At 38.2% G+C, this 144179-nt stretch overlaps 2 long non-coding RNA genes across 4 annotated transcripts in view; both read right to left on the bottom strand.

Moving 5' to 3' along the window:
• Nucleotides 1–47237: 47237 nt before the first annotated feature.
• On the bottom strand, nucleotides 47238–126475 carry LOC110472836 (uncharacterized). Of its 3 annotated transcripts, none has more exons than XR_014954307.1 (8): nucleotides 115884–126475; nucleotides 114606–114692; nucleotides 86600–86656; nucleotides 83853–83960; nucleotides 80890–80946; nucleotides 65900–65965; nucleotides 56491–56547; nucleotides 47238–55945 (listed from the first exon to the last, which is right to left on the bottom strand). It is a non-coding gene; the product is annotated as an uncharacterized LOC110472836 (long non-coding RNA). The 3 variants fall into 3 exon arrangements; XR_014954338.1 differs by having other exon boundaries at nucleotides 47238–55892; XR_014954299.1 differs by having other exon boundaries at nucleotides 47238–56547.
• An 11086-nt stretch (nucleotides 126476–137561) lies between these two features.
• The window catches only part of LOC146768564 (uncharacterized), a 20864-nt gene continuing 14246 nt past the window's right edge, over nucleotides 137562–144179 (bottom strand). The window contains exon 3 of the long non-coding RNA XR_014954384.1: nucleotides 137562–144179. This exon is cut by the window's right edge and continues 2411 nt beyond it. This is a non-coding gene — a long non-coding RNA (uncharacterized LOC146768564).

The following is a 144179-nucleotide window of genomic DNA, read 5'->3' as shown; positions in this document are numbered from 1 at the left end:
GCACACTGTGCAACAAAGGAGATTCCCAAGGCAGCACTTCTTTATTTTAGAACAGTGTTTGCAGCCTTTCTAACCTTAAACATCACTTAACCTTAAACATTCCTCCCCGAAGGGAAACACCCAGATCGTTTCCTTCCCATGTATTTTTCTTTTACCAGGGATCCTGCACTGTGGTCTGCACTGCTTGGCTTTCAGGAATGGCCACAAACAAGGATGCTCCACCTCATGCTCACACACACAGTGGCTGTAGGCAGCCAAGTCACAAAATCTTCTGTAGCCATGAGCAGCAGGCAAGCCCAATCCCAAGGAGATTCTCAGTTCAACTCATAACATTCTTCTGGCTACCCACCAAAAGTCACTCTGAAGCTTACTCTCTGTTTAGTAACAAGTGAATTAGGGAAGTATTTTATAAACTCAGGTCAACAAAATGGGTCAGAAATAAGTTTGCAGGTAGCCTAAGGTGGATTTTACCTGACTGATGCTAAGCATATTATGACATATTTCTTAACTTTCCACAAGAAACAAACTCCTTATTTAAAGTTTCTCCTTTTCACTGTAGGCTGTATTTCTGATGTAGATAAAACTCCATAACACATGAGTAAATTCTTAGTTACATGATAACTGTTTTTAGCTGTCTTTGAGTCACATGAATGTGGGTGAGAGAGAAAAGGACTTATGTTCTGAAAAGCCTCACCAAGAAATATTCTTGATTCAAAAGCCTACATATTAGCCTTTCATGAGAAAGAGAATATCAAGTTCAGTCTAATGAAAAGTAGGTAGACACCTAAAAATTAAGGATGAAGTAAGTTAAAACTGTAAAAATCATACATTGAACTATTTTTTGTATAGGTTATTCTCTTACTTGCCTCAGTATCTTCTGTAGTTGATCTCGAATAAGCTGCAACATTGCTGAACAACTTTGCCAATGGTGTTTGCAGTCAAGGTGCCCAAAGATTGCCTTTGAAAAACTGTGTATAGGGATGTTGTCATTGATATCTGTGCTCATCTGTTTCTTCCCACACCACCTCTAATACCAGAAATAAACTGGAAAGAGTTATGGATAAAAAATGAGAAACCTAGAGCAACACATATATATAACAGGAAATGCAAAAAGAGATAGCAGCTGACTCTCCACTGCTTCATAATCTATATAGTCATTTAGATCTATGCAACAAGATCTGAAAATCCAGCTGTGCTCTTTCAATTACACTGTCATCAATAATAAAAAATCTGCATTCAAGATTTATCTTGTAGTTTTGTTGCCAATACATGAAACAGCAATGTACAGCTTGTTTTGCCCTTCTATCAAGATTCATGATATGCAAAATCTGAAGCACAGGCTCAAAGAAGACATATTTTTTTACAATAAAAAGCACCTTTTAAAACACCTTTTTGAGCTGAAAGTTATTTTTTGTATTTTTTGTGTTTCAATTGTTTAGATAAGCAAAAAGGTTATAACAACAGGCTATAACAATTGTAAGTACTACTGGTAAAGAAAGTCCATGAATATCGCTGTACATACAAAAACAACCACGGCAGTGGGAGTCATGGTTACTGCTCATGAAAGATTTTGATTAACTGTGAGGCACATTTCCCAAATACCTATTATCAGAGTTCTGCAGATGAAATGCACAAACATCATGGCTCAAACAAAGAGCTAACAGGAATGCACCAGCAGGTGGGAGTGCAGAAAAGACAACTGACTGTAAATATGCCAAGGTACAGAGAGTGACTTGGGAAAGAAATGAACCTGTAGCATGATCCAGATTAAATGGGTTGAATATAACAGAAGTTGCCTAGAAAAAGAATATCTGCTGGAAGCTAGAGAAGGAGAAGTTATTTGCACAGACAACTGGATAGGTTAAGCAAATACCAGTTGTGTCAAGTGGCATTGAGTTAAGACCCAAGAGAGGATGGCAGGGTTAACTTCTGCCAAAGGGCAGGAGGATGGAGCTGGGGCAGGTAACCACGGGGCAGCTCCCCTGACCTACTACTGTGCATCTCCATGACCCAGAATCACAGGTTTCAGCTGCAGTTTGAGCATTGTGGGGAGGTGCAAACTCAGTGATAACCACGGAGGGTTGGTCATGTTCATCCCCAGTCCCTCTGTCAGGCCACTCCGGGGCATGTCCTGCTCTCCAAAATAAGAAAGAGAAAGTGTGGAGCAATATGTTCCATATATAAATACCTTCCTCTCTTCACAGCTGAAGGAATTGCCTTAATAATGTACTAACTTCAATTGGATATGAAAATTCTTGTAACATTTTGTGACCATGGTTAGCCATTAAATACCATGTCAGACAGATCCCACTCCAGTGAAGTGCTTTTTGCCCCTCTAACCTCCTCTGCAGTTGTAGGAATATATGGCAAATCTTGAGTTTCACCTGCATGTTCCCAGTGTGCAGCTGTCATGCTTTATGTTAATATTCTTTACTGGTGAGTTGGATGACATGTAAGAGGCAGTTATTATTAATGAAAACTGGTATTATGCATCGCTTATCAAAGAGAGTCACAGTTAATCACCTAATGATCATAAAGGCTGAAGAGAGATTTGCACAGAGAGATGCAATAGACTTACAAAGAATTGAACAGAAAGGGAGAAGCAGAAATAATCAAAATTATATTTGTTTTGAAGGGAGAACCATTTCAATCACATTGATTGAAGAGTGGATTTCAAGAGAATTATGTCAGGCATGATAGTCAGCCTGATTGAATAGTCTTGTAATATTCCACTTGGCTTATAAAGTTTGATGTTATAAGAGCATCCAGAAATTTTCAACTGACAAAGTTGTTTGGAAGCCCACATAGTAGCTGACATGCAAAATATAAATATATTATAAACCAATGAATGGAAATGAACTTTAAAATCCATTTAATAGCTCTTTTTTGAGCACCATAAATATCCTGTGGTTCTCAGTTGGGGGTTTGAAAAACAGCTGATGCACAATTTACCGAATTTTAACTTCAGTTTATCTCAAGGAAACTTCATTGCTAGCAAGAGACACAAATTCATTTGAAGTGTCCTTTAAAAATAAACCAGTCTGACAGTCAAAGTTAACAGGGTGGGAACCTTGTAAACAAATAAAGGAGTTTACTGGAATTACAGATTCTGTGTGTTTCAAGATAAAGTACAAAACTATCTCTGCTTAAGATAACACTGGATTTTTAAAAAGAATATAAAGAAAATTGAGATGATGCCTTTAAAAATATCAGGGGTTTATCAGTCTTTGTCTTCTATGAAAATTCAGGAAGTTGCCAGGGTACTACATGAAAGGGATATGCTAACCCCTGCTTTTTCTCTTGTGTTATTTCTGAGATACTTCAGAAAGGCAGCTTCCTCAGGATAGCTTAATGACTAGAGAACAGCAAAGTAGTACAGAAAGTTCTGGATGATTTTGGCATTGCAGATCATGCAGGCAAGGCAGAATGATCCCTGGGTAGTTTATGTTTTTAGATTTCGAAATGCAACTCCCAGGCAAGTTTTGAAAATATAAGTAGTAAGTAAAATAAGCATCTTAAAAGAACATAAGGCTTGGTACTCTTCTAGAAAACTTATTGAAGGAGGAGACAGACCCAGGATATTCTTTCTCAATGAGTTCATCCTCGTATCCTGCACTGTTTTTGGCACTGGCTCCTCAGACTCTTATGGCACAGGTTCCCATTCCTGCTGGGCTTCTCACAGACACTTCAGGTTGCTCGTATGACAATATTCTGCCTGAATCCCCAGCACTGCAGGAACACAGTTCCTGCTCTTCCTCCTCCCCAAACTGGGAGATCCTTGAAAGCACGGGTTACTCAGCATAGCATTATGAGTGATCCATTCTTGTGAGAGGAAAATGTTTTCCTCTGCATCCCTGTATTTTGTTCCTTAAGTCTTTAAATCTCTCTCTTGAAGGGGCCTGTGCTGTAGTACTGCGAAGCAGAGCCAAGCCTCTGGCTGAATCACGAAGCCAAAAATCTCACTGGTCAGCATGGAAATTGAAGCTTTGTTGTGCTGTGTCCTACCTCACCCACACTGCTGGGTTGTTGCATCACCCAGGGCAAGCTCAGCTCTCTGCACCTATGGAAGGATGCAGACAACATGCATCCATCTCACAGGGGTGCTGCACAGGCTGATTCATTCATGAGCATTTATAAAGCATTTTGGGAAGAATGGATGCAGTCTGCTCTCTGAAACAAATTTGGGAGATGTGTTATTTTGCTTTCCAGACTATTGAAGTTTCATTTCCCTTCAGGATTACATGGCACCATACCCAAAATATGAGCACTGAGATAGGGAAGAGTCAGTTTAGCAGCCCCTTCTATAGAATCCATTGTGACACACAGCTTCTCTTTGCTCAGCCAGTAGGAGTATATTTCATAGGTTCATCACACACTCATTCTTTTGTTGCTGTTGCTTGGTAGGTTTTTTTAATATATTGAGAATTTATGAAGGTAAAAAAATAAATGACTTATCAACTACTTATAAATCTTACAGGCAAGGAAACACTTTTAGAGACGTAGGCAAAATACACTGGTACAGATAAGAAAATTTAGGTATATCTACATAAAGATGTAGATGTCATTAAAAGAAAATAAAAAGGAAAGCCTTAAGAAATTTCAGTCTCAATCCCTGTCACAGAATATCCTACTGCACAATCATTACAAGTCCCTCATGCACAGGTAGGAAAGGAGACCTTTGAGTAAGACACATTGTCCATGAACTCTTCACAGATGATCAGTAAAAGTTATTTAGCACAGATGTTGCTGTAATTGTGAGATACTGGGAAAATCAATGTTTAATGGCAGGCTCCCAACTCCACCCTGGCAATGCTCTTGAGTTAACATCACCAGGCTAGAATTTAAAACATGTAGAACAAAATTGGCTAAGTCCTCCAAAGTTGTTATCATCATTCAAAATGTCTCATGTTGTTTTGATCTCCAAGTCACCCAGAGATAAATAGATCATGATTTATATCCATGTACTTCTAACCTTTACAATCCACTGCCAGTTTAGGGATGATGATTTTGTGAAGTGATGTGAATACATATAGCATTATTCTTTGGGTAGAAAACATATTTGAGTTGTGTTCATACATTACGTGTCACATTGCATGTTTTTTCAATAAGAGGAATTATCCTAAATGTTAAGAATCTCAGGCAGCCATTATTAATCATAATGCTTCTGCAAAAGGTGAGTACAGAAGCAAACAGAAATAAGTGTAAAGATGTAAAATCTGCTAAAACATTGCCAGTGTAGCATTCCACTCTTACCAGTTCTGCATAAAGGATGAAGATGTTTATAACACAGGTGACATCATTCATTCTTTGTTTTATTTAACCTAAATAGGAGGACAGCCTCAATGCTATCCAAGTGAATTTGTTTCACCTCATTGTCACACATGGTCACACTGTTGTTCTTACCTGAACACATGTAGAAGAGACATATACAGAAAATATAATTTTATAATCTTAGTGACATTGCTACATGGCCATAGAGGAGTCTTACCAAAAATTCACAGATGTACACAGCACACAAAGAGGTAAAATGCAATTTGTAGGCATGATTGGCTGATCTGCACCCATCTGTATATTCAGCCCAGGATAGGAACTCCATCTGCTGCAGATGCTAGCTACAGGGGTTTTGCAATATCAGCTTTCAAGGTAGGGAGGCTTCTAAAGTACTCCTAAAGGGCAGGCTAGGAGAGAAAGTTACAGAGGTAGTTGAGCTGCACCCCAGGGCTTTAAGTGGATCAGCCATCCAGCTGCAGAACTGCATGACATATTCCATCTGAATTAACAACACTTAAAAACTGCATAATCAGGAGAGCACTGAGAGGAAATGTCCTCTGCAAAGCTTGACTTTTTTTTTGTGTTCACATTCAGAATAATTCTGTTTATCACAGAGGGACTAGGATCCTGATCTCTTTGCTCCTTTATACCCTTGCGTTACCTGTATAGGAGCATTAATATGTGTGATTTGTCTGTCTGACCTTAATTCTGCTGAATCCCTCTTCTTTTTGCTCCCTGCTCCCAGTGAATTAAATCATGATGGAAAAGTGCTGGTGCTGTTGACTAGGATTTCTATCTGCTGCCTGGAGAGCTTTTGGCTTTGCCTCTTGCAACAAAGGTGCTCTCTGCTGTCGTGTGCGCACGGAGGTGAAAGGAGAGAAGGAGAAAAGATAGACAGACCTGAAAAAGCTCTTCAGCTATCAAACCAGCAGTGAACCTCACGGGCCCCCGCTCTGCAGAGTGCACCAGGATGTTTTTACAACCTAGGATTGAGCACCTTCCAAGGCACTGTGCACAAAGTGACTGAAGTCTGCCGGGTGTTTGCGTTTTCTCTCTCACACCCACGCCCACACGCTCATGCACAGACTGAGTGACTTCAGATAAAACCAAACCTTCCAATGAAAGCTGCTAAAAACTGAGCAAAAAAGAATTGGGCACATCCTGATTGGTGACCAGATTTTATGGATTAATGAAGCAGCCACTGAAAAATGTACAGACACATTTTGCACACTTTATTGAGGGGTCTAAGGCATTTCTAAAGGTGAGACAAATCTCCAGACTGTTTCTGCTGCAGGGAAGGTTACACTCCTCAGTAGATAACAGTCATTGGTATAAAATGCAGTAAAAAGACATATAAGGAAAATATGCCAGTAATACAAATGCTTTGCATGTGGAACCTATTTCCACAATTAATGTCGTATTCCAAAAGGTACTTTTCTGACCTTTGGGGAGTGTTCAAGGACTAAGATGTATTTCAGCAGCACATTTTTTCTTTTACAATCTAGACATCACAGAAATATTTGGGTAAATTAGGGCAACAATTTATAGTTAGGAAATTGCTAGCTGCTGTCTTCTTCCCTTATGGAACTATTTGTATGGATAGGTATAACTTTCTTGTCCATTTTTGGAGTAACAGATTAATCAATGATGCACTTTCAAAAATTCTTCTAACCTTGCCAGAATGTCTCCTCTAACAAATAAGCTGCTCACAATCATTAAAGCGCTGGAAGAAAACACATATTTTTGAACAGTAATTTTCTTTTGTCACAACTAGACCTTAGCGGAATGGGTTCACACAAAGTTCTTCAAATGTTTTAGGGTGCCCACATTCAGTAGGATTCAAAAGAAAGGGGGAAAAAAAATTATTTTCAAAGCAGCGAAAAGAAAAAAAACCACTTCAGATCTTTTAGCTGCTCTCACACACTGAGCAGTGCCTTACCAGCTGCCAGGATGAAAGCTTAGCACAAGTTCCTAAAGGGGCAAACGACTACACAGTGGGACTGCTGATTGCACCTTCCCCAAATGGAAACCTTATTAAAACAGATTAAAACAGGATTACGTAGAGGCTGCATTCCCTGGGTCTCCCTAGGGCTGAGTTTATGCAGTAAAAGCTGTAGTCCATGGCAGGAGAAAACTGCAGACTGAGGTTCACACCACGTAGCCTTCACCCTGACCTTTAACCAGAAAAATTCCAGCCAGAACATTCCGTTTGGAAATATGGGTGCCCGTTAGCAGATAACCACTGGTATTTTGCACTATTTGCTTTCTTTCTGCAGTTGACTTGTCTAAGTTGGACTCGTGCTGCCCAGCAAGCACAGCCATCCCAGGGGCTGGAGCAGCAGGGCTGTGAGGATGGGCAGCAGTGGCCCCACAGGTGTCAGGGCATTTGCAGGACCTGCAAGTGAAGAGACCCCATAGATAAGCAAGTGAAGAGACCCCATAAACTCTGTCCTGACTGAGACACACCAAACCTGTCAATAAACAGGCTTTCACTTCTGACGTCCACAAATATCTCCAGTAAATGGAATGTCTACTTGCTTTCAGGTTAAAACGGAATCCTTGGCAATGGGGGAATTTTGCAAAGTTTCTAATTTCTCAGAGAAACCAGTTAAGTTAAAACACAACCCTTGCAAGGAAAAAAAAGCAACCCCACACAACTGGAATTTCCCTACTTCTAGTACACCCAGGCATATTGTAGAGGACAACAAGATTTTACAAAATGTTTCCTTTCCTTCAAAGGAAGCAAAAAAATTGAGGGAAAGACAGTAGAAAGGAAAAAAAAAAACATATTCTCCCCCATCCCCCCCCACCAAATTCAGGAAGAGTTCTTTCTTTGGGAGGGAGAAGAAAAAAATTACAATGCCAAATCCCATGAAATTAAAGGACACTATTATTTTACTTGAGATGGTGGGTAGGACTGTGATGGTGCTTCTGTCCTCTACTATTAAAGAGTGTTTTGGGAAGCTGCTTCTACACACTGCTTCTGAGGAAGAATCCCTATTGCCCACAGGACTCCAAATTTTCTTAAAATATCTTCTATTTGAATCCAAGTTCTGGCAAGGCTCAAATGCATTTATCTTTCAGAATCTGATAGGAATATATCCTGAAATTCACAAAACCACATAATCTCTATATGTGGAAAAGACCTTGTATATTTTCTTTTCCTGCAGAAATATGCCATATGTTTAATTCTTCTCAAGTCTCTGAATATTTCAACAGATAAAATTTTACTACATCCTTTGGGATATAGTTAGACTCATAAATGTCAATGTCAGGAATTTTTTTGAAGACATACCACCTGAACTTTCACTTGAGTTGACTCCATCCCTCCCTCTAGTATGCCAAGAAATTCTTTAAATCATGGATGCATTCTTCAATGTTTGTTTGCTCTCCATCTTCAAGTCTGCCATTGCCAAAGCAAATTGCAGCTACTGACCCCAACATTACATAATAGACTAATCCCTCCAGTCCCCTCAATCTTCTCAATTATTTATTTTTAATAGTTTTTGTTAGTAGTGTGCAGGGAGGTCATATGTCCTTCAGCTGTTATCTTTTTGAACAGCACACCAGTCCCTACAATTACAGCATAGCATTTCAGAGTTTTAACTCTTTTCCAAAAATAAACAAACCAACATATTTTTGGTCTCTGTGTGTTAAATATAATTGCACTTGCCATTGCTATTGAGAAGCCAGATTGACTTCTTCTTCTTCTTCTTCTTCTTCTTCTTCTTCTTCTTCTTCTTCTTCTTCTTCTTCTTCTGCTTCTTCTTCTTCTTCCTATTATATTATTATTATTATTTATTATTATTATTATTATTATTTCTACACTACTCATTTAAGTAACTTTTGCACTGCGAAATACAGAACTTTTCACTGCTGATGGCACTGAGCTCAGACCAAGAGGTTCAAAAAGTCATTTCTAACCACTGCAGACTTCTCTGATGTTTCCTATGCCGAGGGGCAAAGAAACCATTACAATTTTCTACCTGCTCTGTGCACTCTTCCATAGGAACCAACTCTGCTTTCTGACCCATAACAGAAATCATATCAAAACCACATCCCAAACAGACACATGGATATGTTCACTTTGGAGTTTGATCCTTAAAAAGAAAATTACCAGTCTGAACTGAACAATTGCTTTGCTCAAAACTCGTGGACTTCTATTCCTGAAAAAATGCTAGAAATTCCCTCCATACTATTCACCTAATGCACAGCTCCATGGTTCCATATGCTCTGCAAGAGTGAAAATACTTCAGAGTTTAGCAAGCTCATTTACAAAATCCAGAATGACATTAAATGTGTGAAGACACACTGCAATACAGAAGTGATTTGTATACCTGAGCTTCAATACTTCTAAATGAGCAAACCACAATATCTTTGAACATTTTAAAATATTGTAAGGATTCTGTGATGAAAATGGAAGCACCTGAGTGAACACAATTACACCAGTTAAACATTTAACTTCACAGAAACTTGAAAACTCAAGGGAAGAAAGGAAAGTTCAGTCAACTGCTCATTTTAAAGAATTGGTCTAAAAGCAAGCTATAGGTATCCATATGTGCATTCCTGTAAAAAGAAAAAATCCCCATATCTTTGGTCTGTTTTTATTATCATGTATTCTGTCTTGGAAAGGCCCCACTATCAGATTACCTCTTCCCAAACCAGTCACAGCATCAAAAAAAAAAATTTCATAATAAGATGCACTTTGGCAGACATGAAATTTTGAAGATGTTGCTGAGTAGGGTTGGTCTGGGAAGTAAAAGATATCATGAACAGCTATGTATGATGCTGTAAAGAGGGGAAAAATGGTCCTTAGAGGAAAAATAGACATCAAAAGCAGCTGGCCTGAACTTCAGCATCCCATCCCATCCCATCCCATCCCATCCCATCCCATCCCATCCCATCCCATCCCATCCCATCCCATCCCCCATCCCTGGTCGGGTCCAATTAACCTATCCTTGAAACCCCCTGTTATACTTTACTATAAATTAATTACACATCAATCCTCATTATTTGAAATTACCCTGCAAACATCCAGGTTCACACTTACTCAGGTAAGTTTTGAAACACAAGCCCAGGAGTACATTTGAAGACCCTCCCCCCATCCATCTGCTGTGTTCAACTTTCTGGCACTGACGTAATATTTACCTTGCCACAGGAAGGATTTCAGAAGGTAGAAGCTTAAATGAGTTCAAACTCCAACGATATACGTTTTAATCCTCCTCCAGGCACATTCTTGGATACTTTTTCTTATCAAATCTAAGCATCTCCCTGGAATGTTTACTTAATGACCTTAGTATTAGCATCAGGAGAATAATCAGTCAACTGTAAACAGCTCCAGACAGTCCCCAAGAGTTTAAATTTTATCGGAGAAACTAACTCTAATGAACGATAGAAAATTGTTTGGGTTTTATTCTAAAATGCCCAGAATAAAAAAATATTTTAGTGGGGGAAAAAAAATCGAATCCCAAAGGTAGCAAACCATGTTCATTTTGTAACTTCAGCATCTCATTTAGCTTATACCTCTGATAGATTGGTATGTCACTCATTATTTCCTGTCTTCTCATCCAAATACCAAGATAGCTAATTTACTTTAGAAGAGCTTTTATTTATGACTCTCTCCCACCCTGCTTTAATTTCAGGGGGTGGGACCGGTAATGTTTTTTTTAATGGGTTTGTTTTAATGGACTACAGGATATTGTTGTAAGGTCACTGACCACACTGACAGGAGAGAAAAGACTGTGAATCTGTATTATTTTCAGGTCACTGAGTGACTAGGAGAGAATGGGTTGTGACTGGGAAGTGCCAGCTTTCATTATCCTGCCCTGGTCTGCATGACCTTTCATTTCCACTGTCCTTTCCCACCTCTGCTGTAACAGCCTCCTCTATTTTCAGCTTTTCTCTGTAGTATCCCTTTCCAGCTGTAAACTCCTCATTCCGATGCAGAACACTGCTGGGAGTGGGAAGCAGTTTGTTCAGGGCTGGTTGTGTGTCAGAACTCTCCCCAGTTCTGTTCCCAAGCCCATCTCTGCAGTTGTCACATATAATTTATCCAGCAGGGCTGTGACAGACTGCAGTTCCAGCCCGTGGCAAACATCCACAAGGCTCAGGCTAATCCTGGGTGAACAAAAACAGCTCACACAGTGCTGCTCCAAGTGCTGCATTCACTAACCCATAGAAATACAACCTATTTTTCAAATAATATGACACTTAGCTATTGTGAAGTTTGTTTTTTTTTAATATAATGGTTGTGCCCACAAGTGCTCTGCCTAAAATAGAGAATGACCTAGCAGCAACAACACAAAGCACAGAGGTCTGTCATTAGGAGACAGTGATATGTAAGAGATGATGTCCTGCCTCTGGGCTTACAGAAAATGCTCTCCTCCTCCAACCTTTTATCCATCACTACAGTTCTGCTGAGTAGATGCTTTTTCTGTAGTACTTCCAGTCTGCACAGGGCAGGTGTTGCAAAGCATGCAGACTCCAATATCACATGATAAATAACAGACAAAAACTAGGAAAATTTAGACATGAAAGAATAGAATAAATGAAAAAAGGATGGCATTTGAAGCAGGATGGGGATGATAGAAAAAGAAATTGGGGAACTGAAAAGGAGGAAAGAAGAATGATTATTCCTTCAAAATATTCTTGCAAAAATATTTCACTCTTTACTCTTCATTTATTCAAAGTAGTCTTCATTAATCTCCAGTACCAATGATTATTCCTGCCCGAACCAGAGTTTGGGGATGGGATGGGATGGGATATCAGAAGACAATGCAATAATATTCTTATTTCCTAATTAATAGAATTCTGAAACACTATAAAAGCAGAAGATACTCTGAACCCCAGATATGGCTGTCATTTGGGGTAGGGAGAAGGGTATGAAAGAAAATCTAAGCAATATCAACAAATAATTGAACACAGATCTTTTACCCTCTTCCTTGGAAACATTGGAGAGTGTCACAGAAAAAATAATGGATGAGGTATATCACATGTCCAAATTTCTTTAGTGTTTTTGTTATTTAGAAAAAAAACCTACATAAAACAACTCCAAAGACACATATTGGCAACTATTGCCTGGAAAAACCAACTCAAGGCTTCAAAAATGTTCTCAAGGAAGAGCCAGTTCTCAGGCCTCAGCAGTATTTGCAGTTTACTGTCCACCTTATCATCAATCCATTCAAAGATAAAGGCAGCACTGCTCTGGGCACCATTTAGCAAGCTCCTAAAAAAATCTGAAAACCTGTTCTTACCCTGAAAAATGGAAACTGTCCCTACTAACTTGTGTCTTTAGAGAGTGAGAGGGGCATTTAGTCTGTATGGGTGAGAGGCAGCACACTGGAAAATTTGTCTTTTTCTAAGCATGAGATGACATGGTAATTCTAAGGGCAGCTGAGTGCCAAGTATGAACAGTCTGGTCTGGCATGCACAGGGCTTACAGCAGCAGAAGAGAGAGCAACAGGCCCAAGGCTTTTGGGCTATAGGTAAGACAAGGTAATCTTCCAGGGCTGAGTCAATAGGCAATACAAGGGCTCACATCAGAAAGTTTTATTGTTGCAAATCACTGATTGCTTACACACAACGCTATTTACTTTGATTCCACACGTTCATCACCACATCTGTCATTGGTGAATTAGTTCATGTGTTTAAGATGCTCACATATTACATTATGGCCACTCCATTTCACACTAATGCCAATTCTACATAATTCATCACTGTCACTTCAGGCAGGGCTCTCTAGCTGACTTGACCTGCAAAAAGAAAGGCAATAAAGATGTACAGAAATGTGGCTCTTTGAAATCTACTGTGTCAAGCCCTGTGGCAACATGCTTTTAGTTCTGAATTTCTTTAGTGAACTCCAGCTCAAGACGATTCTTCAGTGAAAGACAGAGCAAAAGGAGAGGTTTCTCTCCCAGTTGCCAGTGATTAAAGTTTGCTAGTGACTGTCACACAGATGGAGAGCTAATTCCTACTGGTGGGCTCCATGGTTTTGAAGCATTTTAGAAATTCTGTGCAGCTCAGACACATGACCTTCAGCATCCACCAGTCAGACTGTTTAAAAGGAGGCACATTTGCCTGTGCTAACTGAAATTGGACCAGCCTGAACATCAGGTACCCATCTGTACACTTAGGTCTGACAGCCTGCAAAACAATCACATTCTCAAGTACAACTCTTGGATACTAAAACATCATCACTTCAACCCAGTCACTGCAGCAGATCAGTGTTACACAGCAGTTCTTCATTTCTACGATTCTGTACAGTCACTCAGACTTGCATGGATCAGTGTAAACCCATGAAAAGAAAACAACAAAAGGAAGCTGTAGGCAAGAAAATACTATTGTGTTTCGAACTGCAATACCCAGAATAAAGTAAACTCTCAAGTATGTGAAAGAGATGGTGGAGTACTTGTGCCTGTTCCCTTCTCTGCAGCTTTATGAGACTGCTCGTTTCTTCCAGAGGTAAGAGTGGAGCTATTTCAAAGCTCAATGCAGCCACAAAAAGACCTCACCAGAATACATCAAAGATGTTTTTTGGTCTCTTGCGTGACAGTTGATATTAATATTGAAGCAATGAGGAATCAGTAATATGGAAAAAGTGCATACAAAGTCTAACATAAACTCACCCACATTTTAGGCAAACCACTAACCAAAACAATGCCTATTGAGGCTTTTAAGCTTAAATTCAAGACAGGAGGCAGTAATTTTTGTCTTTCATTTTAACTAGCAAGGAAAAGAAAATAAAATCTAGGCTTCTGATTAATCTAGCTAAAACTATCCCAGCAAGCAAAGAGAATGACTCAGAGAGAAAATGCAAATAATTCACTACTGGAGGATACAAAGCAAAGCACCAGCTGAAGTCATTCCTGCTCAGATATAAACCCTCTCTCCAGGATATTAGAATTAAAAACTTACAAGTTCAGCCCAGGAAATGGAAAATTGGTCAGGTAAGGCTCAGGTTAGAGAACCCACCCAGACAGGGTTTGCTTTTACAGCCTGACATGCAAAAAGGGGAATCAGTGCCTCTTAGAATGAAATATCTGCCCAAGAACAGCAGCTGGAGAATGTTTCCCTGATACAGGTAAATAATGCCTACTGCCTGGAGTTCAACAGTGCAATGGGGCAGAGTTTGGTCACTTTGAAACAAGTTTGGACAACTTAATGATGTGTAAAAATAACACGTTTGATTACACTTGCCTTAACTTCAAAATTTTGCAGTATTTGGTCAGTTAGAGAATCAGGAGTGCAGAAAGAAAAATAAGGTTTTCATGGGAAGAGAAATATTATCATCCCTCAGTCCTGTCAGTTAGATAATCCAAAAATCACTCTTACTGCCTGGTTCTAACCTTAAAAAGCATCACATTCCCTTGGGTGCTATTCAACACATCATTTCCTCATGCTCAAAAGAGCCAGCAGCTAATTTAGTTCCCATCACAACTATTCCAACACTGCATACCTGATGAAGACGTTACCCAGACTAAGTGAATGGGTAAATAATTGTCCAGTCCTGAGCTTCCATCAGTTTTTAAAAGGAAGATTACTTGGAAGAATGAGCAGGTTGCTCTGCAATGTGGTTATCTCCCTCCTAGACACCTGGCAGAGAGTTTTGTGCCTGCTAAAGGCACTGAACCTTCCAGCTGGGATTGATGTACCTTCCTGCAAACCTACCTGTGCTGAACCTTTGATTCTTGCCTAGGTATAGAAATCTGACCTGGGAAGAGAGTGTGGAGGTGGCTGGGCATGAGATTTTGTTCTGTACAGACTGTGAGGACAGTGACATTAAGTACACCTCTAAAATGGAATAAAGGACTTTCAGGTCTGAAGAGTTCAAGGTCTGAGTTCTCTGTTGGCTCTGAGTCTTTTTGTGGTTCAAAGACTTTTGTGGCCTGAATCAAAATGTTTCTGAGGTGGAGCAATTTCTCATTGAAGGGATTTTGCTCATAATTTCTGATAACAGATAAAGAAAAAAAAATCCCCACCCCATGGCTGCTTTTCCCATCTCCCAAGTACACATAATTAGAAACAAGGAGGGGAAGGAAAGCACTATAGAGAGCAATATGAGGCAGTGAAGCACCTTTCACAGTGCCTTTCTTCTGACTTCTTCTCCAGATCTGCTCTTCTATGACAGCAAACACTGCTGGTTAGCTTTTTAGCAGAAAATTCACAGCCCACGATGCTAAAATTGAATTTCCCAGTACAACATTGAGTGCTGAAAGAAATCCCCTTCCAAACACAAAATGAAAAGGGACACAGGAATCTGATTAATTAAAAACTGAGTATCAACATGGTCCCAATCTGAAAAAAAATTAAAAATTCTTCAATAGAAAGATGGAGTGAAGAAGATAAAAATTTCCTTTTCCTCTCCTTTTTCACTGAAAGAGTTTGTTTTCCTTTGCATAAAAATAACTTCATTGGAGAAAAGTGAATTGTGGCCCAAGTTCTCTAATAGCAAAAGTAGTTTGATTCAATTTTATTTCTGATGTTCAACTTCCATTCCTTCTCTGGCCCTCATATCCTGTCACCATGGCAACAAAAGTGCAGAAAAATCCTTTGCCCATTTGATAATCACTTAATCATTTAACAACAAAACAGATTGGGAATGGGAAAGTGGAGTAATGGGAAACACCAAAAGGAAAATAAGTTCTGCTATCAAAAAAAGTCATATTCCCCAACCCAAAAAAAAAACTCAGAATGAAAGGAGTAGGAGCAGATGTAAAGAGGAATGGCCTACAGGATCTGTGTACCTCACTGAGAGTAGATTTAAGCTTCTCATTGCTCTCCTTCACACACCACAGTGTCTTTTATTTTCTCCCCATGGGAGTCTGCATGCTGTCTGACATGTCCTTCAGCAGCTGAAAAAAACCCAGAGAAAAATTCAAATCTGTGTTGTGAGTTCAAAGGATGAGCAAAAATGTTCCTAACCAGTAGAAATCCCACTCTGGAGTTTGTTTTATTTCTTCCTTTATGTCAGAAAAGGAGTTGTGTTGAGCCACGAGTGCATTTTTTTGTAGGAAATCTCTGAAATGGCAGCACGATCCATTGGGAGGGTGCCCTGGCAAAGCTTCAATGGCCAAAAAACTGCATGAGAAAGTCACAATGCTGGATTTCATTCCCAGCAAGCACCAGCCCTTAAAATCCACACACAGGACATACTGCTCTTATCAATACCCCACATGTGAATTAAATGATTAATTCATTTAAAAAATATTTTGATATAGTAGCCCTTTGCCCCACAAAATACCTCCCAACAAACCATCTCAGCAAACATTCTATTTATCAGAAAATCCAGGTCAGCTTTCTGCCCATCATCCTGGATATAGAAATGGAAGCTAGCAAGGTAAGTGATTTGCTTTATTCTTTTCCCTCATACTGAGATGCAAAACTGTATCTACCCTGACAACATTTCATTAAGCAATTTGTTAGCTGTTAGAGGTAACTCCAGGGGAAGGGAAATTATTGTTAAATCTTTGTACTAAAAGTCAACAGCTCCTGTGTCAGTGGTAGCACATTTGCTATGGGAAACTGCAAATGATCAAATGTTCTTGATTTACCCTTGGCAAAATGTTGCATCCCAAAGAAGGTGGTGGGAAGAGGGAGGAAATTTGTGTGACAATCTTGGCTATTCATGCCTGCCCTAGAAGAGCAGCTCTGCTCTTCAGTGGATATTATTGCAAATACCTTATGAAAAATAACTTCTGAGTATGCCTGCAACAGAGAAATTTTTACAAGGCATTGAGCTGATAAGCCCTAATATTTTAAAAATAATTGCTATTTCTCAGATAGGAATAATGTATCTTCAGGCTTTTTAAATTATTTGTAATGATTTCTCTGAGGTGACACATCAATGTGGCATCTCAGCAATTATCCAAACAAGTCTGTTAGGTAGAAAAAGCTACATTATTCCCACTGCAAAGAAAAGGAACTGCACACTACAAATTTGCCCTTCAAAATAAACATATATGAAAGTCACTAGTACTAGGAGATGAGGCTTAAGTCTTGCTTACATTTTGCAGTCTTTTCACCAAAAATGTACCCACCTCCCCTTTTTTTGTTTAATGGAGAAAAGGTGAGCATACATCCTCCTCAGATCCTACCCCAAAAGAGGTGTGTTAATCTATGCTTTCTCTTTCAATCAGGAAACTTTGCATGCAGGTAAATAAATATAAATAATTTTGACAACCCGTTGCACCACAAACAGCAACTTCAAATAGGAAAACTCCAGAATTAAGATTTTTTTGTTTTATCTCCCAGTCTCAAGTACACAAGCAGAGAAGACCTTTGTTTTTGTAGTGCCTCTAGATTTGCCTTGCTTCACACTCACTCTTTTCTCTGCAAGCCAAGGACGTGGCACATCTAAATTCTTGTCACATATATGGAGATGAGAGTAAGGCAGATACAGATCCCTGGGAATTTTCAACCTGACCTGCAGCTCTTACTCACATTTCTGTAACATTGCTGTGCATAAGGGCTTCTAGGACTGCTTGCTTCAGAATCTGTTCTTGACCTAAGGCAGAGCCCTACAGCACAAGCTCAGATAGAGTAGTTGTGTTATATCTAAAATAAAAATAACCATACAAGTATCTTTCTCCTACAAGCCCCCACGTTCCACACTTCCAAAACTCGTCCAAAAATTTCAACTAAAAATTATCTCAATTGTTCCAAAACCCCAGGATGCTGCCACCAGGACGTTAATAATCAGTTTTATGCCAGTCTGGACCAAAATCTAATTGATAACTTTGCAAGTTAGTCAAGCTACAGTGCAATTTGAGCTTGGAAATTTTCCTGTGTGCACTTCCCACAGTGACAGCCAGCCAAAGAATGCTCCAAATAAAAAGCAAGGTGGGAGCCACTGACATTTTCATACACTACAGCAATGTGGCAATTCAGGCTGGGGTCACCTGTGCTGGCAAGAGAACACATGCATTGCATTGGGATATACAGACATTCTCTGCCTTTCCTTGCACACATGATCTGTTTAATCATTAGAATCTCTCCTCTGTTTTATTTTATTTTTTCTTAGATAATTGTCTCCCGTGCTTTCAGAAATCTTAATTTTTAAGTTCTCACAAATTCAGGAATTTAACAGTTAGCACATTGAAACGTCCTTATTACTGAAAAGGAGCTGCTTACCATTTCAGTGGGATAAAACAGAGTATTTAAGAGCAAAAGATTCCTGATATTTAACTAGTGATGTACTTAAACAGCTCACTACTGGTATTTTATAGTAAGACAATTGCCTCCTAAAATATAATCAGTCATTTCAAGTATATAGTAGTATTCCTACCTATAATTGAAAATTACTTTTCAACATTTAAACCCTAACTTTATTTGAGATCCCATGGCATGAAAACAATTTTGATGCAAAGCATTACCCACTCAGAAATGTAGCCACTTTTATGAGTAATCCAGTCCATAATTGGTTAGATTACAGAACAGGCAGCCAAGAGAGAAAATATGAAGCAAATTAAAAACTTAATACTATTTTAATTAATCATTTGCCTTATATAACATCGCTAATTACACATCAAGTTGGTTCACATAGGTGAGGAGCAAAGCTCCAGTATTTATAGTCACACAATTTTTTCAGAGAAAGTTTTATTTAAAAAGAGTTGCAACAAAACTGGCAGCATTTGATCTCTTACTATATAAAGAAATCCTACACCTGTATATGTTGATATGTCAGAGACATTTAGAAATAAAAGATAAAGGTGAAAAATGTACTTTGTTCTCATTCCTTTTCAGTTAGGCAAGTTTCCAGGAAAAAAAAACTTTTCCAGTTTTATGGATCATGGCTGTGACAGATGAAACGTCTGTGCAGAATTTATTTTTCTTGCAGAAATAACATTCTACCAGTTTTGCCAGGAGATGGCAAGTTTTATAGGCTTTTTTCAATTGAAAACATCTGCACTAGATAATATATGCTGCTGGGTCACATGTTAAATAACACTACTATATGTGACTGCATAGAATGGCTGTTTTGCATCTTCTTTATAATGGTTTGTAACTAAGCATAATTGTCTTGGATCATTAATTGAAGTTGCTGTAACATTAACCCTTAATGCTTTTATACTTAGTTTTTTCAGTTAAACAGGGTCTGATTCAGTTACATGAGCCTTTTCCAGAAATGCAACTCAGGAGGTACTTTTATTATAAGTCAAGTTCAAAAGGCACTCTCAAAGCACCTGCTTGCCTCCTAAAACCTCAGATGCACACAGATTTTTTTTTTTTTTTTTTTTTAATATGAGAAATTCAAAATGATCCAGCTTTCTGTTTCTGAACACTTCAGTCCTAAAGGGCTCCTTGCCAAAACTTCTTGGAACTGATAATGGAGGGTTGTCTCACCCAGTTTGAAACCCCGAATTGCCAAAGCAGCCCAGGTGGGGGATGAATTCTGCAAGAACTGGTGGAAGATGGATAGAAGCAAGCCCACTCCCACAGCCATCAGCATCACAACTTGCATCTTGCCCAGTTATGCACCTGCACCTTATTGGAGCCTGGGTCACTGCAGCTTTCCAGAAAGGTTTTTTAACAATTCATTTCTGATATGCCTGGAGATCTCCGTATTTGTGCTTAATTTGAAGCTAGCCCATGGTGGAATTCCAATGAAAAATTAGAATGAGTCTTATCAAATTAAGCCCCTCTAGGTTTGAGTAAATAATAGAGAGCATGAAATAGGAGATGATGTTTCACACTTCATTTGTCCTCAGACTTTTGAAATGTCACAATTCTAGTTATACCAATTAGGAGGTTGTTAAAAGCAAATCTTCCCAATACTCCCTCACTTATGAACTAAATCTGGAAGTGCTTTTCTAGATAAGATTTACATCAATATAAGACTGATGCATTTGGCCCTCTCCCCAAGAATTTATAACATTGGATTCCAAGAGATTCCATTGAATGATAACAGATCATTGGGCTAGGAAAAAAAAAAGAACACATCTTAGAAAGAAGTGTGCCTCCTAGAAACACTTGGCCACAAGCTGTGGGAAGACATTTTAAAAAGGCATAGATGCAATCTTCAACACACACTGTTAACCAGAAATCTTCCCACCATGATCTGTGCACAGCTGGTTTTCTTCTGTTAAATGAAGGCATCGATGATTCCATCCACAATAATTTGCTTTTTGGGAGGTCTCTCCTGCAGTTGATAAAGGCCAATGATTGGGAGTTATTTCAATGTCCAGGGATAGAGAATGGATTTTACTTTGCTTCATCAGCCTAGATCAGCCCTGTTCTAACAATTCCAGAAATGAAAAGTGCTGAACAATGAAACAAGGTATATTATTGTACCAGATGGTCCATTTTAGACCAATTCACATACAGGTCTAGAATAAGAGGCAGCTTCAATATTCACTAAAAGCATTTTCAGGCTGTTCCAATAGTTTCCGTTGACTTTCCTTCTTTTGATTGGAACTGCAGAATTTTTATGTTAGTTGCTTTCAGGATTTAATCTCATTTGTTTAACAGCATTATAACTTCAACTTTATTCATTTATTTTGACATTTATATGGGCTACAGTTGCATTTGTTTCACTATCCCAATATCTATAACAATGGAACTCAGCAAGATTTTCTCTTAGCAATCCCACTTTGTAATTAGAGGTATTACATCCAGTCCTCTAAGCAAACTAGCAAAAATGCAGTGGTTACACATAAATAATTTTTGTGCATTTTCAAGCAAACAAGCCATGAAGTCAAAAAGTTTTCACATGTTTTTTAACTCAGTGAATGACTTCTAGTAACTTCATGGTACCTATTTCAATTCTGAGCACCAAAAATTGTTTTGTTTAGGAATCACAGCATGGTTCTCCATTCCCTCGCACTTCTCAGGTCACTGTGAATTAAATTATATTCCCTTTATATTCAACATGATAACAACATAATAACACAACCTGTCATACAATAGGATGGGAAATACTGGAAAAATGTTTCATAATTTTTTTTCGTGTTGGGTACTTGCTGCTATCAGGCTTCATCCTAACTCCAAGTTTGAGCATAATATATAAATAATTCCAGCTTCTTCAGGATATCAAAATAGGTAGACCATTTTCATAATCACATCCCCATACTATTTCTAAGCCATCTGTTGCTGGGATATTTTGCTTAGTGCATTCTTTGCGGTGAAAGAATGTGCATTAATCTCCTGTTCCTTTTCTTCTTATCAGTTGATTCAATAAGAAATTTGAGTGGCCTGTAAACAAGGCAGTAAAACAATGTTCTGTATCAATGCTAGTTGGGAATGAGATTTCCTGTAACATTTACATGCTCCCTGAGATGATCCAAATATGCAAAGAATTGCAGGCCAAGCCCAGGGATAAGTGCAATTAACCTGATTTAACAATTATGATTACAGAGAGGGATAGGTCTCCCTGCTAATGGCACGAAAAGGTTCTGTGTGTATTTGAACACAGCTGCCATCTAAATTCGAAAATGCCATGGAATAGCTAGGGATGAGAAAAAGGTTGATGTTTGTCTCTGAGAGGGACAAACAAGCTGTCATAACAAAGCATGAAGTCAGCAAAGATGTTGTCTGAACTATTGTGGGCTGGACCATGACAAGGACAACACAATTTATTTGGAATCAAATGCAATTCTACTAACAGCAATTTGGCACCGAGCACAGACCTTTTACCACACCACACTGATTTAGGAGGAATAAATTGCACCACCTAATTAAAAACAAGAGAGATAATACTAAAGGACAGAGGCAGGGTTAAAGCTGACATTGGAGAGCTGTAATTTGCAACAAAAATCTGGAAATCAACATCCTGCTGGCAAGACATCCACTGAAATGAATGAGGTGACAAATCCATGCGTTGTCAAGAGGGTGCCTGTACATCAGCTTGTGTTAGAGTCTGCTGTTTTATTGAAACAAGCTTCCAGGATTAGGCACAAAGTCAGAGAGTTCTATAAACTTTTTGCCGGCTCATGAAAACTGAAACTTTTTGCAAGCAAAGGATCCAGTTTTTACAGGGATCCTCACTCCTAAAAGCTGTTTCTTTATTATTGTTTTTACCATAGAAGTATTCTAGTTGAAAAGGACTGCCTTGAAATACTGAAGTATTTGGAAGCTTGATGTAAAAAGGATGCTGTGCTCTGAGTTCCTAGGAAGTTAAGACAAAATTCTGCTGACCAAGTCCTTTCCCCAGCCTAGGTTAGCAATTTAGAAACATTTTTGAGAACTTCAGCATTACGTCCCTTTCAGAATAGGAACTAGTCTGCAACATTTTGGGATAGGAAGCTCACTTTTGTTTTGTTTTACTGAGGATATTCCACTGTTGCCAGAAAGTCTGTTTTCACACACAATTGTTTTCCTTCACAGCCTGCAAGTGACTAAACACTGCACAGCTCTGTCAGAACTGGTTTGAAACAGAACCAACTGAACAGAGCTGCTGTTAACACTTCAGAGCAGCATAGAAACTAGTTCTCTTGTCCAAATTTAGAAATTCTATTTTTTTTTTTTAACAGAAAACAAATCATAAACAGATCAAGGATATAACCAGGACCTTTAAAAACTTCTCATGAGAAAATGAAGCAGAGGGGGGAAATGTTCTCTCAGGAACAGCAAGCTCAGGGTACCAAGAGTGGAGGAGAAGTCAGGTTTGGATGAGGAACAGATTTTGTTCCTCCTGCCTTGTTGAATCTCCTTTCCAACATTTATCCATGGAAGGCTTTTCCATAGTAAACACAAAATCTGTCAACACAGGAAATGACCCAAAAGTCAATCTGGTAAAATTCCTCTCTCCAGGTGGGATTGGCTCCACGTGCATGGTCCTCCTGGCAGCTGCTCCAATGTACAGCAACTAAACAACCCATTTCCTTCAATGTGTTCCAATTAATGGGTTTTATTTTCACTTTCCTCTAGATCATCTCCTGACTTAAATCTCTGCTAAGCCACAACACCCAGGATCAGACTGAATAGTTTTGTTATGATATAATATTAAAAACAAATATAAATGATATAAAAAATATATATAATATATATTATATATATTATATAATATATAATATATATTATATATTGTTATATATAATATATAGTATATAATATATGTAATATATATTATATGTCATATATATAGTTATATATTATATATTATATATTATATATTATATATTATATATTATATATTATATATTATATATATTTATAGATACTGTACATATTTAATATAATATAATATATAATATTATGATACATTATATTATTATCAGTTTCAGAGAGGATGGAAGAATTAGACCATGTGCTTAACAAATATGAGCCTTATTTACATCTTTACTATAGTGCTCTATTTTTCTTTTTTAGCAAAGCATGCAACTGTCATGTTTATTGTGCCATTAACTACACAGCCCTTGGTTTCTTTTCCCTTGTAAGAGGCCAGTGATAATGGGTACAACTCAGAGATGGAATCTGATCCCCCAAAACTTCTATTGGCAGGACCTGTGAAAGAAAAAGGTGAAAGGATGGATTAATTTTCAGGTGTCTGGTGTAGCAGCAATGTGATCTTCCCTTGAAAAGGACAAGTTAACTACAAAGTCACTGAGTTACAGAATAATGGAAATCCCCATGACATCATGTTTTTTTGTAAATAACTTTTCAGAGAATAACAGTGAAACAAAAGAATTTATAGGTTTAGTAATTTTGTCCTTGATATCATAACTGCCATTACTATCCTGGTTCCTAAAGGGTCTGATTTTACAGAGGTGCTGAGCAGTTGCAGCTTTCATTGATTTCTGGTGAAACTGTAAATGATCAGGACTTTTGAGAAATCCATACCCACTGTGATTCAATCCTTACCATAAAATACTACCCTTTTTTCATATAACTTGAAAGTTATTTATTTGCCATAATAGGCATTTCCAATACAATTCTCCAATAAATAATAAATCACAGAAAGAACATCCTTCAAAACATTTTCAAAACATTTGATGTCTAGGAAATGCTTTGCATGTCTAGAAAGTGCCTAGGTGTTTTAATCTTTTGGAGAGTTGTTTTCTAGTGTCAACAGTCAAAGATTTGTTCTTGGATACAAGCTCTCTCTGTGTGTATCTTGGCAGAGCTTGGTAGATAATAGCATGCAGCCTGAACCTGCCAGAGCCCTCAGAGTTTTAAAAATCACTGGGTCACATCTCAGGAGGCTGTGCAATACCCTGAAGCAGTCACCATATGCAACAGGTTTTAACACTAAAATTATTTATGAACCTCAAAGTGGTATTTGGTGGGGTTTTTTTTAATAGTTTTAACATTTGAAACCAGCTAGCAGGAAATAATTCCAGCCTCTCCTCTGCTGAGCAGTTTGCTTCTGCAGTCACATTATTTTCTGTATTTAAGAAATTAAAGTTTGTATTGAAACAAAAATTAAGAAATTAAAGTTTGGATTGATTGCTGCTTTTGCTTTGCATTTGGAGGGATGGGATGAGGACAGGGAAGTGACATTCTGAGGCAGGAGAATTCAACGTGCCTAACTCCTTCATTGGCAAAACTGTCATGGTGCTATTAACTCCAAAGGAAGAAAGCAAAGCAGAAATGAAAGCAATAGGCCATCATTTGAATAATGCACATTTGAATCAATAATTAGGCATAAATCAACAGGAGCAAGCAAATGTAAACACCAAAGGGGACCTCAGTGAAGCCTTGAATCAACACCTTCATACAAAAGAGGTTGCACGTATACAATTATAAAAATATATTTACATATTTTACATGCTCTCATTAAATAAAATTTACTATGATAGATGATTTATAACAATTGATTTGATCAATAAGATGAGGCTTTGTTTGTTATAAAGTTACCAATTCTTCACAGAAAATGTTTTGAGACCAGAGGCACACTGTTCAACATTCTGCAAATAAGTCTATTGGACTGAAGCATTTTACCAGATTCAATTTTTGGTAACTTTTTTCTTTTTTTTTTTTTTCTCCTTAGGTGGGAAGTTAGTGTTTGTTTTTTTTTTTTTTCCATAATTAAAATATGCTGGTCTTCCAGACAATTTTAAACTATGTCATATTTCCCATAGTTCAACATCAATAATGAATAATCTCAAGGCAAACAGTCCTCAAAAACACCCTTAAGGGGTAAGTTATTGATTGAAAACATTCAGACACTGCTGACAAATAAAAATGGCATTCACAGAAATCAGGACTCTTTCATGAATGATTCACAAGCAGAAGAAACAGCGGAATTCATAATTAATATTTTTTACTTCAATAGTTCAACCACAAAAAAAAATAACCCTAAATGAATGAAAAGTAGTGATCTGAGTTGTTTACCAAATAACCACAAGACACCAAATAATAGTTTACAGTGTCTTAGGAAAAATGAGACTAAGGATATGACCAGATATATTGCAAATTGTAACCTGTCAAGTAAGGTGATTGGTATGCTTCTGCTCCACACTAAATTGTTCCATATTTGCATTCTGTGCATTGTTTTCTGTTGGAACCTCAAAAACACAGTTTTTAGATTAAGGTTTGGAACAGAATGAAAGACTGTCTAGATCTTTGGCAATATAAAAGAAAACCTTTTGAACAAGAACAATAGCTAATTTAAAATGTTCCAAAATGCACCCTAGCACTGAACTTTCCTAAAACTGAAAAAAAAAAAATTGGGACTTTAACATTAATTTTACATTTTGCTTATTCATTACAAGGAAGGTAATTTAAAATAATAATATAATTAATTTAAAATAAAAATTATAAATAAATAAATAAATATAAATAATTTAAAATAATAATATTATATAAGGGAATTTAAAATAATATTAATTTTAAAAATCAGAATGCTTTCCTTCACAAAATAAACAAGGTTAAATAATCAAGGATCAGGTTAAAAGAAAAAAATTGACAAATTAGGACTTTCTTTAAATTAGAACTGTTCTTACCAAATCCATTTCTAAGAATATAGACTCTATAGAAATGTCATATGATTTGTGTTGCTGTTGAAAATTGAATTTTTAAATTCTTGTCCACTTTAAGTTTAGTTGAAATCATCCCAAAAAGTTGAAAATGTGGAAATAAAGAGAGATAAATAAAAGAAAATCAAGGAATATTTTCATCCAGAAAACAGATATTAAAGATGAGAATTTATTTCAAAACTCCTATTTTCTCTTTCTTAACTAATTTTAATAATACTTTTCCTTATGCCATCTCTTCCCCCATCATTACTACTCTTTGGAGCAGTAATAAGAGTAATTCCCGTGGGAAGCAGGGAGTTAATTCCTTGTTCCTTGTGCTTGTGTGCATGGCTTTTTCTTTTGCTATTAAACTACCTTTATCTCAACCCATGAGTAATTTCACTTTTACTCTTCAAGTTCTCCTCCCAGCGAGGGGCTGTGTGAGGCTTGGTGGCCACAGCTATCCTACAACTTCTTTTTTTCTTCTCTCTCTCTTCATCTTTTTATTGTCCACCACCAGAATCTCTACATTTCATGTTTTTAGCACTAGTCTCTATTCCAGAAGTGCTTTGTAAAAGCCCTTTGACACTTAGTGCTCTGTTTTCCCAAAAACCCCAATAAACACTGCCTTAATTCCTGGGGACACTGCCAAGCCTGCAGGTGCCTACAATATTTTCAAGGAAAATGAAATGAAGGAATTTAGAATTTTTTGTGACTTGTTTATGGCAGCTCAGCCTTCAAAGTTCATCTATTTTTTTAGCTTTTAAATGCCTTAATATAGAATCAGTATCCCTTCCATTCAGAAAAGTAGGGTTTTTTTAATAATGAAAAAGCATAACCATGGTAGACTTGGTATTGCCATGAGTTCCAGTCTTCTATGACAAACTTTCAAAAATGGATCTGGAAACAGAAACTAGGCAAAATGCAAAGTCAGGCCTCTGCAAAGTTTGGAATTATTCTGATTCAGAATAAGTACAGTGAAAAAACTCCAAGAAATGAAATGCATTCAGAAATGTCAAGAGGTCCCATTTTGCCATTTTCAGTTAAAACATCTGAATTTCTTAGAAATAAGTGGTTTGGTTACTCAGTCGTATTTCAGCATGAAATTTCTTCATCTTATTCTCTCAATCCAGTTTTGTCTTCTGCTTCCATAGCAGGCCAACAGAGAAGCATTAGGACCAAAATAAAGCCATCAACAGTGCACATTAGCTAAAGTGAGTCATATGATTCCAAAAAAGGCATTACTGAATATATGTTTGACCAAAAACTCAGCTTATAAATGAATGCAAGTTCTAGAAAGGTAAAATTTGTCTATGGCAAAATGCTATTTTATATTATATTTATTTAATATTGATCTGAAGGAAAATAGTTTAGATCACTGTCAAAAACAAAATCAATACTCATATTCAGGTCAGCTAAGATAAAATAAAATAGCAATTTTAATTTTAATTCTCCCTCAGAAAAGTATGACACCTAAAAAAATGCTATCCTACTCTTTTTCCTGCCTTGGAAATTACACTTCACAGTGGAGTATCATTTCAGTGAAGAATTCCCAACTACCTCTAGCCAAAATCCATGTTTGGGTACTTGAATATGTCTCTTGATTGTTACAGAGGCAGAATTCTCTGTGCTTCCACCAGCATAGATTATTTGTACATAATATTTGGGACATTCCTATTCATTAGCCTGATGTTCTGCATAACCCAGTTAATAGAGATGCCCTGAATTATGTTAGATCTGGGTTAAAAACAAATTGCAGGGATGAAAAATTCACCACACTTTTCGGTAAGAGTAAGTTCTTCTGAAGGTTAAATAACCTCACTGCTAAATATTTGTGTGTGATTTCTAGTCTACATACATCCCATTTCCAGACATCAGCTCTCCTTATGTATTCATGTGCAAAGCTGATTAGCTCTTAATTATGGCATTGCTGTTGCTCATTCGTTGGTTACAAAGTGTGATTAAGTCCCCCCGTAGCCCTGTCTTTGTTAGGGCAAACAGGTTTTGCCCGCTGGAGTCTGAGCACAACGTGTGTTTTGAGCGCTTTAATCACTCTTGTGGCTACTCTTTGATAAGAGCACACTGCTGTGAGCAGGTTGAATGCCCTGGCTCCATCATTTGGTCACAATTTTGAGCACGAGGCCATCCATAGTGGCCCTGGGTCTTAACAGGAAGATCCCGCTGGGATGGGAGGAGTTTTGGTCCATGCTCTTGTGGGGAGCAGAGCCAGCAGGGATCCTGCCTGCTCCCCTGCCTGCCTTCCACCTCCTTTCTCTCCCTGCCTGCTTTCCACCTCCTTCTTCTCCCCCTTCCTCCTAACAGGTTCTCTGCATCCATTATGGCAGCTCCTATTGCACCCAGACTTTGCCCTTCCCATTAAGCCAAAATAAAGGCAATACAAAATGTATAAACTCACATGTCCAATGTGAGTGCTCTTTTTATTGCTTGTGAGTGCTCTTTTTATTGCTGTGATTTGAATGGAAGGATTTGAAATTCAGGACTGAGAATCTCTCTCCCACCATATTCCTTTTTGGGGGATCAATGGGCGTTCATTATCTAAATGCTTTTGACAATCAAAAGTTCAACATTGCTTTGCTGGTCGAATAGAAGCATGCAATAGTTATTTAAAGATCTTTAACGTGGCTATTCAGCTTCTGAGACAGATAACAAAAGATTCAGTTTTTAAAATAAAGTCATGCTTTTCGCACAAAAATTTCATCTCAAAGTTCTGCAGTTTCAATGACTGGTTCCTTGAAATACAGTCAAAGTTTATTCATGTAATTTTCATTCAAGGCACTGACAGCTGTATTGCTGTTTTCTTTCTAGATTTCATAGTGGCTTCTCTAAAACAGACTTCAAATAAATGGAATTATTAGCCTGCTTATGTTTGACAAGAACTCATTTGTTACCAGTCAAGGAGACACTCTCACTGGCCAAATGGGAACAGCCTTAGACAGACTTTGTCAAAAATCCTCATGTCAGGGAAAAATCCACTGGATAGATAGGAACATTCCAGATAATTTTTTGGTTGTTGAGACAGCCAGCTTCCCCAACAAATAAAATTATATAAACTTTCTCACCAAATATGCCATTTTAACCTAAAATCTGGATGTCTCTGCATCACAGAGACAAAAAATACAGGAATTTCTCTTCCAAGTTTTGCGATTATTTTTCTTTGAAAAAACATTGCAGCAGTTTTCACACCAAGTGTCATGAGACACACGTGTGCTGATCTGCCTAGGGTGAACAAACCAGATGAGCAGCCTGAGTCCCTCGGGCCCTGCTCCCTGCAGGAAGCTTTGCACTATTCCATGTCTTTTCCACAAGTCAGAGATTTTCCATCACATTTTTTTTCTGCTGGTTGCTGGAGCATACTTTTTGAAGTAAAATGAGTCTTTGAATCCTTTCCTGCTGTCTGAAAGCTCTGCAGTAGCTGAGCTGTTCATCATGAAGCAATGTGAGGTAACTTCAGCTGTATTTGTAGTCCACTATGTTAACATGACCTGTTCATCTCTTAAGGGCTAAGTGTAACTGCCAGCCAAATACTTAATTGAGTCTAATGACCTCACAGGCATTAAGAGATCTCATTAAATCAACCCTGAGGGTTTTTATTTTATATTCATTTCTCAATGTACCAAAACAAAAATTGTTTTTCCATAAAGCAATACATTCTTACCACTTCATGCTTGGATATCCTTATTGATTGTGCTTTTATTTCAAATGAACAGCACCATCCAATCTCTTTGAAGTACTCTTTGTGGCCAGGTTACCTTGGCAATAGAGCTGTGTGGAAAAAGGAAGTATTCTCTCGCAAAGAATTTTCATATTTTGAAATCTGTTTGCCTCCAGAAGCAAGTCCCATCTGCAAAAAGAAACACAGCCCTGACATTCTATCAGTAAGTGAAGTAACCTATTGGTTTTTCAACAGCCCTGAGATCACAAATGAAACATCAATTAGTTGGTTGTGGTTTTTTGTTTTTAGCAGACTGCTGAGAAGGAGAGAGAGAAATGCTCTTTGCTGCAACAAAACCTTATTGGTGATAAATTTTAGCTTCAGAAAGTGAGACAATTCTGACACAAGTTGTTTAGTCATGGTTTTGCCAGCCAGCTCCACTTGGCAACTCATCAAGTTGAAAGGGCACTTATTGAATACTTAGATGGTTTTCATTTTCTCTGTAACATTTTAGATTTTAGTCAGCATCTTTACTTGTCATACTCAACAACAAATAGCACAAAGATAAAACCATATCTGGAAGAAGCACATTGATATTAAGACATACTATGCACAATAGCAGGTATGAAGAAGCCATATCATGAGATCTCTTTATAAGGTTAAAAAACTCCCAAAACCTTATGCTTAGCTTAAGCAGTCATTAAAACTAAAGTTATTTTGTGAAATTGCAGAACTGATACTCGTTCTTTCATAAAAATATAAAATATATGCATTTGGCTAAAGACTACAATTCAAAATTCTACTTTAATTACTTTTAACATTCTAAGTGTGCTGGCTTAGCTTGTGTAAATTTTAGTGTGTCTTCCCCAATTCTGCCATACCTCTGTTGTATGGTGTAGACAGAGCATGCAGCCAGAAGTTGATTTAACTGGGTTATTCAGGGCAACACTCCAGCTACCCAGGCAGATGCACCTACTCAGTCAAGACATTGCCTTGCACAAGAAAATTTGTCCTATGCAGTCAACAGAAAAGGCTTCTGTAATAGAGCAAGAAAGGTCTAAGTTGTGTTGTATTCATGCATATCTATATGTAAACATCAGGATCAATAAATTCTGTTAAAGTCACTGACACAAAAAAAAAAAAAAAAAAACCAGCAAAACAAAACAAAACAAACAAAAAAAAAACCTTAAAAAACCCTGTTAAAAACTTGAAGTCTGGGAGGACAGGGGACTGAGAAGGATCTGCTTTCAGCTGTATGGCCCCCAAGATAAGAAGGGCATGGACCTGCTGGGCTGAGTCTGCAGGACTCAAAAGCTGGTCACAAAGCTGGTCAGAGGGCTGGAGCACATCTCCTGTGGAGACAGGCTGAGAGCTGGGGGTCCTCAGCCTAGACAAGAGACATCCAGGGAGATCTTAAGGGCCACGCAGAAGAGCTGAGGAGGACTTTTTATAAGGGCATGGGGTGATTGAACAAGAGGGTAAGTTTAGGTAGGGTATCAGGAAAAAATTCTTTACTGTGGGGGTGGCGAGTGCCCCTGTGGTGTGTGTCCCTGCCCACATTGGGGGGGTTTGTTAGAATTAGATGGTCTTTCAAGTCCCTTCCAACTCAAAGCATTCTAGGGTCTATGATCTATAGTCAATCCAGGAGAAAATCCCTTTAAACATGAGGATCCAGTTGTCAAATCCTACATAAAATCTTCCTTCTCACTCCCTGGCCTAGGTGGCCAAAACAGAAATTCAAATTTTTCAGTCAACTTCTGAAACACAGCAGGAGGCACAGACATTGATTTATACCTATAAACCTGATGTGAATTTTTTAAATCTGCCTTATACAAAACCAGATTGAACTCACCTGATGGCTTTTCTTCAGCCAAAAATAAAAGCTGTTCTGCTAACTGATTCCAGAGAATCTGAATGATCTCAGATGATTCTGAGCCCAAACAGCCTAGAGTTGCAGCCATGTCTTTGATAATGTGAAATTCATAATGGTCAGCTTGTTTTCAGAAATGTCCAGAGATGCAAGGCATGACAGAATATTTTGGAAATAATATTCTTTTGTGTATGCAACTATTCTATAATAGTTACTTCAGCAATCATCAGCACAAGTGAGTTTTACTTTATGATGGACTAATGGCAAGTATAAAAACAACAAATTTGTTTAAAATGTCAGTAAACAGGATGAATACATTAAAAATGAAATTTTATCTCTCAGTTAACAGTCAAAGGAAGAAAAATTACATCTACTGAAGAAAAGAGAAGCATAAGTAATGGAGATTGTTGTATTCTGTGGAAAAAAACCTTGCTGGGTACCTAATCCAGAAAGAAAATTTTGAATCAGCTGAGTAAGGGTTTATATAGAACAGTCAAACACTGAGGATTAGAAAAAATATGAGCAAACACCTTCTAGTTAATGTTGCAGAACAGATGTATGTGCACTATTCTAAGCAGTAAGGAGTGACACCAAAAAGTAAATCAATCACAATATGTTTTTAATTTAATTTTCTTGGTAGTCAAGACATACAAACACAGACACCATGAAGATGAATACCAGCTGGGAATGAGAGCTTCAGCTCTGTGCTACTGTTCAGATGAATATAACTGCTCACACAATCTCCTGAGGAAAAAAGGATGTGTAAAATAAAAATATCCTTCTCCTTTAAAAGTTCACTGGGTTTAGATTGATGGGGTTTCTGGGGGTGGATAAACAATTTTTCATAGTCTTGTGAATTAAGCCAATTTGGCATGAAGGCAAAAATCAGCATTCTGCTAATTTCTCTTTCTGGCTTGGAAGGTGCTTCCTGTGGTCAAGTGTTATACAAGTGACATCACCCCATTGGGGTGTAAGGAAAAGTTTAAATAGCACACAAAATCTTTAGCTCACTTCTCCAAAGCCATGCAGAAAATCTGAGAGGGAGCTAAGGCCAAGTATCTTAATCCTAGTTTACTCACTAATAGATCTTACCATCTGAAAATTCTATAATCAGTTAAATACTTTGTTTGTCTTACCCAGAAGTGATTCTGGATGCACTTGGGTGCCAAATGTATTGTTACTCACATCAGTTTTGCTATTAAGATGATGAACTACCTTTGATGTTTCATGAAAATGGGATGAAACTGGTACATTCCCATTAGATACTGCATCTAACAGGACCACATTAACTAAAGCTTGTTAAATCCTATCGTTTGAATGAACTGATAAAATAACTTGTTAAATAAATAATGATGCAATTAAATCAGTGTCATACAAAATACAATAATGTCTGAATAAAATCTCAGACATTTTAACATTTTTATGTCAGTAAACAGCTTGATGTTTTTGCTACCTGCTCAGTCAGCTTATCTTCCTAGTTTTTTCACTGTTTTACAAGTAACCAAATACCTCACAGAATAGACTGTTCTAGGAAACTCATATTAACTGCTTATACAGTGCCCAAGCATGATGTGTAGGCAAGGTAGAAACCCAGTGTAGTTGGATTATGTGAGCAATTTACAGCCTGTAATGTGAACCATTGTCCCTATTCTAAAGCCAGGAAACAGAAACCACAGAGAACATGAAGAAAACCCTTACAGCCACTCGTTCCAAGGTATCCACTGCATGGCTGGTTTTGTCTCCTTACTTTCCCTTTTTTCACTCATGTAGGAAACTGGAGAAACTCTCCTGAGCAGTAGCATTACAAAAGTATGCAGAAAGTCTGAAGCAAAGGAAGACAGTGAATCCAAGTTCTTAAAGAACTGAATTTATGCTCCACTTATGCCAGCTGTAAGCACTCATCCAGAGCAAACATTTACCTGGTAGTGTCTGGTTGTATGTATGTGTCAAAGACTAGAAATTAAAATACGTGGGGAAAAAAGCACAGTTGCACTTGTGACATAGCTTAAAGCATATGTAACACTCAAAAGCTTACATTTCCCACTTTTTCCCTCTCCCTGTACTTGCAAATCATCTTCTGTAGTCATACAAACAAGAATGGGACTAGGTCCAAGATATTCTCATTCCTAGAGGAAGTTTATCATCACTAGGTTGAGGAGTTGATGATGCTGATTCTCCCATTAGCTCACTAAAATTAGTTATATCAAGCAATATGAAACAGCTCCAAAATAAAAATTTGAGGGCCCCCCTCATTTCACAGCACATGTGTAGGCAGAGTTACAGTGTTCTCCTTCTGGGAATGAAATATGGTCTTTAACACTGGACCAGAAAATGAAGGAACAACGTAGGTGTGGAGCCATAGAGCTATTGGATAGCTGAAGAAATTGCAGAGGATGAGGACAATACTTTCTCATCCTTGGGAGAAAGTCCAAACCTTCCCCAGGTTCAGCCTGGCACATGCAATTCCTAAGATATTATTTGATGCAGTCATGTTCTTGCTTGTCGATTTACCTCTTTGTGGCTGCTTGAAGGTGGCCAATTTTTGCCAAATTTGACAGGGTAGCAGTGGTTTCAAGAGCATTGAGTTCCTGAGGTTCTGTGCAGACAAGCAAGAGAGGTGAAGCACATTTGCCCTTCTTGCTGAGGGAGGAGCAGCAGCTTCTCTCTTGTGGGATAGCCATACAGGGAGAGGGGTACCAAAAACCACAGAGGAGCTTGCTCAAGCTGGGGGGAAGCAAGCTGCCAGCACTGAGCCCTCACACTGAAACTATTCCACAAAAAGTGCTCAGGTGTCACTTGGGTCCCAGAGCCAGGCCCTGCAGTCTCAAAGAAGAGAGGAGTTTGACACACTAATCTTTAGGAATAGCATTTTGTTATCTTTGCTTTAGAAGCAGATGGCAAGTAAAGGTAGAAGGAAAAAAGGAAGCAGGTAAATAAATTAGCTCCAGAAAAATAGTGATGTAATCCCCCACTGGACAGACTATCACAATGTGTCATTACAACTGCTGGGAATTAATTAGTTTAGAGTTTCTATAAATATGTTCTTGAGTGACAGGTGTTCTGGCATCCATATGCAAAGCTGACTGCCCAAATACAATTGCAAAACCACCCGTCAGAAAAAAAATTCATGTTTATCTGCTGAGAAAATAGATATGTTGCACCAATCTGTTCTTCTAAGAGTAGCACACATGGTAAAACTCTTAACTCTGTCATGTCCATGTAATTACAGAATGAAATGTGGAAATAGGAAGAGCTAGAATCCTTGCACAGAGGCTGAGAATGTACATTTCTTTTCCCCTGACATTCTTGGTATTGATTTTTTCCACCTAAAAAAAAGTGATAAATAATTTACTTGCTCATCATAAGACACTGAAGAACAGATTGCACCTTCTACAGTTACTTCAGTTTTTCACTGATGTGAGCGTGAAGTGATTCAGATCCCTGCTCAAATATTTGCAAGTCCTTCCCCTTAGTGAAGTCTTTATATTTGAAGTTCTTTATATTTGTATATTCTTTTGACTTGGACTCAGTATTCTAAATTTAAACAAAGCTAGAGTTCAAAATTCTGGAATTTAGCATTTAAGCCTGCAAATATCAACAATTAATTTACAGTGCAAAAGCCTGCATTCCCCTGTACTAAGAAATGTTCACTTGGTTACAGAACCCCAGAACAGCTGAGGTTGGACAAGGTCTTTGGAGATCATCCTGTCCAGATACCCCTGCTCATACAGCATCAGTCAGAGGTAGGCTTCACAACTTCCATGGGCATAACATCCACTGTTCAGTGAAAATGTTTTGGTTTTTATTTTTCCAAATATTTATACACTTGGAGCAAAAAAATAAGTGTTCTTTTGCTATAAGAATATTAATTACCAGCAAAAAGAACTATAGGATACTTGCTATGAACTGTATCTAAAGCATGCTCAGTTGTATAGCTGAACTCACAGAGTGACTGTGCTGCTTTCCACTTTGCAAATCATTTGTTACTAATCCAGTAACAAATTTTGGGTAGTACAAGGACAATACCTGTGCATACACACTACACAAGCCGTAGCAAGAACTTTCCAACCATCTGATCAAGACGTGAACTGCAGAGAGTTCCAGATGTTTCCTGAATGGTGATCTTCACCAATGCCAGCAGCTTTCAGCTTTTATCACTTGTCTTAATCACTCTTGTGACATTCTCTGCTGCCAGATTTGCTTTTTGCATGTAGTTGAATGCATAGAGTGGGCAAGGAAGCTGGGCTAGTGCTGAACTGTAGAAATGCTGGTAGTAAACACCTATCATTTCTAGCTAAAGTCATCTTCCACACACAGACAAGATATGATGGCACTGGGATGTCACCCTCCCTGGCTTCCTTCTCACAGGGTTTGGTTCCTTTAGCTTCCCTCAGGGCAGGGCTGTGAACCACGATGTGAGTCACAGGAACCCAGCCCTGCTCCCACGGCTTTTGATAAACATAAATCCAGCCAGCTCTGCATAAAAGACCTCTCTGTGATACCCTGTGAGAACACCTTTCTTGCTTGCAGAGGAACCCATCTCTGACAAACATTACCCATGCAATAGACTGGCTTAATATGCTGCTCACTCTGCATCATGCTACTTTCCCTCCCATCCATGCTCTGAACATGGTGCTTGGAGGCCACCTCCCAGAGGAAACACCCTGCTAGGAGGCACTGTGCTCTACAGGGATTCCTTCCCAACATATGAAAAACATTTCTCTGGGAATGACTGATGTGCCCTTTTCTTGGGGTTGAAGGAAATCACAGATAATTAAGATTAAGCTAGGCTGAGGTAATATCAATCTATTACCCTAGAGAAATCAAAATGCATATTTAATGAAAGAGTATTTGCCCTGATGCTGAGACCATGGGTAAACAGACCTTGGAAATCTGTGGAAATCTGTCTCTAACTCTCGTTGGCCTGTACCTGTTGTTTCGTAGCTAAGAGGCAGCCTCATCCGGTTTCATAAATTCCCTTGCCATTAATACAAGTCCTACAGAGCCCACAAAATTTATTTTTAATTAAAATAACAAAAAATACTTATCTATGGCTACAGGCTTCTATAGCAACTTCTAAGACTTTTCTCTTTTGGGCTCCTTTCTACAAGAAAGAAATGCAAGTGTTGCAGCACATCCAGAGAAGGGCAATGGAACTGGTGAACATTTTGGAACACAGATCCTATGGGAAGCAGTTGAGGGAGCTGGGGATGTTTATCCTGGTGGAGGAAAATGTCTCAGGGAGACTTTATTTCTCTCTGCAACTCCCCTGAAAGGAGGTGGTATCCTCCTGCGGGTTGGTCTCTTCTCCCAGGTAGCAAGTGACAGGATAAGAAGAAACAGCCTAAGGTTGTGGCAGGGTATGTTCAGATTGAATATTAGCAAACATTTCTTCACCAGAAGAGCTGTCACGCACTAGAACAGCCTTCCTGGGAGGCAGCTCTGCCACCATTGCTGCAGGTCTCTACAAGCTATGTATGTATTGCACAAGGGGACAGCTGGAGTGGTGGGCTTGGCAGTGCTATGTTTACAGTTGGACTTAATGATCTGAAAAGCCTTTTCCAACCTAAAAGGTTCCACACTTCTATGAATTTATACAATAAAATAAAATCCAGCACCGTTAATTCAGGAATTTCAGTGGGAATCCAATGTACAGATGCCACTTTCTGTCCCATGATTCCTGGGAGAAGTTTGTTCTCAGCTTTCTCCAAATATTCTTCAAATAGCTGGCTTCTCAATCAGCCTGAAAATTCACCACAGAAAGGCAACTTCTCATCCCAGGCCAGGCAGGAATTTCAGTTTGCTTTTGCACAACGAGAAAGCTCCAGTTTAATGACTACAGCTTCTGCAGCACAGCCCAGAGGAGAAATTTTCCAATGTATGAAGTCTCATTTCAGAGCCAGCAGCTTCAATTTCAGCTCAAAGTGCCCCCAGTTTCTAGAGCACTGGGATCACATCTGCCCATGCAAAATATTTCCCAAAATAAATAGCTGCATTCTTCATTTGCTGGGATTTCCAAATGATCTAAAATGATGGCCCTTTTGTGAAGGGCAGTGCAAGCATTTAGCATTAAAATGACAGAAGCAGAGGTAAGTGCACTAAGGGCCAAATCCAAAAGGAAAGGTTGCAGTCTTCTAGGCAGCTGCTGATGGTGGGGTGGCAGGAACAACAGGAGGATAGAAATGGCAGAATGCACTGCTTGCACTGCAGAAACATTACTGTAAACTATTCCCACAAGCTCTCCTTGTACTTGACTTGTGACTGGAGGTGGAAAGTCACTGCTCTCTTAAATAGATATTAGGTGAAAGGGACAGAGGACAACCTTCTTCTCCTTTTTGTTGGAGGGAGATTAACCTTTGCAAGGCCACTTTAACCAAATATTATGCAAAGCCCTAAGTGGAATAAGCACTTTCATTTCCATCAGAATCTAGGCAATTTTTCATTCTCATGACTTCCCCTACTGCCCTTGAGGAACGGCATTCAGAAGTCCCAAGGCAGCTTTTAAAATCCATTGCCCAGGAATTTAAACTTGCAAAATACATGTTTTTACAGCACTGAAAAAGCCCAGACTCTCCTGAATATTTAAATATAAAAATACCACCCAAGTATGCTCAGATGGGACAAAAATGGCATTTGAAGTGCCTTTATCTTGCCAGAACACAAGCTAGACTGACAGTTGATTTCTACAGTATTATTAATTTATCTTTATTAGCACAGAATTCAAAAAAATTAATATTTTATCGCACGGAGGAAGAAATGTCCCTTCTCATTATACCCTGACCACACTGGTACTGTCATGGTTATTACTGCAAATTTAAGAAAAACAACAACAAAAACTTCAACACTGTAACTGTGTTTTTCCAAGGCTGTAGATTATTCTCTCTGTTGCCAATAACATGACAGGGCCTTAGAGAATAGACTCAGGAAATTGCTTATAGGCAATTTCTACATATCTTTTAACTTCCCTCTCCCATTCCCTTCTAGGCAGAAAAACGGAGACAAGGGTAAAAAGGATTCAAGTGGTTTCTTTCTGTCCTCAAGGTGCATCCTTCCTTCAGCATTCCCCTCTTTCTTACTTTGCATCTCTTTGCAGATCTCACTGTGCCCCAGCAATTATCTGTGGCGGGTTCCTTACCAAACACAAGTCTTCTGTGCAGAGGTAGAGCTTTTCCCAGTCACAGGCACACCAAACACAGAGAAAAATCTCTGAATAACTGCAAGTCTCACAGCAAACAATATATGATAGCTGCTGAAGGACAAACCAACCTGAATCTGTAGGAATGATAAAAGCCAGTATGTCCCTTCTGATAATTTTTTTTTCCTACTTATTCTTCTAGTATTTCTCACTTGAGGTCAGCCATCATATCTGCAATAAAGTAAAGAAGGCTTATTCCTTTTCTGTATAGGGATCTTAGGCTGTCATAGTCAAATAAATGTGGGGGAAAAGATATAATTTCTACATTTATAGGAGGAATAAATTTATTCTCTGCATGTAGTAATTAGTGGTGCAAATGGTCAGTAAGCAATACTTTCATACCTTAATAAAATAAAATCTTTGGTTAATTAGGAGATTAAAACACATAATGAATATGTGAACTCTGCCAACTGTTCTAATAGAGGCCGTCAGCTCATTTATATTGTTAATTGAACAATTAGTATTGCTGAATTGTAAACCCACAGGAGACAGGAATGGAGAACATGTTCCTGAGACACTGCATTACTCTGCTGGCACCAAATATCTGTGACCACAGGAGACTCCCTTGCCCTCCAGAGTTTTTCAACAACACAGGTGGATTTCAACCATTAGGGAGAGAAATTTAATTGCATAAATGTTTGCATTTTGGTGAGACTGATTACAGCCCACCTCTTCAGCAGCCTCCCAGCACATGAAGACTGACAGGTAAGCAAACACAGGAAAAAAAGATGGAATGGTCAAGAGGAATTATGTATCATGCCTAGAACTGCCAGGCATCAAGGACACCCCTATCCATGCCTTCTTTTCAGATGGCAGAAAATAACACTGTCCCTAAGACTACTTCAATTTTTGTGCATTGATATATCTATATACATACACACATATATATACATACAGATATATTATAAATATATGTCTATGAGTAGTGCACAGATTTTAAGCAACTTGATGAAATGCAGTACTTCTGAACCTGCTGCTTACTGCAGAAAGAAAAATAATAAAAATGCTTTGAGAAGAAGCAGCAGATTTAGAGCAGCTGCTGACTGATGGCACACAGGAGGGACTCTGCAGAGGAGAAGTTTCTACTGGGTTTCTATCAGCCTAGAATAATGCATGTGTTGGACTGAAGAGATTCATCTATAAATAGGATCAGTCTTGCTTCTGCATTGATCAGCAGACATAGGCATAACCAAGGAATTCAAGGTGGATGAGGCATCCACCAAAAACAGAAAGAAAATGGTGTTTTTGTGTAAATTAGTAGAGTGAAGAAATTGCTCAGGAACAAGTAACTCATGGAAAACGTTATTGCTGAAATGTAGCTAAGATCAGTATCTGCATTGAACTTCTGTCACTCACAGTTTATGTTGGGCACATAATTAAAGTCATCTAGGAGCTAATTGAACTAATTTTTTACTGTGTTCTTGCTGTTATACACTGGGAATGCCAGTTTGATCTGCAAAATAACATTGTTTTGATGCTCTGTCAATAAAGCATCACCACACTGCCAGAGAACCATGAATGGAGATGTGTTTCCTCCTTAGCATGAAGGCAAAAAAAGAGAAGGACAGGGGAGAGGGAGTGACATGGTGTCTCTTGTCTTGTGGCATGGAGCTAGGGACTAGCAGTTCAATGTTTCATTTCCAGTGACTTAGGAAAGCCACCACTGAGAGTTTTCACCTGAGCCAAATGTGAAATATCAATGTCCTCTTCAGAGGATGGTGTCTGGCTACTTTAGACAAGCTGCAATCTCTGTTTCACTGTACATCTGTGTTGAGAATCCACTGCTGTCTGAGCATTGTTCTCCTGAAAAGCATAATAATATTTTATTTTCAGTGCTCTGTATCACTCATGTTACACAGAACTAGCATCACCTATTACTGTGATGAAACATGGCAGCTGCTTAACAGAGCACAGTTATAGACAACTTCAGGAAATTAAAATTATACTGGGTTAAATTGGGACTCTGTTACACCTATGAAATAACACAGTAGTTATTCTGGACTGAGACAAATTTAACCAACGGAGTCTTAAAACCACTGCATGAAAAGTTGCAAAACAAACTGGTTTTGTTTGTAGAACACCATTATTCATGGTAGAAAGTGCTGTTTGCCTCTTCCTTAAAAAATTGATAATGTTTTCTTATATCTGTTTCTGGGAGTTCTCACATCAAACTTCTTAGGTACCTCACACAGGTAACTGGGACTTGCTCAGAAATAATTGCTATGCTTTAACATAAAAAACACAGTGATTTTTCAGTGGCAGGTAGTGTGAAATCCAGAGTTGTTAACCATTTGGCACAACATACTTAAGTTCAGGGAAGCAAATCCCAAACAGAACGATTTATCCATGGAGAACACACATCATTGTCACAGGATATTGTGCATTCTTAAAAAAGTTCACGTGATTTCAAACAGCAGTTAGACAAATTCATGGCAGGAAAATCCACCAAGTGCTATTCAGTACTGAGGTACTTCTGCATGGGGATACCTGGCCTAGAGAAAGATGTTACCTGTTAATGTACACCAGGGAGTTACTGCAGCAGGTTTGTGCTAGTTTTCATTTTTTTTTCCTAGAAATCCAGTTAATCACTGACAGTGACAGGATCCTGAATTTGATCTGACTCAAGCAGCCATTCTTCTGTTCTTCCACCAGAATCTGCAGTTACTACAACTAGATATAGAATATTTACTGTGTACAGCTGATACAAACTATACAAAACCTTGTAAAATTAGGCACCATTACTGAAAATGCCCTAATCACTAAGTCGATATTCACCTCTACAGTAGTTAAATTTGTCACTGCATTTTAAGGGAAAAAGAAAAATCTTGCAAGTCTAAAGCAGCAAGTGCTGATGACTGTACTTTTAATGATGCACACCATATTACTACAGTTGTTTCTACCTTGCTGCAGTCTTTAGAAAAAACTTTAGAAAAACTTCAAAATTTTTGTTTCTTTTCATCTTGCTTATGGTGTATTGAAAAACTCTAGAGAAATATAAGAATTAAAATCAGTGTCTTAACAGAGAAACAGATAGCGAGTTTCATACTGCACTGAAACTTCGAATTTTTCCTCCCAAACTCTAACAATAAGGGGTTCAGAACAATCATAGTTTTGCTTCATTGATATATTTAATGCCAGTACACACTGAAAATTTTACATGTCATGTGAACAGTTGTATTATTCTCTTGTGAAGAAAGACCTAAAGCCTAATCTCATAATAAAGCAATCATGCCTGTCTTTACTCATTGCACACAGCTGTGATGTATTTGTAAGAATTATCTGCATTTGTATCAGTCAGTATGGATTGGAGTGTTGAGATGATTAAATGATTAAATATACAATTACACAAATGTAGCACTCAGTGTTTTACACTTTCCAATACTGAGTAAATACTAGGAAAAAAATTACATGTACAAAAATTTAAAGAGTCCTTGGAACACAGAAAAAAAAATGTAAAGTATACCAGTTTTTTAGCTAGTCCATTAAAAAAAAATCAATCTTTATGACTTCTGAAAATTGATATGCATTAGTTATGAGTCTTATGTGGTTTCTTCAATTTCTTTTTGTAAAATTTGCCAAGTTTTTTTTTTTTTTTAATAACTGAAGCTGTGTATTTTATGTTAAAATTAGAAACTCTTCCTTTGTGGCCTTTTCAACTTAATTATACATCACAATAGTTTCTGATTTTAGAGCTATCACAGATTTAACCTCTAATCTCTCTTTATTACTAGCTAACTCTTTATTATCTAGCATAATAATGAAAATGCTAGACAAAGAAACAGCATCTCCAAAGTTTCCAGCTCAAAAGCATTAAAATAGATCTTTTCTCCTTAAAACTCATTGCTAGGTTTGACAGTATGGGCTTTATTTGAAGGCTGGGCTTTCAGCATTGCAAAGCCTTTTGAGAGAGAGAGCTGGACACAATCAGACACCCTTAGCTGCATCTAAATCTGGTATTACCTTCATTTCTATAAACCTGGAGTCAATCCAGTTAAGTTAAAGTGGTTATATAAAATGGTTATATGGAAGAAAGGCAGTGTAAGATAGCAGTAATTCCTCCTTGGCCCTCCCACCTGTTTTGTACCATTTGAGACTGACTTCACTCTTTCCCCACTCTATGGCAGCCCTTTATGTTCTTAACAACTGTGCTGGTGTTTCTGGTGCTTTCCTCACACATCTTTGCCACGAGAGCCTTGGCTCCACCAGGGAGCCATCAGGAAAGAAAGGAAGGGGGTATGCCACTCTGAGGTCGAAATTTCACTTGTAGAAATGAATGCCAGGTGGGAGTTTGCCAGCCAAATAAATTGCATGTGGTTCAGCTGAATCCATTATACCTGGCAGAGAAATAACCCCATTGACAGAACCTTGCTCAGGGGTCTGAAGCTGCTGGGCAGCTGCTGTCCCCATGGGCCTTTATTTTGGCTAACAAAGGGGAAGCAGTGTTCATTATTTTCAACAAGTGGAAGGTTTTGGGAATGGCTAGAGAGGAGTGATCTTCTCCCAAGAGGCCAGAAATGCCCTTTGCCATGAACCAAGCCCCCTCCTTCAGCCTGCTGTGTTTATCACCTCCTATGAGGGTGGTTTCCTGGCAAGCAGAACACAAGAATTTGACCCACTGCAGCCTGGTACACCTGCTAAGTCTGCTGACTCTCACTGAGCTACACAAAAGCCAAGTACAGTGTTCTGCTTTAATTTATTTGCTTATCTTTGTTGTTAATGACTTGTTTTAGGAGAGGATGTATGGGCAATTGTGTGGCTTGTGTCCCAAGCAGCCAGGCACCACCAGGGTGCCTCTCTGCCTTCTCCCTCACCAGGAGAGGTTGACACCCATCTGCTGAGTCTTTTTCTTTCTTTTTCTTTTTCTTTTTCTTTTTCTTTTTCTTTTTCTTTTTCTTTTTCTTTTTCTTTTTCTTTTTCTTTTTCTTTTTCTTTTCTCTCCCTCTCCCCTCCTTCCCTTTCCCTTTCCCTTTCCCTTTCCCTTTCCCTTTCCCTTTCCCTTTCCCTTTCCCTTTCCCTTTCCCTTTCCCTTTCCCTTTCCCTTTCCCTTTCCCCTTCTCTTTCCCTCTCCTTTTTCTCTTTCCTTTTTCCTTTCCTTTTATCTCTCCTTTCTGTTTTCCTTTTCCTTTTCTTCTTTTTCCTTTTCTTTTTCCTTTTCTCTTTCCTTTTATTTTTCCTTCTCTTTTTCCTTTTCATTTTTTTCTTTTCTTCTTTTTCCTTTTCTTTTCCCTTTTCTCTTTCCTTTTATTTTTCCTTTTTCCTTTTTGTTTTTTTTTCTTTTCTTCTTTTTTCTTTTCCTGAAGAAATATTGGATCAACTTTTTACAAAAAAAAAAACAAACAAAAAACCAAACAAAAACAAAACAAAAAAAAAACAGTTGAAGGAACGCTCAGGCCATACTGTAGAGAGAAATACTCCTCAGCTTCATATTCCCTTGCCAGCACAATGTCAAAGGAGTCAAGTCTGGCTTGAAACTAACACTGAGCTGTCTGCTGGATGCTCTGAGGAACTTCTCAGTGATAGGGATGTCCATCCAAACGAGCTTGCCCTCCCCAGCAATTTGCCATTAATCCTTCTTTGCTGCCACTGCTGGACTGACTGCAGCAAAACCACGATCCAAGCCTCTGCTGGGAGCATGTCTGAGGCAGAGAGAAAAACAAAATACAGGAATACTCCAGGCTAGCAGCACCAGGCAACTGAAATTCAAGGCCAACACCTCTCAGGGCTTCCACAAATAGATTTCAGTCCCCGCCTACCCCTCTGGTTTCTAAAAGCCCCTGTTTCTCATAATCTCTCACACAATTTTTTATTGGGGAAAAAAATTGGGAAGCAGGAGTCTAGTATTACCTGCCTTGAACAAATGGGAATTGATGATGTGAGAAACTTGCTCAAAATCAAGCATCAGCATTGAGATAGAGGAAACAATAGAACTCATAACTCCAGAATCACAATTTTCGTCCCAAACCTTAGGCAATCATTCCTTCCCTTACATTAGGAATTCAGTGTAGGTGTAAGGGATACTTCCTGAGTAGGGTGAAACCACATAGCAGCACACCCTGCTCTCCTCCTGACTCTCATGCAAGATTATTGGCAGTGGCTGAGTTCAACATCAAGACAGAAAGCTTTGAAATTAGGGATCCCTGTCTGGATTTTGTGCCTTTCTCAGCATAATTCCACGTACCCCAGGCACACTGACATCCAGGGCACAGTACATCACACCAGCAGAGTTTTATTTCCCTTGCTCTGTGCTGGAGTGCATGACAGCAAAGTCAGTCCATTCCCAAGATGCAAGTTCATTCTTAATTTCTGAAATGTCCTTATTTTCTTACTGTGCTTATTTGGGTAATCACACTGCACCCCTGGGGCTCAGATTTGGAGTGTGCAATTCAAGCTGTGCTCTGTTGTATTATGATGCAATGTAATACAGGATAAATGCTTGCTTCCTCTGGGATACTGTATTTTAAGGCACACTGCTGCCAACACCTAGGTTTCTAAAACACAACTAATGACAACATTGAAAAATCAGGAGGTACTGGTTCAAACTCAGTAAAGGATGGAAAAAAAAATCGAGTGAAATAGCTAAAATTATAAATACTGCAGTCAATTTCAAATACAAAGCTTTTTGACAGGTATTTCTTGAACTTTGGGTGTTCTTTGGACTTTAATGCAGCCAATTCCAAAGATAAAATACAGACTCTTTCCCCTGCCTACTCTGCTATTTTGGCATAGAATCCAATTTCAGTATCTCTAACAAAAGCATAATTAGACTCACGATTACAGATGTGGGACATCAACTCCCACCACATTTTAAGTTGCAGCTTTAAGACCCATTTTCCCCAGCCTACTGCAACTACTTTTATTCTGCATAAAGCTTTCTCCTTTGTTCAAAATCTTCAGCTGTTTATAAATGTTTAACTATAAGGCAATACAAAAAAGCTGGATGTTAATCTATATAAAAAGGAAAGTCAGACATAACAAAGAGCTGCAAATATTCTAAGATGATAACAAGAATAATCAGAAAATCCCAAAACCTACACTCGCAGTTGGCTATTGGCAATTCAATAACTTCAAAACAGGTCTCATTACACAGGGATTCCTCCTGGGCCTTTTGGAAATTTCTTTCCTAGGTGTTTATCATGGACAGAATCACTGTTGAGGTGGATGGGATGTATTCACCAATACACATGGACAGAATCACTGTGGAGGTGGATGGGATATATTCACCAATATCCACGTACCCAAACACACAGTGGGTAATTGGCTTTTGTCACATTACTGCATTTAACTCCAAAAACTCATGTTGTCATAATGGGAATAAATGAATGGCTGCAACAGAGGATAAACAGTGCTGCTTGCTAAGAAAATTGCTCAAAACTGGACCAGCCTGAATCCACTGTACACTGAGCTTTAGACTCACTAATTTCTTTGTGTGGTTTAACATCAGGCTGTCACCTCCAGCACACTGAAAACATGGGAAAACATGGTACCTGTGATTCTCACCCAGGAAATTATCAATGGCTTCCAGCTCAGACAGAGACCTGCCAACCTCTCAGCTTCTCACTGAAGATTTAGAGGCTGAAAATACAGAGGGAAGGCAGAGGTAGGATTAGCCCCACTGCACTCAGCAGCCCCTCTACTCTGGCCAAAACACACCTGCTGCTGTGTTGCTTTGCATTGACACACTGCTTTGTGCAAATGGGCTCATCTCCTCACCCACCACACAGCATTTACCTGATAAAATAAAGTCAAAAATACTTTTGGACCACTCTGGTTCCTACTGTGTGCAGCTCTGAAGGACAAATTTTCAGGTTACTATTTTTGCAAGCCTTAGCTGTGCTGTCTGCATCACCTAGTTTGCATCACAGGGCGCAGGGAAATTAAATATCCAGAAATTCATCAAAGGCTGAGGGCACACAAATGTCTTGTAAGTTCCTCTCCTGCTGTTGCTCAGGGACAGAGTAAAGAGATGTTTCTGTCTGTGGCATCTGGCTTGCTTGGCAATCTGAATCAAATGCCTTGAATCTGCAAACCTTCAGCTTTTGAAACAAGTAAACATTGGGTTTTAATGAGACTGAAATAAACAGATTGAGGAAATGCTAAACTGTATTCTTGGTCCTTGAAGGAACCCAGGGGAGTAGCAACAGAAGCACATGAGCGAGGTAAAAAATTACAGCAAGCTAACATCAAGCAATCCAACATAAAAATAAATGTATTCCTATCAAACAAAACCTGTGTGAGGCGCATCTCTCTGCTGGATACAATGTCAAAATATCTGCTTTTTCCATCCAGAGACTGACTGACATGTGAAGGCAAATGCTGTGTTTCTCCAGCTGTCTGGGCTACTGAGGCAGCAGACACTTGGACAAAGGATCACTTTTATTTATGATGTCAAAATGCCTAAACTTCATATCACCTATCCCAAATCCAGCTGGACTAAATTTGCTACAATTTCTCCTTGTAACTATAGGAATTTAATTTATATTACAAAACATTTACTGTCAACAGTGAAGTCTCTTTGTATAAAAAGACTAGTTATGAAAATATATATATTCATATGAAATAATTGGATATATGAATAGATACATGAGTGGGTTACTTTCTTTTCTCTCTCCATGTAAACAAGCAGGACCAGCCATTTAAGATATATTAAATGTTACATTCTTTTTTTGACAAATGACAGAATCTCTCCAAAATACCCCAAGGTTTTGACTGATTCACGTAATTGTTTTGTCTTATTTTTTTGCAATCTGTTGAGTGAGAATATTGAAGTACATACTGTAGTTCACTCTTAGAAGTACTTTAAAAAGCTAGCATTAGATTCAATTCCTGACAAACCTATGCAACATCCTTTAAATCAAAGGCTAGCTTCTCCCATCCGTTTTCACTACATTTTTTAGAAGATAATACAGTTTTTTATTTGCTTGTTGTTTGCCATTCACATAGGCTAGCTATATGTTAGCTATAATTTCATCACCAAAGATTTATTATCTGAGAAATTCAAAAGTGATCACAAACCTAAGATTAGAGAAACCAAATGATTCTAGTGGAGTACTTCAAAGTATTTTAGGTGTCTTGAACCACTTGTGTTTCACATATGTAATCCTTTTGGGTAAGTTCACAGAATATATTGGGTAACAAAACAGACAGCTCAATAGGTCATTGGCAATCCTGCAGATACCACACTCAGCTGAAAGGAGCTCCTATGAGAATTAGCAGAATTTGGTTCAGTATTTCTACAGCATTTGAAACTGAAGAATGCTACATGGACACTTAATAATACCCATGGTAATAAGGAGCCTTGAGAGCCCCAGCTCAGCATATCACTTAATATGTGCTTAAAGCCAGGCATGTTCTTTGGGTGTCAGGGTGATTATGGGTCCCAAGCAGTTCTGCAGGGCTGTGTATGCATGGAGGGAAAATATCCTTCCTGACCCCCCGTGGGCAATCATCTCAGCTCCTGGAGCATGAAATTAGAGTGGCCTTATCTTTGCTTGCATACTGTAACTACAAATGTTATTAGTGATCATAAATTTAACAAGCCCTATTTTAAAATCCATCCACAGCATTATTGCATGACTTTTGAAGACAGTCCTTTTCGAGAACTTACAACTTTTCCCCTTACATCCTTTAATTTCATTTGAGTGAACTGGGGGAGGAAGGTCACCGTCAAACCTGCTGAAATGCAAATATTAACAGTAGTCCATTTCTTCCACCTTAAAACAAACAGACACTTCCCAATGGGTAGAAATAATAGCATTAGAATAAATACCACTCTGTCCTTCCCTGGAGTCTATGAAAAACTTTACACCTTGGGCAAAAGAATCCTCAGATCCCACATTTTGAAGTGTTCTGGTCTAGTTGAAGTTTGTATCTCTTATAAACACAGTTAGCTTTTTTATTTAGCCCTTCTTTTAATGAGGAAGCCCCACCACAGCTCAGCAGAAATGATTGATCACCAGACAGAGAAATCACCAACACAAAGATAATTGGCTGTATTTGGATGACAGCAGAAAGAGCAGTGCAGGTTAACTTTTCTGTTCAGAGGGATTATTTGTGGGTATTCCTACTATTTGGAAGGAGAGAAAAGGTGAATGGCAGTGCTGCTTCCCACACGTGGAAAACCCATCTATGCACAATGAGCAACACGCGTTTTTCACTCCAGATGACTTTGTACTATAGCCTGAGGAAAAACAACAAAACCACAGTGAAAACAAACCCTTTAAAGCCTGCGGTGGGGCAGAGTAGATTTTTCACTTGACCTTTCCTGAAACCCTTCCCCCAGCAGATGAGCTCCCACTGAGACTGAGACCATGAGCAGCAGACAAGCAGATGTTAATAGCATCTTCAGTGAGCCACTGCGCTGGTCCAGAGCTCCTGCTGAAAATGCTACTGGGCTTCATCCTCCCTCCTGTAGGCGTCTGTGCTCACGCAGCCACTCTGAAAGGATTGCACTTCTGCTGCAGGATCATGGAATGGAAAAAACAGAGCTGCGAGGGAAAAAGACATTTCCTGAACATCTCTCCAGAAAGCTTATTTAACAGTCAGATGGGAAAAGGCTGGCCTATCTTTTCCTTCTTGCTTCCAAGCCTTTTGAATACTCTGTGATTTACATTGCATTCGAACCTTCAGCACTGCTCACCCTCTTGGCAATTCCCTCCTTTCTATTCCATTCCCAGTCCAAGTGTCTTTGATTAAAGTAAAACCACTATATCAGAAACCTGCTGAAGCAGCTGACTCCAAATATCTACAACAGCAAAAAAACCCAACCAACCAAACAAACAAACAAAAAACCCAACCAAACAACAAACAAACAAACAAACAAACAAACAAAAAAAAACACACCAAAAAAACCCTATCGGTTTAAAGCACCTGCAATTAACAGAAATAAAACTAAAGAAAAAAAATAGAAGAATAAAGAAAGCATCCATAAAAATAAAGGAAAAGGCCAACTGAAACTTTTAATAATTTCTATGGGATTTCTAATTCCTGTGTATTGGATAAGGTGGTAAGAGTTGAAGAAAATGAGGACTTGAACCAAAATACCATTAAAATTAACTTGTAGCAAAGGAAGCAGATGAAATAGAAAAGCAAATACAGAACTTGTCTGTGGTACTGCTGGATCAACCTCCTGGTCAACGAACATGGAACAGACATGAATGCATGTCATGATTTTCTATGCCTTGGACTGGAAGTAAAATATCTTCTTTTGAAAATATAATCCTATATATATTTTTTTTTCCTTTGAGGGAGAATGACTTTTTAATGTGAACAAAAATGCAGGTGCAACAATGGCTCCTAAATGTGCCAAAATGAGGTCTCCAATTGGTAAATGGGTAACAGCTTTTCTTGTCTTACTTTACCCCTTTGCTGGAGCTTCTGAACATTATTCAAAAATAAAAGCATTTTAAGTGTATGGTTGAATTTAGGTGGAAAGTGCTATTGCATCTCCTTTTTTTTTTCCTTTTGCTCTTCCTTCTTCTAATTGCTTCAAATGATTTTGAGCTGCAAGACTTTTACATTAATGGCTGCCCACATTCAGCTGAATTCAAAATCCTCTTTACTATGAATACTGAAGGACAACACACGCAACACTAAAACCATCTAGATGGTTTATTTTACTCAAGCACCAGTCACATTAACATGTGAAAGACACTACTTCATATGTTTAAAGACTTAGGAAAAGAAAGAGGCATGGGGTAATGCAGGAAGATCTGACTGAAAAGAAGGATGCTCACTGCTTTGCATACTGTCAACCAAAGAGACATCAGACTGGTGGATGTAAAAGCTATACATCCTTTTAACTGGCTTCTAAGCACCACAAAGCACCTCTCTGTAACTTTTCATGACATATTAAGAACTCTTTTGATGCTTTAGTGTTTTGCACCACACCCTGAGGTGACCTATACTGTTATGATATTATGATCGTTATTACTTTTAATGATAATAATGGGATTTATGCCATTCTTATAGCGGCCACAGGAGGAGAGGGCTCTTCCTCAGAGCCAAAGAACTGCACCTAGAGGGGTGAAGAAAACACTAAAGCATGTTGTACTTGTGCTGTTTTGTCCCACAGGAGTTCATTTAGTTGGATGCTGGGACTGACAAGGTTAGTGCACAGCGTGGCAGGTGATGATGGGGCCCATCTGTGCCTGGAAAAAGGGACTGCTGGCCTGATGTCTGTCAAAGCCTAAATTAGGTCTTGAGGTGACACTTCTATCCTTGATGTAGTGGGGAAATTAATATTACTCTAATTTGGAGACAAAGCATCAGGGCTATGAAGGTGACACATGTTGTTTTACACAGAGGTGCACAAAAACCACCTTCAAAAACTTAATACACCGAGAGATATTTTGGTTTTCCTTTTAGTGCTTAAGTCAACTGTATATCACCCAAGAGTATAAAATCAAATATGACAAAATAAAAATGGAAAAAAGGCCAGATGAGGAATAGGCATATTCCCTGTTTTTTTTCTCCCATATCCACAGAAAGACCTCTGCAGGATGAAATGCTTTGGATGTAGCTTGTGACTTGAACCGTAAATATCCAACAAATATGAACTTAAACATAAAAGGAGGTATTCCCTATGAAGCAGAGTGACCTTTCTCTCCCTCTGTCCTTTATAATTTGAAGACATGATTTCCTTTGGAATGCTGTCTACCTGACCCTAGTGCTCCAAGCAGTGAAAGAATTTGGTCTGCTGCTGTGGCACAGAGCTCCTCTCAGGTTGCCTTGATGAGTCTTCAAGCCTGACCATGAAATGATTAAACTTTTTTGGCTTCCTAGGTGCTTGTCCTTTTCTCTCCTGCTGCAGAGGATGTGATCTGCCCACTTTGCAAAGGTGAGCCCAGGAAGACAGAGCATGTGGGAGGAAGGAGTGGGGGCTTGGTCTCCAATTGCTTCTTTTCAAAGGCTTTCTTGTTGAGCATGGAACAAAACAAATTCCCCCACAAATTCTCCCAGAGAAGCTTTATTTCAGCTTTTATTCCATTTGTTTGTTTCTTCAAAAAGACTGCCATTATCACGGGGAGAGAACATAGAGAGAACAAGCAAAATTTAAACAACATCCTGCTCTGAAACATTCTGGTTACGGCAGAGAGCATCTGTGCCACAGTATTTTAAATAGGCTTTTGGAGGAGAAGTAGCTCTGACAAGATGCTAATTTAGTCCTTTTGACTCCCTCACTTCAAAGTGAATCTATCTGGAAATTCTCAGAGGAAACAAAGTTTTGCTGAAAAATGCCAAATTCTTGACCCTGACCTATTTTGTTTGCAACAACAGGGGTGATAAAAACTTCTGCCAGAGAAAGTACTGTTTCTAGGATGTCAAATAGATTCATCCCTGCTTCTGAGTCACTGGGAACCCTGCCTGGCAATTTCTGTCATCAGCTGAAGAGTAAGGTCGATCTCAGTTTGCCTGGTTTTTAATTGGCCTTCCACTGGCAAGAACTGTCTGAAAAATAAACAAAAAGCAAAAAAAATCCCATCAAAAAAAGCAAATAAACCAACCTCAACCAACCAACTAACCAAAAATAAAACCCCTCACTGGCAAAGCAGAAAAAAACAATCCCCTCCCACATACAGGGAAAGCAAAACCTCCTTTTTTGTGAGGTGACCTTGATTTTTTTCTCTGTCAGTAAAGAAAATATGACTGCACTGTCAATACTGGAAGTTACTGATCTGAGATCACTTGGGCTTTATCTACACAAGGGATTTACACATATTTTCCCACTGAGGGGGAAGCAGCAATAATAGAGACTGCAGTGAAAAAGTTCTGGAGGCACAACCTATATTTTGTCTTTCCAAATGACTTATCAGCTTTTCAGGTGTTAGAATACATTTTTCTAGGAAAGAGAATGGAGGAAAAATCGCTGATATTTCTACTTCCACTAAATCCAGGCCAATGTTTCACTTGGGAAAAACTGGTGGGAACACGCTGAAAGCAATGAATTAATGTTTATTCACAACCAACCAGAGTATCTGTATTTTCATACATGAACACAAACCCACAGAGGGAGTAGCACCAGGCAACAACTGACACTAGATGGATTTTTTCATTTCCTGAGTATGGCAGTATGTTACACACCAGGAAAAATTTGCCACTGGCCTAACACTTCCATTTCACAGTACACAATACACACCATTTCAGAGGATGCTGCTGAAGTCTTTGCCTTTACTAATTTAAATATTTGCCCATCTCACAAATCTCAGCTCAGTTTCTCCTGCTTCATTGCCTCACCACTTGATGGCACGCAGTGGTTTACTGCACATGAAAAATACCAATCCTGCAAACTGGCAGATGCAGAAAGGAGCTATGATAAATTATTTTTTTCTTAAAATTTAATTAATCCAGCCACTAACATTCATTGACTCAATTTCTTAAAACCTTGCAACGACATCTATCCTCTGGCTAGTTTCCACTGTTTATCTGTAGATAAAGTTTCTTCTCTGATAGTACTTGTGCTACTCTGATGATTTCTGAGCAATCCTTGCTCTTGGACACTGCAAAAGTAACAGTGAAATTAGCACTCATATTCTATGAGAACTGAAAGCTTCCTCACATGAGTTGCTCAAAGGAAAAACTTCTCTTTTCTGCTTGTATTGACATGAATGAGGAAAGGAACAAAATTGGCCTCAGCTACTCAGTGCCTGATTAACAAAATACATGCTGCTGAGGCATGCTTGAAGGCTAGTAATTCAATTTAAAGGTATACATTAGAAGCACACATTACAGCTGATTCTGTGCACTTTTAAGTGGCTTAACTACCAGGTTTCCAGAGAGGAGGTGGAACTCTTGCTGAGGTGTTCCCTCAGTACAGAACAGCACGTTATGACAGACTGTCAGTTATCCCAAATTAACTGGAGTTGTGCACTACCCTTTTTTTCTCAATGTTGTTTTCTAATAAGGAAAAAATCTCCTTGTTCTCATATCCATCCCAACAAGTACTAATGCAAGCAAACTTACACCAGAAGATTTCATAACCTGTCACAAAAGCTTGAACAAATTTTAAAAAATGGACAAAGCATTGCTCATTCTGCCATTTACCAAAACTTCTGTTTCAAAACTGCATTAATACTAACTGCACTCTTTTAAGAAAAAAAAAAAATATTAACTTTAATTTCTATCATAATTCAGCCATCAATAACAATACCACAGTTTTGTTTGTTATCTCATTAACCTGGTGTTCCTCATGCTTCTTTTCATAAACACTATTGAAGAGTATTATTATAACCTTGCTGTTCATTTAATTGCCTTTAAAAATCATGATGATCAGAGAAGTCTAAATAATTTTTGGCATCAGATTCCAAGCTTTCCACCTGGTTTCACTTCAGGATCCATAATTTCCCTGTGGCTGGCAACCCCCACTGCTGCAGCTGCATTTCTGTCAGGGTCACAAGTGCAGCTGGGGTACAGAAATCTTACACGAGGAACTGTGGTAGCTTGACCAGATCATTAAATCCAGATTTTTCCCCGTCAAATTCTTTGTCTAGCCAGGAAATTCAATATAGCAGAAGACAGGGATTCTGCATTTTAAGTGACTTGCAAGATGTGTTTATTTTTTTCTTAGATTAAGAGATCTCCAGTTGTGGGAAGCTACAGAAGTTCCACCAGCCAAGATTTTCAGGATCAGCTGGAAGCAGAAGTGGAAAAATGGAGCATCTTTCATTATTTCCTCAGAACTAAGTGTAGACTATGTGATCAAATTTTATCCATATACTTAAATCTGGAAACACTCAATTTTGGTTTCAAGGTTTCTGTGCATCAAGATCAATATACTTGATATATAAGAAAAAAATTACATGGAAAAAGGCATTTTAAACCTATTTCTAAATTGAACTTAAGCTAATAGCACGGTTCATTTAATCTATAAATTTTACATCTGGAAGCAACACATATGGAAAGTTACAGATTAATAGAATTTTGTTCAGGTCCACCACAGTCCTGTACTCTGGAAAGTCTGAATATTTGTTCTGAAATTCTGTATTATGCTTATGGTATGACCTCTAAACTCTGTGCTTTATAGAGATCTGAATTGTAATTAATAAGACAGTATTGTCCACAGCACAGTTAACTACTTTGAAATGTTCCAGATGCAAAAGTAAATCAGAGTTTGTGTTTTTCTCTGAATATATAAATAAAATTACTTATATGGGAACATGTAAATGGCTGTAGATTATAAATCACAGAATCCTGAAATCTACACTTATACTTCTACAAACAAGGTTTGCTGGTGGATGCAGTAAAGAGATGTAGCTTTCTGAGATGTGGATGCAAGTCACTTCCCCAGATCTAAATATCAAAGGTTAAGGGGTATCTGCAAACTCAGTATAAATGCATATCTGAGTATATGTAACAAACACTGCAGTGGGACTCATCCAAATAACAGCACAAACACTTCTTTGAATGATAAGGAATTCAAAGTCAAGTACAAACTTTCTAAGATGTTCTATAAGCAGTTATTTCAAAGGAGGTTGAAGGTGTTCAATAGCCTTGAAAAATCACAGACACAATTGTGCAGAGCACATAGCAATACAGGTACTGGTATTATTACTCTTTTCCTCAAGAGTTTTGAGAGAGAATCCCTGGCACAGACTGTTTCAGATTCCAGCCAATATTTCAGGCTCCAGCCCAAACAATCATACCAGTTGCATAAGCCACTTTCCCAAAAATGCATTACTAGTCAATAATTTTGCACTTACAGATGCACATCTCCTACTCTTTAAAAGCATTGTTAGTGGAACTGGGGGGGTGTCCAGGGAGGAAACATAGCTTCCAGTATTTTACACATAAAAATATTAAATAAATATTAAATTTTAATGATGAACTTTACCATTCTTTTATTTGCCATCAGTTAAAAACTAACCTGAATACTTCTTCCAATCAAAGAATGTTCCTTCAGAGCTCTTCAATTCACCTGAAGCTTTCTAGTGTGTCAGAACTTGTATCATCTGAACAGCTGCAAGGGTTTGCAGTGCCATTTCCTTATTTCACAATCCTCTGTGAGGTGACAGAAGCAATTCCAAAGACTTTATTGCCATTAGAAGTGATGACTGTCAAGGATACAGAACTGCTCAAAGTTAGAAAAGGAAGGAAGCAGAAGGAACAACCCCCAGTAAGATGTTTCCCCCAAAATGAGCATAAAAGCAGAAAATTCAGGCTTCTTATTGGAATCATTCTTTGTCTCCTCTGAATCTTTGGATAAACTAAGCTCTTGCTAATGATCAAATTGACAATAAGGGGATAGCAGTCTCCTAATCCAAGTTTGCCAGCAATGTGCCAATGGTCAAAGAAAATGAATACCCACCTACTGTACATTCTTGCTTTTTCTTCTACTATTTTAGTCTGGTTTGCCACTCATGCCAGTACTTTCCATGCATCATCATTTAGTGGCATGTTGAATTTTGACTATACTTTTCAGAAATGAGATGCCACATATGAACACAGAAATAGGGTTTAAATGGAAATAATTTTACAGCTCTAATTACATGGCATGTTTGGCACTGCCATCAATAATGAATGCTTGCTTAGTTACTCATAGAATTATTATTCTAGCAAGTGGTTTTCACTACCTCCAAAAAAATCAAATCCATCTTACCTGTCTCCGGAATTTACACACCAAGCCATCAAATGTTTATATGATGAGGATTTTATCCTATGAAAAGAACAATAATCCAAACAATTCAATGTATTATTCCATAAAAGTCAGAAATAAAGGGCTGTTAAACTAGATTAAAAGTTGGGTTGAAAATCACCTTCCTATTCCCAAGTAATAAGAATGCCATCATCTAAAGCTATAGCTTTTGATCTTGCTCATTTAAAATCAGAAAACATAATTTTTTAGATATTTCTAACAAGCATGGTAAGCTGAATGGGATACAAAATATGCTAAGTAGTATAGCAGGATAAAAATGCTTTACTGAATTCGAGACATTTCAGGGCATGGGTCTCCACCATCTTTTTGTTTTACATATGGACTGAACTCTTCCACAAGAAGTGATGCAAGTCTTTTTGTGGGGAAAAAGTAGAAACATACTAACTTTGCTATGTAACTCAAACTATATATTTCATTATGTAGATGTCTTTTTCCTTACAGGCCTTAAAGTCCCAGCAAGGTTATCAGAGATCTTTAAACACATAAGTCTTTCATTCAGCTTTTTAAATATCTGGCTTATTTCCCGATGCAGGAATTGGCTACAGTAATTCAGGTACAAATGAAACTGCCAAGAGGCAGCTGCACTCCGAGTACTCAGCCAAACACACGCTCTGACTCCAGCTTTTTACTGCTATGGTTTTGTTTCACAACATCAATAAGGCATTTCAGCTGTAATGCTCTTTAGGGATTATTACTGAACTTCTTGGGTGGTTTGAGCTACTCAGCCTCTGGCTCTGTGACTCCACACAGGCACAGAATTGTGCAGCATTCTGTGTTGTTGGAACTCAAAATGTCTCTCAGACATTTTTTGGAGGTTCCAGGCCTTGGTCAGGAGCATTCTAGATCCTGGCAAGCAGCTGCAAACAGCTGAGATTTTGAGTTTGAGCCATGGAATGAGTTACCAACTTTGGAGGTGGAACAAGCAGTCACAAAGGGTTAGACAGCATAGTAAAAGTAGTTACAAAACAGAAGGGGAAATTTTTTAATATTGTACAGGGGGGTTTTAGCACCTGTACAGGGGGGTTTTTACTTTGTACATGGGGGTCAGAAGTTCTAAGATGGAGAAAAGTGGGCTGATCCTGTTCTTCCTCCTTCTTCTTCCTTGCCTCCATGTTCTTGGTGATGTTGGCACTCACAGATTAGTTTAGAGTAGAAAAGCACTTGGTAATATAGGTAGCAGGTATTGGGGGATGACTGCAAACATGTAATACATAATATATCATATAAAAGATAGCAGCAGCCCTGGGTGGGGAGAGAAGAAGCAGTTGGGAGTCAGAGAGGATGTCAGGGTGTGTGTGTGCCTCTGCCTGAGCTGTGAGCAAACCACAGCAGCCCAGAAGAAAATCTTTTAATAAAAATAATAAACTTGCAATAAACTGCCTTGAGACCGAACAACAAGAGGCTGTGGAGTTTTTCTTTGGAAGCACGGGTTGGAGGAGAGACTCACACTTTGTAGGTATTCATTTCCATGAGTCACACCCCACACCGCTGGCAGAGGCAGCAGCCCACAAAAGCAAGTTTCCTCCTTGTCCCTTAGCCTGGAAGAGCCTGGATGAAGACATCATGCCTTACATCCCCATGAAATCTCTTGTCACCCAGTACTGGCCCACCCCACTGGGCCATCACGAGAGAGAATCAATTTATAAACTGTTGAAATAAATCTCAAAGGAACATTTTTTTCCTTTTATTTGACTATAGTCCTAGAGAAGAAGGTGACTGGCTGTCGCTATAGGACACGAGAAAGCATGAGCCACTGCGATGGCAAGGCAAAAAAGAAGAAAGTTTATTTTTCTGACTCCAACTTTTATACTTTTCCAAAGGTGACAGTGGATTGGAGAGTGAATGGGCCACCTCTCCAAAGACATTGGACAAACCACCAGTACATCAAATTCCTCCACCCCCACAAAGAAATGCAAAACAATATGTTGTTTATAGAAAATGTGTGGGAAAGTTTTCTAACATAATGTAAACTCAGAAGGCTTTAGAAAATCTTAAGAATCAGGGTGACAGACTGACTAATCTTAGAGTTTTCTGAATGTAGATGTTGCAAAAAAAAAAAAAAAAAAAAGAAAGCAGATAAAGTTATTGCATCAATTTGATTTAAGTATCTTGCACTTTAAACAGATGAGAAGTTTCCTAAAGAAATTTTGATATTTAACTTTCCTTTGGACAGGAGCTACTGGATCATTCCAAATTGGGCAACTTTAAATCAGAATTGCTGAATGGCAAAAAAAGTCCTTCTTTAAATGAAAGGTATTCAGAAATCATAGGCTTGTTCCAATACATCTGTGTTCTAAACTGCCTGAAGGTGAAAGCCATCTGAAAAGCAGCCTAACCCCCGCTCACAGCAAGAGGAAACTATTGCTGTTTCACCACTTTTGCATGTTTTATCAGGTTCATTTACATGACTCCACTTGGCTGAAATGTGTTTAAAGAATCTATTGGATTTAAATATTTAAACTATGAATAGTTTACTAGAAAGGTTCTTCCATTGGTTTCTCATTCTCAGTACACTTCTGGAAACTTTCTCACATCTGTGTAAATTATGTTATTCAGCATTGACCATTTTAGCCTGATCACCTGGAAGTCATGCAGCAACAGAATAATCTTAAAGGGTTATATGTGTGTCAATTTTAGAAAATGATTGCATGCTCTGATTTATTCCAGCTGCAGAGAAGCCAGGTTCATTTTCTCCCTTTCTCAGCTTGGTTCTGCCCACAAGAGAGAATCTCTATCTTGCATTCTCTTATCTTCAGATAAATAAGATGAGGTATTCCTCAGGCAGAACAAATAGGAATTAGATCTCTGCAAGATCTAATTCCTGCAATGAGATTGAGCCCAAACCCTTTCAAAAATTCCTCATGAAAATTCCCTGTTTACTTCTGAGTGTCTGTCCTACCCCTGTGCTTTGTTTTGTCTGCAGTCTTCTGGGAATTTTCTTGCTGCTATTGTTATGGAAGTGTGATAACTGAAGTGAGCACATCTCCCTTTTCCTCACCCAAAATTGCTGCTGTAAATTTCCAAGAAACCTGGTAAGACGTTGTGGCATTCCATTTTTCCACAGTTTCACAGTGGGTTTTCACATAGACTTGTCAACAGGCAAGTATAGTTGTGTTATCTATCTATAGGTAGAAACCACAGATACCATAATTTAGGTAACCTCTAGAATTGGCTTTGGTATGCTCACCACATAAATAAAATAAAAATAAAATAAAATAAAATAAAATAAAATAAAATAAAATAAAATAAAATAAAATAAAATAAAATAAAATAAAATAAAATAAAATAATAAAAAAAAATAATGGAGAAAGAGCATTCTTTTGAAAGACATCAGTTAAGCATTAGTGCTATATGTCTTTAATGTGGTTTTTAGGTAGCTTAGTCATTAAAAAATGAAAGTTTCACGTACTTTCTTTTCAGAAAAAAAGCTGAAAATCAAATGGGGCAAATATTTCTGGGAAAATAGTTGTAAGCTTGTGACTGAAAGTACAGAAAGAAAGGAGCTTGAAAAAATATTGTTTCCTTCATTCTGTTGTATAAAACCAAATGGAAACAATCTGTTGGAACTCACACGCTTGTAACTCATAAAACAAAAAGTGGGAAAATGTTGAACCAAATTTTATTCAGAGTTTTCCCCTAAATAGAAGGAATTTCAGATCTGAAATTTCTCATTCTACTCCAGTTCCATCCTATGTAACTTCACTGGAAGAAATGTCCTCCAGTTGGGTATTTGAGACAAATCAAGTGACACGATGCCAAAAGGTCACTGCACTCTGACAGAAAAGAGTCCAAGACACATCAGGCAGGTGATGCCCAAAGGCCTAAGAGGGAAAATTGATGCACACACCGTGGATCTTTCCAGCCTTGAGAGGGAAGCTGAAATTCTGCAATGGCTCAGAGAAAGGCTTGCTCATCTTCCTCGGTACCATTGGTGTGACATCCCCAGCAGCACACGGTGCTGAGGCAGGACACATCTGTGCTCAGAGCAGGGCACTGAGTCTCCAGTCTCTCAGATCTCACTGCCCCAGGTTACATGACAAAGGCAGAGTGCTGAGAAAAGATGGCAAAGGAACCCAGACTCTGCTCCTGCACATGCTATCTCCAGATTTATTACTCCAGAGTCACACTTCCTAACAATAAGCAGTAGAAAAATTATCACATTTTAAGCAAACTTATCTTTAAGAGAAATCAATTTTTTAAAAGTGAAATCAAACACTTTTAATTAAACTGTTCTTATCTCAGCATACAAATAGTTTTTTGGAACTATTGGTTCAGATTCTTTTGTTAAAGAACACAGATACAGTATGGGAAGGATACAGATACAGCATAGTAAGGAAAAATCAGCATGTATCTCAGTAACAAACTTGGAGGGGGTTGCAATTAGGACTGCAGAAATTCAATTTTGTTTACTTCTATAATATAAAAATGCATTAGGCAGTGGGAACAATCAGACTTGGGTATGGCAGGATTCTCTCAAAAAAAATGTTAAAGACAGAAGCCCACGAAACAGGTGAATTTTCTTGTGGCCTATCCTTGTGTTAGATAAGGACAAGGGACAACATAAACCTCATATTCTAATTTGACATGAGTGTACCTGACTGGGCAGATTATACCAAGGGAATGAATGAATAACAGACAACGTCACCATCCTAAAGCTGTACTTGTGCTAGAGCTTGACTTACAGTGAGCTTTTATGTTCAAGATATAAAAAAAACCCCAAATTAATACAGAACCCAGAAAACAATAGCATTGCAGTAATCCTACCCAGCTATCTTCATTTTCTCTAGCTTTAGCTTCTATCAGAGCCTCCTTAGGTGCTCTGCTGTGCTCATTTTTGTTAAAAACTTGTTTCAGAATTGGGATTCCAGAAAATGAGAAAGATTATTCTTCCACAGGTTTCAGAGCACTGCTGGGTGAAAGCTCTGGCAGGAATGACTCCGTCCCTGAAGGAGCCAGTTCCAAGCAGGCAGAGCTCCAAGGCAGAATGGAGGCACACCAGAGTTTTCCAAGAGGGCTTTGTTCCTGGAAAGGTAAAGCTGTGACCATGCCCAGATTGCTCCAGGACAGCAGCCAGAGGCTGCACCATAGAAACACCTGCAGGGTTGTATAAGAATATTGAAATGGGAGGGGAAATCATAGATGTGGATGTAGGTGGGGGTCCCTCTATCACCTGGCATCTCTCTCTGCCTCAGGAGACCCTTTTCACTGTGGGTGCTTGGAGGCAATTAGCAGCCATCATTAGCAGGTGGCAAAGAAGAGCTGAGAGGCTTGGGAGGAGGCAGGCAGATCCCAGCACTGGCAGATGGAGCTGCTGGAGCTGCAGGGACATCCTAAGACTCTTCTGACACTTTGTCCCTAAGCCATGATCACCTGCTTGCTGCAATCTCCTCAGCAGGCCACCTCTTTTGCCCCAGCCAGAGCCTTGTTCTCCTCGTTCAACTAGTTCTTCTTGTTCAACTAGTTCTTCTTGTTCAACTTGTTCTCCTCCTGTTTCTTACAAATAATCCCCTCTTGGTGAGCAGCTCCTTCAGCTGCTCCCTGGATCCCTCCTCTCCTTTGCTGTCTCATCCTTCCCTGTGAAGTCTTTGCACCACGTCACTCTGCAAGTCAAGCATTTTCTTCTTCCAACACCTTCTTCTCTTTACCCTTTAGCTGCTCCAGGGCATAGCATTTTTTTGCAGGTTTCTAAGGTCCCAAGGTGGACAATGGCCTCCTGAAATCCCACTGACTCCCAGGATTACAGCACGTCTGTTCTTTGTGATTTTACTTTTTTTTTTAGTATTTTTAGTGTTGTGAAATATTAAACTGCTGCCACCCACCACCACAGCCCAGCCTGCTGTTAATGTGCATGAGGAGAACACATAAATAATACTAACAAGACTTTGTGAGTAAATGTGGGGGAAAAAAAGCTACTTAGTTTTGTGGAAAACATATTTCTGACTATTTTACTAAACAGGCAAAAGCCTACTTTCTTCTTCACATACTAGGCTGCCCGTGTTCTGCAGAACACATGTGCAGCAGTTTCACATGTTATTTTCAAGTGCTATAAATAGTTCTCTTAAAATACAAATTGATGCAACCAAATGGCATGGCCTAATAAGAAAATGGAGAAAGATCAAGAGCAACATGCAATATGCAGAAGTACATAATCACACACTCTTGTGTCATGTGAAATCATTCTAAATATAACTCTATGATGATGATAAGAGAAGTACTGACAAGAGATGCAGGACAGGGGATGTGTAGATCACAGGGAGAAGGTCACAGCTTCTCTGCCAGAAGTGCTGGGACAGTGAAGTGGGAGATGGCATAGTCACATACACACCTAGGCAGGAGAAAACCTGCAACACCACTGGGATGTGCAGTGAACCCTGTTTAAGGTTTTGAAGGCATCAGCACAAATTCACTGTCAGTGCAGCCTGTCAGTGTACAGAATCAGGGCCAGATACAAGACAGACAGTAGTCTGAAAGCTTGGGAGCAAACATAACACACTCGGGCATCTTTTAATCCAGATGCCCACCAGCCAGAAACCCTTTGGTGTCTACTGGTACCTGTTGGCAAGCCTTTTCTTACCTTGAAGTGGCCAATCCCTCATCCACCAAAAAAAGCACTACCTCATCACTACTTAGCCTGCTGTGCTGTCCCTCCAAGACAGGGTTTTAGGGACAGAAGACTCAAGACCTTCCTTGACTCTTCTTCTGGTATCTCACCCACATACTCATTGATTCATGTGATGTCATTCCACTCATCATCTTTCATGTTGGTAAGAGGGAATTCTAACCTGTTCCTCCACACCTGATACCTCTCTCAGCCCATCTGTCACCAAAGCCCACTGTGACTGCTGGTCCACAGCTCCATTTTGCTTCTTCCTGTATGACTTTTGCCACAGACTTCTCTGTTTATTCTTTGTTTTCAAAGGTGCTTCCTCTGTTCAGCTGCAGTCTGCCTTAGCAGAAACCACTGGGACCGCCATGCCTTCTCCCACTGCTTTTTCATAGTGAACACAAATGTTTCCTTTCCTCCTCTTCCTCACACACTCTGCCACTGCCAGTCCCAAGTTCACTCCTAGGAACATGGAGGCTTCAAATCTGACAAGCAGCGTTGAAAGCAGACCAAAGTGCCTGGGTTCTCAGCCTCTTAGTTGCTAATTTTTAATTTATATGAAAAAACCACTATACCTTCAGGCTAGACAAACCATTCTGCAAATGAACATGAGTACTGCAAGTTTTTCTTAGTGCCTTTAGCTAGGCCAGACCATGGCTCATTTTCTGTAGATATCTCATTTTCTTCTCATTTCGTAACACTTGTGAATAGGTGCATTTCTTTTTCTGAAGTCATACCAGAGACTTGGAGTGAGTTGAATCTCTTTGGGGAATATTTGGCTTTTATGTAAATGTTCAGATGATAAACAAAGACTTAGGAATCATCACTTGTGTGTGTAAGTGATGACATTGCTTCTCAGTTACACTCCACAGTGACTTCGTAATGAATGTTTAATTCTCTGGAGTATTGGCAAATATTTTTACTTGGTTTTCTGTAGCTATTTCAGCTGAGTTTTGATATTTTTCTTTATCTGTCCTATTTACTAATACTTCTGGTTTGCCCAGAGGCATCTATTGGAAACATGAAAAAGTTAGGATCCAACCACATATTAGTCTGTAAATGAAATGTTTTCCTTGAGCTGGAAATGTTTTGAATTCAGTACAATTTCTAATCATCATCTGGCACAAGAAGCAGCAGTCAACACAATATAATTGTGTGCTGAGAATTGTTAGCAGGAAAGTTAGAAATACTAGTAAAGATTAAGCTTAACAATAAAAATTATATGACATAAAAATAAATAATGGTCGGCTGCCTTTAAGGGCTAAGGCAGTAATTTTGAAAAAAATAAACATAAATGCCATCAAGAACATTCTGAAAATACTAGTAATAAACACATAAACAAATCATGAAAAAAGCAGAATAAACTGAGAACTCTTACAGAAGAGGAGCTAGATGCACTGAGGGCATTTTCAGTGGATTTCAAATTCTTATAGTACCAGTTATTAATTTAAATCCTGTCCAAACCATGAATGACTGAACCGAGAGAATTATCTACAGCAATCAATTAATACCAGTAAATTTCTCTGCTTTGAACTGTCCATAAATCATTATTTACAGTGTATGAATTATCATTTAATCATTTAGAAATACATGTTTTATGCATTGTATGAGCCCATGGAATGCTTGCAAATTATTTGCTGTTCAAAACTTGATGTTTGTGCAGTGAATTTCATCTTAGTCACATATTACAAAGTGCAGCAGTATTTTTACAAGTTTTGCCATACATTCTGTGTGATTTAAAATAAACTTCTAGATGCCAGTTGGGAAAAAAAAAAAATAGAAAATTTCATGCTGAAAGCTGATTGCAGCTGCTTTCAGAATACTATTCTATCCAGAGATGAGCACATGCTTGGATAGAGATAATTCTTGTAATAAATGCTAGTCTTTCATAGCATGGAAAGAAATCCTATGCCTACAATTGCACCAAGATTGTAAGGCAACTATTATTCAATGCCACATACCATATAATTGAAAACCAGTAAAAAATCTAGATATATTTACAGGGATTTTCCTGAAGAAGTAGGTGCTAAAGATAGGGATTTGCATGCTGTAGGCTGAAAAACAGAATAGTCATGAGGAGCCCATCGTGAGACATGAGCCACAGCTTCTCAGAAAGTGTTGAACAGGGATGATTACAGACCTCCAGATGAAAAGCTGCCTGGGCTGCTGCCAATGAGTTCAGGGGAACCTGTGCATTTGCAAATAATTGGATTAGTCCCTGAAAACCTCTTTTGTCTAAACAGTACCCAAAACATCCACTTTACATGTTCATAATATCCGTCCTTCATTGAAAAAAACGTTTCCATAACTAACCAGCTGGTCACCAGTTCATGGAAGGAACTCCTGCTAGAAGAGAGGGCAGCTGCAAAGCCTGTGAACTTCCTCAAAGACCATCCTGAGCAGTGGGATGGTCTAGTCTGTAAATAAGTTTTATAGTTCTCTTCCTGGATTATTTTCTTGCATTTTGATTTTTCCCCTTGGTAACTCTAAAGTGTAAAAATACATATATGTTTTAAAAAATATAGAGAGAAGTATTTGGAACAGGACTCAACAAATATTCATGGAAAAATACCTTGATCTGAATATGTCCAAGGTACCATCTTATCTGTGAATATGCAGCTAAATCAATTATGTGAAGGTGTGATCAGCAGAGGCCAAAGAGATAGCAGAAACCTTCTAAGGCAATTTCAAGTTCCTATCTGAAGGAACTGCTGGTTCAATAGATGTTTCCATCCATTGCCTGCTTACCATTACCATGGTTTAAACCCAGGCAGCAACTAATACCACTCGCTCCTCCAGTGGGATGGGGGAAACCTTGGAAGAGAAAAAGAAAATTTGTGAGTTGAGATAAAGACAGTTTAACAGCTAAAGCAAAAGTGGGGCACAAGCAAAGCAAAATGAAGAATTCCTTCATCACTTCTCATGGGCAGGCAGGTGTTCAGGTATTCCCAGAAGAGTGGGGCTCCATCACAAGTAACAGGGACACGGGAAAATGACAATCATCACTGCAAATGTCTCCCCTTCTTCCCTACCCTCTGCATGCTGAGCATGATGCCAGACAGTGTGGGATTTCCCCTGGTCAGCTGTGGTCAGCTATCCCATCTGTGTCCCCTCAGAGCTCCCTGAGCACCCTCAGCCTCCTCGCTGCTGGGGCAAGGAGCAGGAAAGGTCTCGGCATTGTGCGAGCCCTGCTCAGCAGTACAGCATCTCTGTTTTAATAACACTTTCCAGCACAAATCCAAAACACAGACCCAAACTAGCTACTGTGAGGAAAGTTAACCCAATCAAAACCAGGCCAGATATAGAAGAAGTTGCCTCACTGAAATGAATAAAATATGTTCATATCGGCTAAGTCAGAATTTCACTCCAATCACTTAACAGCCTATGTGAATATTTTTGTCTTGGTCCTGCTCCCAGAGTGTGGATGATAGGAGTGTTGTAAGAAACCAGCTTGAAATTTAAGTTTCTTTGGGTTTTGTCACAAATTTACAAATCAGTTTATTTTCCCAGAGAACAGGACAAGTGCAAAGCAAAAATAGACTCCTTTGCTGAGAAAGCATGGCTTAACTATTAAATTGTAGTGATATTAAAAAGGGGTGAAAAAAAGCCCCAACCCAACCCTAATCTTAAAGCCCACATACCAAAATATGTAAATTTTACAAAGCATTGTGTTAGATGAAATCACAATTAATACATGGCCCATCATAACAATTTCCAGGAATTATTTAAAGAATTACAGTGGATATAACTGGATTTTACATTAGGCTTACAGTAACCATGGGACATTAATTTTGACAAAGACACAGTTCCCCCTGTCACAATTGAGATGCATTATTTCAGCAGTTTGTGAAAGCTGAACATTTGTTATTTGAATCACATTAATTTTATCAGAAAAGGCAGATATTTTCTTCAAAGTCAAAATGGTCCCCCTGCTGTGCATTCAGATCTTAAAAAAAAAAAAACAAACCTCTAGAACTGGGCTTAAAAGGAAAAATGCAAAGAGTGCTACACACAGGTCCTTGAAGTACACCTTGATACACCACTCTTCCCCATGCTATCACAAAATCCTTTTGATAGGTAATTATAAGGGATAGGTAATCTTAGTGACATACTTAGGAGGGGAAAATGTGACTTGGCTGCCTGGAATATGAAAGAATGCCACAAATTAGATCTAGTCAAGTAGTACAAAAAGTCATTCATTAACATAGACACAAAAAGAAAGTACCAAGTTAGCGCTATCATTATTCAAGGAGGTCAAAATTAGTCCTTCATGTACATTCAGTTCATCAGCAATTTATTTGCAAGAACTTCCATGAATCCTAAAAAACCCCAGAATTCTAGCACCAGCAATTATCTTGAAAAACTTCATGAAATGTGCATTTTTATTCAACACTCAGCCTTTCCTATTTTAAATTCTTCCAATGAGGAAGTATTTTGTGCCAGCCACTAAACAGTCCCACTGGGCCAGTGCTGACCCAAGGCTGGTCAGGGATGTAAAATAAAGAACTGATTCTTGCCCACTACCATCTGTATTTGCCTCAGTGGCCACCACACATCATCTGTAATACAAACTAGTAACTTGCATAGAGCAAATGAAAGGAAGTCTGTTTGGCTAGAATTCTTAGACAATATTTGTTTGACTAGGAGATGAGAATTATCACGCTGGATGAAAATATTGATTAATCTAATTGATAACCCAGCTCCACAAGGCATGAAAATAATTCTCAGTAAGAGAGAAAAGCTTATGCAGCTGAAGATCTGCAGTTCACTGGACAGCTTGTGTGCTGGTGGGCATTTTTCCACCTTTAAACTTTTTTCTTCTGCATAAAACAAACCTGGAAGCTGTCATGATCCATGTCTTTTTTTGTATGTAAAGACATCTACTAAATAAAGGCAAATGGATTTTGAAAATGGCAAACACATTCCACGTAGGAAAAACAAGGAGAAGAAATAGAAATTGTTTTCTCTTTCATTTCTCTCTGTGCACCTCTATGAAAATCCTGAGAGGGAGAGGAATGTGCTTGCCACAGTTCTGGCTTTCCGATGTTATCTTCACCTTTGTGAAAATGAGACTCCTCTAAGACTTTGGATATCCTTAGGTCAATAAGATCAGAAAACTCATGAAGATAAAGAGTCACATCAGCCAAGAGTGGTGCCAAAGACGGTTTGGCAGTCAGCAAAGAGAAGGATAAGGTGTGCTAGCTAGCAAGTGTACTCATTAATACTGCTCCTCAAAATTCTGATTGAGCAAGCTGTGTTCTGGCAAGAGCATGGGTGTAGGACGCAATGCACATCAGGGCAGCCCCAGCACTGTGACTCTGTCCATGATGGGACACTGATACCAAGGAGGTGAATCTGGTCACCTTTGTGAGGAAACTGGAGAACCAGTGGAGAACTGTGCAAATGATGTGAGCTTCTGGGAGAGTAAAACATTCCTGCACCTTCTGAATATGAAAATATTTTTGAAAAACCTATGCAAGACCAGTGCTGAGGGGATGGGGAAAAACCCAAAAAAACAACAATCCACATCTCAAATTTTCCTGTAGGTTTTTCAGTAGGAGGAGGTTATTGGATTGGCTATTAGCATGGGGCCCATTTCTTCCAGAATTTATTGGCTAGGATGCATATTGAGGGCTCATTATTCCACCTCGATATATTTTTGAGCTGTGGGTGTTCTGCATGATTAACAAAGACAAATATCATATTTTACCAAGGTTTATTCCACTCTAGGCAATTGGATTTAGTCCATAACAGAGAAAATCAAATACAGGATTAGGAAATGCCATTTTTTCTCAAATACAAGCTTGTCAACCTATGGAATTTGTGTAAAAATATATTTAAATGGATATTTGTAGGATGTTTGAACACCAAATGGTATTTTTCTTTTTTTTTTTTTATTAAATGTATTACTTGTCAGAGCGAGTAGCTAATAGAGTTGGCAGAAGACATGGAGTGCACAAGAAGTTATTGAACTGTGTAATAAAGACTCCTTGGTCACTACCACAACTTTATAAGTGTTACTTTCTTTTGGATAATTAAGGGCACTCAGAATTTCACCTCTCAGTAGCTGGACTCTGACTTAGGATGTCCTTGAGGGGCAATGACAGGGACGGGGCCTCTCAGAATAGTGACAGATGATATTCATACTACTGGCATTGCTTATGGTTGAAGTCAGATTTCCCCTAACACTGGAAATACATGGAGATTTAGAAAATAACTTCATAAACTTGTGCAGGACCTTGGTGTTTATTGTCTGCATATGGACAGATTTTGAAATTTGTCTTACCAAGACATCAATGAACATGAAAAGCATTTAAAAGTTGTAAGCACCCAGCTTATGTTAAATTGTATTTGTTGCCTAAGATATTTCCTGGGCATACTCAGATTTGCTATAGCCTTTTGGCCTGCAGCATACACAGTCCTGACAAATATACAAAAATTTAGCTATTCTTTTCTGCTAATATCTCCAAAGCTTAACAGACCATTTCTTGGACTGGCATCTGATGAAAGGCAGATGTGACAAAGCCATTTTTATGTCCCACTATGTGCCATGACCTAGCATTCCAGAAGAATGTGTGGTACATCCATTTTTCCCCTTCTGTGCAAACACATTACAAAACATCAGTTGGTATGAAAATCTTGAAAGTACCTGCTGTCGGGTAGATATGTTTGTTGTTTTTTGTTTTTGTTTTGTTTTTGTTTTTTTTTTCTTCTTGTTGAGATGGTTTACCTATAAAAAAATATATACTTTTATAATTTATGTGGTTGAATATGGTTACTTGCCTTTAAAAAGGGAATCCTTTGTTATAGTCAACTAGTAAAAGACAACCACTGTAACAAGAAGTCAGTTTTGCACATTGCCCCTGCAGTCATTCACCATTTTGTTCTGCACTGTGGCACAGTTTTCATACCAGTCACGGGTGGATTCTACCTTTTATCCAGAGTTTGATAACACCTTGTGGGTCACAGACTCTCCAAGGAGGAGATGAGGACTAAGTTGAAATTGGATCAAGACCAAGAGGAAGAGAAGCAAGTTTAACCCTCCAGATCCTGTTCAAGTATGCTCACAAAAAGGCTGTGGAATAAAAGGAATTGGAAAGAGATGTGGGTAGCACCATCTGTCCCTGTTTTTTAAATTAAAAAAGGAGATTCCCTGCTGTAGGCGCCAAGATATGGGTGCGAGGGTCTACTTTACAGAGAGGATTTAATTTTGTCGCTCTTAGTGGAGAAGGGATCCCATTTGGCTCTGCACTATTTAAACCACATCCCTGTGTTATAATTCCCCATCAGTCCAGCCCAAGTATCTCCCTGGCTGAATCCAGCTCGGCAGCAGCCGCATTCCCCTGTGAGACACGGACCTGTCCCAGCACAAAGAGACCTGTGCCACGGAAGAGCTGAGTGCCTCGGACAGTTCTGCTTCGTTTGCTGAGCTGCCCAGCATGGCCATGCCCTCTGCACCTTCTGGGATGCCACTCAAACCTTTTGAGGGTTGTTTTGGGAGCCACTTGTTGGAATCTGTGGTATTGATGATTCCCAGATTGTAGAAAGTCTCTGTCTTTCAGCCCCATTGCCAAAGAAGAAGCCATAATTGGTCTGTGCTGGTTTCCAGGTTGTTTATTCTTGTTTATCTCTAACATGTTCTGCTGCCCTGCCACAGGTCCGTCCTTCAGTGGGATGTTGCAAACATTATATACCAGAAACTCCCTGTGCTGGATTTACAATAACGTACCAATATCTGTCACCTACGTTGAACAGTGTGTCCCCAGCCTGAACCAACAGAAAAATGCCAACACCACAGTGACACATGGAGGGCATGAAGAAGGAGGAAAAGGACAAGACACACCCAATTTCCTCCATCTTGTCCCCTTTGGACCCCTCATCTAGAATCCTAAAATTTTACTTTTGCACCCATGCCACACTTAATTATTACTTATATCAAACCCTCAGAGCTTGTAATTCATGCTGTAAGATTGAAAACTCTTTTCCATGGACAGGGATCACAGCCAGTGTCTCTGGGGGCTCTGTCCAGGTGGTACAGGGCAGCCAGAGGGATGCCCTGGAGTCCCGCAGCCGCTGCCTGCGGTCGGTGCTGCCGAGGAGCTGCTGCACACACGCAGCAGCCGCGCACAGCGCTGAGCTGTGATCACACACAGCCCCTCTGCAGCTCTGTGCGCAGCCTGGCTGCCCCTCACCAGCCCTGGCAGGAGGGAGCACCCCCTGTCCCCACTGAGGTGACACTCTCAGACCTGTCCATCCACTCCGCTGCTCGCGGGCACATTTATTAGGACATTATCAAATATATGAGGTTGGTCAGCCTCTTTAATAAGGCCTATTGCTCTCTCCTTCATCTTTATTTCAGGCAACTGGTAAGCTACCTTTTTTTTGTTTTTTTTTTAATATAACCAGTTTCATTACTCAAGGGAACACCCTCCTGTGGCACTATGAGTTTGCTTTGAAACTGCAGTATGTTACACAGCCATCTGCTTTTGTAGGAAAAGTGTGAGAGTTAATGCATTTTTTAAACAGAATTCCTGCCCAATACGTATACTTGTCTATACCATCTCTCACCCATCCATCAGTGAGTCTCTGAAGTGTGGTACAAATTATTGTCCAGCTTCTGCCTATGTTAAACATATTAGCAGATTTAGTTCTCTTGGGACATCCCTTTCATGATACTTTATCTATGTTCTTTCATTTCCTTAAGTAAACACATCAGGCTATTTTTGCATACATATAGCATCATGCCATGCATCACGATTCTCCAGCATCACACATATTGCTAAAACAAGCAAAGGACTTATTCCAGAAGACTTAATGTCAACTACAAGGCTAGATCTTAAAGCTTATAAATATAAAAAGTACATACAGCATCATGCCATGCATCACGATTCTCCAGCATCACACATATTGCTAAAACAAGAAAAAGACTTATTCCAGAAGACTTAATGTCAACTACAAGACTAGATCTTAAAGCTTGTAAATATAATAAGTAGTGGAATTGCATTTTATAAAATAGTAAAAGTCTCCATCAGGCAATCAGGAGTGGTTTGTTTTTCAGATATTTCCCTGTTAATGTAAACATCTGCTGCCCTGGGCTTTGACAGTAGAAAAGCAGCTCTTACCCACCCAACCACATAAATTGTCAATACTTCAGCTGCCTGTGCCTCTACCAGTTGCAAAATAATGGCAAGAGCTGCAGCAAAATTTTTTACTATCACATGCCAACTACTGCTCTGCTGTATTGCTCCCATGTTTCCCTCTGCCCACTTCAAGGGGCTGAAGAGGTAAAGAGAACAGTCTGCTCCCAATGACAGTAGTGATAACAACCATTATTACACACACAGTCACAAAAAAATGAAGGTTTTCATAGAAAGCTGCTGCCTGCCATGTAAATTAGTTATTCACTATTCACCAATCTTGTTAGTTAACAAATGCTCAGTGTTTCATTAGTTCCCTTGACAGCTGCTCCAGGGAAAAAAATTTCCTTTGAGACTGACACAATGAAGCTGGCATTTCTGCTCATTCTGCATATGCTACCAAAGGGTTTAACCCTCCCAAATTCCTGCCAGAATAAGTCTGAAAGTCCTGGCTTTTTTCAGAAGAGAGTAAAATACTAGAAAAAGAGGGTCAGGAATGGTTAACCTCTATAGTTAGCACTCCTGAGTTATCAGCAGTAGGCACGGTCTCTACAAGTTAGAGCACATTTTACTGTATATCAAGGTATTGTAAATTTTATTTAAATTTCCACTAATAAAAGAAACAAGCACAGCTTCCAAGAGGGAGGAAAGGCAGCTTGACTTTCACACATGACACTGTATCACACTTTTAAAAACAAGACAATCTGCTCCCTCTCCTGATATCTAACAAGCAGCAAAAAAATCACAGGCTAGTTCAAACTACTTGAATAATTTGGTATTAACTCTTAGAGTTCCTGATTGAGATGCAATATTCACTCTTACAAATGCATCATTTTCCCCCACATTTTTAATTTTTTATCTCTAAGACTCAAAGAAATGGATCAATTATTATTGATCTATTATTTTCTTTTCACTACATTTCCCCCTTAATAACATTATTTTAATTTTATTTATGATTTCTTTATCAGTGAAAAAAGCTTTGGACTATATTGAAACCTTAAAAAAATTGGCTCTTTTTTACAATAATACTTCCCTTTATTTATCTGAAACAATATTTTATCTCCAGTCAAATATCATTGGTAGAAATATGCACATTCTTCTGAGCTGAAGTAATAATGACAAACTTCCCACACATATACCCTTAACCTGCAGATCAGCAGCCCTGCAATGTATTGGTCTGAGAAGTAAACAAAATTATGAAGGTAGACTTAGAAAATACATTTTTATATTAAAAACTACACTCCCAGTATTCTAGGTTACCTCTTTCACGTTACAATCCCCTGTTTTAAAGAACCATCTTCTATATTTGACCTCATTCAAGGATATAGCATGGGAAAGAAAAGTTATGCGTTTACTGAGAGTAAAGCAATTATATATATGTTGTATACTCTTACCTAAAAGTCTGATATAAGTCCTTCTGGAGGCAGCATGAGATTTTCAGTTGACTTGATGGTAACTATATTAGTGGTAACTGAAAACCTTAGCTTTAATAACCACTGATTTCATTACTAGGGCTGAAGTTTCATGTATTTTTTTTTTTATTATATGGGACAATAAATGTTTCAACCAGTCAATTTTCTCTATATTAAGCTATGCCTAAATTACCCAGCTTAAAAATTGATCTTCTCTCAGCAGAATGAGGGTAGATGCCAATGCTCATTTACATGGCAGTCATGAGATCAATTTGACTTAGCTAAATTTTTCTGAAGCCTGAATTAAAAACAAAGCTGTTAGATAAGTTATTAGATAAAATCACAGTCACAGATTATGTGAAAGAAAGACCATCAGATTTATATTGCTTTTCCTCCATTCTTTTGCAAGAATGTGATCAAAGAGAAAACAGATGGGTGGAGAAAGTGCAAGTAGACCAGTTACAGAACATGGCTTGGACATGTGCTAAAGATAAGATATTTGAAAGCTTGCAGAGAAAAAGTTAAAGTCATGCAGGCTTTGCATAGAGATGCATTTTAAAATTTTAGAGTACTCTTTCTGCAGATTCAGATGACGTACCCACTTTATAAAATTTACAGTTAACAAAAATACAGGAAAAATTGAAAACACAATTTCTCTCTTCTAATGCTGTAGATTATACCTGTACACCAAAGTGGAGCAATGGTTGCAAAACAGTGCAGCACTCTCATGTTAACTTTTATCTTACTATTGTAACACAAAGAAAGTAGGCAGTTAATGACAGATTCCTTGAATTCTTGTACCAAAAGCTTAGATTTATGCCTCCAGAGTTAATGCCACCTGCATTAGCTTAAGTAAAACAATTCTGTGTATATACAACCTGAACATCTGCAAAATGGAAACTGAAGAACACTAAGTTTGCATAGTTTTTTGATGATGGCATGAGACACAGTGGAAAGGTCCAAGGAGAATGTTCAGTTAGTTCTGAGAATATTTTCTGCTTATGTTCATACTGTAACATGACAGTCATGCAGTCTGAACAGAAAATGTTGAAAATGTCACTGTGCAGCTGGTGGCATTCTCATTGGAGATGTGCTTCTCATTTGTTTTTAGGTTATGATCAGACATTCTCAGATGAGTAAAGCAGAATTAAGAGAAATCAAAGAGGACAAGGTAATAATAAAAATAAGGAAATTCAGAAAAAATAACACAGAGGTATGTATAAAGTTTCACTAAAAACACAAGACCAAGAGAAGTACTACTCCTAATAATCCAAAAGAGGAAGCAAAGGGATGATCAAAAGAGGTGAACTCTACAGATATGGTGATTGATGGACAGAGGTGCAAGGAGGGTATAAAACAATCCCCAAACACAACTTAGTGCTTATGTGGGCGTCCATGAAATTCAGAAATCAACGTTCAGCAAGTGGAATTTGTTGTCTTGCTTCATGGTGAATACTTTAGAGTTCATGTGCTGGCTGACAGCTAAGTCACAATGTGATGAAACCTTAACTAAGTGGAGGGACTTGCTGGGGACACCAACGAAGAGGGAGGCCACCAGCTTGAACTGGAAATGAGAAAAACTCCCAAGGAAAGCAATAGGAAAGAGTGGAAAATCTGGAAATCTACAGCCAAGGAACAATCAAAGGACTGGCATTATTTTGTAAGAAGGTTGGTAGAGTAGACTTGTGTGTGCAAATATGAAAATAAGAAAAAAGTCACAAAAGAAGGGTAACACTATTTTCCATGTGTACTGGGTTAGGACAAACAATACCAGACTTTGTTTCTAACAACTGATTTTTAGATGAATGAGGAAAATGAGTGGCTTGGTGTTACCCTCAGGGGACTTCTAAAGAAGAGATGAGAGAAAAAAAAAATCAAAAGAATACTTTCTCAGAGTATTGATACAGAATTAAGGGATGCCTGCAGAACAGGAATCCAAGGTTTGCACTCTATACTGGTCACACAATTCACATGTGCAAGCTAGAAAAAGTTTGAAAATCAGGAGATAGCTGCTGTTAATTTGTCCTTGAACAACTGCAAAACTTCTGTACGAATTTGTAAAGAAGACATTACATACAGCAAAATCCTCTCTCAGCCACATTGCTAAGGACTGGGTTAGTAGCCAGAGGAAGAATTTTTGGCTCTGCAGCACAACTTCTCCTTGCTCATGAGGAAGTCAACTCATCTGTCCATACCTGTGACAGTTCATCTGTCCATACCTGTGAAATGAGGAACGAGTAAGGTGGGAAAAGGTTATCAAACTTATGCACATTTCTAACCATGTGAGACCAACAGAAATGGCAAAACACACGCACAAGTGTCGATCTGCTGCACATAAAAGCACATGGCCATTGTTGGAAGATTGACCTTGGACTAATGCAGACACGGCCATGAGAACATTTTGCACATAAAAACCCTGAACAGTAGATCTTACAACGTTAATGCAAATCTGCATGTTGGTTTCCTGTGCTTAAGACTTTATTTTCATGAATATGTAAATTTCATTAAGAACTATTCAGACCCCAGTGTCTGGGGGTGGGGAGGGAGGAGAGAAGAGCATCACGTGTAAAGGCTGCCAGCTGCCCTGCAGTCTGCTCGGGATGAGATGAGGTCACTGAGTATTTGCACAAGGAGGAAAAAAAATGGAGGAAATATTGGATCAGCAGGTGATTAAAGGACACAAAGAAAATCAGGATAACAGCACTAGAATCATTGTACATGTGTCAATATCAAATTGCACCTGCAGAGAAAAAGCCAAAATATTTATCCTGAGTTAAACCCAACTGGAGTAAGGGTTACATTAAACAGTGAAATCTGTTTTTTTCAAAGGAGATTTTAAAACAATAACTTCATGTCCAAATCACAAAAGGGTCTCCTCCCTTGTGTGGTCGAGTTATTACTGTAAAGCTGCTTTCTTCAGTTCAGGATTAAAATTCCTTTTATCTTTGCTTAGATCTCCTCTGCAATATATTTAACAGAATCAGACATTTAAAGTGACTCACTAACAATTAGTCTTCTGCTTCTGAACAGAGAACTCTTTGAATGTGTATGCAGTAGGAATGTTTTGGGGATGTTCTTTCTTGCAAGATGAAATTTTTAGAAAGACATGTTTCTCTAAACGAAAAGACAAGAAAATAATTCAGTGGTAAAAAAAAGATGTTTGAATCTCAACTGTACAGAGGGGCGATAATGTTCACTCCAGAATGTCAAAAGCAGCATCACTGAAAAATTAGATTGGAACACTGAATTGTATGCAACTTAATTATATTAACAAAGTTACAGAAATCCAGAAGCTTAACAGCTGTTCCATATCTGAGCTGTGGTAAACAGAGCCTCAGCAATCTCTGCCTGAGCCATTCAAGCACCAGACAAAATTCAAAGCTGATTCAGTTGTTTATAGGCTAAAAACATCCAAAAAAGTACAAAATCCACAGCCATTTGCCCATTCTTCCCAAAATGGTTAAATATGCAGTAAAAAAAAAGTGCTTATGCCCTTTCTTGCAGCAGGAAGGAAAGAGCCAGCCTGACCCATCCTGACCAGGACAGCCTTTCTCCCCTGAGCCAGATTATTAGGATTATTGGTATGGTTTACCCAGCCACACAGGGAGAAAATGCAGCTGAATATTTTCCAAAAATGCTCAAAAGTTTATCATGTTGAGAGTAAAGACTTGCTCACAGAATTTTTTGGAAAAAAAAAAAAAACAGCTTCTTCTTACCTTGTGGTACACTCAGCTAAGTAAAAAATTACAAGGAGATTATTTGTTGCAGTATTTCAGCTCCCCAGCTTCCTAAAGAAAAATCTAATATCTGATAATATGTGTAAGAGAAATGTGGGAGCAGTGGAGACCAGAAGTTCCTATGCTGGGTTCAAGTCCACTGAGCTTGCAAAGCTCAGAGCTTGGAGAGATTTTCCAGTTCTCCCAAGGGAGATTGGTTGCCTAATTAACCCAGTTTACCCATCCTCAGGAATCTTGATGATGACAGAAATCCAGAAATTATTACTCAGGGGCTCCTATACTGAATTATTGCAACTGTTCTAGAATGATTATTTCTTGTTATTGAGGATAGAGATTTGATTTCTCTGCAATTTTTTTTAACATCAGGGAAAAATATAAGGTCCATGACTAATAAAATAGGATTCAGACTCATTATATTCTCTTTCCTTTGGAACTCTATCTATAGTCATAGTCCAACTGAGCTTCTACTTACCTTTTCAACTGTTTATTGAAAAAGCTTCTTTTTCTTTACTGATTTATATACATAAAGTTTTCTGTTCTGTTTCTTTGCTCCTCTGGTTTTCCCACTTCTTATCAGTCTAACCTATAGCTTGTTCTTAGAGCTGAAAGCCCTTGGGAAAGAAAAGAGCTTGTCTTTCACAAATATATTTTGCTGTCTAATAAAACACTTTTACTCATTCTCTGTGGCTTTTGGTAAATACAGTGGCCAACTAAAAATTACATTGTTCTTAATTTTACCACTGACAGGTTTTTGCAACTTGCAAAAGCAAGTTTAATCTTGATTAAATAGAGTGTGTTCAAGTATAGATAAGATGCAATCAACTACGACTAGCTGACTAAGTGAGAAAAAACAGGGAAGGGAGAGGCTGGCTCACTTTGAGTCTTCTCCTTTTTATTAAGAGTACTTTCAATACCGTAAAAACACCTAACTTTTTAGATAAATTAGAAATCAGAAAAGAGAAAACAACCCCCTACTCAACATAAATTCAGCCCAGATTTCTAGTAAACACAAGAAATAGTTAAAAAAATTTAAGTCTCAAGTTTATGTACAGAACAAGTGTTCTTTGTAACTAAATTTCCAACATCCTACCCACAAAAAACTGTCAATCCCAGCATCCTTCAGATTGCCTATAATTTATATAAATCAGAAACAAGCATAATGCTTTTTTCCAGGCATCATTCATTCCTTACCATGCATTACTTTCCCCACCTGGGAAGAGGATGATAAAAACACTCCTTCAATGAAATAACTGTTGCTGCAATGCAATGGCATGACTGAGATTAAAATCCACACTTCCCAGCTGACTCTCACACATGAGAAGAAACAATCACCCTGGACTGAAGACTGGTTTAGGACAACCATCCCCACTCAAGGCTCTGAGGGATATTATGGGATAATTTTTATACCACTCATAAGACTTTTGCAACTCCATGAGTAGAAGTTGTGGCTTTTGCAAATTTAGAAGAGACTCATTCTATAAAAAAAAAAAGAATTTATAATGCACTTTAGCAGTGAGCACACATACACAAGCAGGAAGGAAGCTCTCCCACATAATGAGAAAAATAAGCCTACCACAAAGTTTTCCTATTAATAAATATGTATTTTAAAAAATCAAAAGTCTGTTCCAGCTTAGACAAATATTTGTGGTGTTTCCAGGCGCAGTGGTAATCTTATATATTCAGATTGTTCCAGAGACATTTTAGTCATTGTTTGGAAACATTTCTGAGCAAATTTGCAATTTGGTGAATAGGATGAGCATCTTCATGGCTGAAAGGAAAATGCCAGTCTTTCCCCAATACTGTTTCAAGTGATCTCAAGATTTGCCCAGTCACTGCAGGAAAGTAAAGTCTTTTGACTCCTGCGTGCCCCTCAGGAAATCTGTTGTGCTGCAGACAAGAGGTGTTTCTTCTGATGAGCATTTTCAGTGCCAAATCACAAATATAGCCAGACAAATGAGAGTGCAGCACTTTAAAAGCACATTTTCCCAATCTATTAAAATATTCATTAATTAGTGATTATTAGTATAATTAATTAGATAATTAGAGTACATTACAGACTGTTATCATTGTAGATGATGGTTAGTAGCAGCATCACATTGTTTTATTATTTTTAATTACTCTTTTTACTGTTTCTCAACTGGATGGTGCCCTTAGTGCATTGAAGAATGGAGGAAGCATAAACTGTTTTTACTCCAGAAGCAACTCTCAGAGGCACCAGAACTTAGAAAACCCTCAAATTCCTCCTGCAAAACACTGCTGGAAGCAGGGAAACTGCCTGGGGCACCAAAACTGAAAGCTAATTGGTTTGGACTGGGGTAGACAAGGGAAAAGGATGTTTTTGTTCCTCCTTTAAGTCTCTCTGGGTATTTGCTTGTAAGCACCTCTGTGATTCACTCCCACTGAGCAGAATTTGTTCACATGTTACCTGGCTGTGAAGAGTCAGGGAACAAACTTGACTCCTCCATCCCTCCTGTAAAGCTGAGCTGGGCACAAGACACACCATCCCCAAATTATTATTATTATTATTATTATTATTAGTAGTAGTAGTAGTAGTAGTAGTAGTACTAGTAGTAGTAGTAGTAGTAGTAATAATAATGATAATTAATATAATAATAATAATAATAATAATAATAATAATAATAATAATCATATTCCCTTTTCCAGCATCACACACAGGAGGGCAGCTACAAGCACAGACTGCATCCTGTTCCACTGCCTCAAGTTGGAGCTACTTTACTTTAATATAAGTTTCCTATGACATCTGAAGTAAAATTAACATTTCACAACTGAAACAAATTTCTGGTGGTTTCCTCAATCTTGTCAAAGAAATTACATAGATAGCTATGAAATATCCAGAGGTTCAGAAAGAAAAGCAGAGGCATCCCAAAATTAGACTTGCCTCTATCCTACTTCATCAGTAAAAGTGAATAGCACACAAACCAATTTGCAGCTTTACTGTTCTAAGATTCCATACATTTCTCTATATGGCAAAAAACTTATCACAAACATTTTTTCTTTTTCAAAAAAAATTTTGGCTATATGTGAGTTTAATAAGTAATGTAAAATGGGCAGGCAGGTGACTTTGAACCAAGTTCCTCTGAGAGAAGTAGTAACAGTGGTATATAGGACAAAAAATTGTTCTCAGTCTATGAGAAAGTACAAATAATTCACAAAAATTAGGCATTTGGAGTGAATGTGAATGGAACCATTTACAGTGATTGATCCAGGAGGATCCAGCTAACCCAGTAGCTTATTAGCAATAACAAGAATTCATAGAAATATAAAAAATTGTCATTACTAAAAGCAAATGACCTGTGGAGGCAGAAAGATTAATCAATAAGAGTAACTCCCAAATAAAAGTCAGTGGTCTTTATGTGGGCTCTTTCTCATCTTTCTGCCCATTTGAATTCCTGATGAATTAAAATTGTTACCACGAAAAATATGTCTCATACCTGCAGTGCCCAGAGGTGTCCCAGAGCTGTCCTGAGTTTCGTGCTCTTTCAAAGTCTCTGAAGTAAAAAAAAAAAAAAAAAGATAAAAAAAAAATCTAAAACTGAACTGGAGCATGATTCTGAGAAAAGCCTGAAAGAAGGGCTCAGGGCACTCCAGAGCCTCTGATGGGAGCAGGTTGAAGAGGTGTTTTCCTGAATGACTTCATCCTCATTGCAGAAGGCAAGGACACTCAGCAAGAATCCATTAGACAGCCATGCAACATCCCAAGTCATGTTGAGTGTTTTCCATGCCATCACACAGAATAAGCATAGGATAACTTCAGTCCAAAATCCACTGTGTTGTAGCTATGTCACTGGCCATTTGGACAGCATTTTGGACAGCAAGACTTCCTGCTTGATCTTCTCCATCAGTGACATGGAAGAAGGGAAGGGTCTGAGATCCAGACCAAATACAACTGGGCTAACAGCAGCCAAGGGCCCTATTTCCAAGCACTATGTGAGATTTCCTGGCTTTTAACCAAGAGCATTTTAGTCAATGCAGTTAGAGAAACTCAGTATTTTCTATCTAGTTCCCAGTTCTCCCTGACAGATTTTATTTGTGTTTGCAGTATTGATGATACATCACACACTTGTACCATGACATCCCAATGGTGGTCACTTAAATCACTGTTAGATCTCACAGAAGATTGCTTCTGTCTGAGTGGGGCACTGACATTTCCTTGTTAAAGGCTCTCACCCTTAGGGGAGTTTCTGTCACCAGAGCTATTAACAGTGATCTGGATCTAAATACTGTGCTGTATTACCTGCATCCAGATGGTATAAAAATGGAAATTCCGGTAAGATTAAGGCTTGACCTTTGGATGAAAACCATTCTTTCTCTGGTTACTGCCTGAGGTACTCTGAGGTGTTTCTTTCCAAGCATAAAAGCAAAATGGTGACTTATGATTAACATGAGAGAAAAAGAGCTTGTCCACGACTTTATGACAGGGGAAGTCAATTTCTGTGCCATTATCCCAATAAATCACAATGTTACTACTTATTCATCCTTTCATGGGTAACACATAGCTGGGTATTACTCCAGCATTCCTGTTTCATCCTCCTCTCCGTACCTTCTTATTTTACACAGAAATAAAAAAATAAATAAAATATGTCTGTGTGTATATATATGTGATTAATGGATATTTCACATGGCACATCCTATACATTCTAGAGCTCTAACATGCATATGCTGTAGTAAAGAGAATCCCTTTTCAGTGAAATATTTTATCTTTGATTTAGAAGTAAAGCTTCTGTTACATATTTAGGACAATTTGCTAAGGAGATAAAACTCATCCTTCTTTGAAAGGACAGCAGAAAGCACATGTGTCACTTCATTACTCCTTCAATACTCTTTTCTGAGGGCTAACCAGCAGCAGAGGTATTAAAGCAGTTTTCTGCACAGGGTGGAACTGGCAAGGACCTCTCATGAATGCAGGTATGCCTTTCTTGTAATCCCCAGTCTTGCTGTCTCAGGCTGTGCTTTAATTTCCCTGGTGGGCTGAGTTGCAAGTGAATTTGGCTTGAAGGAAAGACTAAGAGAATGTAAATATGAATAAGGTTGTATTCTTTTAGTAAGTGGAGCCATCTGTTGCCACATCTAGAAAATACTGTCTGTATGGAAGCTACTGTTGATGATGCTACAAAAAAGTCTCATCCACTTTTGTGACATACAGTGTTATAAGTTTAATATATCAGTTTTCTGGATTGAATTTGTAGTGGGGATAGGATTTTTTTAAGGGAAGGGGGGCATCTTCACATGTTGCTGCTGCACATCAGGAGCTTCTTCCCACGGAAATTCGTACAAGTCTTTTCATAGGTGCCAGCATCCTATGAAAGTCCAAATTAGGGTACAAAATTTTATTCCATTACAGGGAAAACTTTTATCAAGTGTATTCAATAAGAGTCTGCCTTACAAGAAGCCAAAAAAGGCCAGACTTATTCTGATGTTGCCACTGCTTCTGCTCTGTCAAAATTATGAATATGTCATTAGTCACATCTGCAGGAACCATCTGAGACTTGGTAATGCACCACTGTACAAGAAGAGTAAAAAAAATTATCTGAAGGCATTGCTCAAGATAAGTCTTTTAACAATTTCAATGCATTTTTGGGAGGGGATGACCATTTGTTTTTTTTTTGTTTTTTTGGGTTTTTTTTCAATTTATCCATATCAAAATAATAAAGAATCTGCCAAAAATCTGAAAGCTTGTTCTTATGATAAAATATTTAGTTTTTCCTAGTTGGATAAAATGTGCATTCTTTAATACTTTATTGCTCACAGACCTGGAATCAAAGATCATCTAACTAAAGAAATGTAACATATTTTCATTATTGCTAATACCTTGCACAAGTAACAGTATAAAGTCTTAATAACAAGGACTGTATGATTAAATCACTTTCTTTTTCTTTTGCAGCCATTACAAGTGTCCATTTTACAAAGGAAATTCAAATACCTAAAAATATGGCCTGTTATATCTGAAATAATTATACAGTTAGTTCATGCTTGATGTTTTCTATCCATTTTATTCATTTAGGTCCAAGCCAATTAGAATTCAGTTAATTTTCCTGAACATCATCTTCTATTTGATATCACCAGGACCATATAACTGTGATTATCTAGTGGTAAAAACAATTTTTTGATTAATCATTGCAGATAAGAGAAATAAATTCAAATGTAAGTTGTTTTCTGACGCTCCATTTTATTGAAGAGAAGCATGTGAAGTCAATTAAATGTATTTAGGCCATTTATCTAGTTAATGTGATTTTCAAAGACCATTTGGTGTATGTGATAATATATAATCAATATAGCCTGCAAGAGCCAGTTGAAGCTCTGTACAACACAATTGAGGAGGTCACAGGGATATGCAAGTGTTCATTTGATTTGGTTTAGCTTTTAATGATGTACATCAGTACATCAGCACACCTACCTTGAAGCCAGCTTCACCAGAAAATGTTGCTTTCAGAGCACTGAAAATAACATCAATGCCTTCTGTTAGATCCAGCAGCAGTTGTGTTACTGTTGAACTGTGCTCAAACTGCAACAATTTGAAAAAAAAATGAGAGAATCCCATCCTCTTCAAACAGGGGATGATGGTATTAAGACGGCTTATGAGAACTCTTTTAATCTTGAATGAAGTTAAGAAAAAATCTGAAATTTACTATCAAGCTTAAGAGTACGTGATCTACCAAGTGATTCTCCCAAAAGCTAGTCAGTTCTTGTCATTAGGGCTGCCATTTTACTCATCTGTCCTATTTAAACACATCAGTCTTGTTCCTTTCCTCTTTATTTTCACAGCACCATTTTAGAGCTTTACACTCCCTCGCTGCTCAAAAACCTGGTGCCTTTTGTGAAGCCAAATTTTTGGTGGAACAGAAATTTGTCAGAAATTAAGGACCTGCCAGGTTACAAATCTGGACAACACATTCTGCTGGACCATATTAAATAAAGACATTTGCCAAAAAGATGGAGGAGGCTAATGCAGTGTCAAGCTCATTAATGTTGGACTAGCGCTGAAGATGGATATTGTCATGTTCAACCTTGTATTAGCAGCATCCATTATTCAATAAATTATTAAATTAATAGGCAGATGCTAACAATGGGTGTATGTCCTCATTTAATTAATTGATGAGAAGGAACTGAACTTATGGTCATCTTATGTCTATAGATTTAATAATTTATAGAATAATAATTTATCAATTCCCCACTATTTCTACAGGAGATAGAATTCTATTTCAATAACCATCCATTCCTGTCGGAAGCTGTTATTACCAGGCTCTCTGGTGGCTGCACATGAGCTAATTGCAAGATGGACTAATCCTTCTGCAGCTTCATTCTAAATGCTGGGACTGGAAGGCTTAAAAAAAAAAAATATCCCTCCAAAAAACCCTCAGTACTGAAATAGCCTGACAGCAGCACAGTCACAAAACTGACCTCTAAAAAAATGAATGGATAAAGGGAGTAAATGGTGTTATGTTTCATTAGTTTGAGCAGAACTCATTTGGTTCTTGTTGATTAATTGAGCTTTTCTAATTGAATAAAGTGCAGATTTTTTAAGAATATATTTTTGATAATCATTATTACAAGTGGAATAAAAGCTCTTTTCTAATTAAAAGTATTATTTTTGTATTTGATCTTGTGGATTACATTGCAATATATTTTGATATGGCATCAAATATGCAAAATGGGAAATACTCACTGCAATTATTCATACATAATAGCCATTTTCCTACATCTGAATTTTATTATTCAAGTTATGATCAGTTCTCTGAAGACAAATGACACCTTTCCTGTCTTTCACTTTACAGGACAGTCTGAAAAGCTAGGTAAAATTTACAATATTTTTGATTTAATTATACATTTTGCCTGTACTACGTTGGGCTGTGTGAAGTGATAAGATTTTGCAGGTTGCTGATTTCAGACTCCTTCTATGAATCTGTAGGGACAAAAGAAGCTGAAGGACTGAATGAAAAAGTTGGTTTTCTGTCCACATATACAGTCCCTCCAGAAATAATATCACAGCATCACTCTCAAGTGAAGTTTCTTCAGAAAAAGGATCTCAACTTTTTTTTAAACTTTCAAAAAGAAAAAAATTGCTCTTCCAAAAAAATGAAGAAGAATTAGTATCATGGCATGGCTAAGGGGTATTCCATGAGATATCATAGTTTAGATTGAGCCTTGTTGTTACTCACCTTGATATAGTTAATAAAACTTTGGTGGATTTTATAACAAATTTAGATCCTGGCTTAAGGAACTTCAAGTATGTTCTTTAAATAGGAAGACACTAGGTGTTAAGCAATGCTAAGGCCAGTCAGAAAGCAGACAAGGATAGTAGGAGCAGCCTTATTATATTTCTCTTCACTGATTTCTGAACAAAAACACTGCTCAGTTGGAGTAACTAGAGGAAACTCCACAAATAAAGCAGTTAAAACTTAACAGTAGGACTGAAACTCTCCAGAAGCATGGAAGAAACCGAAAAATACTTAAATGTTGCCTTTCTCTTTGTCTTCAAGCAGTGGTTAAAAACAGACAACAAAAAGGAGTGGTGTTATTTCTGACAACAATTGACTCTGAAGCTCTTGATGATTTTAGTAGTTTTCAGTCAACTTTTAGAAGAAGCTGTATTGAAACTGTATTATGGAAATTTGAACTGCATTCCATATAAAAGGAGAGGTGAGAGACAGTTTCTAAATGAAAAATACTGTAAGCATAGAAACCTGTCTTACAATTTTACAATTTTTAATGGAGTTATTTGTAAGAAACTCAGCTACTGTTGGGATGGATATAATATAAAACCCCTGTGCTGGAAGCCCCAGAATAATGTTTTGGCATAGCCGAGTGAAATCAGGTTTGCAATAGTAATAATTAAACAAAACCAAAATTTCTATAAGTCTACAAAGGATGACCAGTGGCAAAAAGCAGGAGTCAAAGCAATACTACACATTTAGGATAGGAAAAACAAATTAAAAAAAAAAAAAAAACACCATAAAATTGCAATAACAATAAAGCTTCCAAGAAGCAAGGGAAATGATAATTAGAAGATGAATAACCAATGAGGCCTCTGTTAATTTCAGGTCAAGAAAGGTTTCCAAAGAAATTCATGAAACAAAAGGAAAAAGTGTTTGTAAAGCTACAGGTAGGAAGGAATGACCACATAAAAGAGGGAGATGATCTTACCTGCATGAATCAGTCGGTGAACAAAGAAGTAGGACATAAAAGCACCTTCCCACTCCCCTAGAGAAAAACAGAAGTTAATATAAGCAATACTTGGCAAAATAGAATTCTGACTTCCATCTCAGCAGGGAAGTATTGCCAGGAAGGCTACCCAAAATACATAAGGATTTTTAGGCCCTGTTTCCCATAAATGTCCAGCTTTCCAGGTTGCTAGGAGAATTAATTTATATTCAAAGTCACAAATAAGTGGAAAAGCAAATAAAATTTCAATCATTTGACAGTTTCCATTTCAGACTTTATCAACAATATTAGTGCTTTTTACTTACTAGGTTTGATTCTTGAGAGTCAGCTAACTTTTTTTTGAAGTGCATGCTGAAGAAAACATGTTAGGTTGAGAAAGATTAAAAATTAATTTAAAAGTAATTTGTCCTAAACAAAAGGTTATCAGCATGGGTACCACCAGGAAAAAATAATAAAATAAACTTGACTAAAAAAAACCCAAACACAAAAATTTTAAAAAAATAGTGTGTATATTTGATGTTACTGTTGATTGACATAACAAAACAACCAACATCCTCCCACCCGTGTTTCTCCCAACTCTTCCATCCTCACAAGAAAAAAACCAGCAAAACAAAGCAACCTACAAAAAGAATAAAAATGCTCAACTAGCTACCCAAATATTATCAAGAGTTTCCCTGGAGTAATATTCTCCCTCTCTGCAAAGAGGTAGATACTACAGATAAAGAAATAATTGTGCATCTGAAATTCCCATACACTGTTATTGCTACAACTTATCTCCACATCTGACCACAGCACATGGTTAAATGAGCATTAATTTACAGAGAAAAAAGATTTAGACATGTCACCACAGCTAGCTGCTATTGCCCATCTGAAGTATTGACAGAAAAGAGTTTCAATCTGTATTAGAGTTTTGCAAAAAGCCTGCAGAAGACAAACTCTATTATATATTTGGGCCATACAATTGCAGACCAAAAATAAAGAACAGTTTGGCCTCTGCTGATACTCTCTTCCCCAAAATAAATTGTGCTAGATCTTCACACCACAGTCCCTAAAGGCATGAAACAGAAAATACCTTGGAAAAAAATCCCAGTTGTATTTGGGGTCCCAGAAATGGCCACAGCATTCTCAGCAACTCTATAAAACACAATGGTCAGGAACACAGTGGAAGTAAAGGGGAAAGCCTGTGGGAGTTTGTGAGATTTTCATCACAGCCCTACAGTTAACAAAAGGCATTTTTTTCCAAATCCCAATGTCAGACAAAAAGGACAGAAATCTGACTTGTCCCAGGCAAACAAACAGCAGTCACAGCAGGCTGGGTCAGCTGGGCCAGGACACAGGACATGGAAAAATAAAAGTCTTAATACTTCTTGACACTACTGTAGGTAATACTTTAAGAAAGACTCACAAGCCTGCTAAAGCACACAGAATCCCACAAAAGAATCAAGCTTTCATCATGAGCGTGATGAATACAGAGGTTACAAACACTAGAAATTCTGTATTGTGTTTGGCTGGGAAAGGAAAACTCACATTTTTAAGCATGTGCTAGTTAGGAAGGCTGATGTGCAGACCCAGGTGACACCACAGTGTATGATGAGAAAGTTGATCTGGATTAAATTGGATTCTGAGAGGGCCACCAACAGAGCTTTGGGGTCCATTTCAGTACTTCAATTTACCTTTGGTGAAGAAAACCTGCTTGATCAGTTATTACTGATTAGTCCCAATGACTTCAAATTATTTTAAACCAAAAATTAAATAATTTCTAGCTTATGAAGAGGAAAAAAAAGAAAACCTTTATAAAAATATTTTACTGCACCCTGAATGTTGGTTTCTCTTGGTGTAACAGCTGCAAATGTTATACAATAATGGCTAGAAGTGATTATTTTGACTTCTCTTTTCCTTCCTTTTTTGTGGTGGTGATGCCTTAAGTTTTAGCGTTCATATTTTCCAGATTCTGTACTGTATTAGTATATAAGTCTGAACTTCACATAAAGTGTTAGCAAGTTCTCCTCAAAGTTTAGTTAGACACAACAATTCTTTTCCAGCCCAAGAACCAAGGACACCATTGCAGCTTCAGGCCCAAAAAGTGCAAACAGGGAATTGAGGAGAGCAGTCTGGGAGGATGGGACTGCATCACCTGAAGGTGTAATGGGACAATTAACCCCAATATGGACCAAAACTTATAAAAGTGTGAAAATGTGTGACCCATTGTCCATCCTGGGTGTAGCCTCAGCCAGGCTCTTCCACTGCCCAAGTGTATCATTTGAAGGCCTTTTTAATAAATACCTACTTTATTCCTTTTACACTGTCTAGCTTCTGCTCCAGGTAGCCTCTCAAGGCATCAGTGGCTGTTGTTCTGAATGTCCACATCACTATTAAACATAAACATGGAGTGTCCCAAGAAAAATGAAACACACTCAGAGCTGTTTAAAGCTCATTTTGATGAAGTGTGTAGTACTCTAATATTTCCCAAGTTAAAACCTTCTGATTTAAGGCTGTTAGCAATAGCATGAGATAAACATATGCAAGTTATGAAGCATTCAGAAAGATTTTTCAAAAGGAAAAAAACAAATACGGAACCCAAATTAATTAACTTGCTTTGAAAGTAGAAGTGTACATCCTGTATTATTAAGTATGCAATTACTGTGTAATGAGGCACAACTGTAAAATATTTAAACTGTTTTTCAATAATTCTGGTTTGGTAAAACTGCAATATTTCTGACAATTCTAGCATTGTTAATATGAGAGGTAGTTCTCCAACAGATGTTTGGAAATGGCCATCATACAATAATCAGAAGGGTTTTTTGCTCTTCATTAAGAGAAGGGCAAAATTTCTGAGAGTGCCTGAGTTAGTTAGAAGTATAAATTTTGCTTTGGAAGACAGAACACGCACAGTGACTACAATAAAAAGTGAGTTTGAATGCTGTTCTTTGTACAAAACTGAAAGACAGAATTCCTTCACCAACTACACTGAATACATTTGAGCTACTCCTCAGACAAAGTCTAGCAGAAAACATAGACAATTTTCTTAAACAAGAAAAGTTTTTAACTGAAATTTTTAAGCATAGGTGACATATAAATGAAAGGCCACCAAGAATTATATTTTTATATCTCAACATTATAATTCTGTTCCTATTTTGAAAAAGCAAGCTGTGAAACAAAGACAATGCACTATTCTTATGTTCTGCTTACACAAGCACAGGTAACACCATAAATTCCAGCCAGTGCTGATCTAGTCCATGGTTAATAATTTCATCTATTTCTTCTGTTCCAATGACAGTACTTAGGCAGTACTTAGATTATAGGTCTAAATTCTGTCTGAGACCTGACTACAGAATTCTGTAACAAAATCTGTGTGGGAAAAGGAAACAGGTCTCATTACCTCAACTCTAGCTGTATGATGTTCCCAATCAGAATTTAGCTTCACAGTTTAGAAAGGCAAGATTATAAAGGTGAAACATGTCAGTACAATCCTCAGAGATGTATAGTGAAAGCCACTGAGAACTAAAAGCACCAAGCTCCAGACAAGGAACCTACCTGCATGCACAATCATGCCATTGGCCTTCTTGGCCACCTGGGCACACATGGGCTCATGCTGCCCTCAAGGTTCTGCTTTCCTTGGCTTCTCTGCATTAATGTGACCCAAATATGGGCACAGGCTCTTGGTCTTGTTGAGTCTCACCCCACTGGCCTTGACCCAGTGATCCAGCCTGCCCAGATCCCTTCTGCAGAGCCTTCCTGCCCTCCAGCACATCAACATTCCCACCCAACTTGGCATTGTCCATGAACAGAATGGGTGCACTCCATCCTCACATCCAGAGCATCAATAACAACCTTAAACAGGACTGATGCCAGCACTGCATCAGCTGAATGCTAAAGAATGGACATACTTCATATGAGGGCTACAAAAGGGAGGCTGGAAGGGGGAAAATCACATATTGTTCACTTGTGGCCCCTTTAGAAGCCTGGGAAAGATTGGTATTCTTTGAAAAGATTAGTATATAGTCATTTAAGAAAATAAACATTAGCTGCTCTGGAATAACCTGAAGATGGAGGAGGAAGATGTTTGACAGGGAGTACTGATGCCTTAAGTTTTGGCTTTTATATTTTTCAGATCCTGTACTGCATTAGTGTGTAACTCTGAACTTCATATAGTGTGTTAGTTAGCTCTCTTTGCATTTGGTCAGATAAAACAATCCTCCCAGGCCTGAGAACCATGGTTATCATCACAGCCTTAGGCCTCAAAAAGTATAAACAAAGGTGACTTGGGGAGGAGCAAACTGGGGGAATTACCTGAAGCTGTAATTGAAAAATTAATCTCTAATATGCAATTAGACCAAACTTTTATCTGTCTGAAAAACTTGTGACTGTCATGTATCTTGGGTGCAGCCTCTGGAAAGCTTTTGGGCTGCCCAAGGTGTGTCTATTAAAGGTCTTTAATAAATACCTACTTTATTACCTACGCTGTCTAGCCTCTGTTCTAGGTAGCCCTTCCAAGGTATCAGTATCAGAACACATCAGGAACATAACAAAGGTGATGAGAACTGTGAAAAGAATCCAATAGCCTTCTTGTAAAGCACAGAACCTCTCAGAGATGAGTCTCTGAGTAAAATATAAAACTTTTTTCAGTTTTCCTGCATTAATAATTCAAAAAGAAGAAATAGCTTTTAGACAAACACTCATAGTACCCCCTACAAACCAAATATATTCTGCATTTGCTACCTACAACACAAACAATACGTAGGTAATGTGAATCCTGGGTGACCAAGTCACAAAACCAGATGTAACACAATGTGACTTGCTGTTACCACAACATGGAAAAAGCCTTTACATAGAAAACCATGATTAAGGAAAATGACTCAGGGAAGTTTAAGACATTTAAGGCATTTGACGACTGCTGAAATCTTTCCACAAATAATTATTAAGTATTAGCTACCAAATTGTCATTCTGTTTGCAGGTAAATCTTTGAGGCCTTGGAGACACTAGGACCTGCACAACGTGTTATTTCCAGCACTGTAAGTATTACATTCCAATGACATATTGCTGCTCCTGGGAAATAGGACTTGGAGGTATTTTATAGCTACATGTTCAGGCTAGCAACAAGTAAGCATTTGAGCCTTTGTTTGGGAAGAGTGGCACAAAAAACTGTGAGTAAAACTGTGAAATTTCATTTGGATGGGTATGGATATCAATTCCTTAATGGATATGTGCATGGACTATTGTCTTTATTGTCATATACTACAGGTATATGTATATACACACAGACTCAGGGTAGCATCAAAATAACTGAATGAGAAAAACCTATGAAGAAATAACTCTGAAATCCTTGAAGAAAGCCAGTCCTTACTCAGAGATCCTATTCAGTCTCAAACCTTCACTTTCCACTCTCCAGGCAGCTGAGTCATAATTCCAGCAACTCTGTCTCACACAGGAAGATGATGAGCAGATGGCCAGATTTGTAAAACATGATTTATCCATCTATCACACCCCATTTTTCCTCTTCAATATCCATCCTGCCCATCCTCCGTGCTCTGTGACTTTGAAGAAACACTGAAGATACCAAACTAACGTTTAGGAATTATCCCTTCTCTATTCTACTTGCACCAGATAGTGCAAAAATCTTTTACCTTGCATGGATATCATCAATGCTAGCGACTGCTTCCAGGTTTATGCCATGCACTGCGTCCTTAAAATGATTTTACCTCATTTTTGATCACAGAAACATTTCAACATCATTCATGCAAGATGCTCTAATTAGCCAAAAAGAGGAGGAAAGACTGAAGGTTGGGTATTTCTAAGTCTGAGAATCTCTTGGACTACTATTACCAACAAGGGGAGTGGTGTGAAGCTGAGACAGGATTTTGCTGTTCTTGTTACCGAGACCATTGCTGAAATAACTTGAAAATTGCTGCTGGTAGCTTGAAGTAAGCATTCAAAAATGCTTCTGTTTTTTTTTTGTTGTTTTTTATTTTTTTTTGTACCAGAAATATAATTGCAGTGAAGAAAGAGATCAAAACACAAAGTGCAAGACAGAGCTTACCAGAGAAGTAGTATCAGCCCTGCTCTCAGCGGTTGGAAAAATGATGGAGACAGGATCCTGAGGTAGTAAGAGTGCTGGCCTTTAGCAGCATTACAAGCAAAATGACAGCTGAAAGAGCTTTGAAAAGTTTATCTTTTGCTGCTTATAACTCATACCAGAATACACAAAGAGCCAAACCCAAACAAAGCACCAATAGGAAAGTCTTAGAATACATTTTTCCTGAGCAGATGACTACAGTTTTTACGGTGTGGCAGAGACGATTCTGCACTCTTGGACAAACTGCTGGATACTCAGAGAAAGCTGGTCATAAAGAGAGACAAATCACTGCTGATGTTTAAACACATCCTAGCCCTTGTATAAAATACACACAACAAAATCAGCTCTAATTGTTCCAGTATCAGTTCAATAAAGTTATTTTATTCCTTCCAATCAATTCTTTCCATATTCACATGGAACTGAGCTTTCAAGCTCAGTCTTACTCACAATACAACATCTGCTTTTTTTATAAAGTTCTATACCTATAATTGGCTTGCTTTCAAGTTCCTAGTCTTTTCTTGAAGTAGAGGTTAATCTTCCTTAGAAGCTTAGCTTTTATTATTGGAAGCCTGCCTTTTATTCGTGTTTAATTTTGCTCAAGGAAGTTGTTTTGCATTTCACAAAAGTGTTTCATGTAACTGCTTTGGAAATCAAGTGGTGATGCTCAGAGCATATTACATTTTTACTACATAAAAATTTCCAGATTTTTTTTTCCCAAGAAAAGCTCAATTGTTTCTGCTTTTTATGCCAGCAGTTTTCCAAATATCAAAAATTGTTGCTGTCCTGTCCTGATTTTATCTGGGATATTGTTAATTTTCTTCCTGGGAGCCACTGTAATCTGTAGTAGTGTGTTTTGGATTTAGAATGAGAATAATGTTGCTAACACGTTGGTTGTTTTAGCTGATGCTAAGTAGAGCTTACATTGAATCAAAGCCTTTTCTGCTTCTCCCATGGCCCCACCAGCCAGTGGGTTGAGGGGAACAAGAAGCTGGGAAAGGACACAGAGGGGACAGTAATATCCCACATCATGGGATATTTTGCTCAGAATATAAACTGTGAGGAAAGCTGGATGAGGGAGGCACTGTTGGGGAACTGGCTGGGCATCACTTGGTAGGGAGTAAGTAATTGCATTGTGCATCACTTGCTTTCTATATTCTATTATCATAATTATGATCATCATTAGAGTGTCTTCTGTTTCTTTCCTATTAAATTGTCTTTATCTTAAAACAAGAATTTTACTTTTTTTTCCCCCAGATCCTCTCCTCCATCCCACCAAGCCTGTATGGTGATTAGCTCTCTGCTGGGTTAAACTATGACAATTGCTTCTTGCTACAGAAGCACAGGAGGGATGATACACGTGTCTAGTAAAGCCTTAGTGACTTTTATAAACAAAAACAGCTGCAGCAGTACAAGCAGCTTTTGTAGGTCATATCCCTAAATTCAGAAAATTCCACCATATGAATGTAATAAATGTAATAAATTCATGAATGTCGGGGTTCATTTAGTGAGCAGGAGACTGTTGCTCTGGTTTGTGGATCCCAGGCAAATTCACAGTCAGCCATTCTGAAATTAAATACCACAGGACAAGATACTAGTTTAAATTCAAGGCAGAGATAAATTCATATAACTTGTTCTAAAATTTCTGAGTGTTAGCTTGAAAAATAAATTCTCCCATTTTGTTTCATGCTGGTGGTCCTGGCTGTCAGATTTAGTGAGTGATTAGCAATACAGAGTATAAAAAGAGCACAGGGGTACAAAGGAAGGTGAAGGCATGCTACCTGATTAAGCCCTCAAACATTGTAGAGCCAGGATGTCACCAAACAGCCAGACTGGATAACCAGGCTGACTGAGAGGAAAATACCACTAACGTAAGGAAAAAAAAAAAAGGCTTTCTCATCTGCTGCAGACTAGGTCTGCTTCTGGAGAGGTATTAATGGAATAGTAGAGAAGCAGACCTGAGCAATTTGGATGCTATTTGTGTAGCTGAATGGGAGACATCAAGCCTCTATGAATCAGTTCCCTGGGCAGCTTGCAGACAGGAGAACTTTCACTTCCCTCTCCAAGCAGGGAGGCTGAGCTATTCTTTTAGCACATAATAAAAGCAGAGACACTGACATGCCAAACACGTCCAAAGGCCTTGGCTGAGGTGATTACTGCAGCCAGCCTTTCACCCTTGCGTGGACTTAAAGAGTCTCAATGTGTGTAAGTTCAGTTATTAAACTGATAACTTGTAAAGTTGTAGCTTATAAAATTTGTAACACAACATGGAAGAAACTTTTATATAGATTCACTTTCAATGGGATCTATTAAAAGACGTAGGTCTTAGAAATCTTTTAAATCTGTTTAAAATCACACAAAACCTCTTACAAATGTATCACCTTTACTCCTCTAATACATAGATAGGAGTGCAAATAATATAACATCCAGGTAAAATGATGTAGACACAGCTGACTGGTAAATTCACACCTGGTATCTTGATTTCTTTGTGTTAAGGGATAAAGGCAAAAAACAAAGAAAAAATTCTGATTATCTCATAGAATATAGAGATGAGATTGGAGTTCACAAGGCACAAGTTCACAGATTTCTATTCTCTTTCCCTGCAGGTAAAAACATTAACAGGATATTGGGGTTCTGAAAGATTTGCCTCTAAGAGTGTACAGCCTGCACTAACAATCTAAACTAACAATATAAACTCAGGCTTGCTACATATTTGAACCTGAGATGTGCTTTGGAAGATAGCCAGCCAATTTAGGAGTATACATTACAGGAATTATGGAAAATAATTTTTAACGGGAAAGAGTTCATTTGTGGAGGAAATGCAATGTAGACAAGCAAAATACAAGCTTCTTATTTTCCTCTTTCTCTGCCTGCAGGTGCTATGCAGCACACAGAGAATACAGGGAGCCAAAATGCTGAGGAGAGGTAAGAAATAAATACAACCAAAATTGGTTGTATTTATTTCTTAATAATAAGAAATGACGAACAGCCTGACAAACAGCTCTCTTTTCAGCTCTGGAAAGCAGAAGTGGTCTCAAACTCCACTGGAACTAAATCACATGAGATCCATTATTCCATCTGAAACACAAAGCATGTGTTAGCACTAAACAACTCCTATGAAATCTGAACTGTATAATTCCTTCTATATGGCCTCCTTCCCTGAGGATTTTTATTTCATTAACAAAAAACAAAACTCTTGTTTAAAAGAAACACACTGTTCAGCACTTCCACTTGAAAAATGCCTTGATCTTAAAGAAAGCAGCCTCATCAGTTTAATGGCTGTTTGTTGATTACTTGCCATTATAATGGACAAAAAAATATGGCTTTGTAAGAGGCAATTTAACCTTTCAATTAAAATACACCTTCTTGTCACTCCCCCATCTTGGTCTCTCTATTTCATTCCCTTTTAGAGATTTATTATTCACCTCCTTTCTGTTCTTACCTGAAAGCTTTTGCCAAGGCACAGTCTGAAGGAAAACAAAGGCTGGTTTCATCCCAGGTGCATGAGGGGACTGTGACAAATGGTCCCAGTGCCTCAGCTCATGGGTAAGACACAGTTAGCAGAAAGGAAGATTTTCACAGCAGCTTAGAAACTGAGGAGGGGACATTAGCATCACATTTTGTGCCTCTGTGTCTCCTGTAGACCAGTTGCCCTTATGGAAAACACTTCCAGTAGAGACAGGTAGCTCAGTACTGCTCTCTGCTGCTTCTTCCAGCTCTTGCAGCCACAGCTTTAAACTGTCCTTGAGAAGAGAAATCCCTCAGGTGTAGGGAAAAAAGCAGAAGATGATCACTTCAAGTGCTTCATTCTATAGTAAAATTAAATTCAAGCCCTCTTCCCATTTACTCCTTCTCCCATCCCAACATGAGACCTGCTTTCTCAACTGTCTCCCCTTTGAATTCTAGAGAGGAAAAAAGGTCTATTTTTCAAAATTTGGTGCTTGATCTCATACAATATTCAAACTACCTTGCATTCACCTTTTCAAAGAAGAATGCACACTGTAAAGAATACACCAGGCATTATTTGTCACTTCCACACACGTTAGTGCATGGTGGCTGACTGCAAATAAGTCAAGCTGGTTTGTTTCTAAAGCAAATGGAAATATGTGGAGGTGGTGGGAGGAAGGATGGAGAGGGAGGGGAAGGGGCAGGGGCAGGGGTGGACAGCTCCCTAAAAGAGCAGAGAACATTTCAAACAGCTGGAAAATACAGCTGGCACAATCCTTCTTAGCATGCTTTGGACAAGAAGACATGACTTGGGGCTGTGAGCTGCTGTGGCTTAAGGAGACACCAGAGAAGATGAATTCAGCCTTACAGTAGGTCTGCAAATGCAACTGGGCAACTGCCAGAACAGAGCAGGGACACAGGAGGAAATAACAGCAATAGCACAGAATTCTCAGTCTCATCCTACCTACTGCTCCAGGGACAGCCACAGCAGAATGGGAAAAGCTGCTCATCTTCATTTCAAGAGTCTCAACACAATCTATCTTGTCCAGAGTGCTGGTTAAGACAGCACATCATATATGATCATAAAGGGCAAAAGAATGGAAGCCAGTGCCTAGCCTACAAATGGAGGTCTGTGCCTTGAGCTAGCACCAATAAAATCTTTGATCAAACACCCTGGCTACCACCAAAGCAGAAAGTTCTGCTGTTAAAAGATTTACAGCTCTTAATAGCACACAAGAGTACAATACGTTGGAAAGTGTTATGAGGGAACATTTGAGGTGGGGTTTCAAAAATGAGACATATGCACATTTAGCCTAATATGCTTTAGTAGCAAGTGTCAGAAAATGCCAAGAAGGTTACTGAATACTGCAGATCATCCTCTTCCTATAGCCATAACCACGCTGAAGTGTTGATATCAATGGTTTCAGAATTGCCTCAGCTGGAAGGGGAAGGCAGACCTGATCACGCAGTGATTTGAACATCCTCTGCCTGATGTGCTTCCAAAGGAGCCTGACCTTGTTAGGCAGGGAACTGCAGGCAACTAAGACATCAGAGAAATTGCTGGCAGTAACAGGAGGCTAAAAACTTGGGTAGGGAAGATCATCTTGAAGCAACTAGACGTAAGAGCCCTAGTTTCAGAGGCAGCTCTTTGACCTGTGTGAAATCCATGCCTGTGAAATGGGGATACCATCTTTTTATCTTTCTACTTAGAGCACGCAACCTCATTAATGTGGGAACCACACAAGAACACAGCAGTTAACTACAACTGAAATCACACAACAGTGCAACACTTGTCACTACACATGGCTTGCTTTGCTGAGACTTCCAGACCCCAGTAAAATGTAAAGCTCAAGAAAGACTAAACTCAGAAATGTTCCTTCCTCAAATCACTGTTTTCTGTTCTCTCTTCCCTTAGAGAAGGGAAAACCCAAAGACAGTACTATATTCTGGTGACCAGGATTTAAAACTCAATTAATAACTCATAATAAGTACTGGATTTATATCTTCATCATGCAAGGTTTGTGCAACAATGGATGGACTGGGATGGATTGGGTTTTTCAGGTAGATTTTTGTTTTGCTCTGAGGCAGGCTTCAGCTCAAGAGCCTGAGACTTTCCAGTTTGCTCTGGGGAGCAGGATTAGTCTCACATTCTGATTTTGAATTCCATTCCCAGCTTTCTGGTTGTTGCTACGTGTGGCTATGAGAAATGCTTTCTGGAGGTTAATGCCTACAGCCTAGACCATTCAATTCCTCTTAATGCAACTTTCATTGCTTCAGTGCTTAGGGGATGAAGAGGATCTTGTTATTGTTTTAATTTTGCACCTAGCATCAACATATATTCCCACACTTATAACAAGAACAAAATAACAGGAAGAAAATTAAAACATGCTGCAAAGGGACAGCTGTTTGGCCTTAATTTATAAATGCAAGTTTTATCATCACTCTAACTGGAAATCTAAATAATAAAAGATAGTAATCAAACATGGTTCTTATTATGCAGCAATAGCTAACATTCCCAAAAACAGAGGCACTGTCCAGAATCTTCTTGATGGTGTTCTGATGTTGGTATCCTGCTATTCATGCCTGAGCAAGAAAAATGACTCCTCACCTTAGAATTCACAGCACTTAAATTCAGAGGAAGTTTAACATTACTCTACCAGGGCCAGGTGCTTTAATAAGTGAGATTTCTTATCAGAGCTTGCATGGGAGGAAAATGGGGTAGAAAACTTTAAGCTATTGTTTTTATTTGCAGCATAACTACATGGACCTCTGGACAAAGCAGGTTTGTGGAATCCAGATTGGTAACACTAGGCTGAAGGGAAGATCAGTCTGAAATAACTTGGAGATCACCAGCTGCCCCATGGGAACATTAATCTAGATGAAACAGATATGCAGTGGCTGCACTAACAATGAAAATTATTAGAGAGAGTGATTCACTGTCCCTTTTTCCTGTTTAGTACCATCTGGCAGTGTGAATATGAGACCAGGAGTAAAAAGTGCAGTTTTGTTCAGTCTGAAAAAAGCTGGCTAACATGAACTGTTTAGAGAAAGGTGCTTCATTGCTTTACAACCATTACTCACCTAGGCTGTTTTCCAAAGCCTTATGCAAAAAGGAAAATGTTAGTTTACAAGGAAGTGATCTCTTTCCCATTCCAAATATAAAGAAGGGAAAAGGGGTTACAGCATGAGCTGAGCCACTCCACACTTGCTGAACCAGTTTTCTGGAAGTTCTCAGGGAACCAGTGACTTCTCTATTTAAACAGTTACAAGCTTTCATTCATTCATTCATTCATTCATTCATTCATTTTTGTTTGGAGGTTGTCACACAGAAAGGACTAACCCTAGAGCCTTTCCTTACTAGGAAGAAAGCAGAAAATACTTTTCCCCTCATTCAGAGACTGTATTTGGACTAGCTGTTAAATCTTAAACCAGTAAACTTTTAAACTATTGCCTTCTTGAGAAGGCCTCAATTTCCTACTGTGCACACCTTAAAATAATCCTCAATATGACACACACTGCCAGCTCAGGAGGAAGGATATGCTTTGCCCTTGCCTAGTTTTCAGAAGAGAGGATGCTGCTTGCAGCAGCCCTGAAGCACTAAACCAGCAGGAGGAACCCCAGAAAACACACAAACTGTTCTTCACACCTCTCGGTAGGTGTTAGACACACAAAGGGATTCATTAATGCTAGTGGAATACATGTTATCTTTCAATTATTTCATCTGTCAGGATCTTTACGGAGGTTTTAATAAAAGTTTCAAAGCATCTCAAACAAATCACTACATTTAATTTTCCACCATATCCAAACTGCAAAGGCCCTTAAACCAGTTCTAAACTTTGCAAACAAGTATGACTTGGTTCTAACACAAAATACCCAGGATGTTAAATGACACAGATGTACTTACCTATTACATCATTTACAAAGCAAAGCACTTAAAACCCAAGAAGTGAATATTAAAAGCCATAATAAATTTTACATTGCCTACATAACAGACATCCATTATTCATATATTATTCACATTTACATAAAAGGAATGCATTTTTCATCGTTACAGGATAACCTTTACTCTGACCTGTGGATTTTCTCCATGTATTTGTTGAACTAGTTTTGGTTTCTAAATTTTTTATATTAAGTGTTACATGGGAAATACTATCACTCATTAACTTTCTGAACTGACAATTTTAATTAGTTCTTCCAGAGGATAGCATTGAACATACAGCTTCATAAAGTGTATAACAGTGTTGATTTATGAAAAAATTATGCATCTCTATTTACATTTGGGAATGATTAAAATATTATTAATGTGTAGATACATCTTTTAAGTTTGTATTGGGATTAGAGCTGAAGGTTGGCTATGAAAATAAGATTTTAATCCTTCAAAAACCCTGACTCTGCATTTGAGCTATAAGTCAAATGCAAAAGAATCTTAATATTCCTTCCAGTCTCCCACTGGATCAGGTACCTGCACAGTCAAACACAAAGGCTCCTTTCTCCCAGCAGCCATATAAATGTTTCCAGTTGTTACTTTAAACAGACTCACAGCACATAATATGTGAATCAGGATTAACACTGATGCCACTAGATTAAATTTGTTTCTTAGTAAGCACAGGAAAGTAGGGTCAAAAGGGATCTCCTTGGTCATCTTTCTTCCTGCTTAAAGCAGTGTAAAATATTTGCATCTTGATTACATCATGCAGAGGCTATAAAGCTGATGATGTTGTTAAGTATTCATCTAATTCTCATTGTTTGTGTTGCCTAAGTACTTCAACATGCTAACATAATTTGGCTATTCCACTGCTTCTAATATGGATTGGATGACATGAAAATTTACCCACAAATCAACACTCATCTTTTAATTACTTGAAATTCTTATTTGTGCTAATGAGATTAAAGGAACCCACTAAGTTAAATATGCAAAATGTTTAGAGGATTACAGCCATAGTACCCATCCTAAATCTTGGAAATGAACATGGATCCATACAAACCCTAAATTTAAATTCATCTGTAGTTTTGGCTAGTCAGACTCAAGATCCAGACACTGTTGAGACAGCACATGATCCCCTAACATTTACCAGCTTTATTTCAACACAGTGCTTACAGTAGTAGTTCCTCTTAGTGCAGTACTTTTAATAATGTTTGGTTTCTGGCAGTTTATTTCTTTTCTGGCATTTTTTCATGTAAGCCTGTCCATACTGAAGCCATAACTCCCTTCTTTATTCTCATTTGTCTTTGCTTGCTGATGAGAATTCTGAATGTAAGAGAGGAAGTTGAAGGGGAAATTAGGAAAAAAATCAATTAAAGGACAGCAAAAATGCTCTGAATGAAAGGTGTAAAAAGATGCAAGTCAATAGAAGAGAAACCTATCAATTTCCTTATTGTGACTGTATTAGAAAGCTGTGGCTTCTGCTTGCCAAAAGCATGAAATCAGTCATTCTTTCCTTTATCATTATAGATTATGGTGACATGACTTAGGTACGGTAAGAGGAGAGATCTAATTACCAACTGATGAGTCATGCTATACAATTTTCGTTGTAATCAGTCATGTTCTAAACAGAATTCAACTTGCATCCTGGTAATTATCCACTGTGGATGGAAAGATGTGATGATTTATTTTTCAAACTGGCAGTGTCATCTGATATATTACAAAAAAAACTACAAAAAGAAGTAACTGTCTAACAAAATATTTACACAGCATGAAAAATACCTTCATTTCTACAGGTATCACAACCCCAGATTTCAGTCCTGAATGTTAATGGTCATCTCAGAGTCCACCATTTCCTATATGAGCCCACAACACCTTTTCCCAGTATGTCCCTTCACATTTTATACTGAATTTAATGTGCAATTTTATTGCCCAGTCTTTCAGTCTTGCAAAATCCTTCATCTGTTCTTCAGTTTGATAAAACTTTGTATCTTCACCACCTCTCATCCCTTTTTATGTCTTCTGAGAATACCATGACTGCCACAACATGCAACAGACAGCCAAGCAAAACTCTGACTTTTCTGTTGTCTTTCATTCCTATTTTAACTGATTCTTTATCCATGATTATTTACCTCATCCACTGCCAGCCTGATTTTCTTACAAGCCTTTGCCAAAAGCTCCTTAAAATTTAACTAGGCTGTACTAATAAATTCATTCTTATGCATGTTTGTAGTCCCTTCAAAGGAGGCCAAGAGGCTTCTAAAGCTGAACTTTAAAGCAGTCATGATGACTCCTCACAAGTAGGTCATGTATTTCCATGTTTACATTCATCATTTATAGTTTTCACTAATTAGCCTGTGAAAATGATCAAGCTTAGAGGCCCTCTACACTGCTGTAAAGACTGGTAATATTTTTCAGTCTTCTGGTACCAAAGAAATTTAAGCCTTCCCAGCAATGTTACTAAATCCACTCACTCACCTGCAATCACCTTGCCTTGCAAATACCAACTGATTCTAGTTTTCTGTTTGTTACTGATCACTTGGTGTATTTTTCATGTACCTTTTCTTATGACCGCTTCAAACTTTCATTCAATTCTCTGATGGTTCTGATACTTGCTTCAAACTTGGGCTCCATGAAGTCATCCAACAAAAAACGTTCCACAGAAAACAGGCTGCTATTGAAAATACGAAATTCAAACACTGTAAGTAGATCATGAAGCAGATATGGCCACCTCATTTGTTTGCTGTAAGACTTGTGCTACCTCTGATAAATACCGAGTGGCATTTATCACCCAAATCTACCAGCAGATAGAGGCAGAATGGCCCCAAACACCTTGAGTCCTCCTCATAATGCAACGTTTGTTTAAAGACCTTACCTTACCTTAGACCAGCTTTGGATTTTGACCTTGGTAATGTTGTGTCATACACTGGAGCCCTTTTGGAGCAAAGCAAGTGGATTTGCCAAGGAAACTCAGCCACGAGTAGAGAGAAATTCACCTGCAAGGCAGCCTGGAAGAAGAGGCTGGAGACAAGAGGCTTGGTCAATCCAATCCCAGCTCTGAACAGAAGCACAAACAAATGCTTCAGACACCCCTGTTTGGCTGAATCTTGCAAATCTTGGTCTCCTGCAGAGCCTATAAAGAGAATATGTTTGACTCAGTGCCTAATTTCTACATTATTATTATTCGGAGAGATAGATTTTAACTTCTGTGATTCAGATTCTCCTTCATAAAACATTGGGATCAGAGTCCTGCCCTGTACCTCAGGGGGAAAAACACATTAAATATTTTAAAATGTTCCAATATAGCTCCTGGAATGGAGCTCTCAAAATTAATGCTTTACAGGGAACTCGGAGAATTAAGAGCAATTAGTTATGTTAATTGCTGTATTTTGTAATTTCGTGCACATTTCAGGAAGTTTCTTGTTCAGCTCTGTTGAAGAATATTTTAAGTTATCTAAGCCAGCTTAGACAAGGAGCCTGTTCTAAAATCTAGACTGAAAATGCTAAGAAAATTATAGTGTTTGGGTACATTGGCATTTTATACCAATTTTACACTAGATGCTCATAAAGAGAATGTGTGTGACAAAATGAAATGTAATGAATTTTTTTCTTTATATTGGAGAAGTTTAAGACTTGGAGACTCAGGCTGATTTTTATTTTATCATATAAATTTGATCTTCTCTAATAAATATAAAGTTATTATAGAGTTTATAAAATAGGTATTATTATTTACTTAATGGCCCATAACAACTTCCACAGAGAATTTATATTTCACAGATCATTGACTTGATAGATTGTGACAGCTCTTCTGAAAATGTTCTGGTCTACTGGGTCATTACAGATAGCATGAACAGACAGTAAATCTGTGTCCTAAATATCCCAGTAATATTATGTTCAAAACTTTTAAGTGAATGGGATAAACATTTATTTTATTTTTAAAAGACAAAACAGCATGAAGCACATTACAGACTATTTGCTAGCAAGTGCTTGAAAAAGACATGTTGCAAATTATGTTTTGTGTAAAAACACAAGTGTTTTTACCTATGCACTGTTGAAAAAAAGCAGACATGTCACAGGAGATAGTTTATTCCTCTATCTCAGAGAACTTACACTGAAAACCCTCATATCCCAAAGATATCCCCTGTTGGTTTCATACACAGTAGTGAGTAATCTCTCTGGATTTTGATAATTACAAGATATTTAGTCCCATTATTACAAGATATCTAGCCCTGAAGACCACATGTAACCTTCCTGTCATGAACTGCCCATTGCTTTCACAGAAATTATTTTCACAGGCACCTCTTTTTTCTCACATGATTTCAGACTAGTTTTGGGAGGCAGAGAAATCCTTTAGCAAATGAGAAGGAAAACATTGAGCAGAAAGGCTGTGGTAATATATAATCATGAAGCACCACTTCTAGACAAGGTGTAAAATTTGAAGATCTGTTAGACTGTTTAAAATAAAGAGGAACACTGATGATGTCCTCTTAGGATCCTCTTACTGATGTCCTCTTAGAAACTGGCTGAAAAAAACCTTTTCTTTTTCCTTTTGAACTTCACGATAAAATAATTCCTCCAGCTGCTATCCCATATTGTCAAAAGTGGATAATCTAAACTAGAAGCTGTTTGCTAAAGTAAGACATAATGAAAAGAGTGAGATCTTGAATTCTAGTGCCAAGAATGGCACCGCTCAGCCACCAGTTTAAATTCCAAAACCTCAATTACTACTTACAAATCAGATCCACAGCAACAACCCACAACAGAAGCATGCAAACAAAGCACCAGATAGAAAGATATGGAGGATGGAATATATTAAAAAAAAAAGTCAGTGAACAATAGCAGGTGAAAAAGAGGACAAATTTTTGACTTGAGTAGGCTTAGATTCAGGAGAGCAGAGATTTAGCACTTGGCCTAAGGCTGATGCTGATTTCCTCAGAACAGCTCTCCACCAAGCACTCCTGAGGAGCAAATCAGTTTAGAGGCATGTAACCAACCTCTTCTTATGAAAGGTTAAAAAGAGGGTGATTCTAAACCAGCTGCTGCTTGGGAGTAGAGAAATGCCAGGGGAACAGAAACACTATTAATAACAAAAATGGTAACAGAGGGGTGGAGAAATTGTAGGCTGATATATACTGAACAGCTCAGAAATATAAATGTCAACTCTTTAGGAGTAGAGGAAAGCATCTCCTCTGTCAAAAAATACTGTTGTCTATTTCTGTCTCTCATAATGAAGCCCTATCATGGCACAACCAAAAAGAAAAAAAAAACCAACAAATTTTAGTATTTTTATGTTTATGTTGACAAACATAAACATAAAAATAGCAGCTAACTTAAAATTAGTTCAGATTAAATTAACCAGTAAGCATCTGATGGAACAGGCTGAAGTACCCGTGATTCACATCTGGACATTTGGCAGACATCCCGTCTGTACTTTTATACAAAACACAGTGCCACAACCAGCTCTCGTCCTCCCCTGTCTGCATTTTAAAAAGCAGAGCTGCCCACCAGCTCTCCATGCAGGCAATACATGCTGGCAGTGCAGCAGCTTGCAGGCAGACCTAAGCAGGAAGAGGTGCTCCCCAGAACCCCAAGAGAGGCAGTGACATCTTGAGAAATATAAGACTTCTTCTCTACCTTTTTTCCCCACAATTTCTCACTGTTAAACCCTCAGAGAGCTGCATGCTCTTTGGGCTGACATTAGCTACTGTTGCCCTGATTCTTAAGATTTTCTAAAGCCTTCTGAATTTGCATTCTGTTAGAAAACTTTCTCACACAATTTTCTATAAACAACGTATTTTTTTGCACTCCTTCATGGGGGTGGAGAAACTTGATGTACTGGTGGTTTGTCCAATGTCTTTGGAGAGGTGGCCCATTCACTCTCCAATCCACTGTCACCTTTGGAAAAGTATAAAAGTTGGAATCAGAGAATAAACTTCCTTCTTCTTTACCTTGCAAACAGCAATGGCTCGTGTTGTGCTTTCACGTGTCCTATAGCAACAAGCTACCTTTACTCTTAGCACAAGGTCCAACTTCAGCTGCTGATTTTCTGCAGAGTTCCCACTCTGGTGTGAGGCATTTCACACTGAGGCACCAGAGCACGCATCTTTTGGAAGAGGATGCAGCAATTTCAAACTCTGCATTTGAATTTTCCCTTGAGAGACTGGTGAAGTTTCATGCAGAATATTTCTATTCTGTACCTAACAAAGCAAACATCATGCTTCTACTAATCACTTACACTGGCTCACTGAGCTCTATCACGTGCATGGAAAACAGTATTAACCAGTCCTTAGTCTTCCTCTATTTTTAGTATTGTTGACCATATGCTTTGGACCATATTACATTTTATTTGGGTCAATGTATTTACAGACAGGACCTAGGTAAGGAGGTAATAAAAACAGATGAAGCAAGACTTTGGTGCAGTTACCAACTTAAAAAAAACCCAGATTTTAGCCTTTCTTCTCCTTGGAAATTATGAAATAAGAATGCACCAAGCTTTCATCTCAGAAGTGGAGAAAAACAGAATAGAAAGTACCTGCTCTACATTCTTTTAGACAGGACATCTTTTAGACAGGATAATAGACCTGAGGTGTTAGAATGGCTAATCGGATGATTTTCTCCATACTTCACCAAAATCCCACTTGCATTGTCTTTTACACTTTTGGCCAAGAGCCATGACTACTGCTTATTTTCCTGGGCAACTGAGCTGACTTTTACACTGCCTGACCTGTCTGTGCTCACTTTGGGCAGCACATGGGATTTGGCAAAAATAAACTGAGTAGCCCCATCACAGCCACTTGGGACAGTGAAATAATGGGGAGGTGATTCTTTTACAGAAATTGATTTATGCGACAGATTTTGTCCTTGTTTTTGTCTAAGAATGTTTCATGGCTGGATTTCATGCTTCTGAAATGTGATTATTATTCAGAATTTATTGCATATAAGAGGAGCTGCATAGTTTGTAGGTTTGTAACTTTTGACCATCACATTTATCTTGAAAGAGTGCTCTTCAGTAAGGCTCATTGCTCATATTGGATAGTTGAAATCTAATAAATACCAAAAGGTAAAAGTCTTCCAGTGGCTCTGCATAGGTGAGGGGGACACTGGGCAACAGGCAGATCTACAGAGTTTTAGAAAAATTCCCAATAAGGGCAGTGCTATCCTTTACTAAAGTCTGGGCTCTCTGAGGGAAGATTGACACAAAGATCCAATTCATCAACACATCTTGTGAGTTTTTTCTGTTTGTAACCAGAAAAATAAAATTTAATTTTACTATCACACCCACAGATAAATGTCTGCATGTGTTGTGACACATTTGTGACACAGACATTTGCTGTGAAGAGTGATATATCCAGATCCTGTTTTGATGTCACTGTGGTCCAACTGCAGCTGGGATTTCCTCACCATCTCAGCTGTGGAGCACATTTCTATGCACACTCTTGGTTACTTTTCTAGGGCCACTTTTCAAACCTGACATTTTTTGGAGCAATGAAGTTCTGGACACGTTATCAGCACGTATCCCACAGGTGTCAGTCCTTCCCTCACCTGTCAGGCATCAGTGCTGCAGCCCCTCCTCTGCCTGCTGCCATCCAGGTTTCTGTGGAGCCTCGTCCCTGGTGCAAGTGTCACGGGCAGGCCAGACACCAGGAGGACAGCAGGACAAGTGACATTGCCTCTGTTTTCTGTAGCTCTTTCTAATGTTATTAGATATATACTGAACAGCACAGAAATATCAATGTATTAACAGCTTCACCGGGCACCACACATCTCTGCTGGAACAGCTATTTTTAAGTGCCTCTGAAAACATCTCCCCGTTCTTCATAACTTTTAAATACCTCTGAAAACATCTCCCCCTTTCTTCCTAATTTTTAAGTACCTCTGAAAACAAATCCCCCTTTCTTCCTAATTTTTAAGTATCTCTGAAAACAAATCCCCTTTCTTCCTAATTTTAAATACTTCTGAAAACATCTCCCCTTTCTTCCTAATTTTTAAGTACCTCTGAAAACATCTCCCCTTTCTTCCTAATTTTAAATACTTCTGAAAACATCTCCCCTTTCTTTAATTTCTAAATGAACTATAGGAAAAACAAAAGAGTAGTTTTACATCCCCACAACAAAGAAGAAGCCTAGAACCTACTGAGGAATATATTTCTTCATTTTATTTAATTAAGCTTGTCCCTGTCAGGATTCCTGATACTCATTTTTTAGGTTTTCCTTCCTAGGTAAAAACCTGTTACAACATTTATATGACAGGAAGAAAAATATTTGTTAGGCATGTAGTTAATCACTTAAATTCATGACTGCAGCCTCCCCTAATTTTTTTTTTTAAGCAATGATACTCTTTTTTTGTTCTGCAGGTTTTGATCTAGGATTATTTTGAACCAACATCTGTTCTCTCCTCAGGAGAAAAAGTAATAACAAATACAATTTCACAGTTGTCCATATAGGTAAACTCTGTGTTCCCCGCCTGAACATGTACAACTTCAAAAATTTTGTGAGTGACAGTGAGAAGTAAATAAATTACATATCTAAAAACTATCCTTGCTTTGTCTTGTTCTGTGTTAATATTTTGTAGAAGGAAGATTTCAGATGATCATCACATAATCTACTTAGCAATTGCATACTATTTTAGTGAATGTCTAAATTATTTTTTTATTTGCTATAAATATTTCATCTTTACACAGATTTTACATTGCAAGACTGTAGAAAACAAAGAAAAAAATAAATAGGAGGTGATAGGATTAAAAAAAAAATAAGGAAAAAATGTGCAGGACTGCTTGGGGAAGGTTGTAGTTATCAAAAGCTTTCATTTTTGACAACTGTGTATTTCATCTCTTGGCTGCAGGCTTGCTGAGGTAGGAGCTGTCTCCTGCTGTGTGGCTGTACAATGGTTTAGTGCACTTGGGCTTCTCATCTGGGGTTTTTAAGCTCTAGTAATGAGGATAAAACTTATTTAAGAGATAGGGACGTTTTATTGCAGCTGTCAGTTATGCTTGAATAGTTCAGATCAGTCTTCAGGGTTTTGCTTATCTGTTAACTTAATGCAACAGGCAAAGAAATCTGGAAAATAGATACCTGATATAACCTATCTACAAGTATTCTGTAGCCAGGTGGGTGTTGTTCTGGGAAAAGAGACCAAGTGACAGAACAAGAAGAAATTGCCTGAAATTGTGCCAGGGGAGGTTTATACTGTATACTAGAAAATATTACATCATCAAAAAATTGCCAAGAATTGGAACAGGTTGTCCAAGAGAATGGTTGAGTCACCAACACTGGAGGTATTTTAAAGAGGTGTAGATATGGCACTTATGCAGATTTTAGTGGTGGGCTTGGCAGTATGAGGACTGGACTCAAGGGTCTTTTCCAACCTTAGGGATTTTGTGATTATATGATTCTCTATTTACTTTTTGTTAGTCCAGTTTGAACTCTGGTTTGTCCTTGTGTAAAATTAGTATCAGAATTATCAGCATGTTTACCACAACTTTTTTTTTGGATGACAAAAAGAGGTAAATGAACGATTTCTAGATTTAAAACTGGGCAGTATCCATTTCAGTTGATTACAGATCACTTCCACTTCTTGTGAGCTGTTGTGAAAATGATTGTCTTCCCTCCCGGGAAGGCTGTGGGACTGGGGACAGACCATGGCATGAGGAATTCTTCCTGCCCACAAAGTCCAGTGCAGCCTTCTGCAAGAGGTGAAATGTTCCTGCAACAGAGCTCAGATGGTGCTGCTTGGGTTCTGGGGAACATTTTTCCAGTGGGATAGGCGAGGGCAAACCAAGAATAAGAAAGCCTGAAGGGCATCTGAGGTGACACAGAGGAGTCTGCTGAAATAACAGCCAGCCAGGGAGCTGGGGTGGCACAACATCACCCCTGGGATACAGAGGGGCTGCACAGCATTTTTCAACTAAAAGCTGAATACTACTGCACTGGGAATCAGTCTTAAAGACTGCTCCACCAGGACAAAAAAAGGGCATGGGGCAGTTTTGTTCACAAACCTCTTATATGAATTTCAATTTACTCTAAGCTTTTCCAGTACCAAAAAGAGTTCAGAGGTATGATGTGGGGTGTCTACAATGTGCAATCCTGCTAAACTCTGTATTTTGACATTCAAAGCCCTTTCTACTGTGTGTTTATTTCAAGGAAATGGTCCAAAGAAGGGCACTGATCCACTGATCTCCCCGCTCTCCAAGCTCAGGAACCTATAAAGAGTTGCCTTGTCAAAATTGTGATTAAAGTAAAGAGTTTGGAAGAAGGCATGCCATAGGAAATGGAAGTGAATTTCTAACCCTTGGGTATCCACAGACTTCTATGAACAGGACCTAGCTGCAGGGAACATAGCTAAGGCAACATTCAGGCTGACCTGTAATAAAGATTATCTCTTGCTTGGATGTTTTTTTAAAAAGTTTATAAATCAAAAGTAATTTGGAAAAAAAAACAAAAACCAACAAAACACCAGTAAAATCACCAAAAGAGACAACTATATCAGACACAGAGAATTAAATCATCTGTTAATAAATTCAGGTCAAAGTTATCACTATTGAAACCACAAATTTCTTTCACATTCCTCTATTATTGGAAACATTTTAAGCTTTATTCTTTTAGCTTTTTAGGCAGTTACTTATCTGGGCTTTGGGAGCCACACAATTAATTGGAAGGGTTTGAACCTGTATCTTGCATCTCCCAGGAGTGTGCCCACAACCATTACTCTGAGGTGATTTTCTCCTGTTTCCTGCTGTTACTTTTCTAGCTGGTGTGAAATGCTTAAAAAGTCATTGAAAGTGAAAGAAATCACCAGGTGATGAGGACAACTTTATGAGTCTCAAGGATGGGACATGGATCAGCAAGGATACAAAGGATCTAGAAGCCTGTGGAAAGATGAGGCACTCACCTGAAAGCTGAGAACTTTGGATTGTGATTAAACCACAAAACCAAACCAAAAAAAAAGAAAAAAAAAAAAAAGGAACAACAAAAAAAACCCAAAACCCCCCAAAACAAACAAACAAACAAAAGAGAACATCAACACTTCCTTTTACAAAGGGCTTCGAATTTTGCATTTCTCATATTAAAAAAGAAAAAAAGAGGAAAACCTAAAAACTAGATCTTTCTAGTAGAAGCAATAGCATCATGAACAGCAAAATTTCTAAACTGAAAAACTTATAAAGAAGAGCTGAGGGAATTTGGCTTGTTCAGCCTGAAGAATAGACTTAGGGGTGGCTTCATTCAGGTTTGCACCTCCCTAAGGAGGGCAGCAAGGGGAAGTTCTGATCTCCCTCTCTGGGGACCAGCAGAGCACACAAGGAAAGGGTGCATCAGTGGCTGCACCTTCACTGAGAGAGAATTTGGTCACTGGAATGGCCTCCCAGGCACCAAGCCTGTCACAATTCAGGCAGTGTCTGGATTTCTTACTCACATAATTTAATTTTAGGTAGTTCTGTGAGGAACGGGGAGTTGTACTTGATGATCGTAATGGTTCCTTCCTAACTCAAGATATTCTGTGATTTTATGATGCTATCTATGATCTACAGTTTCTTTAAAGTTTTATATAATCCAATAGTTCACTACTTCATGCTACACAATTATGTCTATTAATTGCATTCAACATATTAAGAAGAAGAGTTAAATTATTTCCAGGCCCATGCAGGAAGTGGGTCATTTGTCTTAGCAAATGAACCATTAGATAAGATAGAAAGATCAATGTTTCAGTTCTTCACAATATTGATACAAAACCAAGATTAAGCCATTCCGAAAAATTATCCTGGTTTTAAAAGTTTCTATTGAGCAGAAAGTCTCTGTAGAGATGGGAGAACAGAGAAATGACTGACTATGATCTGGAATTAAAGAATATTACAGACAATACTGTATTATCAGACTATCTTCCCACATGAAGTTTTCCACAGAACAAAATATGAAAACAGATGAGTAACTCCCAACAATACATCAAAAATTGTGATCTAAGTTAATTTAAAGGGTTTTGGTAGCTTTTTAAAAATTCTCTAGCTGTTAATGATAGACAAGGAGAGGCAGAAGGAAATTCAAGAAATGAGGAAGGCCAAATGGTTATTGCAAAGTAAAAAGGAGCTTTATGTAGTACAGACTCAGAAGAGAACAGGACAATGTTATTTTTTCAGAGATCCTACAGAGCAACTAATTGTATTACTGTCATTTAATTTCTTAGGGGGGGAGAAGAAAAAAAGGACATTGAAATGTTAGAAATAAAAAGAAAATCTAACTTAAAAATATTATCATAGATTGCCCTTTACAGTTCAGTTCTCAGGACACAGTAATTTTATTTCCATGAACAAGATACTAGGCAGAAAAGTTATATAAAATATCCAGTTATTAGTCAAAATTCCAAGAGTACAATGAAGACAGACATGGACAGCAGTTTCTGCTTCAATCAAAATTGTGGTAAGAGAACTGGCCTGAAGCTATCTGGCCATAAAAACTTTAGAAAAATTGTTCCCTTTCTTGCCAACTCTAGTGAGCAAAATATCTTCTGGAGAGACTGAGAACAAATAAGGTGCCAACAGGGAAACAAATGGATTTAACAGCATTACAGAGTGACCCATGAATTAAACCTATGCCTCAACTTTTGAGTTACATTTACATAGACTGAAGAATCCTTAACATAGAGACTGCCACGAGGACCAGATGTTTCCTTTTCTTAGTCCACACACACAAAAAAAATCAACTGAATCTATTTGGACTGCATGTGTGTTAGGACAACATTCTTCAATTATCAAGAAGGATGAAAGAACTTTTAATATGAGAAGCTGTCGTCTGGATGAAGCTTAGAAGACACCTCTTTATCGAAATCAGATTTTTAAAGACAATTTCAAGTACGGTTACAAATCTCAAGAGAGAGTTTCATAAAGGAACTGTCTTATCCCAAAGTACTGTGACTACAGCTGCCTGCAGCTCTGAAATACCAACTAGTGGAACTTGACTCTTTTCAATGAAAATATCTCAGCACAGCTATATTTCCTGGCTTACACATTGACATGCTCTGGATGAGAATTAGAAATATTTCAAGTGATTATAGTACTCATGCTTTTACTTTTTCAGAAATATACCAGGAGCATTTACCAGTGTTTAGAAGAACCTCTGCACAGATCTGAAGAAAAAATCACCTGAATGTTTCACTATTTTAGCTTGCCTCTTTTATTTTAACCTGTCATTGTATTGTATAAAAATTCAATACTCATGTGATAAACTTTACTTTAAAATATTTCTATTACCTACAATAAGACTGGTAACAATTTGTTTTTCCAGTAACAGATATTCATCAGGTACTTTGTTTAGATAGATACATGCATCAAATAACTGTTATATTAAAGAACTAAGCCATCTGTTAGTGGCTGACAACACAACAGAGCCATAATCACAGAATAAAAAATACTGCAAAAAAATGACAGATCTGAATCTATAATGCAAGCACAAGGTCCAGACAAAACTGATAAAGAATTAAACAGAGCAGCAAGTTCACTAAAATCACACCCTTATTTGGACAGAATAATAGCAAAGCCCTGGCTCCACATGTAGGTCTGTCCCTAAACATCAGCTGGTGGAGGGCTGGATATCCCCAGACAGCCTCTGGAAATGTGTATAAATAAATAAATAAATAAATAAATAAATAAATATATATATATATATATATATATATATATATATATATATATATATGGCACAAAGTAGAACATTGTCTTGCCTTAGCGATTCCCAGACTCCTGTACACACCAGATTGCTTTCTGCTTTTGAAGGACATAATTTTCCATTGATTAAAATTAATCAGAAAAATATTTACATCATCATTTCATGAAATTGCATATTTTTGGCTCTAAATATGTTTTTTTTCCACAAAATGCTGAACAATCTCAAAACTAGCAAATACTTTTCATGGAAAGTAAAAAGAGAACAGTGTGACACCCTGAAAATGCAGTCTTATGAATAACAATGATACAAATTATGCCAAAGGAATATTTCCAAGTAAGAATCCTTCCCTTTCAGCAGTAATAACATGGTGGGTAATGCTTTTCATGAAAAAACGGTAATTAACCAGCTTTACTTCGTAGTAAAGATATAAAACAAGGTTCACAAAGATACCCAAAAAGTCTAGACAAATTCACTAAAATGCAGGGAATTCCTCACACATTAAAATGTGTGCATTAGCATTCAGACAGGGACTCTCATCTGAAGCTTTTGAAGAAGAACCTTTCAACACCTAAAGTGCAGGGCATATATTTGTGCCTAACTGAACTTATTGGAAATAAACTCTTCATGATCTCTTTATATTAAATTTAAATTTTAAAAAAGATCAAACACAAACAGACCACCCCTTACAAAAAAAAAAAAAAAAAAAAAAAGGCAAAAATACACAAACACACATCCAAACAAACCATCACATCAACTCAATTACATTTCTATGTGTTCTGCAGAAAATGCTGCTACAACAGTGCTCATTGCTGGACAGTTCTGCCCGAGGACAGCAGGGAATGTCACTCACCAAAGGTGCCAACACACTTGTTTGGTGGCACACTGTGGCTGCATACCTGGGTGCATTTGGGTTTCATCTGGCCCACAGCTGGCAAGCCTTCTGCTTGGTCTGTCCTTCCACTTGTGCCAAGATGCACACCAGTCTGCAGAGAAAAATTCATAAGGATTAAATGTGGAGCCCTCTAAAATGCCAACAGTGCTGCTTTAAAACACCTAGCACTAATGGACATCATTGAAACCCAGACCTCCATACAGCTTGCCCAGTTTGTTCCACCCCAAAGTTAACCCACAGAGTTAATTTACAGGAGGCACTGTGTAGTCACTAAGTATTCAGATATTCACAAAAATAATATGCAATTGTTAAGTAGATATGTGATGATCATCTGAAATCTTCCTTCTGCAAAACATTAAAACAGTTTCTTGAAAAAATGGCAGTTCTTGGCTATTTTTTTTTTTTTTTGTGGAATGCTTTCTATTTTTTTAACAATGACCGGAAGGTTCTGCTGGTACAAAGCAAATTTTGTAGTGAAACTAAACAAAACAAACCACAAAAATAGCTTCCAAGCACCAACACAAAAATAGCCTCCAATTCCCAACCCCAATGCCAAACAATCAGAGGAGGATTTCAGGGCATTCACTGATTAACCCATTCTGCTGGCTTGGAGCCCAGACTTGGGTGGACACAGCCCTTGGGCACCCCTTGGCACTTTGCTCTCTTCCTGTAGTGAACAAATGTGGAAGCCTCATTCTTTAGCTCCTGCAGAATTGTCCAGCCAACATCAAATTAAGTGTGGTGAACTGTAGTGCTCTCTCTATTTTTGGAAGGTGCCAACACCCAAATCTATTTAATCTGGTAACGTATGCAAATGAAGAAATTTGAATGGGGCAATCACTAAAATTGTAATAAAAAAAAAGGAAGTAAAGAAAGCACTAGTTTGCTGTAATTTAATGGCTATATAGCTGGTTAATCCTTTCAAGCTTACATACATTAACTTCACAATGCTGTCTACTGCACCTTTTCTCTTTTATGAAACCCTAAAACACATGAAATGGACAAGTTTTGTAGGATCTGGCTCAAAACTTTAAGGTTTCCTATTGGTTAGGAAGAAGCACAACCATTGGAATGCAGCAACATATTTCACTTTGTCTTTTTAAACTTAAGCAAACACAACAAGAATAATTAAAGTAACTTTCACAAACAGAATATTTTTAAACGTTTGATTTTAGCATTTGCATTGAACTACTAAATTTCTCACAGTGCAAATTCATATCTAGCATGCCAAGAAAAGATAACAAAAGCAGCGACAGAAAAATCTTTTACAATATCGCCTCACCTGCAAGCCTGGAGAAGTGTCTTCTGTGAAAATAAAAGAGAAGAAATACTCAATGACTTGTTCTGGGTGCTAAAAAGTGTAGCCCTCAAACTCTTTTCAGAAAACACCAGTGATGTTCAAATTAGAGCTATTTAGATACTTTTTATTGGTTTGTTTTATATGCAACATACTAGGACCTGAATGGAGAGCACGCCTCTCACATAAGTTGCCAACAGCCATCACTAGTGACATTTTGTTCCCTCCCAACAGTTCTGGTTTCTAAACGTGAGCCTCTGATGAAAGGCTGGCCTCCAGCAGCAATGCTCCAAGCCACGTTGCTGCTTCACAGCCTTCAATTTATATTCCAGTCACGAACATGACACTTCTTTTGTTAGCTTTTGATTGTCATCTTCTGTTTTCAGCATTAATCCCCATAACAAAAATTGTCATTGTGATAGGTGCTGTGGAAATCAGTAAGATTAATAAGTAGTTGGTATAATATCTAAATACTCTCCCCTATCAAGATGAGTATGTTGCTGAATTTGTGCTATGTGGAACAGCTGACAGTAGAAATAGTTATAATAGATCACTTTGACAACTTTAGATTTACATAATGGATTCATCCACTTTGCAGATTGGGTTTGTGCACATTCTCTCAGCATGCAAAACATGCCTATTACCTTTAAAACATTTGCTTTGAGTGGTATATTCTGCTACATAAAGTGTATTTCTTTTGCAGTCTGTAGACTTAAATATGTATTTTAAGAGACATGGATTAGTACCTTTATATGTTATGTGCAAACAAAGTAAATTAATATTCCTGCACTAAAGTTCATGCACCTCTTTAGTGATTATATCACATTTTCATTTAATTCACACAAGTTGACATTTTTCTATTTTAAATTCCTTTATCCCTTTTTCAGATTGAGAAAACATAATTAGCAGCAAATAAAGACACTGCAGAAACTGTGCCTGGAAAACTTATACCTTTTCCAGTTTGGTCACCACACATCAGAAATATATTTATTACCAAAAAATAATCAAGGATTCATTATAGTTCTAGTCCAATTCCACAAATACAAAGAACAAAAGCAGCAGAAGAGGCTGAAAAGGGCCCTGTATCCAATGGAAGATAATCCTCTCTACAAACATGGATTTTGGGGAGGAGGCCACATGGTCTTCTGAGGTCTCCTCATCTGGGAGAACTTTTGGAACAAGCAGTGGCCTGGGCACATTCTGCTCAGTGATCAGACCAAGAGATATTCAATACCACGAAAATTCTGTGTATGTGTGCTGTGTGACTTTGGAAAGAGGCTTGCACATCTTCCCAGCAGGACACACAGCCCTGAAGAAACATAATTTCAGAAATTTTGGGGTCTTAAAAGAATATTTCTGCTTTGCCATCACACAAAGTGGTTCCCAGCATAGGGACAGCCTGAAAAGTCCCTCACTCAAGGGTTTGTACTCCTAATCCCCAAGCCAGTGGTCTTCACCCCTGCAGGATGGGCAGCTCTGGAACTCTCTGAGGTCCAAGTCCATGGGATTTCAGCATACAGCTCCAAAAGAGCTCAATGAGCCTTTGGACCACCTCTCACATCCTCTTACAAATGTCTCAGAGAATTGTTTTTTGTCAGATTTGCTGTAGTTACAGGACACAGGGAATGTAGCTTGCTGCACACTCTGGACACCTGAGCATTAGCCTCTGACAAAATGATTTGAATTTTAATCTATGGGAAGTTCCAAAAGCGAAATTTTCTGTGAACTTCAAATCCTTCTTTTTTGGCTAGGAATAATATTGTGTCATTTATTACACACAAATATCACCAAAAAAATTAATTTCTTTACTTATACTACTATCTTAGACATCTATTTCTGAAAAGACAAATGCTATTTTTTACTTGGGAATATATAAGCACCTCACTACATGTTTTTTCCCATCAGTACTTAAAAAAGGTGGAAAAACACTAACAATTATATTTCCCAAGTTAACAAGTTACTCAAGGCAAAATAGGCAGGATGTCACAAAGCAAGGAACTGAAGACAGGCAGTTTGAAGTCAAATTGTGTAGATTGAGACACTTAGAATCTATCACATCACCTTAAATATTATTCTGAATTATGAGCATGAGATCATGTATGAGCTGTTGTTGCTTTTCATAGTTTGAAGAATGTGAATAATTTGCAAATTAACAGATGCACTTTAAGATAATTAGAGCCTCAGATAACCTTACTTTAAATGAAATAACACTTTTTTTTTTTTTATTTTGCATGGTGGAATATATTGCCATCATTGGACTAAAACACAAGCAATGTCTGCCAGCAATAAGTGTAGCTAATGGCTCTAAACAGTTCCTGTAATTTATTTGATTTTATAAAGTGACTTTAAATAAAATAAAACCTGCAATTATCCATTTTGTTGTTCACTTATATCTTTTTAAAAAATGGTGTAAAACACAATAAATGTTCATACAAGTTCTCAGATGCCAAGGTAAATGTTGCACTTATATATGGAATACATATATAGTGTATATATGGAATGGTATGGAATATATAAGTCTATATATGGAAATATATGTATGCATTTTTAGTTGAGTATTAATAGGAAGTCCACATTTTTCTTACCCAATTATTGGATATAATACTTTTCAACATCCAGGTAGCCTTACATTTGAAGTAATCTCGATTTTGCGTGATTCTGCTTGGGTGCTATTAATGAAATAAATGCTTCTTAATAACCATTTCAGGGTGATTCTATGGGACTGCATGGCTGTATAAGAAAAAATAACCATGTACATTAAAAATAATTAAAAATGCAAATGGACAACAAATTTGGCAGCACATTCTCTGGCCTCTCAAAAATGCTAAGGGAATGGCTGTGATGTTGAATACAAATCACCAGTGAGGCCCTTTTTTATTCATCCTGCAATTTCTTATAACTGGGATGTACATTTTTCATGCCTAATGTTTTCAGGTAATTAAGCAGCCTCCAAACACCTACCTGTTGGCATATTTCCCCAGTAGGAAGAGGGATGTTTGGACTGATGGTGTTTTGTCTTCCCAAAGACAAAAACCATGGAGTCCAGCATTCCTGGGGATGGCTGAGCACCTTCCAGCCCATAGGAAGTGGTGAGGGAACTCCTTGTTGTGTTTTTGCTTTGCCTTTGAGATAAAGTGTCGTTATCTCAAGCCATAAGTTCTCTCACTTTTGCCCTCCCAGTTTTCTCCCCGATCCTGCTGGCTGGGGAGTGAGTGAGCAACTGCGTGGGGCTTGGCTGCTGGCTGGGATTAAATCACAACACCTACAAAGTGTGATTCTTTGAGTGGTGGGAAGAGTAACTACAGCAACTAACAAGACATGAGCCTGCAGAAGGCAAAAGAGGGCTGGCTGCTCCTCCACTGTGTTAAAATTTCTTATCACATCAAAGAGCAAGAACAAAATGGGAAGAGAAAAGATGTGTAGGGAGAATCAAGGCATGAGCTGCAAAGTAATCAAACCACTTAAGTGAGAAGTAAGTGATGAGGATGTTTTAGGAAAGTGACATTTCTGAATCCCATCTTCCATCTAGACCTTACACTTTTATATCCAGATTACTGCTCACAGCAAGCTGTCTCAGCTCCTGGGCTTTCCCTTTGTCTCTGCTATGATTAATACGACAGATATTTCTTCTAGCTGTTCCTATTCTTTGCTGTGCTGTCTCTCTCATGCACTTGCTGTTTCTCTTTCTGCCTCTCATTATTTGCTTAGGCTTTCAAGCCCTCTGTGACAGCATTCACAGAACAAAAGGTTGCCATTACATTTATCCCTATTTATCCTCCTTTGATGTTGAATTGAATTTTGTTCTGCTAGCATGAAGAAAGCTACATTTGTCATCATCTTCATCATCTCTATTTTACTTAAATCACCTTGAACACAACTGTAATTTATTTCCTAAATTTATCAAAATCCTTTACAACCAAAAAGTTTTCACAAGCCCTTACTCTATTACTTCTCTAGTGAATAAAATGAGGTAAATGCAGGTATGTTTGTAACCAGAATGCATTTAGGCATTTTTCTCTTCTACCTTAAGAGCCTCCTGGAAGGTACAGAGTGGCCAATTAGCTAGCTATGTATAGAAGTAAGGAAGAAAAGGACTAATCATCATAATGATTTGTTCCTTTTCTTACTTTTCATTGACATTCTAAAAAAAAAAAAAAATTCACAGGTAGGAAAAAGTCTTATTTAAAGTAAAATTGCCCTTCAAAAGTAGCAGAAGTCTGCAGAGGGATCAGGTTACACATCATATTTGCCAATCTGCTGCCTACAACCTCCAGCTGCTTCCAGAACCATTAACCATGTACTCATTTTTGCTGGGATAGACTTGAATTTCCTCCCAGTGGTATAAGGTTATGGTTTGGATTTCTGCTGAACACAATGATGATAATAGAGAGGTGCTTTTTTATGGCTGAACACGGCTTGCACAGAGCCGAGGCTTTTTCTGCTTCTCATAGGGCTGGGATGGAGAGGATGGAGAGGAGATGGAGACTGGGCAGTCATGAGGAGACACAGCCAGGAAAGGTGACCCCAATATACAAAAGGGAGGGTCCATCTCCTATGACAACATGCTCAGAACATAAAGCAGATGGGAGAAAGAAGAAGGGGGGATAGTTTGGAATCACACTGTTTGTCTTTCCAAGTCCCTGTTACGTATGACGGAGCCTTGCTGTCTTGGAGATGCCTGCCAGGGCAAGCAGTGAATGAATTCCTTGCTTTATCTTGTGTGCACAGCTTTTGCTTTCCCTATCAAACTGTCCTTATCTCAATCCACAAGTTTTCTGGTTTTTACCCATGCAGTTCTTTCCCTGATCCCTGGTAAGGGAGTGAGCAAGTGGCTGCATGGAGCTTGGATGCTGGCTGGGGTTGAACCACCAGAACCATCACTGCATTTTGTGTGATTGGTTGCAAGGTTTTTGCAGATTGGCAATAAATGAGAAACATTGTTGCAAAGATACCACAAATGCAGCAGAACTATATTATTCATGACTCTCTATGACATTGATTCAATGACAAGAAACTGAAGTCTAGTGCAGCCATGATTTTTTGTGAAACCAGAAAGCCACTGCTCCTCAAAGTGTTCCATTCTAATCAAAACCATCTGTACTATACCCTCCTTATAGCATGCATTCAGATGTGACAAAATGGTGGTTAGTTATGACTTGACATGCCTCTGGAACAATAAATAGTGTTTACCTCTCCTTATAGAAAAATGTATTGAGACTGAGTTAAATCAGTTGTCTAAAATTGTGACTGGTTAAAATCCCAGACTCCACATGGATTATGACATTCACTGACACACACACACACACAAGGTGAGAAGGTGGGTGCCACTCAGCTCACAGGGAAACTATGCAAAGGCAACACTAAAACTTCTGTTAATAAAGTGACACAAGGGAAGACTCTTTACTCCCAGTGGCAACCCTCATACTGAGACTGGAGCAATTTTCTAAATGAAGTACCAAAACCAGGTGAAGCACTAGGAGTTCAGAAGAAAAACATCAAAAGCTATCAGGAGAAGTTCACAGAAAAGAGCAACTACATATATGTTGAACTTCAAGTGCCAGAAGTGCCACAACACAGGTAGGACGTGCCTTTGTTCAGCCTCTCCATGAACACAGCAGAAGGTGCAGAAAATGCTATGTTAAGCTGGTCACCATTGCTTCCATTCTGAGAAAGCTGAATATGTCTGTAGAAAAAGGTTTTCTAATAGAAAGGACTACCTACCAGCTACTTAAAGTTTACATTCAGAGACAGTCTCACTAATTAATTCTCTGTGCTCTACTTCCCTTTTCTTGGCAGAGAAAAATGAGAGCCCAGCACATGCTGTTTGCCAGCATTAAGCAGCTTTTCAAAAACACGCTGCAGGCTTGGATATATCAAAAAGATGATGCTAATAGCACAGGATCAATGACTTCCTTGTGACTCAGGGTAGAGGTCAAATCTATAGGCTCTCTAACCTCGGTACAAATTTTGCCACAGCCACTGATTGCTGATGATCTGCTCATAGACTCCACCAGCATAGCAATGTATGACTCTTATCCCTTCAGGTATGCTTCTCAAACAGGACCTTCAGCAGAGACAGCAGACACAATTTTCTCTCACAGACACAGATACATACCAAGGTCAAAGATCAGTGCAGGCACCCTCCCTCAATTTCAGTTGCTGCAAGTGATCTGAAGGAACACGACCCCAGTCCTTACATTGCTTAGTGTACCCCTCTTCTCTAAAGGGGAATATGTCTGAATAACATTAAGCTCAGAGAAAAAATTTAGCCTAAGACCTGCATTTTGCTCTCATTACTAATAAAGAAAAAGATTTCTCTGTCACTGCAGAAGCGTGTTTTGAAATTAGGCCAGTCACAGCCAGCTGGGTGGACAATGGAGCAGGAGTTCAATGTACTTACAGCATGCTAGGAGGCATCACTGCTAACAAACAAGGTCTCTAATACCTTTAGAAATTAGGGAGGTGCAGTAAACAGCTTTCTCTGCCAAAGAACAGCAAGAAGCTTGAGGAACCTGTTCAGTCCTTCAATAGCACCAGACATGTAGCATCAAAGTATTTTCTCATGCTTTAATCAGAGAAGAAAAACTCTAGTGTGGTTAATTTGGTTTGGTTGAACTTTATCAGATTTCCTTCTTTGACATTATACAATGTGCTTCTATAAATCCTTGGCATAAATTGAAAATCCAACCTCAGAGCAAACCAACAACCTTATTCAACGCACAAAAATTCACAAAATGGAACATTGCCCTTTTCTCAGCTACTATTATATCCTACAGAAAATCTTCAAATTTTGTCTAAACTTCATTCTTCTCTAAAACTGGAAACAAGCCTTGTTTCATACTATAAAAATCGACATGTTAAAATGAACACAATAAACTAGAAGAGTTTGAAATGTCCATGCTTGTTTCATGAATGTACTGAAGTCAATGCATCATCTCATACCAATGAAGAAGTGCAATGACAAGAAAGAACCTTTTCCTGACATTGAATGGCTGCTTTGGCACCAATCTGGCAGTATTCACATGTTTTATTCTATAGCTATATTACCTTCTGTGGGTATATGAGTCTTTTGTTGTGTCATGTCCTCAAAGTATTAGGCAACAGCCACAAAGCCTATGAAAGATTATTCATAGACTCAGATTGTATGGCTGAATATAGTTCTCATGTTTTATGCAAGCCTGAATTATATACACTCAAAGTGAGCTGTTCAATTCAGAGACTAACAGAGCTCCATTTTAAAATTATATAGTAATTTTTGAATTAACAAAAAAGGGAAACCATAGCACCTGTGGTTTATTGCATAGCTAAAGCTGTTAAATATGCAGTATAAATTTGGAAAGAATAAAAAAGCCTTTAAACAAGAAAGCTTATAAAAAACAAGTCTCACTTTGGAGTGAACTTTGACACTCCAGCTATAAAATTTTTAAAATAGTGCTCAAAAAGAGGAATTATATCACACAAGTTTCTCTTTCATGGAACCTGACACCTACTCCATTCTATCTCACCCTTAAGGGTCACTAGCATCATACCTATTGCAGAATATCTGCCTACACATAAGAATCTAATAGAGCCACAGGGTAATAAAAAAAATTGCCATTAAATTGTGAAGTTGAAATATTTTTTTCTTTACATGTTTTGTGGTGGTGCCTCACCTTTGGACTGCAATCCTGTCATAACATCAGAGACCAAGCAGCAGTGGAGTGGGGTTTTTGAAGTTCAAGCACCACTAACAAGCAAAAATCCTTAAGGAAATGTTCCCTCCTCACACAGCAAGTAGAAAATCACCTGCAGATGGGCAGTAATCCAATCAAACCTGTTAGCTGTACAATAAACTTCATTGAAGTGAATTATGGAAGTGTGTGGCTAAAATGGTGGAGGCACTCAAACACATTGACAGGTAGGCATTGTCAGAGCTAAGAAACTATACTTACTCTTTTTTTTTTTTTACTTATCATAAAAAAGAGACCTAGGGGCTGGAAAAGAAAATAAGAGAAAAAAGAGATAGATAGGCAGAGGCAATAGCTGATGCTACCAAGATGACAAAAAAATAACTTCATCAGGGCTATGAAATACGTTACTACATCATTGAAAAACCAAAAACAAAAAAACAACCAACCAAAGGAAAAAACCCAAAAAACTTCAGAGCTGTTGCATCTTAAATCTATCCATTGAGAAAGATTATATGCTAATATCAGAACAACACAGTTTTTTTTAAGCCCTACAAAATGTTAAGTTCAGATTGGCACAACAAACAGAACAAGATCCTTGTTCTTTGGGCTGGCATTTACATTTTGCTTCTTCAAAGTATACATATAGTACAAAGTATACAAAAAGTTGTTTTTAAACATCTTTCACTCCTCAACCTCCCCACCCAGACTCAGAGTTGCATCATTCCTGTCTGTCAGCAGATAATTCAAAACATGTACCTCAGCAGACAGTAGGTTGCTGCCATCTGTGTTTAATCAGAGATGTCTGCCTCACTTTTTGTGCACTGTGTGATACTATAAGCAAATAAAACATAACACAAATTAAAGTAATATTGAATGAAAGACAGGCATTCCTGGGCATGGGACAGATGCTATCCATTTTGTTAGGGGACTCCTGATGTGAAATGGAAGTCAAAGCAAACAGGAGATTGCAGAAGGGGAAAGAAAAAGGAGCTGGAGTGCTTATTGCTTGCTATTCAACTGTTGAAAGTCTTTTTGTAGCATCTTTCTGACCACAATCAGAATTAAGGGGTGAGTGGGGAAAAGTCATTTGATATCAAAAGAGTAAAAGTCAAGAACAACCAGTCTGAAACTTCATGTTCCACAGTCCCCTAGACTATTCAAAAGCTAACCATAAACAATAGACATCACACACTCATTTGACACTCTCTTTACATTACGACACAAGTCCCCAAAAGCCAGTGAAGGTCTCTGGTCATGCAAGAGAAGTACCAAGACACAGGATGAAGTACTTGTATGGCAGACACTCCATTATTCATCTGCCATGAAGGGGAAATCTGGGCATAGCTGGCCCTGCAGATTGGGCAGCTGGCAGAAGCATTGTGCCCAGAATACACTGGTGCCAAGCAGCTGCCAGGGAAAAGTGGGATTTTCCTAGGAGCTCTAAGGACGTTTCTGTACTGTTGGCACATCACTATGTGAATCACTACCTGCCTCTGGGGGAAACCTATAAATGCCCAATATGTTCTTCATGAATATTTACAGGTTCAGAGCTAAGTAGTTCTGCCCCTGTCATATTCCTGTAGAGCAAATTTCCATAGCTACTCCTGTCTCCTTTGTTATCAGTGCTCAAAGTGAGACAAGGGGACAGGCAGCTTGCACTCCTCTACATTCCAGGGACACTCACTGAACTCACTCTCAAGGACTGAGTGGCAAAGAATTTGTCATATTGTCCTGTTTTTTATGGGTTCAGCTTTTGCCAATCATGAATCTCAGATGCAGTGTTGAAAATGTGAGCACAGGTGCATTTTAGAAATATGAATTAAGTTTTGAGCAGCAAAACTTGGCACTGATCTATGCCAAAAGTCTGGATTTTGGTAGAAAATTTAAAGAATCAAATTCAAAAGCCAAGTAAAAAACTGCAAGTCAAAACTTACATTAATCAGAACATACCAAAATATTAGTAGAAAATCAAAATATTCTAATGGTCTTACAGCCAGTCTAAGTATTTTCTAGCTAACCACTTTTAATCACCAAGAAGAATAAGATAACCAAGTACATTTATAGTCTGTGACTCAGCTGGCAATAACTTGAGTTTTCAAGAGCACACACAAGAATTTATTGCCTGAGCCCAGTGAAACTGCACAGGTTTGCACAACTGGATAAATAAGGAAGCGTGTACATTAATGTCTAATGAGAAGGGGCCAGTTTCTTTCTTCATTTGAAAGATAACTAAGAAAATTTAGTTCCTATACACTCAACTTAAATCTCTGAGTGTTTCTTCACTTCTCTGGGAAACCTCTGAATTCTGCAGATCCGTTCTTCTTTAGAGGCTCGAGCTCTTTTAGGTTCTAAATTCAGAAATTATTTTTACAAGCTTGGTAAGTGGATGCTTTACAACATTCTGCACACCATTTTCCACATTCTTCAAGTCTGTAAGTCGGATTTCACTGTCCATTTGTGAAGTTCCATGTAAAGCCACACAAATAACAAAGACAGAAAACAAAGAAAAACACCCTACCTGACCCCAGCTACTTAAAGATACTGTTTATGTTCATCTAAGAGTGAAACCTGAAATTGTGCAGCACTCTAGTGGCACTCACAGCAATCACCAGGCACAGTTTGGTGGTTCTGAAATGTCCTGTTTTACAGTCTCTGAAAACAAGTAGCTTTGAAGAACTGAATAACTAGAACTTCCTAAAGGTCTGCTATGGAAGAAGTGTAGTTTCAAGTGATGGAACCAAAGAAAAATTGCCTACAAATTGGGCTGAGTTGAGAGTTTCTCAAGAAAGATAGTGCTGTGTGATAGGAATGGGACCACAGCTGGTGTCACAGCTGGTGGCACTGGAACCTCTCACTGTCTGCTTGAGACTGATATCCACAAACACAGAAACAGCTCCGGATGACAGATTTCTGACCACAAAAAAAAAAACATGTTTCTGATCTATTAACTCTAAAAGTGCGGGGGGGGGGGGGGGGGGGAGCAAAAGCAATAATTTTCCATTAATCCTAAGGGAACCTGTACTTGAATATACCTCAAAATGCTTGTACAGGTATCAACAGAGGCTGCCATTTAGTGCTTGCAAACACACAAAGGAGCTGTGTCTACAGGGACATGGTTTCTAGGCCTGTCCTTGTGCTGAATCAGAGAGAAACTCATTTCAGAAGTGTTCCCACTTCCACACTTTCCTTTCTTAGTTTTGCATTTCTTAATGAAGAATGAAAAATAAACGAAAAGCATCAACAAACAATAACAAAAAAAAGCTCAGCATAAGTTACTCTTATGGTATCAACCATGGGACTGGCATAGAAGTGCTCAGTTTCTCTTAAGAGAAGTGACTGAGACAGTGCTGTAGGTCTGGATGGTACTTTTGAAACTAAAATCTGTTTATGCCTTCCATTGAGTGATCACTTATTGCAATCTGTCTGCTGAATGATGGGGATAGACATGATCCTTGCTCTAGACACTGCTCTATAAAATCTTATCAGGCTCCTTTAATACAGAAAGTAACTTCATTAGTAACTTGCTTCTCTTCATCTATTCTCAGGTTGAATAATGCCTTCTTTGCAAATAACACTAATTTAGGTACATTTCCTTTGCAAGTAATGCTAATCAGTCACACCAGCTCTCCCTGCAGTATTAATCTTTGACTTACTAGGGTTTCCAAAGATGAAGAAGGAGGTTTGGAGAAGTAAAAAATGCAATTTCACTTGTTTAATAAATATTCCCATCATGTAGCTTCTACCAATGCCCTATCCAATATGGCAAAAAGAACTCTAAGCCCAGTTCATTTCATTATTGTTGACTTTTCCTTTTAAAATAATGTCACCTTTCTCATATGAAATCAATTTATACTGTTTGTTGCACAAAATTTAAATATTCACATTCAAAATCAGATTTTTCCCATCTTTTTGCTACCTGCCTCTGTTTCTCTTAAGCTTCCCATGCAGCTTTATATGCTGACTGAAGGTCATAAAAAGTGCCTGGAATGAGATTTTTATGTCAGCAAAGACAAGTTGTGGATAGGATTTTGTAGTTCCTTAGACACATCTCCAGAGGAGACCCCCAGTAAGTGTGACATTATGCATCCCACGTCTCTGCTGTCTGCTGTGCCTGGGACCCCTCAGCAGAGACTCAGACTTTCTCCCCCTCCCTCTCCTTGGACAAAATTAAAAATGTAAACTTGAGTTCGGGATAGCCCCACTCCAATTGCAGACAGCTTCTCACAGCCATTAACGTTTTCCTTGCCAGCAGAGAGGGGTACTCTGTATTTTGTGCTTTTGTCTAAATTTTGTCTCCTAAAGACAAGGAGCAGGACAAATGCAGCTCTCAGTACCTTTGGATGTGTTGCACATGGCCAATTTCTCACTGAAGTTCCCAGGGGATCAAAGCAAACATTAACACATCTCTAACAGAAGCAGGCAAATGATTGACTGACTCACTAAATGCTATCCAGTTTCAAACATATTAAGTGTGTCAGAGTTTGTTTTTTTTTTTTAATGCCATGAGATCCTTCCCAAAGGATGCTCAATATCCTTCCCAAAGGATATACTCAATATGTTAAAAACATTATACACCATTCCATCAAGTTTACTCAGATCTTTCTTAGTGTTACTTTAATGAACAAAAGAACCTCAAGCTCTGAAATATCTGAAGGCAGAATTCCCACCATCAGTAGCTGTATTGTTGCACATCCCAGTCACAGGTTTATTACACACAGGTGGGAGACAGAAGTCTGGATGCATCACAAGTCATCACCTGTCTCTTATTTCTTGCCATCAATGTAAGCAATTTCCTGGTACTTTCCAAACAGGGGAAGGGAAAGAAACCTGACAACCAAAACTCACCCCCCCTCCCAAAAGCCCACCTAATATGAAAAGAAACAACCTTGCAAAAAATTCCTCTAAACATAAGAAAAGTGGCAAAAAAGGTGTCATAGTACCAAAAGTCACATGCTAATAGAAAGTGATCCGTGTATATTTAGACTTTGGTACATTGTAATTTAAGAGGATATGATATATAATATGATATGATTATTGATATGATATGATGATATACTAGGATGTAGTATACTACTGCACTCAAGAGGAGAATATTCCATGGCCACAGAAATACTCTGGTGGAAAAATCTGGAGGAGAGAGGAAAAGTCTGAGGCAGAGAGAACTTCTGTCCCTGCATGTAATAAAACCATGATAAAACCTTCTTAGATGTGCACAGTCAGGGAGGCCCCATCCTTTGGAGACACATTAGACATATTTGTGCCATAAGTTATTATTCAATTTTATGGAAAAGATCATTGCCATAGACAATGTCTTGTGTTAGTGGAGGTCATGAAGTACCAAAGTAGCTGTGGATACCTGTCCCTCAGGATAGTCATCTCCTAATGGTGACAACTGACCCACAGGATCTCATCTTCATTTCTCATGAGACTACTCAGGCTTCTCCCAGACACTTCTCACAGCAGCTCCTGATTTAAAAAATTAAACTAAAGTAAGCATGGCACTATCTTAATTTAATACAGAATTATTTATCCTTTCTCTTCAAATCATCCATAGCACTCTGCTCTTTTTACTGTGTTCTGCAGACAAACAAATTTTTCCTGCCCAATATTAAGTCATTTTACCCTCTCAAGGCAGCAGTGTCTCCTTATGCTTTCTAGATTTTATCTGGAGCTGTAAGAAGCACTGGCTCACCCTACAGCAATGCCACTAATATTTCTTCTTCCTATGATCTTCAAGTGGCCAAAAGACTGCAAACATCCTTTTCATCTGCATATTACGCTGCCATAATGCCTGCATGAATTGAATTATGCTGAGACTGGAAGGTTGCTTTAATGGAGGTTGTCACTTAAATTTACCAAGAAAGCAAATTCAAGTTCACAGCTTTCTTTCCTTCCCTCATCAGCCAGTCCACAACATCCACACTGTGTCCTTTTTATTTCTAAACATAAGGGATATATTCCTAACGACAGCATCAGAAAAAGTTTCTAAAATACCAGGGACTGTAATGACTCTTAGGTCAAATTGGGAAATTATTCAAAATCCCTCTATTTCCACTGGTATCTGTCTTAACAAATTCTCTCTTTGCCCCATGTGATACAGACCACAACAGAAGTTACAGTTGCAACATATTTTGTTATTTAATCTGTGATGTCATTATAATTTTAGAAGTTTCAAAGGCTCCAATGGTCTGTGCTTGATGACTTTGCTTTTATATTAGATATTCACATAAATATATTAATTAAAAAGAGACAATATGAAAGATGGAGTAGAAGCCAAATTCTGTTTGCTACTACATTAAATTAAAAATGTAATTATTTAAATTGATAAAAATCTGAAGAGAGAAAACACTGAAAGAATAAGTGCTAACAGTTCTAAGATGAATATGCTTATCACTCAGCTAGAATATTTTAGACTGTCATTTAGGCAGGATTTTAGTTTTTGTTCTAAATATATTTAGAAGTAATTATGCTAACTCTGTAGACTGAAGGTTACTGTTAAATTGTTGAGATTAGTCTACTTTTTAAATAAGCAGGTTTGTGGCCAAAAGAAATTGAAAGCTCTGTGAAATCCATTTTGTACCTTAAAGCAGGAAGCTGGGAGGAAAATAAAAAAACTGCCATTAGAGTGGCAGGGAACTCACTGGCATACAGGAGGAAAAAAAATGACAGAACAATGGGTGAGTACAGAGAAAGGAACACTGGTATTCAAAAGTTAAAAGCCCAGACCTGCAATCTACTGCATGGTAATATTGCTCCTTTGTACCTCTGTACCAAATTACCAACTCGGAGGCAAATTTTACCCCACAATATGCAACTTGGCACAGCCATAATGAATCAAGACTAAAAACACCAACAGGAGTACTTGAAAAGCATGGGAGGTATAGAAAGCAAGAAGACAGTAGTGTTTGAATGGTCTAAAAGCACATAACCATAATAAAGGGAAGTCTTTTAGAAAAATAAGCCATTGAGGCTGACCATCAGGGAAAAAACAAAATTAATCAGACAGAAATGTGCCTAGAAGGCATCCTATCTTATGAGATGTTTAGAACAAGACTCACTGAAGTGGTAAAAAAGGTTTTGGGTCAAAAAAAGGTATTTTTCTATTTCTAATTCCATTTGTTCCATGGCACTTCAGAGAAAGAATTTGGAAGAAACAATGAAAAGAAGAAGTGAGAGGTAAAAGCTGTCTAGAAACAGCAGCCCTATTCATATAGGTAGGAAATGGTAGGTGCTTTCCAAAAGTGGTGAGAGTTGAGAAAATGCTTTCATACAAGAGTTTCATGCAGGCAATATATAAGGAATTAGAAAAGGAATACAGTAAAAGTTTTACTGCAGTAAGAGACCTGGGGCATAGGCCATAGACATTGGAGAGGAAATAGAAATGTACCCTGTCTGTGCTCTTTTGTGTAAGTAGAGTTGTACCTACAGGTTTGTTGAGGGGAAAAAAAAAAATTAGAATACTGGATTTAAAAGAAAAAAAGAATAAAATCATAGGAGGAGAAGCTGCAGTTTTATGGCAACGCATAGATTCTCAGGGTAGGCAGAGGTGCAGAACAGAGGCACAGCCCAGCCCTCTACAGCAGGGTCTGTGCAAGGGCAGCTCTATTTAGGAGCTGTTGTAGCCCCAAGTGAAAAAACCAGAAATTCAGACACAGGAGGAAGAGCAGAAAGAGAAGGCTCGGTACTGTGTGGTGCCAACAATTGCAGATGGATGCCAAAGTAGACATCCCAAAAACACACAGCACCACAATGTGCTGCTACATGGAGCCACTGCAAAGCACAGATAAGTGCTGCTACTTTCTGCCAGGTTGAAAACTGATAAAACCTCAAAAAAACCCCATGTTCTTTCAACAGAGCTGTGTGGGGCCAGGGAAACTTGACTGGACTCAGCAGGGGCAGAGACAAGAAAAACAAGACTGTAGTTATCGACCTCAGATTAATAGTTATTTCACTGCTACATTAAAGGCATTGTTTGACAAAGCTGGAAAATAATATTTGCTGGCAGAGTCACAAAGCATTACTTTGATATGAAAATGTCAGTGAATATCTCTTTCAATTATTCTTCCTTTCCTATTCGAAAGCAGTGTTTATTCCATAAAAACCTAGTATTATCTCAGTTTAATTCAGAGAACTACTCATATCAGTGAAGCAGAATAAAATAAGGTTGTGCAAATTATTACAAAATACAAAACCCATTTAGGACATTTAGGAATGATCTTCACAAAAGAAAAGAAGGTTTTAACCATGCATAACAAACAGGACAATAAATCTTTAAACACTTAAGTAAAAGTTTCCATGAACTATTTAACAATCTTCTTTCATTGAAGGGAACACAATATTTTCAAATCATCTCGCAGTAACCTAACACCTTTAACTTGCACTTTTTACAGAGCACAAAAGCTGCTATGTCTTGACTGCAGTGAAAGTGGTCAGTTTTAAACACAGGTTCTGGGTTTATCAGGAGCCCAGATGTATGGGCACTGTACACATAGGCTGAGCATACAATGCCATCAATTATGTGCTTAGAATTATCTCCCTCTCCTTAATAAAACCAAAGCAAATCTGAACTTCCAACACCATAGACTAGGTGGCCACCAAGACAGAAAAATCTGAAAAAGTAATCAGAGTACAGTCATACATTTCTTTTTGCATCTTTTATAAAAACACTTGCACACAGTGTGGCTTTTCTCCCTGTCCAAAATATCCACAACTAGATCAAATAAGTCCCATCCTACTGCTCACACAAGCATTTCAGGAGTGGCCTAAGCTGGTCCCAGCACTCTAAGAATTGCTGTAGTAGATATTCACACACTTCATACCCCATTGCTGCATTGCACCAGTTCTTCACCTCTCCTCTCACAAGCACTTGGAGCTCCTGATGCAGTGATCTTACCAGCACTGTGGCACAGCTAGATGCACACCAGTCTGCACATCATCCTTACACAGCCAGAGGAAGCAGAAAAGATGCTGCCATAAAATTTGGGAGATGTAAAAGGAAGTCCAAGGCTGAGTGATCTTGTTGAGATAATAACCAGGTTGGGAACAGGTAGTGTTGATAATGCTGAAAATCAAGATTCACACGATCTCCATGTTTTCTGAGAAAGAACAGGGTAAATATTTGCCAAATGTAAGGGAAAGCAGTTCTTTCCCTTCAGCTGGGTCAGAGGCCAAGCAATGTAAAACTTAGGGAATGTTTCAATATTAAAGGCAAGATTACAGTATGCTAAAGCATGCTAGTAGAAATGCAGAAAGAGTATTTGCAAGAATATCATCACAGTAGAAATTACACATTTCTACTGAGAGGGAAAAAAACCTACACCAAAAAATCTGATTTTGGAAATCAGAAATCCACTTTTTAAAAAGAATTGTAGTTGAGATTACGTGTGCAGGCACAGTTCCTTTAATTTTGATGTGTTTCTGCTGGTTGCGGATCTCCTACAGGGTACCTTAAACAGTCAAGGTTATTCACTTTGGCAAGCTATTGTAAACTTTCTCTTCAATTGGAAGTATGTGGCTTCCAAGATACAGAGACAGTGGATGCAAAGAAGTATGAAAGATGGAGGTCTTCAAAATGGGCATATGCAGAGGTATGAATTTAAGATATATCTGACAATTAACTTGATGTTTCAATGACAGATGATAAGAGCATGACCACTGGATGATAACAGCTATGTAGAATGAGTTCTGCACAGCAGAACTTCAGTGGTTATGTGAAAGACTTTAAAAATCCCATATCTGGCAATTTCTAGTTAACAACAGTTATCTTAGAAAGTGTAGAAAATATTAGGTGGTTATCAGAAAAAAGTAATGTGAGCAGTTTCACACTTTTGATCTGCCCTTTTGTAGTTTTTACACTTTCCTTAAATTTACCAGAAAGTAGTGTTAAGAAGAGAATGGCATGACAGCTTTACCAGATAACCCCATGCAGGTCCCACTGCTCTCAGCCCCTCTGTGTGACCCAAGAGCAGATGCAGACTTGCCCTGCAGAAAGCAGCAGCCTGGGTAGTGTTTCAGCTGGTGCCTGTGGGAAGAGCTGACAGTGAGGTATTCCTGTTAGCATTCTGCAAAGAAATTAAGGGGGTGTCTGGGATGATGATTATGATGCATCAAATGGAATCACTTCCCTGTTAGATTATGCTAAATCATCTCTGACAGAAACCATTTATCCCCAAGGCTCTTGAAAATATTTTTGAGTCATAAATTCTGTCTTTAGAAAGGGCTTGATCTTACCAAGGGCAAATATCTCCAAAACATTACCATGTGAAATAATACCCTTTTATCTCTTCTCGAGCTTCCTACCAATCACACCATCAGAATCAAGTTTTTATACTTACACAATAGCCACACTGTTATTTTCCAGCAGCAGTCACCTAATACTATTTTGTTTATAAAAAATCTGAAGTCTTGCCCATTGCCATAAAAAGGAATATTAAAAAAATTCTTCAAGCTTCTTTCCTGCTCAAAATAGGCATGCTCAGGGAGCACAAGTGTAAAAATAAGCAGTATTTGGAAATCCAATATCAAGTACAGGCATCCTATCACTGACACTGAGACAAGTTGTATGTTGATCTTTATTCTTGCAATTACACTGTCTCCAGTAGTACTGAAGACCTTTATTCCTAAAATTTTCTTGACTAGTAGGAGTCTCAAAATAGCTGAAAATGCTGTATGATTGTGTAGAAATTTTCCAGAGAACTAAAAAAGACGTTCTTTCTATAATTGCAGCTTTGTCAGAGATAAACAGGCAGCCAGAGCAGGAACAGGCTGAACAAGGAAAAAAGTAAGGCTAGCAGCGGGGTAAGAACATTAAGGAGGAAAATTAACTAGCACATCAGAAAAAAACCAAAAAATTCCCAACAAATAATGTGCAAGCAAGGTTCAAAGAGTATGATGATCATGATGAGAAGCAGAGGCCAGGTCTCTGCCCAATGAACTCTCATCACTCCATATTGACTATGAAAGTTTCCCAGAGTTTCCCCATTCTTCAGTGATTAGAAAAAAAGTAGGCAAAGGGAAGGTAAAATTTATGAAGTAAAAAACAAACCCCAACAATATTTGCTCTTATTCTGTTAGAACTAATGTTATTATCTCAAGATAAAGAAGTTATTTAATTAATTGAGTTTTTTGCTGTTAGTTACTTACAATGTGTTCCCCGTTTTCCTTGGCTTGAAAAACGATTTGCAGAAATGCTGAGAGCTCACAACTGCAGCTGGGGATTGCTCTTGTACTCGGGGAACTGCTCAGTGAGAATCACGAGTGTAAGTGTTATAAACATATTGTCCACATATAGTGTTGACTAATGTAAAGTATGCTCAAAAGAAGATACCACGCAAATTCCTTAGGCATTACAAAACAGGGACACACAAAGGAGCTAATTTCATACATTTCCACTATCATAGAATGATAAGATGGCATGGCTTGGAAGGGCCTTCAAAGACCACCTTGTTCCAGACCCCTTGCCATGAGTAGGGACACCTTCCACTAGACCAGGTTGGTCAAAGTCCCAGTCCAGCTTGGCTGAGATATTCTCCCAAGAATGGGGCATCCACAATTTCTCTGGTCAACCTGTTCCAGTGTCTCATCACTTCTAACAAAGAATTTCTTCCTGGTGTCTAATCTAAATTTACCTTCTTCCACTTTGAAGCTGTTATCCCTTGTTCTCTCACTCCATGTCCTTGTCAAAACTCCCTCTCCAGTTTCCTTGTAGGCCCCTTTAGATATTGAAAAGCGCTATAAAGTCACCCTGAGCCTTGTCTTCTCCTGAATAACCCCAACTCTCTGAGCCTGTTTTCATAGGAGAGGTGCTGCAGTCCTCTGAGATCGTTTGTGGCCCTCTGGACTCATTCCAGCAAGTCCATGTTCTTGTGTTGGAGACAGCAGAGCTGGATGCAGACACCTGGGGGTCTCAGACAGCAAAGCTGAGGGGGAGATTCATCCCCATGGATCTGTTGGCCATGCTGCTTTGGATGCAGCCCAGGATAACAGCACCCCAAGTCCTTCTGCTCACGGCTGCTCTCAGTGCGTTCTCTCTCAGCCTGTTATTTGTGCCTGGCCTTGGCCTGACCCAGCTTCAAGACCTTTCACCTCAGTTCACAGCATTTTTCTGAAAATAAGCATATTTTTGAGTGCAGATACTAAAACCAATAGTGCCATGTCCCGAGAGAATTTTAAACAGTATTTAACAGGTGATGTTTAGACACCTCTGCTGAAGGACAGGGGGAAAACAAAAAAAACATCTGCCCAACAGGCAAGCACTGCACATGGGTCAAACAAGGTGGGGACTCACAGGCAAAAAAACTAAACACTTTCTACAATCCCACTTTGGCATTTGCTAAGAAATGTGGCTTTGATTTTGTTATATCAGGGGTCTTTTTGTGTACATATTGCAAAAAGTACATATTGTTTACTGCCATAAATTCTTGAATTCTACAAAAAGGTTTCAAAATTATATCCACCTTTTATGGGATTTTCCAGCTGAGAAAGAAAGCAAGAAAAGGCAGAATTAGTACATCAATGGTCACATTACCACACAGATTCCATGCATGACTATGTCTGCTCATCCTCAAATAAAGCTTAGTTTTAAAAAGCATGAGCTGACTCAGCCCTAAAAGGGTTAGTTGGAGGGGAAAGGGTAAGAATATTTTTTTCATTCTCATATAGAGCTTTAGGTTGAAGATTTTATGCTGAGTATGTATGGTTGATTTAGTTACCTTAAGCCAAATACTACAAAAGTCAGAACATATCAGACACACACAAGTCAAGTGTTGGTTAATAATGTATTGGGGAAGATGGGAGAAGAAACAGGGAGAACGAGAAGTGCAGATGAGAGAAAGGAGACAGGATATTTAACATTTTCTAAACATAAACAAACACATGCTAAATCAAGTTATATGATAAGTTCTTTGCTGGCTCAACATATTGCGATGATTTAAGAAACAGAATGCTAAGACAGAGATGAAACATTTGGAGACTACATATGCTAGCACATAGGGTATATGGCATTACAAATCACTTGCTTACACAGAGTGAAAACCTTGTGATTTTAAATGTTGCTGTTGAGATATAGGTAATGGTAAACTACACTACATGCCTGCTGCCACAGTACCATTCAAACCCACTTCTTTCTTACCACTTCCCTATCCTTAACCAGCCCTCAAATAGGGGAAAAAAAGGAATAAAAAAAAATTAAAATTACAGCTCACCTTTTGTTCCCATGGAAGCATCACAGATGAATAAATACAATAATTTACTGCTTCTGAAACAGCAGTAATCACCTGGTAAATATACTGAGACACATTTGTCTTGTTAATATCACTTGTATCTGCCAACAGTAGTCTTGAAGATTCCCCAGGGCATAGCAATTAAATCTGCAAATGCTTCAAACATGTACAAGGCAAAGTATAGCATATGGATCTGGGTGTCTGGGTCTCTCTACAGAACTTGATAGGAATCATGGATTTCCTATTTATTCTGTCAAAAAAGAGTTATGAGCTGCTCATCCTCGGGTTGGAAGGTATCCACAAGAGGACTATAAACTCTCCATTTAGAAGGATGCATTTCTGTACTTTGAGTATTTATAGGTGCTATGACATCATAATGCTGGGAATCATAGTATTTATGTGTTTTCTGTAAAAGACTCATTTACAGTAAGGCTATTAGAGAAAGTGAAGAATACTTGCTTGCACATCAACAAGTGCTACATAAACACAAACAAGATTCATAACATAAAAAACCATACTGTGAGTCTAATATTAAACACATAGCTGGATAGTAATTTTATTTTTGTCATGACAGAGACAAAGGAGGACACGAAATACAGGGAAATAGATACTAAAAAATGAGAGAAAAGAAAGGAAAAATGTTTTACTAAATATACATTAGTCTTCTGTTCACCTGCCATACTAGCTGGCCTTCAGCTTTGTCCTGCAGTTTTTCCTGTGACACTTTTACAGTGTCCAGCAACTCTCTACACCAAAATGTGAGTACACCTTGGTCATGTCCTGTGCAAATGCTTGTAATCTGAAAAATCCTTTGGTTTTCAAGGCATGTAATAAAATAGTTGTCATACATGACAATTTTGAATGAAGTTGCATTTATTAAACAGAGAATGTCAGCAGAAGAGAACAAATAAAAAGAATGTCATATGAAACCAAATTTTTAGTGAATTTGTCATCAGTATTTATGTTAACTCTCATCAAAACCTAAAGAGACATGTTAACACTGGAATCTGAGCAGCCTGGAATCACACTGGTCTTCATCTTCAGAGAAAAGCTGCTTTAAATGCAAAAGCTCTGATTTCAGTTCTAGTGCTGATTGTTTCCTTTGAAAGTATTCCTCCCCACACCCACCCTCATCTTTCTTCCAGATGTTCATGGAGCAAACAACAAGTGGTTTGGATAAATTGATGCATACAGTTGTAAGAGGAAATTGACTTCTATTTCATAAGATTTTTTTCTAGTCAGATTTGCTGATAAGTGATTTTTTGTGTGTGTGTGTGTGTGGCCAGGATGCAAAAGACTTTCTTATTGATCATTAGGAATAGACTCTAAATGTCATGGTAATTATTATGTCAATCCATTATTGAAGGCTGCCTCTGCACAATATGAACAATGTCATGTTGTGAAAAAGATGCACAATCTACACACGAAACTGCAAGATATAGCAGAAACCTGTAAAGGAAAGGAACTTCTGCAACCTGCACATGCAGAACTGACCCTTTCTTCCAGAATACTCTCATGGTAAGTTGTGCAGCCTGAGCTCCACCTCTAAATCTTTTTCCTTTTTCCTTCCTTCTATGTCTTCATGTTCTCTCTGACTATCAACCAGACAGCCATGAGGATAAGCATACACTGCTGGCTTGCAGTCACACTAAGGAACATGATAGATTGTAAAGGCATAGGGAATTGGATCACCCCACCTCCTTCCCCTTTAAAAACTCAAAAACCTGCAGAAAGAAAAAAAGAATAAAAGAAAAAAAAAGCCAGCAAAACAACAACTAACCAACAAAAAAGCCCAAAAAACCAAACCCCACAACAAACAACAAAACTCAAAACCAAACCAACACATACACACTGTCAAGCATAATACATATATGAGAATAATAATACATCTTGAGAATAATAATTCTCAAGAAGAATACATTGTGTATATGCTCTCACACATCTGATTATTCCCTACTGGCTACAGACAACCATGAGTTTACAGAAAGCCCCATCATATATTTTTCTTTAAAAAAATCAACCAAACAAAATGGAAAGGAAAAAAAACCCAACCATATCAGGCAAAACTATTCCTTCAAAAACCATTTCTAAATTCTCTTTTTCATCTCAGTGGATGGAAGGGAGCAAGATCTGTCCTAATTAGCTCAGGGTCAAGGCTAGAAATGGAGCCAGGGCTGTTCATCTGCGCCCCAGACAGTACATTTTGTGAAAGGCGGCATCAGAGAAATTGTTGCAATTAGTTTATAACTGCCTGGTGTGCTCTGCCCATACTGAGCTGGATTAATCAATCATTAGCAGCCTTAATGCTGAGACTGAAAATCCACTAGCAGAATAAACACTAAACAGATGGCAAGTCCTTGACGCTGCAAGGGCAACCTAAACCAAGCTCCAAGAGCTCCTTCCTTCCAGGCAGGCATAATCCCTGCTGGGGAAGGAGGAACCAGCAGCAGCTGCAGTAAGGGGGTCCCCAGCTCTGTGCACAGCTGAGTTTTCCAGGATATCAGTGCTGATTCCCTGTTCCTGAGGGAAGGCAGACCATGGCTGCAGGGAGCAGGCTTGGCAGCCGAGATAAGGAGAGGCAATCCTCCCTGCCTAAATCTCGTTACTGCCTGACCACCAGTGGGACCTGCCGTGACGACTGATGGGGGCTGCTGGGCTCTGCTTGAAGTTATCAAGGTAAAAATACCTTTTCCAAGGGGAAGACTATCAGGAAGAGCACAGCTTAATACATAGATAACTTTGGTATTGTTACCAGTAATAAGGCACCTACCAATTATTTTACAGTCAGTGGAATTGTTGTTCAACCTTCCCTGCCCAGAGGTAATTCTGCAGTGGAAATGCATTTGTCAGAACAGATTCCTTCCCTCAGGTACCAGATATACCAGCAAAACAATGATCAATTACCCTAAGAGGCATTTTCTCAAACTTGTTCTATCCAAAATCTCTTACAGTTACTTTCAGGCATCTAAAAAATGGTTGCAATTTTTCATGAAATACATTTTCAAAACACTAGGGCCATGACTTTAGGCAGAAATAGGTACATGCAACCCTTCCACTAAATAAGGCCTTTAGGGAATCCTAGATCACAGGCTTTGGGCTGTTTGTGGCTAGCCCTCCTGTTTAAAATTACCACTTGAAAAGGCTTAATGATGTAGCTCAGTTTTGTTAAAACCTGAGAAAAAGCACAGTCCAGTCCTCAATACGGAGAAAACAATGTACCAACATTTGAGAGGTGCTTGTAAGTGAGGTCTGTCCACATCCCATTGCACACAAAAGGGAATATGGAAAGATGAGCCAAAAGGGGAAGATGGGCCAAAATGGGAAGATGGGCCCCTATTGGCTCTTCTCTTCCTCTCCCAATCCCACATGAGTTGCAGGTGCTCAGAGCTGGGGGCTGTTGCAGGTTCTACACTCAGTTTGTATTTTTATTGTGATGCACCAACCCACGGGATTCTGGAATGCATTAAAAGCTTACATGGCCTCAAAAAAAAAAAAAAAGCTGGACATGACCAAGGAAGAAAAATGCATTAAGGGCTGTTTAATACACAGAAACTACCTTTGGCTCACAAAGTCCTTGACTTGTGGTTCAGAGGGAATATCATACACCAAACATTTCCCTGCATTCTTCCCTAAGCACCCACCTTCAGCTCCTTTGAGACAGAATACTGCACCAGATAAACCTTGATTTGGCACAGCCACACACATGTAAATGTAGAAAGGATTAAAAAACCTCCTACAAATGCTTTTTGTAATTCAATTACTGTATCATTTTGCAAGCATCAGGAACTTTAAAGAGTTACTTCTGGTCTTTTAACATAAAATTCACATTCAGTTCTGAATTCCTTGGAGTTTTAGGCATACCAAGTTTGTTTTGCTTTCTTTGTTAACACATGCAGAAGAATGTTTCATTTAAAGTATTCTACTAGTAGAGACAAATAAAACACAAGTATACTACCCCTGAGGCTGGATTGTTTACACTTGTATAACTATTCTGCTTTTAGTGAGAGATGAGAGATGGTAACAGAGGACTCAAAATGGGACAGCCCTTACTGCAGTAGACAGAACTGGAGCTACATGGTGTTTGGTCCCTGCTGAACCAAGGGCAGCTGAATGTACAATTACCCATTTTCAAAAGAAAAAGTCCAGGAAAAACATGGCAAGTTTTTGCAGGCACAGTATGATATTCATTTACTAAGAATATGCAAAACTATCAATTTTGTTTCTTGATATAGCTGGTCCTTTTCCTAGTTATATATTTGTCCATGAATTCTTTTATTCAATACCCATAAAGTATACTTTCATCCTTAAAAAAGGGGGGAGACATACACCCCTTTGAACACATAAACAAAAGCCCACATCTTCCAACCATTTATAAACCAAGTATTAGACACTCAATTATCACAGATAAAAGCTATGTGCATTATTGTATTTGAGTCAGCATCTACAAGAGGCCAGACAGACTTTTTAAAATTTAGTTTCTCTGAAGCAGGTTCTACCAGGCTCTATACATTTCTCAGCTCTTCAAAATTATAGGGGAACTTAAGTCTACACTGATTTTGCTCCCCTACTCTCAGAGGCTACACCTACTCACAGGTCTATGTTTGTGCTAGATATCTCATTTAATTTTGTAGGTTTTCTTCCTCTCAGTTGGGATCTAGACACATCCCACTTCTATTTTTATTTCTTCTCTCATCTACCATGTTACTACTGAGCTGAGGGGGTTGAGCTAAAATCTTTCATAGATCAAGAAGAAAAACACTGCAGTTGAGGCAGCACTAAAGCAAGTTTCACTGCTGCTCTCATCCACATGTTTCAGTCACTTGTCAGAGTAGCTGGGCATGGAGTCAAATCCCATATTCCTGCCCTCAGCATGACCTGGGATCAGAGGGGCAGTAGCTTTTCCCAGCACCAGTCACCAGCTTACTAGAAAGCAGAAGCATTGCTCAGTTTATATTCCTTAGAGCTGCAGAGTAATAACAGGATGGAAAAGGTTTGAGGTAACATTCATCCTGGCTGGACTTGATCTACTGACCTACATGCAAAGAGCTCCGTATATCCCATTACCATTTCTGGGAGTCATCCTCACCCTTTGTTCCCCACCTTTATTAAAAGACCTGAAGATTAATGCAGGGAACAAATGGCAGAGAAATAAATCTTTGTCTGTGTTACATTTCAAGGGTGATGTTTCACAAGTGTAATTGTGTGGAAAAGGTGTTTTGTTATGGGGTGTTTTTTTGTTGTTTCTTTAACACACAACAAAAATCACTACAAAATCTGCTAGTGTTTATATATGTCTAGCTTGAGGCTTCTATAACTTTGAAGCAATTGTAGGTAAAGATATTGTTCAGAATTTAAGTTTTACAACATTAAATGGCTTTATTATCTTTCCAATTTCAAAGCAGACGAGCAACTCAGTTCCTCCAGGAACACAACATAATTAGTCATCTGCAGACATTATAGAATGATTTTTTTTCTAACAAAATTAAAATCCTCTCATTATCTTTAAAATACTTTGTAGCGTATCTTGCTTTTAAATTTAAAGAGGGGGGAATGTATGACAAATTAGAATCAAATGCATCTTATTTACCTGTCTTTCTAGCTTGATCTAATTTGGAATATTGTTTCAAATAATAAATCATTCCTATTCTTTGTGCCATCATTAAGTTTGTTTTTTACTCAAGATTCTCTTCATTTATTTTTAGGTGTTTGGGTTATCTTGTTAAACAGAAAGGCAGGACTATATTGCTTGTATTTTGTTCCAGACAAATATATGCTGTCTCAGATAGTAGTCTTAAAATGTTTTTTTGCCTTTCCATTTTTATTTGGAAGATAAATTTTCTTTTTGTACAAGAATTCCAAATGTTCAATATAGTAAGCAATGAAAAATATCCTGAAACTAGTGTGACCCTTTCTTGCCCCCTGGTTAATTTTCTGCAACCTTTGTACTGGCACCTGCAGCATCACATTCTTGAACAACTACTCACTTTGCAGCTAACTCTTTCACTACTATAATCCAGAGTTTATGCTTAAATAAGCATACACACATCCCCAAAATATTTAGGCAAATTGTCTAGACTTTCTTTTAAGTAAATAGCATGTAATAATCTGCAAGTGATGATAGGGATAAACAATTTTTAAAAATTTAATCACAAAATAATATTTTAAAAGCATGATCGTAGATAAATATATTGGCAAAAATATCTTTGTTTGCTGTCTCTTTAAACTGCTACCACAAACTAATTTAGTGTCTTCCCCTTTCATTTGGGAGCTCTCTCATTGCACAGCCCCTCAAAGATTTCTAGCAGCTTTGGAGTCAGCCCAGAGGGACTTGGGGGGAAGGCACAATAACACTGTTAAATATACATAACACAGATAAGTAATTTTCTCTCCTGCTTCCAATTCCACAACCTTAGAAAGAGCTGAGAGGGCCGAGTACAATTGAGTAATATTTAACTCTATAAATAGCCCTACCAATTTTCAATGAAGGGTCTTTGACAGGTTTTCCTACCACTCTCTGCCTTCCCCAAAGACCTAGGAAATAGTTTTTAGAAGGTAAACATTCACAGAAAGAATTGACAAAATTTGAAGAAACAGCATATGAAATTCAAGCACATTTTTCAAAAAGTAAAAGTATGTATATCTATGTCATGCAGTCCATGGTATTTTATTTAATGAATTAATCACAAAGAATTATTGCTCAATAAAAGCTATAGAGACTCTACACAATGTATAGTTTAGGATAAAACCAAAAAATTTCAAAGAATATCAGTAAATATAAAAACCATTTTAAGAAAAACACATGGTCCATGACTCTACTATTGAAGGGAATTTCCAGTGAACCAAATTTTAATCCTATTCCACCACTAACTTGCTTCATGTCTCTGACCAACAATAGCTATTGTTTTATTTTGCCTTCTATTTTCTCCATTTCCCTCATTAATTTTAGTATCTTACAGATGTAGAATATTACAGTGGAGATGATGCTCTCAACTGTTCTAGCTGATGCCCCTCCATAGTGATAAAGGAGGGGCCTGAAATACACATTTGTTATCTCTGGACTACAAAAAATTAAAGCTTCTAGTGCAGATGATTCCAGAACTAGGAAAACTCAAGTTATACACAATGTTCTTCTATTAGAGCTCATCAGAAAAACTACAGCTACAGAGTTCTGCTTCAGGTGTGACTTTCTACGAAACCGTGAGACAAAATCTTCATCCTTATTTTTTGCACACTCCTTCTAAGAAACCACTTAAAATGTGGGATGAAGACCCCAGCTGAAGCATGTCCTCCTTAAAAATCAGGATGGAGCTGATCTAGACTCAGATCACAGCTGTCTCAACATGCTGGTCCAAAACCTCACCATAAATCACTCTCCCCTCCATGAGCTCAAG

Source organism: Lonchura striata, chromosome 1 (assembly GCF_050655825.1).
Source record: "Lonchura striata isolate lonStrDom1 chromosome 1, ASM5065582v1, whole genome shotgun sequence".
NCBI lineage: Eukaryota > Metazoa > Chordata > Aves > Passeriformes > Estrildidae > Lonchura > Lonchura striata.
The sequence above is the reverse complement of the archived record's forward strand: the minus strand, read 5'-3'. Positions and strand labels throughout refer to the sequence as shown.